This window comes from Solanum dulcamara, chromosome 9 (assembly GCF_947179165.1).
Source record: "Solanum dulcamara chromosome 9, daSolDulc1.2, whole genome shotgun sequence".
Lineage (NCBI taxonomy): Eukaryota > Viridiplantae > Streptophyta > Magnoliopsida > Solanales > Solanaceae > Solanum > Solanum dulcamara.
The window spans coordinates 51,813,246-51,957,424 of NC_077245.1; the positions used below are offsets into that span (position 1 = coordinate 51,813,246).

At 35.2% G+C, this 144,179-nt stretch overlaps 1 protein-coding gene, 1 long non-coding RNA gene and 1 pseudogene across 3 annotated transcripts; 1 reads left to right on the forward strand and 2 right to left on the reverse strand.

The window, feature by feature from the left end:
• Positions 1-21,290: 21,290 nt before the first annotated feature.
• Positions 21,291-84,165, reverse strand: LOC129902792 (uncharacterized). Of its 2 annotated transcripts, XM_055978198.1 has the most exons (35): positions 83,844-84,165; positions 83,273-83,440; positions 83,059-83,148; positions 75,970-76,106; positions 75,783-75,873; positions 75,588-75,670; positions 75,346-75,452; positions 68,984-69,136; positions 68,160-68,224; positions 63,263-63,350; positions 63,086-63,164; positions 62,822-62,930; positions 62,660-62,719; positions 62,409-62,527; positions 59,073-59,451; positions 58,779-58,963; positions 58,591-58,663; positions 54,409-54,559; positions 54,148-54,317; positions 53,586-53,927; positions 52,687-52,854; positions 52,269-52,562; positions 48,883-49,059; positions 45,185-45,448; positions 44,684-44,782; positions 44,384-44,568; positions 42,835-43,170; positions 40,933-41,086; positions 40,675-40,785; positions 28,354-28,521; positions 26,577-26,694; positions 22,935-23,090; positions 22,738-22,850; positions 22,599-22,658; positions 21,291-21,762 (listed from the first exon to the last, which is right to left on the reverse strand). In XM_055978198.1, exons 1-35 carry the CDS (start codon positions 84,048-84,050, stop codon positions 21,559-21,561), a joined length of 5,463 nt encoding a protein of 1,820 aa, XP_055834173.1. In that variant the 5' UTR covers positions 84,051-84,165; the 3' UTR covers positions 21,291-21,558. The 2 variants fall into 2 exon arrangements, with proteins under 2 accessions (XP_055834173.1, XP_055834174.1); XM_055978199.1 differs by lacking the exons at positions 75,970-76,106; positions 83,059-83,148; positions 83,273-83,440; positions 83,844-84,165 and having other exon boundaries at positions 75,346-75,447; positions 75,783-75,872.
• Positions 49,842-51,637, reverse strand: LOC129904524 (uncharacterized; annotated as a pseudogene).
• Positions 84,166-99,461: 15,296 nt separating the features above from the next.
• On the forward strand, positions 99,462-111,426 carry LOC129904052 (uncharacterized). Its single transcript, XR_008770355.1, has 4 exons — positions 99,462-99,822; positions 102,590-102,652; positions 110,090-110,152; positions 110,984-111,426. It is a non-coding gene; the product is annotated as an uncharacterized LOC129904052 (long non-coding RNA).
• The last annotated feature ends 32,753 nt before the right edge of the window (positions 111,427-144,179 follow it).

The window sequence follows — 144,179 nt, forward strand, 5'->3', positions numbered from 1 at the left end:
TCTTTTTTTAGCAATTTCTGAAATGGCTTTCGTAATTCAACCAGATTCTGAATATAATCTGAGGCATAGTTAAGAATCCCTAAAAAGCTTTGTACCTACTTTTTATCTATTAACTTGTCTGGGAAGACAGATATTTTTTCAACAATATGGCTTTGCAGTTTAATACCGTTTCCGTCAATTATCATTCCTAAAAATTCTATCTCATTTTTCATTAAGCTTGCTTCTTTTTGGAAAGTGCTAATACATTTTCTAAACACAAATTTGTAAACTTATTTTAGTGTGTCAAGTGTTCCTCAAGACTATCAGACAGAACTAAAATATCATCGACATATATAAAATATATAGTCTCCCCTTCCATATCACCCTTACGCCTAAGAGTAGAAAATGAACTTAGGTTGTGCTGAGTTATGTTGAAGGCACGTCAGAGAAGTTATCTATTTACAGGTTGAGATTGCAATATCTGATAAAAGTCTTGATGGATACTCGGTGTAATTTTGGTCAAAATGGAATAGGTATGAAAGCATGTTGGAACCTTGACTTTTTATTTAAGTTGAGATATTATACTGCTATAATAATATATTGTTCAAGAAAGTTGCTCAATTTTGATATATAATGCTTTTGTTAGACATAACATATTCCTCTTTAGGAGGCTTAATTTTACTTGTTAAACAAGATGATTATATTGTTAGATATAAAAATATACCCACTCAGATTATTGACTTATCAAACCAACGATTTTCGGGACACCCTCCCTCAGTTGGTATCAGAGTCATTATAGATCTTAAAGACATAGAAGTAGATATTACACAAAATAGGTCCACTTTAGATATTAAAATTAGACAAGAAAATAATGAATCTAAATTTGATAGAATAACTAAAACTCTTCGATGTGATGAAAGTTATAATGATATAGATATAGAATGAAAAGACACCCTTTTTTGTAGATATAAAAATAGATAATAATTATATGTGGAAATTTAGAAAATATTTAAAAGATACCAAAAATGATAAAGAAAAATGTAAAAAGTTGCTACTTTTAATGCTGAAAGATAACAAGACAACATAAGAGATTCTATTATTAGAATAAAATAAATATTAGATGACTATGACCAAGTCATAGAAGGACTATCAAATAACATAAAACTCATTCAACTTGAAATTAAAACTCATCCTTCTAGCATAGGATAATGAATAGATTACCTTCCTTTATAAAAATAAGATTAGATAACCATCTATATTGGACCTTTCAGAAAAACTTAAGGGTTGCTAAGATAAAAGACGAATCTTACAAAAGATATATAAAAAGGTTAGACCCTGATAAAATTGAATAGTTAAGAAGAGTGCAAAATATAATACACGCTAATTAAGAGGATATAATGGGAGAACAGGATAACATAAAATTGCTTCAAAACTATTATTTCAAAAAGCATCCAGCTAGTTTAGGATAAAATAAAAAATAAATCCAATTATAAATTACTTAATGAAGAAGATCCTTTAAAAATAGAACAAGATTTGTATGCAATACAAAGAACGATAATTCATTTTGGAAACTTAATTATTAAAGAAATTCAGAGTTTAAAAGATATGTTAACACAAAAAGAAATAAAAATAGATGAAGAACCTATAGTTAAAACTGTAGGAAATATAGGATCCCATATTGCAAACATTAAAATACCCAAAGGATATGGAGGAAATAATTTAAAATGGTAATATCAGATTCAGAAAATTCTAAAATAAACGATCTCATAATAAATAGAAAAGGCACCAAGTTAAAAGATGAAGGTGACATGATAAACCTAAAAATGGATGTTAACAAATCAGAAGATATAGATTTTAATCTCAATATTACAGAACTTCCTACTGAGCCTGAAACTAGCCAAACTAGTTTTACTAAACCTTCTAGGGCCTATGCAGGCATAAATGTCGCTCTAAGAGCAAAAGATAGTCATACTCCAGTAGGATCCATGAAAAGTGAGGTGATTAATCCATTTGGAATATACTTAGATTTAGATTGTATCAACAATACAGAAGAAGCTATAGATAAATGAGAAATCTCTTTAAGGATAGCAGTTACAGTAAACAAAATGGATTATGATACAACAAAACATTTTATAGAAAGAAGTCTATTAAACAGTGTGTTAAGATTTTGTCAAAATCTAAATGAAGCCACTAAAATAGATATTTTCGGAATGGATGATAATATCGCCAACCTAATTACAAGGGCTACAGAAGCTATAAGATTAGAATTTGCCGGAGAAGGTAATTTCTTAAAAGACCCTGCAAAGATAAAGAAATACGAGATTGCTTTATTAAGTTTACAATTATGCAATATGTGCGAGATAAATAGATATATTTGTGTCTTCCAAGATTATTATTACTACTTCTATAACAGAGTAAAAAATACAGAAATATATTTGCCTATGTTTTTTACTAAGATTCCGGACCCTTGGGGTAAAAAGTTAATAGATACTTATAATCCCGGAACAGCAAATACTTTAGGAAAAAGAATAACACATTTGAAAGATAAACTTAGCATGTGGTGTGCAAATGCCATATTAGCTAAAGCAACGAAAGGATTGAGATGGAGGGCCCAACTAGGTATTGGTATGATTTTGGAGCTGTTAATTCCATGTATTTAACAACTCCTAACTTTTCAAAAATAAGACGATTACCATCTTGGGTTCAAGATGGAGTAAAAGATTGTTATTTAAATAATCCCACAATCACGGTGAAAGATATTTTGGTCTTTAAGTTTATTTCATCTAGACCTGATTATTATAAAGAAGAAAGATACCCTGCATATCACTTTATGCAGATTGGGTATCTCTTATCTTATAAGGCAAAATATTTTGTTGCTTATATAGGTCTCTATGTTTCTACATATTGTCAGGATTGACCCCATAGTTGTTCCATATGCCGAGTTCAGGGCATTGTCTGGGTGGAGATTTGTGTATTGTTAGCAACATTCTGTGGTTGATGTTGCAGAGGATGTTGTAGTGCATTGTCGTATTCCTCCCCAAGATGTTCCGTGCCATCACTAATTTCATGTCCATCATTGTTATTGTTGTTGTTCATCATTCTACGTAGTGCTCTTTCAATTTTAGGATTAAATGAAATCAAGGGAATGCCTTGACTTCTTGTATTTGGCATACACTAGGAATCAAAACCTATTTCAACACAAATAAAAAGAAAAATAACGTAAAATCAGAAAATGATGACTACAAATCAAATAATAAGAATTAATCTAATCTAAAAGCCAAATTCCCTGACAATGGGGCCAAAATTTGACACGCTCAAATTACACCTCCCTAAAGAAGTATAAAGCAATTGTTGATCAAATATAAAACCTAACAAAGGTTAGGATCCATCCCACGAGAAATATGGTTTAGACTTTAACTCAATCATTTATTATTTGCTTTAGTAATCAATTTATTTCCACAAAGAGAAAGGGGGTTTATAAAACTAACTATCAAATCAAACATCAACGAACACAAATAAGGTTTTAATGTAGTTTAAAATCAATATGAAGTGAAACTAGGGTTTTATGTGTTCCCTATGAATCCTTAACTAAGTAGACTTTTTTTATTAGTAATCCTTTCCTAGTATGATACATGTAGAATTGGTAAGTTAATTTCACCTAAGTCCTTGATCCAGCAAATAAGTGAATTTCACTATGCAACATGATCCGTCTACGAGTGTATATTTTACTAACCCTTACCAATGATCCCAGATTTAGCTATCCCTTGATCCGTTCAAGCTAATTATATGAGGATGACTAGCCCCAAATCTCATTGTTGATGAGACAAGTTCTAATGTTTGCACCATTAAAAAGCAATCAAAACAAAGGGAAAAACAATTCATGCATGCACACTATTCAAGAATTACTTTTTATTAAGTTCTACGTCATTAATTCCTCATGGTTTCCACAACCCTAGTTATGGAATTAGTTACTCATAACTACGTGATCACAATCAATAATGTTTATGTTGAAAGCAATCATGAAATTACAAAGTAACTTTGAGAATCCAAAATCTTCAATAGAATCCAAATGTAAAATATCGATAAGAAAAATTCGAATTCAAGAATAAAAGCTCAAAAGTAGTTTAAGTTATATTCTCAAACCCAAAAAATATGCATCTAGTAAACTAAACCTAAGGAGTGTATTTATAGATAAACAATGCTAAATAAATATGAATTTGGAAAACATAGGAACCCTAAAATCGGTTTGGGTCTACGCTCGTTTCTACAGATCATAACAGCTTAGATAAATCATAAAGCCAGCTTGTAATCTTTCACATTGCACTGAAGAATTTTTCTTCTTCATGAACACTCTCTACAACTCCTAACTCTGAGGACGACTCATAAAATGGGGTCTTAGGCTGGTGCCACTAGGTACGTCTTTACTGGTCTTATATTCTCTCCCTTTCTTATATCTGATTTTCTTATTGCAGGTTTTCACATTATTCTTATTAGTTACTTGTGATATATACTCCTTGCTTTCATGTTCTTTACACTTGCTTTTTTTATGGAGCTCAATCGACCGATGCCTATTGAGTTCCACTAGATGATACTTATATTACACTTCTACACCCTACAGATCATAGTATGGGTTTTTAATACTGATTTGGATATCGTGCAGAGCAGATCTTGGATTTTGGAGACTTGGGTGAGCTCTTGACATTCGGAGTTACCTATCTCCCTCTATTTTGGCTTGGACTTGTCTTTATTTCATATTCAGAGACAGTCTGTATTATGATTATTAATATCGTATCTATATAAGCCTTGTATTCCTTTATATTAGTTTAGTACTTGACTAGAGACTAATACCAAGTCTTGGGGGTTATCTTGTTGTATTGTTATTATTCTTTTTTCTTATCTTTATCATTATTATTATTATTCGGTTCTTTTTTTTGCTTGTAATGGTTGGTTGCCTATGGTTTCAGACTGTGGGGTTAGGCTTACCTTCTAGTGTAACTTGAAAAATTGGGTCGTGATGGAGTAGTATCAGAGCTTAGGTTTGCCAGCATGGTCGGTATAATAGCAAGTGCATAGTAGAATCCTACATATTGGTTCCGAGACGTCCGTATCCTATCTTTAAGAGGCTAATATCATTTTAGGAAAACTGCATTCTTGACTCCTTATCATGTGAATTTCTTTGTTCAACCTCTAAATACCTTTTTGGAATTCATTCCTCCTTAGATGGATAATGCAAACTTTCTGACGGACATAGTCAAAGCATTAGCCCGTACTACCCAGGCGTCGATAGTATTTGTGACCACCTCGGCTCCTTTGGGTCCAGTATTGGATATTCAGCATCTCAATAGGCATATACCACAAGCAAAAGTAGTTTTGGTTGCTCTAAGTAGTTCGCAACCTAAGGTTGGACTTGTAGGTCCTCAGCAGGGTTCTTCGTTGGTCTCTAAGTATGTGATGGATTTTCTAGAATGGACAGGGCATACTCTTACTTTGTTACCTATGGAGCGAGACATGACTCAACAATTTATTGAGGGGTTGATTCTGCCGCTCCACCTAGCATCATAATACTTAATACCTGTTGGGTCTACTTTTCCCCAAGTTGTCAGTTATGCGAGGTCTATGGATCATGCATGTATGGAGACTTATAAAGGTGAAGATAGGAGATCTCATCATCAGCGTAGTAAAAGTAACATCTCGCTCTAAGGTAAGCATCATCCTAGTGGGAGTCAGCCTCATTCTAGACCTATCGGACCTATGGCAGGAGCACCTCAAGTTCTAGGCGGTCCTGTAATAGGTTATGGTACCCATGGTGGACAGAGTTCATGATAGATTTCTTAGGGATTGCTATTCGGGCATTCAGGTTTTGGGGTTTATACTAATTCAGCTAGTTCATCTCAGCAGGCTATGTTTGGTGGAAAGTGCTATGCATGTGGTGAGTTTGGGCATCTGTCTAGGGAGTGTTCTACAGTCATACATCGTAGGCGATAGGCTCAGCAGGATCAGCTTCGTAGGGCTCAGGGATAGTTAGTGAGAGGTGATACCCCAAGTGTTGTGGTTAGTGGTTCAGGTGTATAGTTTGAGACCAGGCATATTTTATCCCATACTTCTGCAAGTCAGATAGAGGATGAGATGCTAGGTATCAATCAAAATTGCATAAATTTTGTTTTTAGGACCTTCCTTGCTTGTAGTGCTTGGGTATTGGGGTCTTCATACCTATCGATGATTACTTGACTTGTTAGATTCATCTTGTAATTCTGGTAACTTTTTTACTTGGACTTATATGAGCGTGGTTGTGTAGCCTGATTACTTGCCTAATATTTGCTATGACAGCTTTACTTAAAACTATGTGTATGTGTTTATCTCCACTAGGTGATTTCTTTGAGTAATGGATCATGCTGATTTTACTGTGATGTGGCAGTAGTGGTAGAGATGTTGAGATTAGTTGTTTTCTCTAGGGGATTTTTGTTTAGGCATCCTAGAGTTTTCTTGAGTTGGTCTTTTCCCCTTCCTAGTTTTCCCCTCTCTAGTGTGCTTAGCTGGTGTGAGGTTTTTGCCGAGAGAAATGTGTATTAGTAGTTGTGGCCCTTGTGGTCTACTACTGATTTTGTTCATCAATTTTTTCTTGTGTCGATTCTTTATTCTTAGTTCTTAAGGTGGCAAAGTTAAGGTTTGGTCTGATTTGGTTGGGTTGTCTCTTCATGGTAAGTTTGGTGGTTAAGTGATTGGTTCATATGGTTATGTGATATGGTGTCAGATGACTATGTGTGAGTTGGGAAGGCTGGAATTAGAATTGCCTTTGTTTATTCTAAGCATGGCAATATTTTAGCTTGAAGTGTCTTGTTAAAAAGGGTTTATTGGGATTCATGGAAGAGATAGAATAATCCGGTTGTGACAGACCAGCGGTTAGCCAAAAAGGGGTAATTATAGAGAGAGAGAATTTATATGAATGTGTCATGGTTTATCAAACTAGCCTTAGTGTGCTCTTGTGACTTGTGGACTTTTAAGTGGTCAGACAATACATTTTGGAAATTTCAGTTATAGGCTTGCTTTACCATACCACCAGGACTACCTTCAATTTTGGTGATTTCGTATTGTGCCTAAAACTAATGGTAAACTAAAGCAGGTTGTCAATGGTTCAAAGAGTTAGATTGTTGATTTAGGTCTTCTGTTGTAGTGTGTTATGCCAAATTCAGACTTTGGCTCCCATGAGCGAATGAAATTTCTCTTAGAAAGCTCAGCTTCAAGATGAAGTCAAAGCAATTCATAGGATCATCTCTTGGTTTCTTGTTAAGGGTGCGAGGTTCACGTGTGTCATTGTGGTTAGCTGTTAATGTCCCTTATGGTTTACCTTGCCATGGTTCAGCTCCATTTGAGTCACTTTTGGTGGGTTTATCTATTTACTTGCTACCTACCAGCTTAACTTTTCTGGAGTTTGAATAGTTAGTTTAGACTTGCACCGGTGGGTCGACTTGTGGTATTTGTTGCGAAGGTCCGGTTCCATTAAGTCTCTTTTGGCAAATTTAATATGCTAAGAATTGCTTATGGGGTCAGTTTTGCTCTTGATTTGGTGGTTTACTCATATTTGCACTCGTGGAGTGGTGCATGGACTCGTGGCATCAATTCCCATTACTTTTGAGTTAGATTTGCTATTGGATCAATTTTCTAGATGTTTCGTTGGCAGTAAAGTGAGATTGGAGTCAGTCTCAATGCGATATTTCTACCTGTGGTTTTGGTTATCTCTTAGAGTAGCCTTTTCAATATTTGAAATATAGATTTCAAACTTAAGTTATTAGTTTTAGGAGTTATTGGGTTAGAACTTTGGGCTTGTGCGCTGGGCTGAGTGCTTACTTTGATGCTCAGGTGGTGCTTGATTTTTTTCGTGGTTATTTAAGGAGTGTTCAGATGGTGCTAGTAGCGGTTAGTGTGATTTAGGATGGGTATGATACCCATGATGGCTAAAGAGTCTTGAGTTTGGAGTATAAAGCAAAGAATTCAACTTGGGAGTTATTTAGAATCTTCTTTGTCTGTGGTCGACTAATTATGAGAAATCTATCTGGTTTTGGCTTATCTCGAATAAGTCTATTTTATTTGGCTAGGTTTGTTCTTGTTAAGTTGAAGTTAGTATCAAAAGAGAGAAATTGGAAGTTGGGTTGAGTTATGAAGGAGAAAAGTGAATCTGAGAGTTTTCATTTAGCCATAGTTCTGGGTTGGCGTTGTCCGACCCGAGAAGGTAACTGTATGTCTGGTGGAGATTGCAGGCCTAGCTTACTAGTCTCTTCGTTCCCTTGGGTTATGTTCTATTCTTTGACTTTTGAGGACGAAAGTCCTTTTAATAGTAGATGTTGTAATGACCCTCAAGGTCATTTTTATCTTTCTCCTATATTTTTAGCTTTTAGAGCTTTTCTATAGTGATTCCAAGTTATTTATGACTTACTAGAACTAACAGTTCAGTTGCCTGGTCGTTTGTTTGGATTTTATGCATGTTTCCCTATTTTAGAGCTCTTGAAGTTTGAATGGTTGACTTCGATCAAAACTCTAGGAAAAAAACTTTAGAATGAAATTCTAATAATCCCATCAGCTCTATAATGGCCAAATTATGCTAGTAGCATGGTTGGCACGAGCATCAAGCCTTACAGTGGGAGCTTGAGCCATTAGGCATTTTAGCCTTTAAGCTTTAACCTAAGGTTGACTTTGGTCAACATTCTTGGTAAACACACTCATATTGAAATTCCATCAGCGCGGTTAGCTTCAGAATGTTGAGTTTGTTCTAGAACAACCTTTCATTCGTGTCTCAAGCTTCCGATCTCATTTTGAACCTCTTTGTAGAATTGGCAAAAATTATGCTTGGGTGTGGGACCCACATTATTGTTGAGACGACCTCAGATGGAAATTTTGACTATGTTATTGAGTCTGAAACATCAAATTTAATAGGGTAGCATAGTCTGTTTGCGTGCATGGGATTCCAAACAAATCCCGAACACCCTATCGGAGCTTTTCAAAGCTCAAGTTTGAGCTGGTGTCAGCACCATTTCTCATCGCATTCGCGATCCATAGGCATCGCGATTGTGAAAACCTATCACCTAGACCTTCACATTCGTGAGTCTACTGGTCGCGATCACGATGTACTGGATCTTTGGTCTTTGCTATCACAAGGCCAAAGGCCGCCATTGCGATGCATTGTCTCGCCTAGTCTTCTAATTTAAGACCAGACGCGAACAACCCTGACCCGCATTCCCTTTTTGGCAATTTGGTGAGCTAGGAAGCTTCAAATTGGGTGATTCCAAGTCCGATGGATTCATATTGATTGTAGGTACGTATTGGTAGGTCGGGGAAGCATTCAAGGAGTCAGTTTGAGGTAATGTTTTCCCCAAAAGGGCTTTCCTATCGTAGTTTAAGCTTTAATAGTATTTTTAATAATTGGGATGATTTAGGATGTTTTGAGCATCGATTCGTGCTCCATTTTGGGGTACAAGCTGAATAAAACGTGTAGAACCTTTTCACAAATTCTTTTTTGGGATTCCTATTGCGGGTCCCATAATCCCATTTTAGATCCTATTTTGTGTCCGTCTCCAAAAATGTGATTTTAGTGTCAAACATTCATATTGATGAGGTGATCAATATTTTGATATTGTGGAGGCTTTTGAAGTTGCTTTGGAACAAAAAGCTATTGAAAAACGGACTTGGAGTGTACGTGTTCGGCTTTGAGGTAGGCTACGGTCTCATATTCTTTGATTGAGCTTCAATAGGTATTATTTAGTATAATTTTCTTGTGGTTTGGATTGTATGTGACGGGTTAGGCCTGACTCCTAAATTATTGTCTCGTTGTTCTGGTATATGCCTTAGGCTAGTTTGCCTTTATGAAATTTCCCGTCTAGTTGGTAAGCTTATTGATTATACCTTAGTTTGGCCTTATTTAGCCTATCTTAGGTTACTTGATTGATGTTATGGTGGTTGGCGGAATATTTTTCTTAGAATTGATTTTTGGGATGAAACTTAGTTTATGTAGCCATTATTGGCCAGAAGTTATGAGACTTAGTATACATCCTATTATAGCACCTATTTTGAAGCCTTGGTGTAGTGGTTCTCACACAGTTAGGCTTGTGAATTATTGTTGGATCCCATTTCTGGATTTAGAGCTAGAATCCCCTATGCTTTCTTGTCGCATTTGGCAGGCTATCTATGGTTATGAATCTCGAGGTGATATTTTCCAGATGGATCTGGAGGTATTAATTGACTAGCTGAGCACCTGTTTTCTTATGTCCTCCTCCTTGTTATCTAGTTAGGGTTTAGTTCCCTTTTGGGCTTTGTGGTTGAGTTAGAGGAGTAGATTTGAGCTTTATGCCCTAATTAGAGGTTGGTTGCATGCGCTAGTCCTGTTTCTATGCTCTAGAGGGTAAGGTGCTTGTGGAGTCATTATTGTATGTGATGTGCTGGTGATGGCATGCATTGCATTGAATCATTATTTTCCCATGGATGTAGTCGAACCCAGTGAATGCATTAGTTCTTGACACTGATTTGAGAAAGTTGGGTTGTAACCCAAACTATTTTATACTTATTTTTCTGAAAGGGGGTCACACTATCTTTATTACTACTATTCTTAGTGGACTAGAGGCATCGAGGATACGCTCATTTTATGATATTGATTTAAGACATCGAGGATGCGCTCTTTCATTATATTGATTCGAGGCATCGAGGATGCGCTCATTTTATGATACTGGCCCAGTCGTAGAGATTTTTGACTGTTTTAAAATTGATTTGGCTATTTATTTCCAGTCACCACGACAGAGCGGATCTTGATGATCGGATATACAGATTGAGATAAGATCTGGATCGGGGTCAGGCAGGTATATAGGGGCGGTCCCAATCCCTCCATGGAGATCTCATAGATGCGCATGGGTCCTACTTCCTGGCTGGCACTGGAGGTAAGTGTATATATCTTGGTATGAGGCACTAGGCACAGATGGTACTACTGATTTTACTACATTACTCTTATTTATATATGCATTGCCTACCACCAGCACAGTTGTTTGTACCTGTCGATAGTATGGGATGTCGTATGAATTTACCTATTTGTGAGTGTACTTCCTGGGCACACAGGGGTTTAGGAGGTATTGACTTATTATTTGCGAACTCGTGGCGGTATAAAGGGTGCTCTTGTTTGAAGGTAGTTGTTGCCCTTGTTCATATTTATCTATCTTTCTGTGTTGGGATTTAGTGATATAATCCTTTGGACCTATATGTGATATCTTTGTTTACTTTTGTTAGTAGGGTGCCACTTAATTGTTCTCCCTTTCGTAGTGTGTTGTCGTGTTTAGGTTTTGGGCTGGCGCCACCAGGTACGTCCTTACTTAACTCTCATTCTCTCCCTTTCTTGTACCTAATGTTCCTTATTGCAGGTTTCCGCATTATTCCTATTAGTTACTTGTGATATATACTCATTGCTTAAATGTTCTTTGTACTTGTTATATCTTTGGAGCTCAGTCGGCCGATGCCTACTGTGTACCACTTGTTGGTACTCATACTACACTTGTGCACCATGCAGATCATAGTACGGGTTTTCACTACTGATTTGGATGTCGGGCGGAGCAGTTCTTGGGTTTTGGAGACTTGGGTAAGCTCTTGGCATTCGGAGTTGCCTATCTCCCTCTATTTTGGCTTGGACTTGTCTTTATTTCTTATTTGGAGACAGTCTGTATTACCATTATTATTATTGTATCTGTATAAGCCTTGTATTCCTTTACATTAGTTTAGTAGCTCGACTATCAACTAATACCAGGTCTTGGGGGTTATCTTGTTGTATTATTATTATTATTATTATTATTATTATTATTATTATTATTATTATTATTATTATTATTATTATTATTATTATTGTTGTTGTTGTTGTTGTTGTTGTTGTTGTTGTTGTTGTTGTTATTTTTGTTGGTGTTGTTGTTTGTTGTTTGTTGTTGGTGGTGGTGTTGTTGTTGGTGTTGTTGTTGGTGTTGGTGTTGTTGTTATAGTAGTAGTAAAAATTGTTCTAATTACTCCTGAAAGATAACAACCAAAACGTAAGAGATTCTATTATTAGAACAAAACAAATATTAGATGACTATAACAGAGTCATAGAAGGACTATCAGATAACATAAAACTCGTTCAACTCGAAATTAAAACCCATCCTTCTAGCATAGGATAATGAATAGATTATCTTCCTTTACAGAAATAAGATTAGATAACCATCTGTATTGGACCTTTCAGAAAACTTAAGGGTTGCTAAGATAAAAGACGAATCTTACAAAAGATAATTAAAGAGGTTAGACCCTGATAAAAATGAACAGGTAAGAAGAATACAAAATATAATACACGCTAATGAAAATGATATAATAGGAGAACGAAATAATATAAAATTGCTTCAAAACTATTATTTCAAAAAGCATCCGGCTAGTTTAGGATAGAATGGAAAATAAATCCAATTATAAATTACTTAATGAAGAAGATCCTCTAAAAATAGAACAAGATTTGTACGAAATACAAAAAACAATAATTTACTTGGGAAAGATAATAGTTAAAGAAATTCAAACTTTGAAAGATATACTAAATCAAAAAGAAATAAATGTTGATAAAAACCCTATAAATAAAACCTTAGATATCATAGGATCTCATATTTCAAAAATAAAAATACCCGAAGAATACGGAGGAAACAATTTAAAATAGTAAGCTCCGACTCAAAAAATTCTAAACTAGATAATCTTATAATATAAAAGAAACTCAGTTAAAAAATGAAGGTGATATGATAAACTTAAAAATGGATACAATCAAACTAGAAGAAGTAGATTTTAATCCTAATATTACTGAGCTCCCTACTCAGGCTGAAACCATCCGAACAAGTTTTAATAGACCCACTTGGGCTTATGCAGGTATAAATGTTGCATTAAGAACAAAAGATAGTCACACACCCGTAGGATCAATGAAAAATAAAGTGATTAATCCATTTGAAATATATCTAGATTTAGATTGTATTAATAATACTGACAAAGCTATAGATAAATGGAAAACTTCTTTAAGGATAGCAATAACAGTAAACAAAATGGATTATGACACCACTAAACATTTTATAGAACGAAGTCTATTAAATAGTGTGCTAAGATTTTGGCAAAACTCAAATGATGCCACTAAAAATAATATATTTGGTACCGATAATAATATTGCTAATTTAATTACAAGAGCTACAGAAGCTATAAGATTAGAATTTGCTAGAGAAGGTAATATTTTAAAAGACCCTGCAATAATTAAAAAATATAAAATTGCTTTGTTACAATTACAATTATGTGATATGTGTGAAATAGATAAATATATTTGTGTCTTTCAAGATTATTATTACTATGTGTATAACAGAGTTAAAAATACAGAAATGTATTTACCGATGTTTTTCACTAAGATACCAGACCCTTGGGGTAAAAGGTTAATAGATATTTATAATCCCGGAACAACCGATACTTTAGAAAAAAGAATAACTCATTTAAAAGATAAGCTTAGTACATGATGTGCAGATGTCATATTAGCTAAATCAATAAAAGGATTAAGAAAGAAAGTAAGTCTATGTTGTGGTAATTCTAAAATTCCTATAATGATTGATGTGAAAGTCCCTATTATTACAAAAAAGATTAAAAGAAAATATAAGAAAAAGAAGCTTTTTAAGAAAAAATATTTTAAAAAGAGAAAGGCTAGATATTACAAAAAGAAAGGATATACCCAATATCAAAAACCTTTTTACAAAAGGAATAATAAAAGAAAAATCCAAAAGAATGCGGATGTTATTACTGCAAAGAGATAGGATACTATGTCAATAGATGCCTAAAGAAATTTGTTAATAATAACAAGAAAATAGAAATCGATGAAGACATCGAAGAAATGATAAATTCAGAAGAATTTATACAACTAAATAATTTTGAGAAAATTGAATCAGACGATATAATTTTTATATTAACTGATACTGATTATTATTCTTCATCAGAAGAAGACAGTCAAGATTAATAATGAAATAGAAACTGTCTAGGATATAATAGAAGAAATGATAGAACAAGTTGGAGAATATAAACAAGATATTTTTATTGATAAAAAAAAATTAAAACAAATACAAAAAGAAAAATTTTCTTTAACTAATTACTCAGGATTTGATGTAAATATACTTGAAAGATTCGGATTAAGAAAATGACAACATCATTTATTTTATTGATTAAATATACAAGAAAGAGTGTTAGAAGTTTCTGTTACTTCTAATAAAATAATGATTCATTTATTATCCAAAAAAAATATTCAAGATAAATTACGAAAAATAAAAATAGAAATTCAAAATACTCTAGGATGGATACATATAGGAGCAATTCAAATAATAATAAAATCCACATTTAGAGAAGGATTAGATACCCCAACAGATTTAGCTATTATAGATAATAGGATAATAAACAGGAAAGAAGCCTGCTTAGGAATACTACGAGAAAATTTACAATACGGAAAGATTAAATTTAATGTTTATCCTAGAATTTCATATCATCTTCTAGACAAAGACTTTGATAAAACTTTAAGCTTAGTACAAGATTTTAAAAGAAAAGATTTCTTTCATAAATACAACAGACTCTACTCGATAACATATGTAATCTCATATGCTATTTCTAATACACATCATTCTGATTGATTTGTCATAAAAGAGACAATAGATTATCCCCATCTATTTGAGAAAGTTAGTCAAGTGCAAATGCCTAGTATTACACAGATACAAGAAATAAAAGATACGCCGTTAGATTTAGATTTACAATCTAAACCTTTATACAACCAACAAGATTCCACATCTCGATTATCCTTTAAGGAAACTCGAGTCATAAACCCTGCAGCAATGATAAGAAGAACACAATCAGAAAGAGTTAGACAACCTATCTTAGATGCAAAAAATGATGAAAGAAAAATTATAAGATAAAAAGAGAATATTTTAATGGTATACAATTTATTCTCATCAACATCCTATTAGATACAGGAGCTAGTGGAAATTACATTAGCCTTAGGCTATGTAACCATCTCCAACAATATAAACTAAAAGATAATCATCTTTATATTGATTGTAATGGAAAAAGACATGAAATAACAAACATGATAGAAATCATTTTAAAATTCAAAGATAGCACTATACCTATAAGACTATTGGTTGAACCAAAAGGAAATAATGATATGTTAGAAATACCGCTAGGAACCACTTTCCTAGATAGTGTAAAACCATATGATATACTTGATCATGGTATCAAAATTACTTACGACAATAAGATAATTTTCATATCAAAATGACAAGTTAATACAGTATCTACATACCAATATGAATAACGTACAAAGATTATAAAGCAGAATATTTTGCTGCTTATATAGATAATGGATCGGGAAAATGTTGTTGTAGACTAGAAATATTTCCCAAAGAGTAACATCAAGAGTTACCTATTATCAAAGAAAGAGATATATCAAATAATATTGTAACAATGTCTAGAGGCATTGCTCAACCGATTATACTATTACGATATTTTTAAATAAAATGTCCTCCATTTTATTTTTATAATACAGGACAAGATGTACTGTTAGGAAATGACTTTTAGAAATGTTTCATAGCGTACTATATGATAGAGTTCTATTCAAATAAAATTTAAGACTCCTTTTTAATGTACGATTGTTGTAAAACGTTTTAAAATTGCTTATTCAAAATGATTACCTATTCAATTAAAACCCCGCATAGCCTAGCGTGGTGATATAGAATATCAAAACAAACCAATTTTCCCAAAAAGCACTCCCTTTCTACAATATGATACTGATTGGGCAACCCTCAGATAATAAATCAGCAATATCTCCTGCTAGAATATCAGATAACCTTCAACAAACTAGAAGAAAGCTTGGATATGATCAAACAAAAATTAGAACAATGTTTTTCTGAAAACCCCTTAGAATTTTGTGATAAAAATAAGATAGAAGTCAAGCTAGAAATGAAAGATAAAGATAAAGTTATTAGAGTGAAACCAATGAGATACAACCCCGATGACAAAGAAGAATTCCAAAAACAGATTAAGAAATTATTAAGTCTTAGAATAATAAGACCTAATAACTCCCCTCACAGTTCACCAGCCTTTATGGTTAGAAACCATGCAGAGATAGTATAAAATAAACCAAGAATGATTATTAATTATAAAAAATTAAATGATAATACTATATTTGATGGATATTTCCTCCCACATAAAGAAAGTCTAATTAATAGAACTACTAACAAAAAGATATTTTCTAAGTTTGATTGTAAAAGCGGATTTTGGCAAAAAAAAAATGAATAAAGATAGTATTCATTATATTGCATTTTCTACCCCTCAAGGGAAATATGAATGGTTAGTCATGTCATTTAGATTAAAAAATGCCCCACAGATATTTCAAAGAAAAATGGATAATATCTTTAAAGATTATGACTATATATCTGTTTACGTTGATGATATTTTAGTTTTGTCTGATAACCTTGAAGAACACCTGATACACCTAAATAAGTTTATTAACTTATGCTTAGAAAATGGATTAGCACTTTCTAAAAAGAAAGCAAGCCTATTAAAAATAAGATAGAATTTTTAGGAATGATAATTGACGAAAACGGTATAAAATTACAAAGCCATATCGTTGAAAAGATATTTGTTTTCCCAGATAAATTAGTAGATAAAAAGCAAGTACAAAGCTTTTTAGGAATACTTAATTATGCTTCAGATTATATTCAGAATTTGGCTGAACTAAGAAAGTCATTTCAAGAATTATTAAAAAGGGATAAAAGTTTTGAATTCAATGAAGTCTTAATGAAAAGAGTAAAAGATATTAAGTTTATTTGTAAAAGTTTACCAAAATTATAATTAAGAAAAGATAGTGATGATTTAATTTTAGAAACAGATATTTTGGAATAGTGCTGGAGCGGAGTATTTAAAAGGATAGATTATGACCTTAATAAAAATAAGATAGGAGAAAATCTATATAGATATTGTTCTGGAACCTTTTCAGATACACAAACTAGATATCATATTAATGAAAAAGAATTTTTAGCCGTAGTAAAAAGTTGTCAAAAATTATATTACTTCTTACTATCAAAACGATTTACTCTTAGAACTGATAATACTCAAGTAAAGGCTTTAGTTCATAATAATCTTTCGTCAAAATCGGAATATAAATGATTTATTAGATAGCAAATGTTATTATCCGAATATTTCTTCGATATCGAAATTGTTCGAACTAACAAAAATATTGCAGCAGATTTTCTCACCAGAGATGGAAAAATTAAGGACCATCTTCAAGATATTGATAAAGGATTCAAAGATATCCAAACAGCCGTTTCAGATATTATCGAAATTGCTAATTTCGATTGTGAACAATTGATTGCTGATAAGTTAATCAACATATGTGCCCAGATAACCTCAAAAATTGGATATTGCAGTGATTCATACGACATTATTAATAATCTCTTAAAAGTCTGAAAAGACGATAATACCTCCGCTACTACTGAGGTACAGGACAAATATGAAAGATTATCTTTCAGACCCCAATTACCTCAAAAGGAAATCTCTTTGGGATCTGTAAAAAATACGATTGATATGGAAAAATAGGAACAGATAATGAGAGATTTATTTTCTCTCAAAATAATGCCAAACCAATATATGGTCTTCTCGGGAATATACCCCCGAATTAATTACCTACATGATTCGTCTTCCCAGGAGATCAGATACTGGTATGACTTTGGAGCGATAAACTCGATTTATCTTACAACTCCGAATTTCCCAGAAATAAGTCGATTACCCTCATGGATTCAGAAAGGAGTAAAAGATTGTTATCTTAATAACCCTATAATTACAGTCAAAGATATTCTAGTCCTAAAATTCATTTCTGCAGGACCAGATTTCTACAAAGAAGACAGATACCCAGCATATCATTTTATGCCAATTGACAAAGCTGATGACTTTAATATTGTTAATAATTTTCAAGAAAGATCTTTTTTAAGATTTACAGAAAAAGATATTCACTACAGACATGCAATCGGTTTAAGGATTGTGCTTCAAAACATGGAACACAATTTTAAACGAGGATTCAGAACATATGGAGGAACCAAAATACATTCCTTTATTTTGATAGCCCCGGCAAAAATTACCCCACCGTCGGCTAAAAGGTACATGGAAATCAAGATAAACCTAATTAACAAAGAAATTATTAAATTCAGTCCACAGGCACAACAATGATTATGTGAAATGCAAAAATACACCAAGGGGACGTGTGAATTCTGCTCCCCAAGAAAGGAAAAGATAATTGAAGATGTCATGTCAACATCTTTCGAATAAAACAGAGACAGATGGATGGATAGAAGAAGATAAGGAACGAAGAAAGAAAGGTTGATAGAAGAAGATAAGAAGAAAAAGATGAAAGCGACTGATATCTAACTTTTGTCGTTTTGTAACAATATGAAGATAGAAGATAAGGATGCAAAGAAGATAAGGATCAATTTGGTATGATAAAGACCCTTTTGTCATTTTGATAGATGGTCCTACTAGTTTGTCTACTTTGAAAAATGGAAGAAGATAGAAAAGTATACGTAGAAGATAAAGATGACACTTTTGTCATTTTGTAAGAAAAGTCATTTTTATTTAAATATTTAGGTATAAAGTCATTGTCAAGTACTATTAAACATATTTAAATTTAAGTTTGAAGTCCGGATAGGATTAAGTCCGGTAGTTGAAGTCCGTCTCCTTCGTCTATAAAAGGAGACAATTTGTAAACAAGAGGGGCATCGATCAAAAAACAACCTCGAATGCTCTTCTCTCTCTTTTTGTAAAATATTACCACTACCAGTTATGAATAAAAGCTAAAAAGTTTGTGAGATACTTTCTTGAACAAATTTTATTATTTTTGTTATAATCTCTTTTCTTTTATAAAAAGAAAAGTCTCCCCTTTCCATATCTCCCTTACGCCTAGAAGTAGAAAACGAATCTAGGCTGTGCTGAGTTATTCTGAAGGAGCGTCAGAGAAGTTACCTGAAAACAGGTTGAGACTGAGATGTTCGTTAAAAGTCTTGCCCGGAGTAATGTTGGTCAAAACGGGATAAGGTATGAAAGCGTGTTGAACCCTTGACTTTTTATCTAAGTTAAGATGTTATACAGTTATAATATTAAATTGTTCAGGAAAGTTACTCAATTTTTGATATTATGATTGTTTTAGACATAACATATTCCCCTTTAGGAGGATTAATTTTACTTCTTAAACAAGACGATTATGTTATTAGATATGAAAATATACTCACGCAGATTATTATTGTTGTTGTTGTTGTTGTTATTATTATTATTATTATTATTATTATTATTATTATTATTATTATTATTGTTATTATTGTTATTATTGTTATTATTGTTATTATTATTATTATTATTATTATTGCTATTATTATTATTACTATTATTATTATTATTACTATTATTATTATTATTATTATTATTATTATTATTACTACTACTATTATTATTATTACTATTATTATTACTATTAATATTATTATTACTATTACTATTATCAAAAATTATTATTATTATTATTATTATTATTATTATTATTATTATTATCATTATCATTATCATTACTATTATTATTATCATTATTATTACTATTATCATTATTATTATTATTACTATTAATATTATTATTACTATTACTATTATCAAAAATTATTATTATTATTATTATTATTATTATTATTATCATTATCATTATCATTACTATTATTATTACTATTATCATTATTATTATTATTACTATTAATATTATTATTATTACTATTATTATTATTACTATTATTACTATTATAACTAGTATTTTACTATTATTATTATTATTATTACTATTTTTATAATTATTGTTATTGTTACTATTGTTGTTGTTGTTATTATTATTATTATTATGATCATCATCATTATCATCATCATCATCATCGTCTACTACAACTACTACTACTATTGCTATACCTTCGATATTTATAGAGAAAATAGCCAAATGACCCCCCAATCTATTGTCGAATTTCCAACTACACACTTATATTTTATGGGGGTCCTATTACCTCCTTAGACTATTTTAAAATGAAATAAATAAGCCTTAATTGCTAAGTTGGCATAGAGAGTGTATTTCACTCTCTTGTTGCCTGTTTTATTTTTTATTTTTATTTTTTTCTCATTTTCTTTTTCTTTCTCTTTTATCACTTGTTATTTATCTATATTACTGTACAATCTTCACCATTATCATTGTTGAAGCTTCATCAATGGATATTTGGTATAAAAATTATCAACAATTAATGCATTTTATGAACAAATAATTTTTTAATATACTTGTTTAAAACACATCTAACAAATTAAATTTATTTTTTAAAAAATATATCCATTAATTGATTTATTTTTTTAAGTCATGGTCTCAAGAGTAACAAAATTAAAGAGAAGTAATTGTGTTTTTATTTTCAAACTTATTAGAAGGAACTGAAACAAAATAATTTCTTCTATATTTTTAAAAGATGAATCCTTCATTTTCTCCTAAAATCCATGAAAATCAAAATCAAAAACTCAAATTATAAATTATTCAAGAAAATTTTACACAGAGAGAATGGGGAAGAGAAAGGGGTTTATCAAATTGATGTTACAAATTGATCTTAAATTGGTCGTCAAATTTCCATGACCCATTTGATGTGTATCTACAATTTTTTAATAAAGAGAATCAAATGAAATATAAAAGAATAAGTAAAGATTGTTGAGAAAGAAAAATTTTAAAAAATTATGAAATGAGAACATTGTTCTAATAAACTGTTAAGAGACCTAAAAGAATTTGAGGTCAAAATGGTGTTTTATGTAATTAGGGTTGAAGAAAGATTGAGGAATAAAGGAGGAGAAAGAAAAAAAAATTAAAAAATTATTAATTGGTGAAATACACATGTCAAGCGCGTGTATTTCACCACAAGTCACATGTCTAGTAATGACATTTTAGGTATAATTAATTTCATTTTAAAATAGTCCGGGAGGGGGAGGGGTAATAGGACTCCCGTGAAGTATAAGTGTGTAGTTGAAAATTATCCGACAATAGGTTGGAGGGTCATTGGCTATTTTCTCTATAAATATCGAAGGTAAAGTAGCAATTATACCGGTAGGTATCACTTAACTTTTAGATGGTTACCAAAATATAACTTGGCAAATGTAAGAAATCCTAAATAATCATAAATGATGGCTGTCAAGATCAATAACAACGAAATGTTGCTAACAGCAGAGAATTCATCAAAAAATTCAAAGTTAAATTGATTGATCTCTGTGCAATCATTTAACCATTAATAAATGACATGTCATTACATTGTAGTGAAGTAATATTCACCTTTGCTTGACAAGCTCAAGACCTTTGAATTTGGTATTCATTGTTTTTTCTACAAATTTTCTCCTCCGCGCGGGAGGGAGAGTGCAGCCTCTAGCAGATCCAAATGCAGCTGCAATGGGTTCTGCATTCCATGCAAAGATATCACTGTAGTCCAGATATAATGAATGAATTCAACTTGAAACTTTGTGCTCTTTTTCGGGGTTTTCGAGGATGTCGATGCATCTCTTGAGCAAAGACTTAGCATGCTCATTCTTTTCCACATCATAGACCTGCACAAACTCGTGGCTGAATGCCACTTCTCCACCGGGCAACTGCCCAGTAGCTTTCAGTAAGTTCACCATTTCCACAAGGCACTCTGAAGCTGCTATGTGAACCTGAGTTTGTGCATGGATAACAATGTTTTAGGTTCACAATGAAATATCAAACACACACAAATATTACAACTCGATTGAGATAGTATCACCCCAAACCTTCTAACAACTTGAGCAAGAAATCATACTATATCCCCTTTCATTTCCTTCAAAAGAATTCTATAATTGAACTTACAAGTCATAAATGTCCTTTTTTTTTGAGTAATACTAGTCATAAATGTCTTTTTTTTAGTAATACCAGTCATAAATGTCTGCTATTGAACTTTTTTCAAATGGATGATGAGATCAGAGGTCATTTCAGCACATTAACATTTCTTATTGAATGCAGAAACACTGCTAAATGCATGCAGTGGGAACCTGGTGGGGGCAGGAAAGGCTGCCAAATCTATAGAACAGTTACTAAGTTCTATCACCTTAGACATAGGACTGGGTCACCAGAAGACAGGACCGCATAAAAACAAGTATGCAACAGTTATCCATACTTAATTGTCCTAACCAGCAGAGAAAATTAGCAGAATTACTGAAGAAGGGATGATATCGCAACTGAAAAAAAAAAGTTAAGGCAGGAAGAGACACCAGCATGGAGATATCTCCATTCAACGTAACAACAGACAATCAGGTGTAGATCATGGACAAGATGAAATAGTAGTAATGACACAGGAGGTCACGGGTTCAAGCCTTGGAAACAGCCTCTGGCAGAAATGCAAGGTAAGGCTGCGTACAATAGACCCTTGTAGTCGGGCCCTTCCCCGGACCCTGCGCATAGCGGGAGCTTAAGTGCACCGGGCTGCCCTTTTTACACATGTGAAAGATAGGAATGCATAATGAAGATGACATACCTGGGCAATTTTTACTGTTTGTATAATTTCAAGTACTTTCACAGATGTTTTGCAGAACAGCTGGAAAGACCAGAATTTTAATTAGAATCCAGGGACAGTACTAGTGAGAACAAAAATGCAACTTTGGGATACGAATCACCTCATGGGCAAAAGAAATTATGCTGGTATATTGAGAAGTATCTTGAGAACCAACTGTCTCAGAATGCAGCTTTGAGCATAGCTCTTTAATGGACGAAAAAACAGACACTTTCACTGCAGAAAGGAAACAAGCATATCAGAACAGGCAAAGCTGTTTCACCCTCTTGGTAAGGATAAATAATGTTCTGAGGGCAACACCTGGCCATGAATAGTTTGGTGAAAGTGAAATTAAGAAAAAATCAATTAAGTTCTTCTGCTGTTGAATAATATCAGTTGCCCGTGCTATGTGAATGCATGCTGTTACGCAATTTACTATCTTGTCATGCACAGAAGAAAAATCCTCCTTCTCGTCTCCTGCAAATATTAAAAAGACATAATTAGACAAATGAGTTTGAGCTTCTTGCATCCTTTGTCGTCTGGATTTAGAAGCATTGAACTATAAGAAAGTTTTTGGTGGTTTGAGCAATATGATGGTTTCCTTATCTGAATACACCGAGTTTCTTAAGTAAAGGAGTCACGTAAGCGGACATATCAGCAACTTGCATCTGTTGTCCATACTGATAACTCCGTGCTGCCTCTTTCTCTGATAATAAATCTCTCTTCTCAACTATTTCCTATTCTAAACCCCTTCCGGAAGCCACATTGGCCAATGGATCCAAGACCATGACACTTAGAGTAGGTCACTTGACCCCTGTACCCTCTTTGACACCAAATTCCTCTCTTTATGCACCTGGTTACCTCTTAATCTCCTCCATTAGCTGTTCATCCCAAACACTAAATCATTTAGTAACCTTTTGGAATGAATTTGTTGTAAGACAAGATCGTAGCGTGGGACGAACAATAGATATTGAGCGTGATTAAGATGAACTTTACTACCTCAATCTTCCAAGATCACCCACAGATTGCCTTTTAATCTACTCCCTGGAGATGCTTTCATTGAAGGCGAGTCCAACCTATTTAAATTCCAAAAAAGGTACTTTGTTCGTTCCACTTATTCACCATAACTGTGAGTCATCTCAAGCCGTAAGCACACTCATATGTCCTTTTATCGTCGTCCTGATTATCAGGCAAAGTCTTCTTTTACTTTAGTCTATTAAGCGTCTGAAGCACAAGAAAAGTGAGTTATGCTCTAGTGTTTCTTCACTACACATCATCTTCATTGACAATTATTCAAGGTGTACTTGAAATTTTTCTAATATAAATCATTTCGAGTTATTTTGTATCCTTCAGTCTTTTCGTGCTAAGACAAACTCAATTTTGTGTTCCCATTTGTACTTATCGTAGTAATATGCTCGGGATTATCTATCCTCTTACCTTCAACAATTCTTTATAAATTCCAGTTGGACTATTCATCAAACATCTCCTTATATTCTTACCAAAATCCGACTTATTCTATCACGTGTTCTATTGAGATCTTGGTCACAACATGTTATTTGGTTCAACGCCTTCCTCTGTTGTCAAGATAAGGTTCCAAACTCTGCTTTATACCCACGTTCACCTATGTAACTCTATCTCCTTATGTCTCACATGTTCTGTTCATAACCTAAAGCCTGAGAAAGAAAAATTAGTCTGTCATGCTCTTTGTTAGTGTTTCACATTGGTGTGAATAGGGGATGTTAGCCTCTTAAATTGAAGCCTTTTTTCAATATCCCTTCTTAGATGTCTTGTTCCTTGACTTAATACTGCTCAATCATTTGATTGCCAACTTGTTTGATAGATTGGGGTAGGCGAAGTTCTTCAGGAAGGTAGATTTGCGCCAGTGTTTTGGAAAGCGAGAAGCGGGAAAAAGTGACTAGGGTTCGCTTCACCGAAGCAAGAAGCGAAGCACACACTTTCTTTTACAACTTAAGCATAGTTTAATACAATAATAAAAAATATTAATATTGTATAGATAAATAACCAAGAACAAAAAAAAATAAACTAGACATTTGTAAGCTACAGCAAACAAGAAAAGCAAAAAAAAAGAAAGAAAAAAGAACAAAACAGAACAGAAAAGCTGCAGTAAAGTAACAAAGGAGGAGAAGAATAGAAAAAATTCAAAGAAAGAGGAGTGGTGAAGAATAGAAACAGAGGAAAAATGAAGAGAAGAAAAATTGAAAAAAAAAGGAGAAAAGAAAAGGAATAGAAAACAGGAGAAAAAAAAAGAAAAAAGAGGAGAAAAGAGAGAAAAATCAAAAAGAGAAGAGAAAACAGAGGAGAAAAGAGAAAAGAGTAAAAAAATCGAAAAAAAGAAAGAGAAGAAGAGAAAATTGAATAGAAGAACTTACCTTGAAACCCTAGAATTGGGGAAGAGCAACAGAAGGAAGAATCGAAAAAATGTGTAAGACTGTTAGAATTTTTTTAAAAAATAGACCTAAGTCTTGCTTTTTCATAAAAGCGACACTTTACGCTCGCCTCGCTTCACGCTCCTTCTGCTAAAGCAAGAAGCTTTTTTCATCTCACCTCGCTTTAGTGCCCTGAAGCGCTTGACCCTCGCCACACCTTGCTTCACGCTGTAAGTGTTGAAGCGAGTGCTATTAATAACATTGATTTATACAAAGGATATTACCAAGTGCGCATAACTAAAGGGAATGAGCGCAAAACTCTCGACCCACCCTTCACCCTATTGACATTTAGTTGGGAATGAGACTGGAGCTCGATTTCATTAATGACTTTCGCCAAGAAGATTCAAAAGGAGACAAGTCTCTTGGCCACCCTTCACCCTACTTGCGGTTAGTCGAGAATGGGACTTGGCATTTGATTTCATTTATGACTATTGCCAAGAAAATTCACAAGGAGATCACGGCATCGACTACATCGTCCTTCTCAAACTTCTCTAGCTAGGCTAAAGTGATCAAGAGAAGTTCTTTCTCAAGATCAACCTGAAGTGTAGCCCAACTTTCTCGGAGGTTAAATACATTACTCCAAAATAATCTCCTTGAAAGTCCGACACGTTTATCTAAGGGCTTGTTTGGGAACAATAGTGTAATTACTAGGATAATAATTACATGACCAAGTAATTACATAGTATAGTGATTAAAATGACTTGTTTGTTTTTTCATAACGTAGTTAAAGTGTGATTCCCAATGTCATGTTTGGTTGGACAAGCAAAATTACACAGTTTGATCTTTATTTCAAAAAAAACAAATAGTAAATATTAAATAATTATATGTCGGTTCCATAGATCAAGGCTCAAAACATGTTGAGCACTTTGCCTCGCTTAATGGGTGCTTTGAGTGTAACGTGGGGTGGGATGCTCAAGGGTGGGTGTTGGGGGCATTGGGTGGGTAGGGAGGAGACAATGCAATTGAACTGACACTTATGGAACTTGTTTCCCTACTTATGGAATTATTTTCCCTCATTTGTAAGGAACTAGTTTTCTAGAGAAACATTTAGACCAACCAAACATGGAAAAAATGAAAAACATCTCTCCATACCAAACACACCCTCAGTGTTCTATCAATATTCTACTACAAATTTGTGCATTTACTTGGTGGTTTATAACTATTAGTCATTGAAGGTAATGATAAGTATAGCATCTCTCAGTTAAAGCAACATCTCTTACAACACTTCTAGACTAAGAATCTAAACAGATTAAGGCACTTTCTAGGTACTGAGATCACTCAATTCAAATTAGATATTGTCATGAAGTAAAAAGTAAATACCAAAAGTAAAAAGTAAGAGCTTTCACAAGTTAATGCTAACTTGCAGGCATAAAATCAAGAAGAAAGCTATGGATGGGCTAAACCTGAATTTTCCAATATTGAATGTGAAATGGATTCAAAGACTATAAAATATGCATCATTCACTGTCGTACATCTTTAATGAGGGCAATGACAAATAAAATAATTCATGCAATACCTCTGAGATCACTTGACAAATTATTCTGACTAGTCGTATTAATTTGCAGACTGCACATGTCAAATAATTGTGGAAAAGCTTTATTGAAGAAGTCTGGATTATTGAACGCCTTTAAAACCTGAAAGGAGAGATGACCAAAGGAAATAGTATTTAATTCCATGAAACATGAGGAAGCTAAAACGTTACACAAAATGATCAAATATTAAACTAGATAATAAAAAGCAGAAAGTAGATGAAGCATAAAGTAAATTACTTTCTACCCAGATTATTTTGTAGTGTATATGGAAAGCAAGCAAGGGTGCAAAGATCATCCCTATCAGCATACAACATACGTACTAAATCCACCTATTTTTCCCAACTTATATCCCAAAGAGCAGTTGATTGCTGTAACTTTCAGTACAGCAGTATAATGTTGGTTCCTCGCTTTTTTGATTATAGCCTGCAAACAACAACTATGCCTCAATCCAAGCAATTTGGTGTCATCTGTATGATCATCAACAACCATGTTGCTCCATTTAACTATACCATATGACATAACATTTCCTCTAGAAAACTAATCCAAGCAATTTGGTGTCAGATGTATGATCCTCAACAACCATGTTGCTCCATTTAACTATACCATTTGACATAACATTTCCTCTAGGTAGAAAATTCTCTCTCTGAAGACATTCTGGAATTTCTGATTGAATAGCAAGGAGTCCTCGACACAGAGTTCCAGTTTGCCAAAAACCAGTGCTCCAACTAAACATTACGTGCAAGTATTCCATTTGATTGACAGCTTTGCTTTTAGATCCAGCTATATCTATCCAGTTATCCACTTCTTGCAACATACAATTTCCACCTTGAGCAAAATCATGAACATTCTTGACCTAAGTTATGGTTTTGAGCTTTCTTCAACTATTGGGGGGTCTTTTTACCTAGAAGAGAGATTTTGTGTGTGCAGGATGGGGGGTCAACTCAGCTGAAAATTTCACAACAAGCAAATGTCTTAATGAGGCTTTGAACCTATACTGCACACATACTGCTTCAGAATATACCCATGCAAAGTAGGCACATAGCACCATGCATGTCAGTAACTTTTCAATGCCCGCTGCATAGTGAAGTCCCATTTTCTATATTTACATTATCTAAAGCACATTTTATTGGATTATGGAAGAAGCTAAAAGATTGGATCTTCAAAATCCTCTCTACCAGTGTTGAATGTGTCTGAATGATGTGATACTATTCAACTATGAAGGTTTAAGTCATTTCACTTAAGGGTGGTTTAAATTGTGTCACAAGGGATAACAATCCTGGGATAAAATACAAGATTATTTTATCCTGGGTTTTGTTAAGATTTTGCTACCAAGATTAGCAATCGCGGGATTATATATTCCACTATTTTATAATTTTATACCACACTCAATGTGGGAAAACAATCCCGGGATACGACACTAAAGTGACAAAGATGTTTTTCTCCGAAGCTCTCTCAACCCAAACTTTTATCTACTTCCCATGAAGTGGGTTGAAAACCTGAGGTCTCAAGTTCAAATCCCAGCAGAGACAAAAACACTAGGTGATTTCTTCCCTCCGTCCTAGCCTTAGTAAAAGGAGTTATCGAGTACCTATTGCATGTGGGAGATGACAGCTAGCCCGGACACCACGATTATAACAAAAATGAAAATATTTCATAGACAGAAGATTATTCACATAACTGCTGTCAGATATTTCAGGCAAAAAAAATTGCATGCTCCTGCCTGCATGAATAAAGGTGCTCAAATAACCAGAGTGCAAATACCTGCTCAAGACAGGAGAAAGCTGCTTCACGATACTTCTTCATTTTCTTTGAACATGCAGATAATATAAGACTCAAAATGGCATCTGGAGCGTCAGGATCAGCAGCAGAAATTGATTTATGACACGACCTACAGAGTGCAGATAACGCACAAAGTACTGCATCCTTTCCCTGGATCATATCAATGCATTTTTCAGTTAAATTATCACTATCACAACAATTAAACAATAAACACGATATTCTGTACAGGCTTAAGTAAAAGGATCCGGGTGATGAATAAAGCCTTCAAGGATTGCAAAAAGGGATAGTTACCAATATATACCATTCAGCCATCTAGTTTACCAAACATGGCCGAAGTATACACTACATATACACTCGATTGTATATGATGTGCATGCATATGTAAATTATATGTATAGGCATGTATAGATATTTATATTAGATGTATAGGTATGTAAATTATATGCATATCAGTATAAAGTATACACTACCTATACGTTGTGTACATATTTTGTAAACTAAATGTACCAAAGGTATTGGGCTATAATTTTCTGTTGAAAAAACCCTAAACTATTGTGGTTTACTTGATGTCTAGCAACCCAAACTTGAATCTACTTCAATATTATACTGTACTATGAAGTAACAACAATATACCAGTGTGATCTCACAAGTGTGGTATGGGAAGGGCGAGGTGTACGAAGACCTTACCCCTATCTTTGTGGGGTAGAGAGGACATTTCCGATAGTCCATTGGCTCAGGAAAAAAAGACTTCCAGAAGAGTTTTAAGAATGCAAGAGTACAAAATCTATGATAGAAATATTAAAGACAGAATAGTACTGACATCAAAAATAGTAAAGTCTAAAGATAACCAAAGAATAAGAAACAACAGTAGTAATACAATGGACGAATAAGATAATGTTAGCATAAAAGTGATAATACTGGTAAGAGAGCAAATAGGTGCTCCAGACTAGAATCATGCTCTACCACTGAAAAGAGACAGTAACCTGACTGCCTCTTATCTCTTATCTAGGGTCATGGCCTCAGTGAGCTGAAGATGTGTCACGGCTCACGTCTTGTCTAATTACCTCTGAATTCTTACTCGGTCTACCTTTCCTGAGACCTGTCACTGTCAACCTCTCGCAACTCCTCATTGGAGAATCTATGTTTCTCCTCTTCACAACCATCTCACCCTCGCTTACCGCATCTTAACCGCCACGGAGGCACTCCCCCCTTGCCTCATATATCTTCGTTCCTAATCTTGTATCTCCTAATATGACCAGCTATCCATCTAAGCATCGTCATTTCTGCTACCTTCATCTTCTAAATGTGAGAGTTCTTCAGCCAACACTCAACCCTGTAAAACAATATTGGTCTAACAATCACTCTATAGAACTTACCTTTAAGTCTAGTGACATATTCATATCACATAGGGCACCGAATACGAGCATCCATTTCATCCACTCCACTCCAATATGATGTGCGACATCCTTCTTGATCTCCTCATTTCCTTGGATCATAGACCTAGGATACTTGAAGCTTCTTCTCTTGGAGATGACTTGAGTATCAACCCTCAATTTTTCATCGCCTCTTGTGATGTGTTACTGAACTTGCCTCCATGTATTTTGTTTTAGTCTTGTTCAACCTGAGGCATTTAGACTCTAGGATCTACAGTCTATCATTAACTCTATCGCCTGTCTCGTCGATAAATATTATATCATCTACAAAATCCATACACCATGATACCTCCCCTGGAATATGACGCGTACTTGTCTATCACTAAGGAAAAGAAAAATGGGCTAAAAGTTGATCCGTGATGCAACCCCATCACAACTGAGAAGTGTTCCTTCCACTGTTCTTACTTAGGATTGGCTCTATCATACATGTCATTTATTGTTCCAATGTATGCCATGAGCACAGCTTTAGACTGTAAGCATCTCCATAGAACCCCTCGTGGGACCTTCTCATATGCATGAGCACAGCTTTAGACTCTAAGCATCTCCATAGAACCCCTCGTGGGACCTTCTCATATGCCTTTTGAATACCATATGTAGTTTTATTTCCTATCCTTATACTACTCTAACAATCTCCTAAGGAGATGAATGGTTTTTGTAGTAGTAGATCACGTTGGCATGAATCTGAATTGGTTCTAGAAAATAGACACATCCCTCCTCATCCTTATCTCTACCACCCTCTCCCAAACTTTGTAGTGTGACTTAGTAGCTTGATGTCCCTATATTTATTATAACTTTGATTATCACCATTCTTCTTGTACAATGGAACCACAGTACTCCACCTCCATTCATCGGGCATTTTAATTTTCCTAAATAATGACATTAAACAATCCAGTTAGCCATTCCATACCTACTTTGCCTACACTATTCCAAAATTCCACTAGGATCTCGTCTAGTCTGATTGCTCTTCCCCTCGTCATCTTACAAATTGCCCCCTTAACCCTCTTAAACTTTATACACTAATAGTACCCAAAATCACGACTCTTGGAGTGCTTTGGATCATCCATCACAATACTTCTATACTCCTCTACATTTAAGAGTTTATGGAAGTGCGCCTGCCATCATCGTCTAGTGTGTGCCTCTTCCACCAATACATTTTTCATCCTCATATTTGATGCACTTCACTTGGTCTAGGTCATGGGCCTTCCCCCTCTCTCTGACTTTTGCGAGTCTATACAACTTCCTTCTTATCCCCGCCTTTGTCCTCTAGTTCTTCATACAAGCGCTCAAATGTCTACTGTTGTTACGTAGAATAAAAGGTTTCACACAAGCTCGCGTTCTACGGCATGGTGGCATGGCAGCTAGGGGAGTTGCTTCGGGTATACATAGGGTTAAATCTGCAAGGGTCATGCAAATACATAGGCCTCTTCCCTTCTCTTTTGGATGAATGTAGTGATATAGAAGGTGCTTTCCAATCTAACATCCCTCAGAGCGAAGGGTTAGGCAAATAGTATGGGCGTTCTAAACTTCCAGCTATGTGTTGTGCGACTCCGGCGGCTTACTCTCAGCCGCCGCCATAGCCACTGACTTCGCTTCGTTCTTCGTCGTCTTAAACCTCTCCCTATTAGTCCTCTTTTCGTCATCTCTACTCTCAACTAACTTCATACAAGCAACCTTCTTGGCTTCCACTTTCCCCGGGACCTCACCATTCCACCACCAATCCCCTCTCTGTCAACCAAAGTTATCCTTTGAGATCCCAACATCTCTCTAGTTGCTTCCCTGATGCAATAAGTTGTCCTACTCACACATAATATATGTGTCCCCATCACTATAGTATGAAGTGTTACACATAATTTTCTTATTGAATTCACTGTCATATTCAATAACAATAGGATTTAAACAAAAACTAATCATAATATTGATCTTTGTTTATGAACTGAATTTCAGTATAATAAAAATATAACATGGGATCATAATTCAGAAATCACTCTAAGATGAAGTTCCTCCAAATAAAGCTCTTTTACCCTCTAATTTTAGATGACCACAACACCAACGGAGCCGGTGGATTACAAACTTGTCATTTTGGAAGTATATGATCATTAATACATATTTGTAATGACCTTGAGAGTTATTTTTTTAAAATTTGTGTGAAATTACCATTTTACCCTTATCATTAGTTCCCCCGAGTATTATTTGATTGGTTTGTTTAGTTGAAAGTGTCAAAATCTTAATGGTTTGTAAGTTGTGCAAATTCTTGAGTTTTATAGAGTTAAGAGGTGAAAAAGTGATTTTTGGGACCAACCAGAGCTACAGGTGTCGGAACAGAATTTTGTCAATTCTAGCAACTCCGAAATGTGGAAATTGATCTAGGAAAGTTAACGAAATTAGTTTTGGAGTTGTAACAAAGATTTGAGGTCTTGAGTTGGAATTTAAGGAATTTTAGGCCAAGATTTGACTTTGGTCAACTTTTGAAGTTTCGATACTCGGAATGGAATTCCGACGACTCTGTTAGATTCGGGGGATGGTTTTTGGTCTAGAAGAAGTATTGGCTAAATTTTTAGAGGTCCCGAGCCCATTTTGATATTTTGAAGGCCTAAGTTGGTTTAGTTGAGACTTTTTGAGTTTCGGGTCAAGGAGACCTCGAATTCATATTTTTATGATTCCATCAGCTCCGTAATGTACAAATTAGGCTAGTAGCATTGTCGGCATGACTATCGAGACAATCGATACGAGTTTGGGGTCATTTGGCGCTTTTGACTTTGAAAGTTAGCTTATGGTTGACTTTGGTCAACATTCTTGGAAAACGCACTCGGATGAAAATTCTGATAGCGCGGTTAGTTTTGGAATATCGAGTTTGGTCTAGAACGACCCTTCGTTTGCTTCCCGAAGTTTCCAGTCTAATCCCAAGGCCGATTGTGGAATTTGCCTTAAAATGATACCTTGATGTGAGATTCACTTTTTATTAAAATGATCTCATATGATAATTTTGAATGCGCCATTGAGTCCGGAATATCAAATTTAGTGGGGTAGCATATCTGGTTTATTTTTATCGGATTCCGAACGAATTCCGAGGGTCCGTTCGGAGACTTTAAATAATGCAAAACCAGAAAAATCTAGTGCAAAAGTGCAGATTTTGCACCAGATTTTTCAGACTTTTCTCTCAACTTTGAACCCTCATTTCTTGAGCATTTCAAGTCCAAATCTAATGATTCAAGAGTCTATCTTCAAGAAATTTTTGCGAGGAATCCATTGGTGAGCTCGGAATCTTGATTAGAAGCTTCGTTTTAGGTAAGATTTAATGTTTTAGATGCTGCCTCGACCATTTTTGGATTCAGATTTTTGTAAACTTTGGAAGATGATTTCTTGGTCATCTTAGATCCGAATTCAGTGATTCAAAGCTCTAAATTGCGTAGTTTTTCCATAGGAATACAGTGGTGTAATCATAAAGTGATGGAGAAGATTTTTTTTAGGTAAGATTCGCGTTATAGCAGCTGCCCTTTTTATTTTCGAATTAGATTTTTGATGAACTTTGATATTTGATATCTTGAGCATTTTGGGTCCGTTTTCAGTGATTCTTGAGGCTAAATTGCTGAGTTTTTCGTAAGGATCATTGTGGTGTGATCAGTTTTAGCTGTAGAGGCTTCATTTCTGATAAATCGCAGTTCAAAGTTGCTGTCTTTTGCCATTTTCGTAATGAAATTGTGGTGATTTTTAGAAAATAGTATTTTCATGATTTGAAACTCGATTCTTGCTCGATTTTAATGGGATTTTCAGCCACGAATCCTACTCGATGTGTAGAACATAATTTTCAAATAAAATTCCAGATTTGACCCTTTTCAAAAATAAATATTTTTTTTGGACAATTTTACCCCCGATTTCGAAACCTATCAATATGGGTGTCATTGGACTCCTTGTGACGTGTATGTTTCATTGTTGATAGTGGGTTGTCATTCCGAGCGCTGAATTCAAGAGTTGCTTGTCCGGTGGAGGTATTCAGGTGCGGTTTCGACAATTGAGGTAGGTTTGGCTATCTTTCTTTGAGATTGAGATGGGGTAATTAGTCATTCATATGTTATAGACTTTGGGATAGGGTTGTAGTATGAGTTGAGAATGTTATATATATTGTGATGCCCGTGTGGAGGCTTATTTATTAATGTGTTGCCGTGACGGGGTTTATTTGTATTACATAGCCCGTATGGGTGCCTTATTTGTTATCTTATTTGCTTTGAGAGCATGTGAATTGTGATTTGCCTAAGAGAGAGGCTTGAGTATATTATTTGACTTGTGATGCCGCCTGAGAGATTGAGTTGGGGGTTTTGAGCATACTTGAGTATTGAAATATTGTTGAGAAAGGGGTGAATATTTAAATGAAAGTGTGTTCTTCCCGTTACTATTTATTGAGGGTGAATATCATGTGTAGGTTAAGTTTTGAGAACTTTGAACCTTATACCACATGTGAGTTGATTATTACTTCCATGCATGTGTTTTGATGCATTCATCCTCATTCATCATATCATGAAACATGGGAAGTTGAGAAATATGGAAACTCTTTTTGAGAAAGAAAATGAAACACCTTTAAACCTTTGTATCTTGAGTCCCTGACCGAGGCAGTTTTCCGGCAGGGTAGTGGATGCATTGTGATCCCAACCTTTGTATCTTGAGTCCCTGACCGAGGCAGTTTTCCGACAGGGTAGTGGATGCATTGTGATCCTAACCTTTGTATCTTGAGTCCCTGACCGAGGCAGTTTTCCGGCAGGGTAGTGAATGCATTGTGATCCCTTGACCACGAGGAGGTGGCAAGGATAATGAGATATTGTGATTGAGGTATATGGTCTGCGAGACCCCCATGGGTCCTGCTTGGTAGCACAGCTCGGCAGGTGTATACGACAGGCTGTGCGATAGTCTTGATTCCACTGTACCACCACATCATTGCATCATCATATTGCATTGCATTGCATTGAATTGATATCTGTGTTGCTTGAATTATCTGATTAATTGTGATTATGAGCTGTTATTATGGGTTTACTTTACTCGCGCCAATATATATATAAACTGGCGGCACCGATGCCGAAGTGGGACTTTTCTGTATGCAGGTGGAAGCGTTCCTTAGTTTATTTTATAGGTTTGATTAATTCCTTATACTCAGTCAGCTAAAATCTACTGAGTACATGTGAATTGCACTCACCCCTACTTCTGTGTCCCTTTTTGATGCAGATACTAGTCGGGGTACCTCACGTGGCAGTTAATATTCTAGCGGATTGTGTATTCTCAGATTAGTGGTGAGGTCCCAGAATTCGGATCGTCACTAGTCTGTCTTTATTTTTCAGTCTTTTATATCATTTAGAGACTTATGTTGTATCTTCAGATTCGAACCTTGTATTAGATGCTCTTTATACTTATGACACTAGGTTTTGGGATATTTTCTTCATTATTTTTCTTTTCACTTAAATCATGGCATGATTTTTCCTTTGGGAGTCTCGTATGAGTTTTATTTTTAGGCTTACACATCAGGTTGGGTTTTGGGATGTGTGCCATCATGACCTCGATTTTTGGGTCGTGACAAATTGGTATCAGAGCCCTAGGTTCACCGGTCTCATAAGTTAAAGAGCAGGGTATCTAGTAGAGTCTTACAGATCGGTACGTAGACGTCCGTACATATCTTTGAGAGGCTACAAGATACTTAATAGGAGAAACTCTTTCCTTTGATTCCTTTCGTGCGAATTATTCATATTAAGTGTTGTATACCTCTAATCTATTCCTTCCGCATTAAAAGTAACTGTCGGGTTCGAAATAGCGGCTCTTGCATGAGGATGATTTAGTGATGCCCATTCGAGCCTGATTATGAGTATGAAGATGTGGAGCAACAAAAAAAAGTATGGAAAATGGTTGGTTAGACTTTGACGGTTGGATTTCAAATTTTAGATATCTAATTAGCCCACTTTAGATTCCTTTGAGATCTGTGGTTCCACCTATGTCTTCTAGCGTTGCTATGTTTACTTAGGAGCAAAAGAGATTTGGAAAGATTCGTTAGGGTATTATCTCCCAAGTTTGAGGTTATCACTGTTGAGAAGGCTTATATTTTTTTGACCAAGTGTCAGGACAGGTTGTTCAAAATCGGGTATGTTGAAGGCACATGGAATGTCTTATTTCTCTTTATAATTGCGGCAATGGCTAAGAAGTGATAGAGGTCTGTTCTTGCTCATAGACCTGTCGGTCCTCCTATGATGAGTTGGGAATAGTTTACTTAGGTTGTTTTGTGATGGTGAGTTTGAATAAGGGGCAAATGTGTGATTCTTCTTCTATTTAGCCAGGGTCACAAGTTGTCTGCAATACACCAATTTTAGTTGTTTGAGGTGCTTCATGAAGTACTCGAGGTGGTGGTTGTAGTGGTTCACAGGCTAAGGGTGACCACCAATTATGCTATGCTATACTAGGTAGATTTGAGGCAGAGGCCTCTGATGTGGTTATTACATGTATTGTTCTGGTTTGCCATCATTTTACGTTAGGGCAAAAGCGCATCATATTCTGTAAAGTTAAAAAAAATTAAAAAAACAAAATCACTCCACCCCCACATCCTTTCTTCTTCACACCCACCTACCCTCTTCTGCTTCACACCCACCTCCATTTAATCCCATATTGAATCTTGATTTTTTTTCTTTCAAAACTCATTAAAGTAAAAAAATTAAAAAAATAAAATCACCCCACCTCCACATCCTTTCTTCTTCACACTCACCTACCCTCTTCTTCTTTACACCTACCTCTATTTACTCACCATTTTGAATCTTGATTTTTTTTCTTTCAAAATCCATTAAGAAGAAGAAGAATTATTCTCCCCATTTTGGTGGAGAAGACGATTGGGGTTTGGTTTTTTTAATTTTATTTTTATTTTTTTTTGGGGGGGGAGGGTCGGATGGGTGGTTAATAATTAATTAGGAGTTAATTAGTATAAAATATAGTTAATAAAAGAAAATTTGATTAATAAAGAAAAGAAAAGAAAAAAATATAAAAAATCGAATGGGTAGTTAATAATTAATTAGGATTTAATTAGTATAAAATATAGTTAGTATAAAATATAGTTAGTAAAAGAAAAGTTAATTAATAAAGAAAAGAAAAGAAATATAAAAAATCAGATGGTGGTTAATAATTAATTAGGAGCTAATTAGTATAAAATATAGTTAATAAAAGAAAATTTAATTAATAAAGAAAAGAAAAGAAAAAATATTAAAAAATCGGATGGATAGTTAATAATTAATTAGGAGTTAATTAGTATAAAATATAGTTAATAAAAAAAAGTTAATTAATAAAGAAAAGAAAAGAAAAAAAATATAAAAAATTATTATTTCTGACGTGGCACTGATGTGGTGTCACGTGGCAGTGAGTGTAATACACCACATACTATGAGAGTGGTGTTATGCGTTCAGGTGTTTAATAGTTTCACTTTTAGGTAATTTAGGTGTGTAATAGATCGCCATGATAGTTTAAGTGTATAACTGACTTTTCGGTACAACTTCAGGGGGGAATTTATGTCTTTTCCCTAGTAATTTTACATAGGCTTATGTCATCTACGGCCCTTAAAGTTGTCCGCATATTTCACTTAGACACCTTAACTAGGACTAATACCTATTGAACACTTTTAACAATTCAAAACTTGTTCCTATTAAATATTTTTCAATAATCAGCAAAACAAAGGTAATGAGTGTGGGATACACTTGCAGTGGACATGGCAAAATGACAAATTAAAAGATGACATATGGCACTTGGCCCCAAAATTATTAAAATGCTGAATTTTCTTTTTTAAAAAAATAAATAAATAATTCAAATACATTTTCTATCTAACACTGTTTAACAAGAAAATTGATTTTGAGAAAGGATTCAATACTGCAATACTTTCAAATCCTCCACCAGTAGATGATATTTTTGAAACGGAAGAGAGAAATTTATAAACAATGAGAAAAATTGATGGTAATATCACAATAACTTCTTCAAATCGAGATCCGAAATGCATTTACTATACATCGATGAAGAAATTTTAAAGGGTTTCTTATTACTTTCTTTTTCTGACTAGTTTTAGAAGAAATAGTGAATATGACAACGATGATGATAATGATGATTTATATTTGTTCGGAGGTGGTCGAAATGGAGATGGATGAGCATGGATAACTTTTTCATTTCGATGTCCAAAAATTTCTTTCTTCGTCCTCCTTTCGTTTTGCAAATTCCATTAATTCATTCAGTTTTTTTTATATAAAGATTGAAAAGAAATAGAATAAAAAAAAATGGAGACAAGATGCAATTATCTATGCAAAATTTAAATGAGATGAAGAAGATGACTGAAAGGGTGGGTGGGGGTGTTTTTTCTTTTTTTATTAAGACTTATTATTTTAAAAAATATTAGAAAAATTTTAAGTTATTTACAACGCCAAGTGTCAATGGAAAAAGAAAAAGTGTAAGTTTTTTTTAAAAAAAAAAAACTTATTTTAGGTTGCTTCACGCGCCCCAGGAAAGTGAGGAACACTTTTTTTGCCAAATCAGCATTTTGTGTTTAATAGGCATTCATTTTGAACAATTTAGGTGTTCAATAGGTAATAGTCCTAGTTGAGGTGTCTAAGTGAAATATGCGGACAACTTTAAGGGGTTGTCGATGACTTAAGCCTTTTACATATATATACACACATACACATAAGCAACACATATACAAGCAGTTTGATGCTAAACAAAGCATGATATAGTTATCATAAGTCAAAAAAGAATATTTTTACAGTATTTGTCAAAAAAAAGAACTTTTACAGCATGAAAAAACATGTTATGACACAGCATAGTACTTTCTTTTGCACCATTTTATGTGACAGTTGTTAGTTTGGAAACAAAGTTTAACACATAATTTAAATTTTGTATTATATTGTGGCAATTAAAACAAAATAAGCGAGACATTCAGAATTGCAACAACTATAGGAGTATCAAGTTGTTAAGCCACACTATGAAGGTTTGGAAAAATGTGGTGGAGTTGAGGCTGAGGAAGATCGTGACTATTTTTCGAGAATCAATTCGTATATATGCCAGGATGCTCGACTACAGAAGTCATTCATCTCTAAGGAGACTAATGGAGCAGTATAGGGAGAGGAAGGACTTACACATGGGGTTCACCGACCTAGAAAAAACTTACGATAAAGTACCTAGGGAGGTGCTTAGAGGCTAGCAGTGTACCTATGGCGCACACTATGTCGATTAAGGACATGTACGATGGAGCCAAGACCCAAATAAGAACAGTGGGAAGGGACTTAGAGCAATTCTCAGTGTTGATAGGGTTGCAGTAGGGATCAATCCTTAGTCCGTTTTTATTTGCCGTGGTGATAGATGTGTTGATGCGACAAATTCAAGGTGAGGTGCTATGGTGTATATTAGTTTTGATTAACGAGACTCGCGAAGGAGTTAATGCTATGTTGGAGTTTGGGAGACACCCTGAAATCTAAAGGTTTAGGTTGAGGACCAACACTGAATACCTGGAGTGTAAGTTTAGTAAGGTGAAACATGAGGTTGATATGGAAGTGAGACTTGATAAACAAGCCATCCAAAAGAGAGGTAATTTCAAGTATCTTGGGTTTATTATCCAGGAAGATGGAGAGATACACGAGGATGTCACTCACCATATTGGTGCAAGGTGGATGGAGGTTTGCATCCAGAATCTTGTGTAATAAGGTGTCACATAAACTTAAAGGCAAGTTCTACTGACTGATGGTTAGACCAGTTATTTTGTATGGGGGAGTGTTGTCCTGTCAAGAATTTTCACATTCAGAAAATGAATGTTGTGGAGATGAGGATGTTGCGATGGATATGTGGATTTACTAGAAGGGATAGGATTAAGAATGGGGATATCTGAGACGAGGTGGGAATGACTTCGGTGGAAGACAAGATGAGGGAGGTTGAGAAGGTTCGGGCATGTGATAAGGAGAAGCATGGATGCTCTAATACGGAGGTGTGAGAGATTGGCTTGGGATGGATTCAACATAGGTAAAGGTAGCCCGAAGAAGTATTGGAGAAAGATGATTAGAATGGCATGGCGCAGTTGCGACTAAGTGAGGACATGACCTTAGATGGGAAGGTGTGAAGGACGCGAATAAGGATAGAAGGTTAGTAGGGAGAAATGTGTTCAGGCTAGTAGGTAGGAGTGCATTGTCTTGGTGCACTTACTAGAAGTCTTAGGGCAATGCTTGTAGTTTCTTGTTCTTCAATTTTGTTGATATCTATTGTTTCGTGTAGCTCGATTGTAGTATTATTTGGTTGTAGTACTTTCTGCTACTATCTATTGTTTTGTTACAAACTATTGTCTTGTACTCCCATTACGTCTTTCTTTAGTCTATTTTTGTTTTGAACCGAGGATTTATTAGAAACAGCCTCCCTACCTCACCTCTGAGGTAGAATTAAGGTTTGCGTACACTCTACAATGCCCAGACCTCAGTCTATGGGAATACACCAGGTATATTGTTATTGTAATTAAAACAGAACATGTTGCATATTACTCCTCTACTTCATTTTATCTGATGTTGTTTGATTGAACAAAGTTTAAGACATCAAGAATTTTGTATTATATAGTGGCACGGAAAACATATATATATATATATATATATATATAAAGAACAAGTGAAAAGCTAGTTTGGCTGAGAAATATTACAAAGTTGAAAAAGTTTAGTGATATGAATTCTTTAAAAATTTGTGAAATATGTATAAAATAATACTATTATCAGAGGAATCATATTATAAGATCTTGGAACATCCCAAAATGGAAAGGCTACCATATAAACTGGAATGGAGCAAATGAGAAGAAATAATACCAGTTTACCCAAGGAAATAAAAAGGTAAAAGTACCAACTCCTACCTCCCATAGGCGTCCAGGGATTTCCTTCAAGAGGGATGAGAGGAGTACATGGTGCTGTGAGGAAACCACCTCACCAAGGGTGTTACAGAGCTTACTTACTGCCTGAGCAGCCTGCATGACAACATAAATAGGATAGTAAAACTCTTGAAACAACCCAAAATACCGTTTTTGCTAAGGTGCAAGGGGAAAACTCCAGATGGTTAAATTTTCATGCACTTATCTAGGATTGTGAGTGAATATAAGAAAGACCATTAATACCTTCTGTTTACGAGACCATGAGGATGACATAATTCCTCCACTGATAAGCTCAACGATCTCCCCCAAGTACAATTGAAGAGTAACCCGTTCACTACTCATATTTTCCTCCCACATTTCTTCATACAGATTAGAAACAGATTTTTCATCTTCAAACCTGCATAAGATTATATATTGGTGTCAACTGATAAGCAATAATCATAGATAATACCGTTAGGAGAAATTTAAAATACTTTTGGCATTACAACCGGACAAAAGCTGCAAGCTCAAGTAGAAGGTTCAATGATGTAAATATTGTTGCAAGTATGTAAATATTGAACTAAAAGAGGGGGATGGGGGTACTTGTTACCATTTCCCAATAAAAAGGGAGGCTGGTGGAGGTAGAAAAAACAGAAAGTTCAGAGTTCACATTGACTACTACATCAGGCTGTCCTACAACTAGAAGTTCAAGAACTTCATAAAACTTCCTTTCTGAAATGACATAAAATATTTGTCAAAGGCGGCCCATGAAGTCAGTAGCCAACAAATGAAGCACAGGCTTCAATCAAAATCACTAAGGAAAATATAAGGATCATTTGAAAAATATCAGAAACTGGACTTCAAACCATAAAGAAGAATGTCAATCATTAACTGGAAGTCTAAGGACAACAATTGACAACAGAAGATTTACAAATTTTGGTGGAAGAAATAGTGAAACAAGAGGGTATATTCTTACAGAGAATTGAAAGAAAGAAACTGACAGCAAAACCTACCAGTATACAAATTTGGGCAAAAAAAGAACCAAGAAACAGCATGCAAGATTGACGTTAAAAGCAGGTGTTATCCTGACCTCGAGCTTACAAACTTCTCCCAAATATCCGAACTCAGAGAATTGGGCAATAAAAAATGTCATTCATGTGCAGAACAAGATCCCATATAACCGGTTCCCAAACCATACTACTCCAGAGAGAGGAACTAAATCCATTTTATGCATTTGAAACAAGATTATATAATATACTTGAATGGAAGTTTAGTGAAGAGACTCTGAATTGTTCTTTAGTTTTCTATCCTAAGCAATCTAAAGGCTTCGGGTACTATTTTTTACCATTTGCTGTAAAATTTCTTGACATCAGATTTCATATGGTTTTTAAGGGTACTAGCATCAATGGGGTTCTGACAGTTCAAAACTTCAGCTCTGAGTACGACCAATCTTGCAAAACAGATGTATCATCTAGCCATTTATGATGACATCACAGACTCATTGATTCTAAGTTGTTTTCTTTAAGAAGAGAAAACTCTGAACATTAGAAAAGCAGACATCTTGTAGAGGAAATCCACAATATAGAATCAGCACTTCTGATGAATCTACTGTCGACTAGCAAAAACCTGAGTACAACAATGGACTTGCAAAATAATTATATCCAACAAGCTATAATCAGGCTATGGATGTGCATCATTTCAGCAGTGTCTGAATTCATGGATACTACCCAGCACTTATTCTAACTTTCTTGTTAACTCTGAAACCTGATACGTGTATGTGAAGAAATCAACTTCATGGATGATGTCTGGAAACTTGCAGAACAGCGAAATCGAGCAACAGAAGTCAATTGCTAGACTGATAGTGGAGCCACCAACAGCCAATTTCTGAGATGTAGCTAAGAGATAGAGAAACTAAAAGCAACAACATCTGGGATGTCAAGAGAAGTTAGCATTGTCCCAATTGACACGAGCAAGCATAGTTTGAATTTGCTGTCATTTCTTACATGACAGCGTATCTATGTGTATAAAATGAGGTCACCTTAACTATCCAATAATCTATATATTGCCATGTTATCTTGTTCAAACAAAGAATAGAAATTTAAATATGAACACAAAATATTACCATCACAGACTATGAAACAGAGAAACGAAAGATAAGAGTTTGACCTTGAAATAAATATTACTGGCACAATCACATCATTATATCCACCCAAAACATCAGCAGCTGAGGAAAAGTAGCATTTCAATAAAACTGCACATGCAATCTGTTCATTCATGTCCCCAAGATGTAAAGCAGCAGTGTCTTCAATCAACTTCTGGGACTGGGAAGGAGTTGCATACTTCAGAACTGTGGCACAAGCATTTGCAAACGCACGTTTTGAAGTAGCACTTCTTTCCTCCTGAACAGCTTGAAATAGAAGTCTCAGTAGAATGGGTGTAAAAGGTTTGATATTTACGCCAACTTTCTGCGCTAACAAGCTTATAAAATTTGCAACACCAACCCTGTCAATAGGAGAACAAATAACATGACATGAGAATTCAGAACTAGATCAATGGCAGTTCACCTCCAAACAAATGGGGATCTCTTCAATTTTTGAGATCAAAAGGTAAATAATCATTCAAGTCACACATACAATACAGAGATTGTTGGAGAGATGTGGCACATGCAGGGATGGTACTTTAATTTCAGAAGGATGCTCAATGATGGGAAATTCAGTAATTGACAGAGTAGCTGAATACTAAACCAGATGGGGTTATTCCAGGGTACAACAGAGGGTGAAAGATTCCAATAGAGCTCCAGACGTTACTTATGCTGTGACGATTCAGAGTCTAATAAACACTTATTTCTACACTATAGTCTCACTTCTCAACTGTCGCAACTATTTTAAGTATAGTTGGAATCAGGTGGTCTATACCAAAAACTACAACTGACCCTGCCGAGGTACTGGTACATCAGGGGGAAAATTTCAGGCAAAAGAAATGGTGGAACCCCATCACAGTTTGCCTTGAGTGGATAAACTGGAAGGAATGGAATGCCAGGTGTTTCCATTTTGAAGGCAGAAGCAGACAAGCAGCTCTACTGTATCTTGCTGTTTATGTTTTGGTGTAAAGAAAATTATGTAAATGATGATGAATCCATATTAGACTTGATGGAGTCCTTGTAAGAAGTGCAAGGATAAGTTTTTGCTTACTTATGGAATATGTATGATATCAAATGCGAAAAGCACAAAAAGCTCTAAGGTTTGTTGGGGCTTTAAGTACAAAGCGCAAATAAAGCATGAGCTTTATTGAGAAAAGGTGCAAATGGAATTATATATATGTCTAGTCCAAGACTAATAATTATAAGCATGAATAACAAATATATGGACAAGGAAATTGATTGTTTTTACGATAAAGTGAAATATCAATGGTTTAGCGTCGCCTCTTCAGGAAATGCTCATTCACAAGGAAAAGTATCTCTTAGAGTCTTGATGACGACACTAAAGTGCACACTAAGCGAGGCAAAGCGCTCAACGCGAACCTCGCTTCAGGGTTTAAGCGCGCCTTTGATAACACTGGTATGTACATAGTTACCAACACAACCTTTGTGCTTTGATTTTAATACAAATGTTATCTTCTAAAAAAAGAGACAATACAGAGAATAAGATAAACGCAGACTAAAATCCAACCAAATTGCAATTTTCTTGTAAAATTACATATGGGACTTGCAAAATACCTGGTATTTAATCCGACACCAACACGAACTAATTGAGCAACACGAGGTACTAATAACTCCACCGACTGGGAATCAATAACATCAATGCAACGATCAAGAGTTTCCCACATTAGAGAGCCCTTTGCTATTGATATACGGAGGTTTTCAAGCTTTTCAGTTTGTATACCAACATTTGCTGCGTGCAACTGAGATAAGGAAGAGGCCCGGAGAAAAGGGGAAAACATAGAAAATGAAAAGAAAAATAAAATAATGTTTCAGACAATAACAAAGCAATATCAGAAACCACAGAATTTGCCAGACCTCAACGTAATTTAACCCTTGGTCTTCTAGGCTTGATAAGCTTTCAAGCATGCAGCAGACTAGGTCAGGTAGATGTGGCCGAAGTGCAACACCCGCACCCTGCAATTATTGAACAAACTGTTAAAAGAACTAAATCGGATTGTTTGAAACTGAAACGAACTTATTTGATCTACGCAAGCAGGAAAAAGGTGGGATATTTGCATGGGCCCTAGATTGGAATAAGCAAGTTTCTCTTTCATCTAAAACATCTTCTGCTACATACACATGATGATCATCAACCACCAGATAAGAACTTTAACATTCAACTCTGGTGCAATAATGCAAGAATATTACAGAACAAAGCAAAGAAAATTCTTCTCAGTCAAGTATAAACACAAGCACCATAATGATCTGACTGAAATGATTAACAGAGAAGGAAAAGACATGGCATTATGAGTATTTTAGAAACTGGAAGGTCTTCAACAGAGATTCAACAGTTCAATTTTCTAGATAGAATGAAACCTTTGTGAGTTTTGTAACCACTCCAATGGATGCCTTGCGAATGCTTTCAACTTTACTCATTATGCCTTCAGATAGCAATAGCGGCAATACAATCTCCATTGTCTTTGTTGCCTCTGAGACTTGTGTGAGAGAAACATCACATAACCTCAATGTTAGATTAGTAATAGCACGGCATAATCTGTCTCCCGAATTTCGTACAGACTCCTTTATGTCATCCATCGCACGGTAAGCAGTAGTCCATATTCTTTTCAAGTGCTTCTCAACCTATATCATATGCAATGCTGACATTGTCAGATAAGGCAACAATTATGCTCTCTGCAATAAGGGATAACACAGATAAACAGATCAATAAGTACATCAAATTAAAGGAAATGGACGATATGCCAAACTATAGAAAGTTAAGACTGGAAAATTCCAGGAAAAGCTTATTTATCAATTGCTCCTCTACAAGCAATACAGATTGGAAAGAGCAAGCCATAATTTACATCAAGAAAGTCCTCATTCTGGTATAAATATACATAACAGGCTCCTCTACAACTTACCAAAACTACTCCCCTTAGTCCCAAAGAGACTTATTTGAGAATGGATCTCTAAACCCCATCTCTGGAACAGGTTTTGGTGTTTGTACACCTGATATTACATTATCATCCATTCTTCATGTAGCTGAGTTTCCTGTTACCTATTATCGGTTAGCCCCATCACCAAAGAACTAAGTTGTAGTATTGAGTTCTTCCCTAATCATTGTGTTGTTAAGGATCTTCAAAAGAGGAACAGGATTGACAGTTGTAAATTGCATGATGACTCTACATGTTTGGTTGGGACTGGAGACTCTAGTTAAGCATTTTTTGGAGGAAATAAGGAAGTCAATCAAGAAATAACCCAGTGGCATAGGCGGTTGGGGCACCCATCCTTTTTGGTTTTACAGAAGTTGTACCCTAATTTGTTTTCCAGACTAAGTTTGACTCTTTGTTTTATGATGCTTGTGAATATATCAAGCATACTAGAAACTCTTACCCTTTGAGCAATAATAAAAGTACTTATATTACGATTATTCAGCCGGATGTCCAAGGTCCTAAAACTATTTCTTTGTCTGAAAATTGATAGTTTGTTACCTTTATTGATTATTACACTAGGATGACTTTGGTGCATCTGTTAAAGGCCAAAAGTGAGGTTTTCTCTTGTTTTTAGTCATTCCATAAGATAATTTGTACTCAATTTGAGCCTAACATAAAAAAATTGTGAACTGAAAATGGCATGTAATACATAGATAAAAGATTTGGTGCTTAAGGGAGTTCAATGGGATAATCCATCAAACTAGTTGTCCCTACACTAGTGCACAAAATGGGGTTGAAAGAAAAAATAGGCATTTGTTCGAAGTGGCAAGATCTCTTATGTTTACCCTCAATCTACCAAAAACCTACTGGGGATGCCATTCTAAGTGTTGTATATCTTATCAATAGAATGCCACTTAAAACCCTCAATTATCAGAGTACTCTCGAGGCTTTAAAGGGTGAGAATAAACATATTATTCCTCCGAAAAATGTTTAGGTTTGGTTCACACTAGGAATTCTAGGAAACTTAAATCTTAGAGCCCTTAAGTGTGTTTTATTGGGTATTCTCCTACACAAAAAGGGTACAAATGCTTTCATCCTCACTCCAGGAGATCTATTGTCAGCATGCGTTTTACGTTATAAGAATTTGAGCTATTTTGGGCTTACACCATCACCTCTTCAGAGGAGAGCAATAAGGAGGAAAAGATCATTCCTCCTAGTTCCACTGTTAAAACCACTACCACAGGGAAAAGTGAAGTTGGAGAAAGAACTCAAGGGAGGTTGTGGGGTGTTTGGATAAATATGCTTCAATAACTTACTCAAGGAGAAATAGAGCAAAAAATGTCATTATGCAATCTGTTCAAGTTGAATACTCTTCTACTGGTGAGTTATCTATATTTCTCTGAATACGGACACAGATCAGGCTTGATCTTTAGATGACAAAAGATCTACATCTGATTACTGTACACTCGCAGGAGGAACGTAGTAACTTGGAGAATTAAGAAGTAAAGTGTAGTTGCAAGATCAACTGCAGAAGCAGTAAAGAGTTATGGCTGAGGGCATTTGTGAGGTTCTTTGGCTACAAAAGTTACTAGAAGAATTGATATTTGTCAGGAAAAAAAAGAGGAAACTTTCCTTGTAGTGCGACAACAAAGTTGCAATCTATGTTACCATTCTTTAAGAAAGAGTTGCAATCTATGTTCCATTACTTAAAATGAAAAGTGCAATCAATTAGCTCAAAATCTTGTCCAACATAACCGAAGAAAACATATTGAAATTTATTGGGAATTCGTCAAATAGACAATTACTAGGGGCACCTTGAGTTCGCTTCATGTACCTTCAGAAGAACAGCTAGCAGATGTACTTACAAAAGGCCTCAGCACAAGGACTTCTCATACTCTGGTTGCAAGTTGGGTATTTGCGACATTTTTGCTCCAGCTTGAGGGGAGTGTTGATCGTGTTAATTAATAAGCATGATTTTAAGAGATCATTTTCTCTTTTTCCTAGCATAATTATATGAATAAAATATTTTTTTTATTTCATTTAGTTGTCTTTCCTTAATTAGTTAAGATTTACTTGTATAAATACCCCTTCCTCATGGGATGTATAGGCATACTGAAATACAAAAAAGCAGTTTCTTATTTATCAAACTCTACAATATCTCACCGCATCATCAAACTTTCTGATCCTATCATATTAGTTATCTCTTTTGGTATAGCTTTTAGAAGCATCAACAAAATCAAATGTGACCAAAAGAAACTGCCCAACTGTTTTTAGTTACGCTAAGCAAAAAAATTTGTAATACAGAAACCACAAGCTCAGTTCAGAAAATGTTTAGTAAGTGAGGGTAGAGCAAGTGGACCTCAACAAGCAATTATGATGGACAATCAAAACGGGTAGTCTGCTCTCTCAAATTGCAAGATTCTGGAATTGTCAGATTAGTTAACTTTTGTGCTCAGACTTATCAAATTAAGAACAAAAAAATAACAATATTCCCTCTGTCCCATTTCTCTGACCCTTACTTTTTTCTGTCATAAAGAATAATAACACCTTTCTATATTTAGAAATAATTGAACATAAAACTTCTCATTTAATCCTTAATGATATGATTTCACAGCCACAGAAATGTGTGGCATGTTTTAGACCACAAATTTCAAAAGTCTTTCTTTCTTGAATTTTGTGGCCAATAAAACACTGCCTCATAAAATGGGACGGACGGAATAATAAATTAGAATACGTATTTTGGGATTTGTCGACATTTTTACTATTACATCATGTACAATACATAACATTGATGCTGGTAAAGAGATGCATAGCTAGTCACCAGTACATGAAGGAAATTAAGTGTTAGTGGGAACAGTTTTATGTATAGAGAATAAGTACTTCCGTCATCCTCCAAATTCCCTCTCTAGATCAAGTATAATAGACTATTTTTTGCTAAGTACCTCAATACTAATTATCTCTTTTTCTTCTTTCCTTTTCTTTTGACAAGAGTCAAATATGCAATTGTTTCCACCCTATAACTTCAAAACTTTGACCAACTTTCTCGATCATCATGCTGAATATCATTCTAATCAAGATTTCTAATGATTTATCACAGACAAGTGCAATTTCCTTGAACATAAGATGACAAATCAACGATTTTACCTGATCAAATTTACGTCCTTGGATTACATCTGAAAGCGCTAGACAAGAAGCCTCTCGTGATCGCCAAAGTCGGGATCCGCTTTGAGTTAAAAGATCATCCATAATTAGATTGAAATGCTCATCAATTGTTTTTTTTGAATCAGGAATCAATGATCTCCAAATATGTGTCATCGCATCCTAAAAGAAAAGATAAAATAGTTCAAAAATGGGCATCGTCACTACAGCCAGAAGAATATCAACTTCCTTAATATAAAAAGTAATTATAACAAACTGCATGGTAACCACCTCTTTTTACAAAAAGAAATAACTGTTCTTGTATTCAACCATACTGCTACTCAGAATATTCACAAATAGAGAGGAAGCGAGAGATTTTAGCAGGAAATCTGCTACACTGTTCCAAAGAAAAAGAACATGTACAAAAATGCTATCTCCACTCTTAAGTGATAGGAAACAGAAATCAAAACCGAGTTTAAGAATCTGCAAACAGAAATAAGAAAGGAGGAGAGAGGAGGGAGGGTAGAAAGATACATTTTGAAAGCTCTAACACTCAAGCTGTGAATTCACAATTAAAGCTACCAAAAGGAGAGCTGGACTTGGACCTCCACCTTTTGAGTAAATTTAGAAAAGAAAAATTACAAAAGGGGTATGTGAAAAAACAGGCAAAATCTCAGTTGAATAAATACTTGTAACTTGACATTAGAGCTTCCTACTGAAGTAGCAGCTGTGGTTCCACTAAAATTCTATTGATGAACGGCGACATGGCTGCTAGCGATGCTTTTGGACATTCTTCATGTGGAAGATGTCCACAGCCGGATAAGGCAACGCCAACCAGTCTAGAATTTACAAGTTTTGATGCCATCACTTGAACAAATTTTATAGATACAAGTGCATCATCAGCTCCTCCGATCACCAGAACTGGTAAACATTCAACTGTTTTGAGCAGTTGCGTCGCATTTCCAGGTGAGAGGACTGTCTCAGATGAATGTTTTCCTATCTCATGGAATGCTTCATCTCATCCTTCTTCACATAATGGGGGCTTGTATAGGCTCAAAACATGAGTTGTCAACTTGGTGGCATCATATCATGCACGTCTATTTACAACTTGAGTAATTTCTGTTTGCAACAGTGGACGCACCAAGTGCTTTTTCCCGAGAGATGTACGCAATAATATCCTTGCAAAGGCTGGGACCAGTTCTCTTGACAGGCTAACATCCAATAAAACAATCCCCTTAATATGGACATTAATCGAATTTGTGGATGACTGAACTCTTTGGGCAGCCTTCAGTGCAAGCAATCCACCATCATCATGACCAACAAGTACAACTGAAGTAAAACCCATACTCGAACAAATGAGAGAAGCAAGTCAACCTGACTTTCAATCTTGTAGGGATTAGGCAATTGATTCTCCTCCCAGTCTCTCCGACATGGCCTAGATGTCAATCCCCATATTGGCCTGTCGAACGCTGTGACTGCACAATCTACCTATTGGGCTAGCTCATCCATCACTATTCTCCAAGAGAAAACCCCGCCTCCAAAATCATGCACTAGAACAGTTCCAAACTGATTTTTCTCTTCAACATCTCGTACTGGGAATGAACATCCCACCTTACCAACATCACCTTCATCGCCAGTTACATCTAGGCTGAAACTAGGGATTTCTTCAGACAGAACTGGGGAAGTTAGAGACACATCTAAAAGAGGTATAGAGAGAGTGTGGGTATGAAATTGACTACTGTGGCTTCTCCGAATACGATAATCACTTTTTGACAAAACATGCAATGGGTTAGCAGAAGAAGGTGTGGAAGACAAAGAATGGTAAGATGAGCCAGGCAAGCAAAGTTTGTAATGAGGAAAGAACCAAGGCAAGAAATGAATGAACTGTCAACATCAGCAAGCAATATAGCAGAGACTTCCCCATCCTCATGAGCCGATCCTGCAAGTTTTCTCCTCATATCACTCTCAGTTCTTGTTTTACCTGTCAGAATTGGAGATCGTGGTACCTTATTTTATGAAGAGAATGCAACTTTGCACGGAAGGACAGCTTCTGGGTCAACTCAGTGAAACAAAAGCTTCCTCCTTGCTCGACAGCTTGTTCTGTAAGCAATTACAGAATGTGCAAGAGCAAAGACTACCAAAGAAAGAAACAATACAGGCACACCCCCATGACTTTTTCAGATGAAGCCTTTGCCTTGAGATAGAAGATGAAGATTCAACCTCCAGATATGAATTGACAGAGAAAACACAAGCTTTGATAGAAAGAAGAATAATGGAAATGATGGAACAGAATGTAACTGTTCCGACGTATGATCCATGTGAAAGAGCAGGGGCTTCACACACAGAAAAAACACAGGTGATAATAAGAGATCTCACGACAGAAACGAGAGGAATGTCCGTCAAGGAGCTTTTGAAGGCATATCTCTGCAAATGTTCTTTGAAACAGTAACATCTTAAGCATGTAAAGATCAAAATCAACACACTTGGTACCAAAACATCCCCAATTGCCACAATCAGTAGCGTCAATAGTACCAGCAACGATGCCAACATCGCCATCATGAAATACATAATCTTCAAAAACCTCTTCAACTTTTCCAATATTCCTTCCCCCCCCCCCCGGGAGCCATTATCATATTTCCAAGTCCCAAAGCAATATTGGCCGAGAATATCTTCCTCTTCAGGTAGGGCTTCGTGAAATAATAGATCGAAGATGAAATGAAATTCTAGATAAACCCACCCGACAAGGCAGCCCAACAGTCATATCTCGCCGGCGGCAAACGAAATGGCGGTCAGCGATGATATTGAGTCTCGGTATTGGACGTGTTCCGGGTCAGGTGGGTATCCATTATGAAATTATGCAAATTAAAGTTAAAGGTAAGTAAACATTTTTCTCCGTTTGCAAAAAATATTCTTGTGTCTGCCCGTTGAAAAAATATAGAGAGAGGAGACTTTTGGTTTATCACCAGGAGTTTTTTGAACTGTTTTTCTCTCCCCTTTACACCACACCCCCCTACACCTCCCCCTCCTTCCTTTGGTTGTCTTCCTTTGCATGGTGACCCCTTTCAACTTTTGAGAAAAACATAAGCAAATAATAACAAACGAAGCGTTTCTTAGTTAGAGACTAAAACTGCCAAAACAATCACAAAAAGTAGGATATCAACTTATTTAATACAAAAAATTAACAATAACAAATTGTACAGGAACTACCTTTATCTCCCTCTTACACAAATTCTGAGAAAAACATAATATAACAAACTAAATAGTTCACATATCACCAGAAACAGCCAAAATGATCTTTCGGGTTGCTTGAATGGAATACTATTAAGTTAATCCCCTGCCAAACTAGGAGTACACAGAACATCAGCTTGGCACAAGCACTTATATGGAAGTACCTGCACATTTTTATCAGGATCATACTGATAACGGAGGAGTCTTGGAACAAGAGCATGCAAGTAAGGTTGCAGAGCATCCCCAGCATGCTTGGCTATCTTGGAGAATCCAAAGGCCGCACCTCTTTTAGAATTCAAAGATGCCTGATAATTGGCTAAGTCCATGAACTTATAAATCATGTCCGGCTGCCCCATCTCGTTTGCCAAGTTGCAAAGTTCCTTATAAGTACTTAGTTTCCCTCCACTAGGACTTTCACCAATTGTACCCTCTTGAAACACTTCAGAATCTTCTACAAGCTAGGAACAGGAATTTTTTCTTAAAAAAAAAAAAAAAATTACAGAGCAAAAAATGGGTAGTCATAGTATATGACACAAGGAAAGATTGTCAAGAATTAAAGCAAGATAAAAGCAGTCATCAAACCTTAACAGCTCTTTTCCTCTTCCCAGAGCCAGTAAGAGTGCCAACAAGAGCATTCACTAAGCTTTTCTTCATAGAAGCATCACCAAGCTCATACACAACACTAAGTCCCTGAGATGCCAGCTCCTGTGTAAGCTCGTTCTGCTCAGCCAGAAGGTGAGAGAATGCTTCCTACAATAGTACAAGAGTCAGTGGCTCAAAAGGCCCTGGTAAAATATTTTCTTCAGAAACATCAAAATAAAAGAAGGTTACTTTGATTTCTATAGATAATTGCAGAAGCATAGGCCTCACGGTTTAAAAGGCACCGCAGTGGTTAGTTATTAAAATTGTATTTATCAGGGGAAGAGAGATGTTTGAAGCTGTCTCGACATCACTCGTTAAAACAAAATTGTGACTATAATAATTGAGACTGACTATTGAAACAATAAACATGATCTCTAACGGGAATGATTATTATCAAAATGTAATTGATGAATGCAGGTTATACCTGACTAGATTGGGAAACACAAGGGTTATATCTACAAAGAAGCTAACCAGTTGGCGGACACACTAGCTAAGCATGGAAGAAATCCAAGTTTTTGGATTACTTTTGTACTATGATGTACTGCCATCTTTTGTATTATTTACTTATGAATCTAATAAGGAATCCTATCCCTAGGAAGGTCAAAGCTTGTAATAGTTTCTAGATTTTACTAATAATATATCCCAATAATCAAAAGAAATAAAAAATGTCCTGGCAGCATATACAAAAGGCTAATAGAGCTGAAATGTAATAGATTGAGTACTTCTCCCAGATATACAACAACATTACGACTAACCCCAAACAAGTTCGAAATTCTTCCCAGGTATGTAATATAAGATTTTGCTATGGAACTGTCAGCATCAAGTTAAATTCAAGATACCTGGATGTCAGGAAGCAGTTTCTGGATGGCCTGGTGCTGACCACAATACATTGTCAGTGACAAAAGCCAGACAGTGCCAGCACAGCGCTCTTGTTTCCGGCTACTGTATAATAGATCATCAAAAATCTTTCTGGTGATTGCATCTCTAACTGTACCATGGTCATCTTCATTGGCTTCAGACTCCACACAGCTAGAACTTGTAGAAGACACATCTCCCATCAAAAAGTTCGAACTCATGGAAAGTGAAGTGTAGTTACTCTTAAGAATCATGTTAGCAGTAACAGGAACACCACCCCATAGAAATGACAATGCCTCCCCAGCAGCAAATAAGATATCTTCTACCTGATCAACAACAAAAAATAGGAAACCCAGATGGAAAAGAAATAATGACAACTCAATGTATGCCACGCAGGAGCACAAGAAAGACGTTATTTAGCAGTGATATTATAACAATTAGGAAGGTGTTTTCCTCCAGCTGTGAACCTGAGAGAAAGAGTGCTTGTGCACATCACGAACATAAAGAAAGACCTTTAGGGCCATCGATGGAGGAAATTTCACTTACCTTTGACTGGCTTAGACTGAAAATCAGGTCAAGAGCAATATTTAGATGTGAAGAGGATAATTCCTTGACACACAAGTGTCCCAACGAAATAACAATTCTCTGAACTGCTTTCACGTCCTCACCGGCAAGCAGCTTGCTTAATTTTTCACGCAAGACAACCAATATGGGAACTGCAGTTTTAAGCTTCGTTAAGTAAAATTATCCTACAAGCATGCTTCACATACAGATTCTATAGTGGCCTCAATAAATATACAAACACACCTGAACTAGAGTCTACCAGCAGGAGAGGCAATGGGATACAAAGTCCAACATGGCCCAGAGCTTGCATTGCAAAAGAAGCCAATGTGGCAGTCTCTAAATTGGCAACATCAACCAGACATTTAAGTGTACTCTGGAGTAAAGCCTCTGGGATCTGTCACAAGTAGAAAGTAAAGCAACACAAAGATCTATGTAACCAACGGGAAAGCTTATCAAAACAAAATCAATAAATACAAGATCTATAATGAAATAAACAATTAGTGCATAGGTTTATCCACAAGTTGTACATTTAAGATAGTAAATCTTTAAAAAAAAATTGATAGCATATTTTTTTGTACTAAGTTATCATGCAATAGATAACTCTCAAGTCTTAACGATGTCAATACAATTAAAGCATCCATGAGATCCCATATCAGCATCTATTGTCTTTGTGCTAGCCTATACACAATATTTTTGCCATCTGGCTGTCCTGCAAAGAATGCATTATTAGGTTTTCAAATGCTGCAGTCTTTCGTTTTGCCAGACAAGCCTCACAACTAGAATTATCACTAAGCACATGACTGCATTCATTTATACAACATGATCTAGTTGTTGGGTCAATTTCAGGTATTCAATTCGATGATTCTCAAGTGAACACGTGCTAAATTTGTTCCTAGTAGACTCCGCAACTGCAACATTCTTCTCCTAAACCGATCATCCCTCTGTCAAGCAAATTACCCCACACCTAAATTACATGCCATAAGAAAAAAGTGGTGCTATGACCTGATTATTGGTCAATTTCAGGTCTTGAATCAGGTGATTGCGACCAAGTAACATGTGTCAATATCAGTAAAAGATTGTAACAACCAGACCCCTCATTCTAAGTATTTGTGTTCCAAATCATGTTTTTTGAGATTTTGAATAGGTTGGATATGTTTTGGAACTTGTTGGTAAAGTTCGGATTGAGACCCAAGGGGCTCGGGGTGCTCTCGGATAAGTTGGGAACTTAAAACAGAATCAGAAATTTCTGGTGTCTGGATGCTAAAGGCTGAACAAAGTCTGAACAATGCCCAAGAAGAAGCGACATTAATGCTAAACGAAGTCTTTGAACAACACCATTAGAGCTGAACCAAGTAAGTGAACAATGCCAATTGTACTTAAGGCCCCGCCCATAATTTACCATGATCGTGCTGAATTTCCTTAATTGTATCAATTGAATAGTGACAAAATCATATTTGGGCTTTACCGATTTTGGCAAAGAGGAGCTCATGGGTGACAGCGTCTGAATATTGTAAACCATCCTCTGTTTTCCTGTGTATTGTACTAACTGCTTTCTGGGCCTTAGCATTTATAAATACTGTTAGTTTGGTTGCAATCTCCATCCATCCGGAATTTAGAGACCACTCAGGGATGATAATCACAGCTCTTCTCCTACCCTACATATTAATGATGGTAATGTAGTAGCAATATTTGTTGAAGTTTCTTGAGCAGAAGAACTCTGTAAAGTGGTCCTTGAACTTCCACCTACAGACTGAGTTCCCCTGTCCTTTTGACGCTTCTCTGAGAGCGTAAACTAGCCACTCCATCATCTTCTGGCTAATGCTCATCCTGGTCATCATGTTACGACCTCTCTCCACCCAATCATACCATGTTTCTGCCCTAGAAACCACCCTGGTAATGTCGTATGACTTGAAACCTATCATGAAATAAATAGTATGGTCTCCCGTGGTAGAAGAGGTAATAGAAAGGAAGGAAGTTGGAGAGGTAAAGAAAGAAGGTTGATTCCAGCAATGGAAGATCGCCTGAAAAGATGTTCTAGAGGCCCAGAAGAAACCTCTAAGATTTTATCTCAGGATTCGTGCCTTGGGAGCTTTTTCCTGAGTTTTTTAACCCATCACAGTGAATGTTGATCTTCATTGTAAAAGGTCTCCTTTTCCCCTAGCCCTCTTCCCATCACTCTTGAACTTTACAGAAGTGAGCCCCTCGAGTTCCTGCATTCCCTTGTATCTAGGCCCCTTGGTTGAGGGCTCAGTCTCCATTTGCCTTGCCTGAACCTATCTATTTGCATTAATTCTAGTGCTTCTTCCTCGTGTCCCGAGAAATCAACCCCAAAATTTTTCCCCACTTTTATCATGTTTTGACGCACCGATGTTGTTGTAATCCTCTCCTTTTGAATAATTAAAATCTGATCATGCTGTACTGGCTCTGCATCTTCCACCACCCATTCTTCTATCTCTCCCTCGAATTGGTTAGACACTGCAATATGTTGCCGGTTGCCCATCGAGTATTTGAGCCCCCTCTGATGAGATACCATCACTCAAACATACAGCCATGTAATAAGTAATTGCCCCTTCTTGCATGCCTTCTCTATCTTCGATCGATGCTCTTCCCCCGACAATCTTCACTTTCTGCATGTGTAGTTTCTCTCGTCACTGCTGCTAGAACTGGTGTGACGTCCTCTCCAACTTCCTTCCTTTCTGGAATCAACCTTCTTTCTTTACCTCCTGATCTCTGATAAAGAGGGTAGCTTTGTTTCCTCTTCTCCAAAAGATCCAACAATGCACTTTTTGAACAGGCCATTGTTCTTTGTTCCAAAGGGATTTGTGATGCAAATCTCGCCTCTGCTAGAAGTCACTGTTGCTTTACGGAGCGTATTGGATTGCCATTTGCTTTCCCGTACTGCTTTGGCAAAAGGATAATCCTTCTTAAATGTTCTGGGGGGTTCTTTAGTCATCAGTTGGTTGTAGCATTTAATGAACCTTGCAATCTTAAATGCTATCTCTAGGATTATAAAAACCGATATCTCTGTTCCATTAAGCGAGAGGATACTTATATACCTGTCATGTAATTTCCTGGTGCAGAAGAGTTTTGTGTTGTTATCCTTAGTCTTCCACCTCCTGATCATATTTTTCCCGTCTTTGAAAGCTTCCTTAAGGGTGTTGTATATCCAGATCATAGTCTTCAGACTCATGGTTCATCTTCTCATCATGTGGTGCGACTGTCCATCTGGAAATAGATTCTGTTTTCCTCTATGGCTAAGGAGAATGCTGTCTTGGTTGGAAGAGGATAGAGAAGGAAAGGTTAAAATCTTCTACAGAAGGTTTCAGCTTTGAAAGAAGAAGCAAAAGGAAAGGATGACGGAAAGGCCACCAGAAAGGATATTCTCCCCTCCTGAGAAGTAGGAGAGAGAAAAGTCTTGGGGATTGTGCCTGAGAGGGTACAATTTCTATACTCTAGATTGTGGGGCGAACATGTAACAAGGCATGTATGTTAATTTTGAGCGTATACGTGATATTTGTGATTTCTATCTCTTAAACAGATATGTTATACATTTTATGACTGTAACATGATACTTTTGAAGCATGTTCTACATTTAACACAGTTCCACTAATTTTTTCCAGTTCCTTTACCCTTTGCCCCAAGGCTTTATAGACCACATGAGCAGAAATGGATGAGAAGGCTGCCACTAAGGATTAACTTTCAGTTAAAGCATCAGCAAGCAGAAGTGGGTGTCAGAAGCAGGTCAGGAAAACCAGGCAGAGAAAGGAGGATTGGAGGAAACAAGAAGATGGGAAAGGAACTTCAATTTTAAACAAAGAAGAAATATTTGGTCGGTTAAAGGTAGGAACCATGCAAGTAGGACAAAAAGAATGAATGGTATCTGGTGAGGAAGCATAAAGTGGAAGTGACTTCAAAATTTTAATAGAAATTGAATAAGCTCTGGTCGTCCTGAGGGGACGAAAGTAATAGAGAAAACTAATTTTGTTTATCCTACCTTAATTCTTACACAATACACCTACACCTATAATACACTATAGAACATGCAGAATTACGTATGACCAACTCTGGAAAATATGGCAAAGCATAATTGCTTTGACTCATTTATGAGATCAGCGTATTTCAATACCAACTTTGACTATCCACAGAGGGTTGATTAGGAATTGAAAGTTAAATGATTTCACACTTATTTATGATGCAGAGCTGGTGTACCACCTACTCTGGATGCACTGTTTTAGGTCATACTGAGGAAGAGAACAAGAATTATAATACATGAAGCATATATGCACAACTAAACTCGGCTAACAAAGTATCCATCTAAATCTAGTACACTGCTGTTCTACTATGCATTTTATATCAATTGACAAGGAACTTTAACAATAGCACCTGGATGCACATCGGAGTAATGCCGAAGGAAAAACAACTTACAGAAACGGTTCTTGACATGCAATTTGCAGTAACATAGCCTAAAGTACATAGCACACCATGCTGCATCTCGAACCTGGAAGAATTTATAATGCATTATATCATCAGAAAGCCAATGCAGTTGCTCCAACGAGGGAGATGATCCACAAGAAGTGAAAAACAGCTAAATGTTTAATAATCCAAGCTACAACCTTAACTTAGGTGCTGTACCGATTAAGGCAATCAATTCCCTAATAAGATCAGACAAACTGTGAAGAGAAAGTGAACAGGAAGCAATTCCAATTAAGCGAGATATAGATTCACGGGTATGAAAGTCAATATGTCCCAGAAATTGCTTCATCCATGCAACTTTCTCGACATATCGAGAAGTTATCACCTGTCAATTATATTAGAAAACCAAAAATTCCTGAACTCATAAATCAGATATAAAATGAGAATTTAGTGAGATCCTCTTCTTCTACCATTCAATGGAAATGTGAGCCTACCTGGGGCATATGAGATCCAACAGATATAAGCGCTTTGGAGGCATTAGCATGCAGGTCAACAGAACCTTCGTAAGCCATTGCATGTTCTAGAAGCAAGCATAATTTCTCAACTGTAACCGAATAATGGGCACCTTCTACCAAAGTATTCTGTTTCATATCTGCCTCAAAGCACCTCAACAAAAACTTGATCATAGCCACATAAGATTTTGATGGAAAAAGAAGCTTTGAACCTCCCACACTAGCAGAATCCAACACCGCAGGCTGCTGTTGGATAATATAGTCTAGCATGTCAGAAAGTTTTGGGTACTTTAAGTTGAGGCTTTTGCTTACTGCTTTCCTTTGATCTTCATCAGGAAATAAACCTTCTAATGCAATTTCCCTACAGAAAAGACAAAGTTGCACATTTGAAGAGTTTATAGAAAGAGGAGATCATATAGCTATGAACCCATCGAAGAAATCACCCAACAATACATTGCGCGTAACTTGAACAGAAACTATAAAACAAGAGAAACTGTTTCAACAATGAGGAATATCATGTATTCTGTTTTAGTTACTTCCTGCTTTCTTTCCATCACTACTACTAATCTATCTTGCAGAACCTGAAAGGATAAAGAAAATGAGCAGCCAAATATTTGCAGTAGAGAGTTTTTCCAGATAAACACCTAGGGAATTTTATTTTTTTTTATGACAAGGGAAACCTGCAGCCGCTACCCTTTGGGTGCGCACAGGGTAAAACTCCCACTCCTATGCAATAGCTTGCAAACCACACAAGAGAGGTAACACGCACTAGACAAGCCCGGTGCGACGAGCTCGTCCCAGAAGGAAAACCCCTTGCTTTCACTGGCAAGGGGTTTCGAACTTGAGACTTCCAACATGGAAGTCCAAGCCCAAACCACTCGGCCACCCCGAAGGGTTTAAACACCTAGGGAATTACAGGGAGCTATTTCTTCTAGCGACATCTTTACAATCTTGGACCCCAGAATCCTCAGACTATCTATGGGCTAGCTTACTTTCAGTGGAGGAAAAACTTGTAGCCTTTTCACTCCATGCGACTCTCATTTTCCGCATTAGGTAGGGAATCAACATCAATTAGACCAAATTCCAGAAAATTAAAATAGTGGAGTGAACTTAGATAAATTTCAAAACGCACCAACCTCCTCCTCCGTCTCCCCTCTCTCCCCCAAGGAAAAGAAAATTACATAAACAAGCACACCACAACAACATGCCTTAGTCCCATACAAGTTGGGGTTGGCTATATGAATCTTCACTAACCATGTTTCACCAAATGAGGAGGGAGGCACAATTTTTTTTGGATAAGGGGGAGGGAAGCACACTTTACTGTAAGAGGCTAAAACTTGTTTGATCAAAGGGCTTTTCCTCCCCCGCTGTTGAATACGATCTAGCTAATTGCATTTTACAGTTAGGCCTAAGAGACCATAAACTATTGATATCAACAGTTCAAGCTGGTAGAGAGAATTGAACCCTAAACAGGCACAATTCTTTTTGGATAAGGGGCAAGGGAAGCACACTTTACTGTAAGAGGCTAAAACGTGTTTGATCAAAGGGCTTTTCCTCCCCAATTGTTGAATACATCTAGCTAATTGCATTTTACAGTTAGGCCTAAGAGACCAAAAACTATTTATATCAACAGTTTAAGCTGGTAGAGAGAACTGAACCCTAAACATTCATGTTCTGCCGCCTCAACCACAACACTTGGGCAAGGCCTTTTTGACAATTTTGTTACTTATTCTCTGGTAGAAGAAGAGTTTAAAGGGCATCATGTCCACCTACATAAAAGTGAAATATGCATAAAAGGTCTCTAGATGATCTCTTCAGTGATCAATTGAAGCTACAGTTATGAATCAGCCTACTAAAATAGCACCCACAGAGAAGCCGATCCATACCCAGACAAAAGCAGACGGCATTCACCTACCTTCGAATAATCTTCTGTTACAAAATGCAATTTGTTCACACAACTGCCAACTTCCACAGAGCCTTACCTCAAAATTTAAGTACGAATTTACTACAAATTATTCTCAAGTCATACACATTTGATGAGAAGGTTGTATAATGTGGCATAGGACATATCCTTGGTAGCGACTCACGATATGAATGAAACTTCTTCTTGCAACAAAGCATCCACAATGCCAGTATGTGGGGCGGGTGCACTATGAATGGTTTTCCCAAACCTATAGTTAGTTTTCCAGGGTTCTCACATCTCCACCCTCCATTCTACCATCATTATTAGCTTGCAACCACTAACACAAATGGGATACACTCTTCCACTTGAAGGATCCAAATTACAAAATTAGCGCAGAACCACACTTGTTGACCAGAAAAAGGGGGAGAAAGCTTCAAGGAATGGTGTTACAGAGTTAAATTAAAGTAGAACAAGTTCATCACTCGGAAGGAACAACATCACTAAATGACCAATAGAAATTTTTAGAAAAGGTAATAATTTGCTTATGTTGTGGGCAGTGTTATCAAAAGCGAAAAGCACAAAAAATCTCTAAGGTTTGTTGGGGCTTTAAGTGCAAAGCGCAAATAAAGCGTGAGCTTTATTGAGAAAAAGTGCAAATGGAGAAAACATACACCTATATATATGTCTAGTCCAAGACTAATAATTATAAGCATGAATAACAAATATATGGACAAGGAAATTGATTGTTTTTAGGATAAAGTGAAACATCAATGGTTTAGCGGCGCCTCTTCAGGAAATGCTCATTCACAAGGAAAAGTATCTCTTAGAGTCTTGATGAAGACACTGAAACGCACATTAAGTGAGGCGAAGTGCTCAATGCATTGAGAGTCGCTTTAGGGTTTAAGCGCACCTTTGACAACACTGGTTGTGGGATTTAAGTCCTAGGATACAAGTAATACACAAAAAGTAGAGAGCCCACTCCAATATATGGTTTTCTAGAAATAACTCAACATGATTGATAGAATTATTGCCAGAGAATTCCACAGAAAACTGATCTACTTTTCAAGTTAGATACAATCATTTGTGTTAAGAAGCATAACCATACATCAAGGATTAAATGTCAAATGCCAGATTGCCATTCTTTATTACATACCAAGAACGAGAAACCAAAAGAGAGACACAGATTATCCAAAATTGACAAGTCAACCAAAATCTCATAATGTCATTGCATTGAGTGAACTAACAATTGAAGTATTATGAATCTACATAATGAGGAAACCTGTAAGAAGCTCAGCAAAGATTCTAAATATGCAAAAATACTATTACGGTCGTAACTGAATATTGTAGAAAGATATCCAACAGTTGCTAAACAAGAATCTCCACTTAATGTTAACCAGCAAACCTCATAAGCTAACCTTATATCCAGCTTAGGGTCAGCAGCTCCAAGCATACAAATTAATCGGCTTGGGCAATGCTGCATGTCAAACAACAAGATTGCCCATCTCATAGCACAAAAGCGCACTTCGCTTTCCTCCTTTTGAAAAAGAAAACGAATAGAATAATAAATAACAGCTTGCATCCATATTAAATACAATCCCTCAAGTTAACCGAAACAAGCATAACACTGGAACAAGAAAAAGGAATCAATAGTACAAATGTATCCTACCACTTGAGAACTTCTCAAAAGGAGCGCCTCCAGATCATTTAATACATTTTGTGGTGCACCCTGAAAACCAAATAGCCATCAAAAGATGTAATAAAAGAAGAAGGGTGGAGACATAGAAAACTTAAATATACGACAGTTAGTGTTGACGCTTAGAATTAGAACCTTGTAAGCAAAAGCAAGGGAATTTGTTGCTTCTTGAATAGTAAGACGAAGAAATTGGGCCTCAGATTGCAAGGCAACAAAGAGCCTTGAAGCAACATCGACTTTATCTCTGTAACAAATTCAAAAAGAAAATGACACATCAAAAAATATCTACGTTTGCTGCAAGCGAAAGAAAGGCCCAGGGAGGAGGGAGGAAGGGAGGGTAGGGAGGTCTGGAGAAGAGGGGGAGAGTGAAAGAAAACACATATCAGAAAATGTACATACCTAAAAAGTTGAGGCATCCTCTTAGCAAGTAAGCCAATTGCTTGGAAGGCAAATGCTTTCGTCTCCCGCGCAATAACATCTGGACAGATATTACTTGTTAAAAATTATACTAAACCTATTATATCAATCTCAAAGGGCTTAGCCGAACAAAGTTCATTTTTATATGAGCAATAGAACCTGATTCTGATGCTGAATAACCATCAAGAGATTTCAGAATCCCAGTCAGTATAACAGGGCTCATAAGCCTTAACTGGTCCATTGTTCCCTACATATATTGATAAAGTGTCAAGAGAAATTAAGTTCAATCAAATTGCTTCAGTTATCAAAGAATTGGTGTACACAAGAAGAGTGAATTGTCATTGGAAGCCAAAGACCATCTTCCTCAGGCAAATCTTGGCAATTTCAGCATAAGCGAAAGTGGATCTCCAACTCTCAGGTTTAATAGAAGAGGTCAGTTCTGCTTCTTGCTCTTCCAATTCAGAAAGACTTGTCGAAAATCGACCGTTTGGTGCATGAGACTTTTGGGCATTGCTTGGGTCAAGCTAGGTTACCTAGTGAGTTACAAGCACCCTCACTGCACACTTTCTATATTCTATAAAATTTTGGAATTTCCAACCAATCACCAATTACCTCTCCAATCAACATGACAGTCCATGATAGTCTCAACTTGAGGGGCCTCGCCTTGCATAAACAGTGGCGGAGCTAGGATTTTTGCTCAGGGGTTCAAAGTATAAAGAAGAAGCCCAGGTGATAATACAAGTGCGGTGTGAGCGTAGTAGCCCCCTCGGCATGCTCTTTGTACAAGCAACTATAGGTATTTTATTGGTTCATAAAAGTAAACACCAAACCAATCAAAGATACCAAAAACAAAGATACGTTAATAAAAAGAATTTTAGTAGATCGGTTGTATTACATAAGTTAATTCCTAAAACACATGAAAATTAAAGGATGAAAAGGGGAAAGAGATGGGGAAGAAAAATATTTACTTTAACCTGCTAAATTAATTTACCTATCATACCACACTAGGCATTTCTTCCTACTTTTACCCTGCTCCATTGAGCATTCTTAAAATTTCTTGTGCTTTTTATACTTTTATTTCATAATGTTTTACTTTATTTTGCACTTTTTAAAAATTTTAAATTAGTATCCATTCAATTGTTGGGTTTTTGCCCTAACTTTCCTGGTATATTTAAGTTTTCCTTTTCCTAAAAGGAAAACACAAAGTCTTCATATTTGGCTAGTCCTTTTTCTTGTAGGAAAACTGAAAAAGATTAATGACTCTATAAATAGATATTCATTCCTCCCAACTTGGTAGCATTCACAATGTAGTCCGGGACTTTGAGAGTTTTGTGTCGGCGGGTAACGGTGAGACACAAGTGTGAGGTTATTTCTCTTGATATTTTGTGTCGGGGGGGAACGGTGAGACACAAGTGTTATGTTAACACTTGTGTGAACCTCTTTGTATTCTGAGTGAATTTTGTGAGGTTATTTCTCTTGATATTTTTTACTCTAATATTTATAGTGGATTGCTCATCTCCTCTTGTGGATGTAGGTCGATTGACCGAATCATGTTAAATGTTTGTCTCTTTTGATATATTTCTCGTTTGTCTTCTTACCCACGGTCTTTCGAGATTTGCTTTGACACCTAATTATTTTCATTCCCTAACAATCACATGTTACTATGAATATCATCAAGATTCTCTAAAGGTGTGCAAGAATAGAGTTACTAATATTACAATGCATATCTAGAAGATAAATAAATGGCATCGTCAATTTTTTAAGTTCATATAGTTCAATTAACTAGGTTAGTCATCATTTGTAAAAAAAAATGACGAATAAATCAAATAAGTTTAGTTTTCATCTCTCTAAAATAGAATTGAAAAATAAAAAAGAAATTCCATGAATTCTATTAAATTGAAATTGTTAAAAGGATATTGATGATTTTTAAGTTTCTTTATTCAATTACATCTAATTTACCTTATATTTTTTAAAAATTATATTTCTATCTCAATTTCAAGTTTAATATATTTCATCATTTTTAAAGAGTTTATTCAAGTCAGTACATAAAAAAAGAGTTACGTTGAAATAAAATGAATAATAAATATAAGAAGAATAAAGAATAAAAATAAAAAGAATGTGTCTAATAAATTTAAACAAAGACAAAATAGAAAAAAGAAATGGTATAAAAGAGAAAAATAATTAAAAAAGGAGAAGAAGATCAAATTGAGCCCAACTAAGTCCTTCATATGGGGACTTCACCATTTTCCAAAGCATTAAAAAGGGGAAAAGATATGCTGCATGTGGGATTTGAACCCATGATGTAGGGACAATTCTTGAACCCTTTTATCCACTGAGCTAAGCTCCTCACTTATTTTCAGGGGGTTCATTTTAATATATATACTCATAAAATAAGAATTTGACCTTATATATATAGTGTAATTTTTCAACTAAGGGGGACACCACCTAAATCCGCCCCTGTGCATAAACCTTACCCACAAATGAGTCTATAACAATCAAACCTTAGACTCATATTATATTTGTTTCTTGTTGGACACTAACTAATAACTTAACTTTTTGAACATGTGATTCTCATAGGGAAAAGGCATAAATTCCCCCTTAAAGTTGTACCGAAAAGTCAGTTAAACACTTAAACTATCATGGCGACCTATTACACACCTAAACTACCTAAAAATGAAATTATTAACCCCCCCCCCCTACAACTGACATTGAAAAAAGAAAGGAGCAGCGCATCAGAAATTCTGTAAAGTAAAAAAAAATTAAAAAAACAAAATCACCTCACCCCCACATCCTTTTTTCTTCACACCCACCTACCCTCCTCTTCTTCACACCCACCTCCATTTACTCTCATTTTGAATCTTGATTTTTTTTCTTTCAAAACCCATTAAAGTAAAAAAATTAAAAAAACAAAATCACACCACCCCCACGTCCTTTCTTCTTCACACCCACCTACCCTCTTCTTCTTTACACCCACCTCTATTTACTCCCCATTTTGAATCTTGATTTTTTTCTTTCAAAACTCATTAAGAAGAAGAATTCTTCTCCCCATTTTGGTGGAGAAGACGATTGGGGTTTGGGGGGGGGGGGGTTTCGGATAGGTGGTTAATAATTAATTAGGAGTTAATTAGTATAAAATATAGTTAATAAAAGAAAAGTTAATTAACAAAAAAAAGAAAAGAAAAGAATATAAAAAATAGGATGGTAGTTAATAATTAATTAGGAGTTAATTAGTATAAAATATAATTAATAAAAGAAAAGTTAATTAATAAAGAAAAGAAATATAAAAAATTGGATGGGTGGTTAATAATTAATTAGGAGCTAATTATTATAAAATATAGTTAATAAAAAAAAGTTGATTAATAAAGAAAAGAAACGAAAAAAATATAAAAAATCGGATAGATAGTTAATAATTAATTAGGAGTTAATTAGTATAAAATATAGTTAATAAAAGAAAATTTAATTAATAAAGAAAAGAAAAAAATATAATTTCTGACGTAGCAATGATGTGGCACTGACGTTGCACCACGTGGCAGCGAGTGTAATACACCACATACTATGAGAGTAGTGTTATGCTTTCAGGGGGTAATAAATTCACTTTTAGGTAGTTTAGGTGTGTAATAGGTCGCCACGATAGTTTAAGTGTGTAACTGACTTTTCGGTACAACTTCAGGGGGGGAATTTATGCCTTTTCCCATTCTCATATTGTCACTTAACATACTAACCAATAATGGATGCATTATGGAAAAAGACGATTAGTGCAATATATAGGACATCATGTTAAGGATGATTCTCACATTAAATAACTAGCCTTTAAGGACAACATATCCATAAAGGCATTCTAAAGGAGAAAGATGAATCCATGAGGTTCATCGGCTCGATTGTTCATAATGGCAATTGGATATTATTCATCATATTTACGGCTGCACACAATACTAATGATAGGACACCTCTAAGTGATCTGCTCCCAAGTTTTGGTTCAACAGCAAAGGTAGTATTGTGCTAACTATGTGGTAGGCACACCCGAGTTTCAACCCTAACAAGTGAACCAAATCTGATATTTAGGTGGAGGAAAAACTACAAATGGACTCATTATCAACCAAGTTCCAAAACTGAAATACAACGAATTTCTCGGATATCTTTTAAAAAGAAAAACTCTAGTTGATCATCACAATACTCGGGGAATAATTGAGAGGTATGCTTCAGAAGAGTTATCTAGTATTGGAAATAATAGGAATTTGAGTTTATACAAAAGATTTACATGTACACTACGTGCAGATGATAAATTACAGAGAGGACCAAGTCTAAGTAGGTTCAGGTGACCTTATTACTTATGTCTAACTTAAGGGGAAGACGGGATGAAGGGTAGAAGATATGGAGTATAACAGCAAAAAAGGAAGTCGCTTTCCTCGACATAGAGAGTAATCTGGGTACGCAATAGTTAGAGCAAGCAAATCCTAGACATAGAGAACATATTGTTATTGTAACTTTGTAAGTCAGTATTGATCATCCAATGAGTGCAAGAAACATGTACATTACTTATTGTTGCACTATAGTGTGGTTCTGAGTTGGACTAAGGAAGCATGGTAACCCAGATGAAAGCAGCAAATCTTTTCTTAGACAATTTGGAATGATAGGATGAAGAGGATGTTACAAGGCAATGCAAGGAAATTAAGGAATATGAAAAGTTATTCCATGCTCTATTTGTGCATTTGGTGTAAAAAATAAATCATTTTTGCATATATAATTGGATAGAGCGGTCAGGAAATCAAGAAGAGCACTCAAAGCCACAACGTGCATATACCTTGGCACCTTCATGGTGAACTAGTGAAATGGATTTCAATTTATCTAGTAAGGCATTCCAAGCCTCTATAATCATGAAAAGGAGTCTTTAAGTTTTGGAAACAAATGTTCTCAAGTACCCCTAATTGCTATCGCACTTCCCACATCTTTCTTTAACCTTAATATTGGACAATGCTTGAGCTCCTTTATTAGCACATGAAAGGATTATTGAGCTTCACTATGTTGTGAGAGATTCTTATAGGTCATGAAATCTTACATGCTTGAAGACCCATACAGTGAACTCCATCCCCAACTGCTTCAACCTTGACGTTGTATTACTTCCTATAAAAGCAAGAAGTATAAATGACTTGTCCTCTATAGTAGTAAGACTGAAAGTTTGAAGAAATGAAAGAAAAATCCCAATAGATGTACTACTGCAATAAAAGAATAAGATGCAGCATTTTATAACATGCAAAATTTAAAAAAAAAAGCTGCTTTAAGTTTGAAGTAGCATAAATAGAAAATTGAAATATATAGCTCTTGGCGCACCCCTTGAAAATTAGATTGATTAGGAGGCTCGATATGCCCTTTAAATAATTTAAATTGGTAATTCTTGTGACTTATAGTACCTTTTATGTAGTTCTTAAATATGAAAATTGTTTTTCAAAAATCTTAAAACTGTATGTTCGAATGCACGGTCAAAACAAAAAAGTTTGACTCTCGAAATCTAAACTATGTATATAAATTGGGACGGAGGGAGTACTTTTGTAGCCCAATCTAGAGAAAATCATAAATAGAGAAAAAACATTTTTTACCCATATGGGGAGCAAAATAATTTAATGACACATCACAGAATGGTAATCATAATCATTCTAGACAAGTAGAAATCTCAGGGTAGGAGTCTATATGAGCTTAAATCCTACATTTGTGTGTGTAAAAGAAGCTAAATTACCAACACACGATCTTGAAGAAACAACTCAATCAATAAATGAAGTTTTGGACATTTTATGGTCCCCTTTTAGAGATGACTCTAATGCTTTACAAGATGCGATAATGGTTTACGAGCATATCCCAGTTCTACATCAAAGAGAGGCTTTTTACCATATATGCAGCCAAAAATACACTGTAGAGTCAATGGAAAACTGTTTGCTGCAGTTATTGATCGGCAAAACATAGACATCAGTTTTGCTCTCAAAGATGGATTTCCAGGACTAACTCTAGACTCTGGTGGAATTTGGTCAGTTCCAGCGGTACCTACAAAAACAGCTACACCGTTAGCATTATCTGCATCTGATAGAGCAAAATAATTTCTTACTCACAAAGACGTGCATCAGAAATAAAAATTGAGGCAAGAAAAGACGAAAGCACTTTGGGATTGTTTAGAGTTATGGAGGTATTAGTAATGTAGGGATTAGTTATGAGTGAATTTATGCATTATTTATGCAAGTACTAGTTATGTAGGGAGAAGTTATTCATGAATTAATTTTACATATTATAGTTATTCCACCTTCTATCCTGCATAAAATAATACATAAATCCCTTCATAACTTATACATGTACTAGTTATGGGGGTTTTTAAATTGTCAACCAAATGTCGTATTAATTTATACATGAATAACTTATTTCCTATCTACCTACCAAATGTCGTATAAGTTATACAGAAATTAATACATGACTAACTTATTTCTTATCCAACTACCAAACTACCGCTAAAAAATAATTTTCAATAACACCAGTGAGTGAATGATACCAAGAACCTACGTAGATACGTTCCTCACACAGTAGTTGCAGGTCATGGTGGAAGTGGGGGTGAATAACCTGTTAATAACTAGACTAGTTCCCTTTGTTGTGTGACTCTTTGTTGGACATTGCACTTTGGGGGACAACAAACTTGCCTTTACATGTATGTTTCTACTTTATGAATGATATATTTATATGGTACAAATGTTACTACTTTCCGAATGGAACTGTTCTTATGGTAATAAAGATATTTGAAGTGAGCTAAACGTATTTATGCAAGAGAAATGATAGTTTGCCTTCTAGTATTGGAAGTTGATTTGATTCCATAAATTGTTATATTCGTCAACATGTTATTCGGAAGAAAAATATTTCCCTACAATTTTTATACTCGTGAATATTTGATTTTTAATCAATGCAGACTTAGCTAAAGATAGTGAATAATATAATGGAGGAAAAAGATCATATAGGTTATATTTACTAGTGGGGAATACGATTTAGTCTTGTTAGAGAACTTGCACTATTATTAATATTACTATAAAATTTATATATGTAACTTATTTTCACTTTTGTTTTTATTGGGTGATGATGACAGGAGTTGAGTCTAAACGGAGAAGTGAAAATTCATATTGTTGACCCAAACTTGTTTGGGATTGAGGCATAGTTGTTGTGAATATTTGATTTTTAGAGCCTATAATACATGGTTTAAACTAAGGAATCCGTAACTTTTAATGGTTTGAACCAAGATTATTGTTGTGCATATTGTTGTTTGTTCATTGTGTTGAAATAGGTTAATATTGCGCAGAACTATTCTACTAGAAATAGATAAAGCCATCTTTTTTTAATAGCATACCATGTTTTGGGTTCTTAGAAGTGTCTACTTCCAGTTCCTTGTTAGTCTAGAAGCATTACTTTAGAAAAGAAAACATTACAATGAAGACTATGAAGTCTTGCCATGCCGCCTAAAAGACATCCGATTGCATAAGCTAGTTGAAGATGAATGGTCCATAAAAGTCTTAACACAATGGAAGGTGGTGGAAAACGAGAAACACCACTATGCCTTATGGAGAGAGGTGATATGGGAGAAATATGGCACAATGGAAGTGGAGTTGAGAACACGAAATACCACTATGCCTGCACCCAAGGGTGTGGTCTGGTAGTCAATGAAGTGGGTTGAGCACTATGAGGACTCAAGTTCAAATCCCAGCAGAGACAAAACACTAGGTGATTTCTTCCCATTTGTTCTAGCCTTGGTGGACAGAGTTACCTAGTACCAATTGCTAGTGGGAGGTGGCAGATATCCCATGGAATTAGTCAAGGTGCGCGCAAGCTAGCCCGGACACCACGGCTATTTAAAAAAGTATATATATCACTATGCCCTTTGGGTGTGACCTTTAAAGAAGGGGTGAGAAGAATTTATTTTTTTGTATCTCATTCAGTGCGAGGAACTAGTATAGGGTTAATATCTAGGAGATTGTGGTGCAAGAACAACATTTTGATGATCACTTTCCTACCCATCTATAGTATTGTCGATGAAAGTCCAACAGGTCCAGAGATTACATGTGTAGAGCCTAATTTGAGATCTCAAATCTTGAAGTAACTTTGATGAATGGGATATAACAGAGTTTCAAAGTCTACGTGAAATGATCTATAGACAAACCTTACCAGCGAAATCAGAATTCTAGGGGTTGGGTGTTGGAAGCAATGGACAGTTCTTGGATTGAAGTATTGTATGTTGCTAGACAAACAGAAATAGTGTTTTTCCTCATATATCAGCTTGAATTCCTAGGGCGAGAAAAAAGTGTGGTTCTCAAGTGTTAGCAACTTGGGTGCTGTTTGATGATCGAAAACATGAGAAAGAAAAGGATTACATATGTTTGTTGATGCTTCTCGTAAAAACTCAGGAGAGGACGTGAATCATCTCTTGTTGCATTATCAAACATGATGTAGCATCACGTCTGTGGTGAAAGCTTTAAGATGGTTCAAGATACAACTAAATATGCCGGGTACTATGAAGAATGAACCCCTTAGTTGGACCTTTAGAGGACGGAAGAGAAGATGCCGGGCGTGGGATATTGCTCCATTAGCACTTATAATGTAGACAATATGGAGAAAAATATAAACGAGAGCTTTTGAAGCAAAAAGATCTTGATCCTTATATATAGCTACATATCAAGAGCAGCTTCGTGTTTTGATGTCTTTATGGTGTGACACAATTCCCATTCCTTGTTTCTCTTCTGGCAACAATGTAGAGAAGATCAAATAGTTGCTAGTACAATTTTCCATTTGTCTTTTTTAGTATTAAAGTTCTCCTTTGTTGGAAACATTTTGCCCCCACCTAATACCCTTTAAGGTAGATGAACAAATTGATCTTAGAAGTAGGATTACTTGTATTTTCAAAGCATCTTGAACTTCTCTATTTCCAAAGAGTCCAACAAATAGTTGATGGGACAATTTTTCATCTATCTTTTTTAGTAGTAAATTTCCCCGTGTGTTCCAACATAATAAAAGTACATATGTCCTTCATGACAATGCCCACCTAATACTCTTGAGATTGATGAACAAATCGTACCAACGACTAGTCACATTACAATGTAGAAACAGAAGGTTGATTATCTCTGACTTTTGTCTACACAAATAACACCTTGAAGGCTTGAACAGATTTGTACTCCCCTTTTTTTAGGTTTTCCTGTGTAAGGACAGCTTCTCTGGCTACTAAACAAGTAAAGCATGTCATTTTGTACGGTATCTTTACACTCCAAATATGCTTCCAAGGCCATGAATTGAGTTGAGCTCCCCTTTGGTTCAATTTTTTTATGCTGAGTTAACTGTTTCTGCGTTTTTGCCAGCTAAGTGTATGTTCCCCCTCTTGTAGTCCTCTGCTTTGCTCCAGAATATTTCCCCATCATATAGAAGTCTTCTGAAGGTGAGGTTCCAGCCCTGTCCAGATCAAAGCTCCTTCATTGTAGCACCCTGTTATTAATTCAAATCATACCTGTAAAAAAATAATTGCATGAGGCTTCCTTCCCAACTTGTTGTCCTCCCAAAATAGAATTATCTCCCCCTCCTTTACACTAAAAATCAGCTTGCCAGTAGAGTTCCCCTACAGGTTGTTTGTAACTCTCCACAAACTGGTATCATAAGGACTGTTCACCACTAGTCATCAAAAAACTTTCATTTCCATATGTTGCTTTTACCACCTCACCCCATAGTGTTTGTTCCTCCCTAAAAAAACCTCCACCGCTATTCTGCTTTCTCAAGTTCCTCACTCTGAGTCCCCCTTTATGTTTGCTAATGGTCAGAGTTTCCCATTTAACAAAATGGCATCCTCGTTTCTCTTTATTTCGCTAAAGGAAATTTCTTCTCAAGGTTTCAAGCCTCTTTTCTACACTTGTAGGTATAGGGATAAGGGCATCAAAGTAGGTTGGAAGAGCATCCAAAACAGAATTTATGAGTGCCAGTCTACTACCCAAGGAAATGTAGTGTAATTTCCATCTTGATATTTTTTTCTCAGACCTTTCCAAGACTCCAGCCCAACTGTCTCTTGATTTGCTTTAACTTCCCAAAAGCATCCCAAGATAGATAGTTGGGATAACACCAACTTCCCCTCCCAGTATGGTTGTCATATGTTGTATGTTTGGCACCACATTAACTGGAAAGTTTGACTTTTCCTCCAATTAATATGGAGCTCATAAATGGCTTCAAAAAGGATAAGAATGACCCATAGATACTTTAATTGGATCTCTTCTACATCACAAAAAATCAAGGTGTCATCTGCAATATTGAAGATGAGTAATTTCCAGCCTGTCAGTTTGATAGTTTGGCACATTGAAACCCCTAATCCATCCATTGCCCTGTTCAGTTTTTATCATGTTCAAATCTTCCATAACTAGTACGAATAGAAAAGGTGACCGGGGGATGGAAAATCTGACAATACTTGTAAAAACTTGATCCAGCTTATCCCTAGAGCATCTTCCATTCAGACAAATACTCCTCAATCTCAAGTTCTCAACCTACTAATGTTTGTCACCCCTTGAGCCTTGATTACTTTGGCAAATTGGTATCTCTAAGAGTTGTAATATAAGATTACAGCCCCGAGCTAATAAACAAATTACCATACCTCCATGATGTCGGAGCTAAGCTGGAGCCACATCAACCTTTTTGTAAAGGAACAATGTCTTTATCATGGGCCTCTCCCAAAATTTCAAATGATGCTAGTTTTGGAGGTAGACCCTTTGAGATAACCCAAAGCTAATTGGCTCAGAGTCTTAGTGATAGCATAGACAACAAGTTGCTCAAATTTTACCACTTGCCTTCATCTGTAACTCAGAAAATAGCTCTAGGATTTGCTATTAAAACTAAAAACCTTTAGTCTAAGAACAAATAATCAGAATGATCCCTAAGCTTATAAGCTAACATTGATAGTGGAGGTTACTCAGAATCTCACCAAAACCAAAGAAGTTGAGTTAAAGAACAAGGTCAGTGGAGCTAAAGCACAATGAAAGAACGATGCAAGAACATTGCAGATTTTCTGCGCTACCAAAATCTAAAGGAATTTAAACAGCTTCAGATTAAGTAGATGCCCCAAAAGATAAGTGATAAAGAAATGGACTTTGGGCCTAACTCAACCTAAAAGTTAGCTCATGAGGGGAGGATTGCCCATGACCATATAAGGAGTTCATATTCCCATCACAGAAACGATGTGGGACTCCAACATCCCAGCCCCCACACCCAGGATTGAACATCTAGAGTGTGGACAACATAAGACGGGAGGCCCAACATCAAAAATGATGAATCGGGATGAGCTTGGATCTGATATAATGATAAAGAAATGGACCTTGGGCGTAATTCAACATCAAAAGCTAATTCATAAGGGAAGGATACCCCAAGACCATATAAGGAGTCCATGTTCCCATCCCACAAACGATGTGGGACTCCATCACCCCCCACACTAAGGACTAGACATCTCAAGTGTGGACAATACAAGACGGAAAGCCCAACATCAAAAATAATGAATTGGGATGGGCCTAGATTTGATATCATGATAAAGAAATGGACTTTGGGCCTAACTCAATCCCCAAAAGCAAGCTCATAAGGGGAGGATTGTACATGACCATATAAGGATCCATGTTTCCATCCCACAAACGATATGGGACTCCAACACCCCCGCAAGCCCACAAGTAGACATCTGAAGCGTGGACAATAGAAGACGAGTGGGGATACATCGGAAACAATAAATTGGGATGGCTTGGTTTTGATACCATGATGAAGAAATGGATCTTGGACCTCACTCAATCCTGAAAGCTAGCTCGTGAGGGGGAATTGTCCAATACCATATTAGGACTTAGGAGTCCATGTTCCCATTCCACAAACGATGTGGGACTCCAAATCAAGACAACGCTCAGAATAATGGCAAAGCATTGGTATTTTTGACCCGATTATATTACAAGCAAGGATTTCTACAAATCCTTGGTAAATAATGTAAAATTGATGAACAATCTCCACAAACTTTTGCAATTACCATTCTATTCTATGAAGATCAAAGCACAGAAAACAGTCTATCAGGGAATTGCAAGTATAAGAAATCCGCTCTTCCAACCCCATGCAAAGATAACCTAACAGAGATATATTTTCTTTCAATTCCAGCACTAATAAGATGTAATCAATCACCGGTGTCACATTATCAGGTTAAAACAAGTTGCATTCTAACATAATGTATACCATACCATTAAATAGCACAAACAGTTTGCTCACGAGGTTTGCATCCTCCAAATTCACACCAGAAGCATTCTTCTTGTGAAGCTCCTCTCCTCTCTTAACAATAGACTCTTGACTTTCAAATAAAACCAAAGAAGCTGATGTTATTTGTTCTGAAATAAGAAACGGGAGCAAGGACATTCAACTACCTAAAACAAAACCTAAACACATCAGTTTCCACAGAATCAGCTTCGAAAGAAACAAGAAGTACCAATCTGCAGAGGCAGCCACATAGATGGGATAAACAAGTTCTGTAGACAGTTCCATAGCTTGAACAATATTCAAGATTCCCAACTGCATAATGAGAGATAGACCAACAATAAGTTTTCTTCAGATAGTCAACAGAGATGGGCAAAAATCTATCCATATAATGTTTACAGAATGGTAAGTTAAGCTACCGAATCACCTTCACATTTCTTAAATAGTCACTTGTCAATTGTCGTTTCCCAGTAACACGATCACATTGAGCAATCGAAAGTCCGGCAGGGCAAGCCCCACTGTAATGAAAAAATTTATTTTACAACAAATAGTCAATTAGCTTCACAAGTGTCAAAATTACCAAACTAATATACTCAAATAACCTCTAGTCCAACCTTTGAGAAGTTGGTTGATATAAAACCGTGTGAAGGCAAAATTCAAGTAATATCTTGTGGTCTGGCAGATCACCAGATCTTCTATACTTTGCTGCTACTTCATCACTTATTTTAACAGAATGACATTCCCCAATCACCTGAAAATCCAAAAAGATTTCACTTAGAACTTAACACAGATATGACTAACATCTTTTGTTGTCTTGTGAATATAATTTAACGTGATTGATAAAGCACTTTCTAACAATTTATCAAAGGATCTTCACTTAAGTAGTCAATCTGAAATTTTTACACTTCTCAAAGAGCACTTTGAGAGGTACAATGCAGAAATATGTTGAATCCAGTATAAGCACCAAATGAACTTCAATATCTAGTAATTATAATCAAATGAATTGTTTACATGTTTAACTAGTTCAAAGGCATTGAAACCATTGTCTACAGAGATCATTAGTAACATGCAAATATTCTCCAGGAATTTTTCCCGACAGCTTCAACTGCATGGTCATGTTAGGAAAATAATGAGCAACATGACGGCATCTACAACAAAACTTCTAATCTAAAAAAAGCTTTAGCTTTTGCTTGGACCATTACCTAACACAAACTCACTGAGCCATAGTTGGTCTTTCCTCATAACACTATATATGCTTGGTAACATAATACTTGTAAGATGCACATATTCATCAGACAGATATAATATAACCCCTGTAGACATTCTTCCATCCAAAGCTAATTGTATAGAAACAATATCCCCTAGGAAGAAAGCATAGCATAGAGAAACGTAAGCTAAGGACAGGAAAGAGGATGTTTAGCTGAATAAAAGAGCAGCAAAAGTGATCCTAAGCAAGATCTTTATCCCTTAGTTCCCATGTTTCCAAGTGATGGAAAATGTACCACCTCCTAGCAAAACTCACAAGAAAATCCCGGGAAATATCATCTACTCCATATAACATGTCTCTTTTTTTATTGCTACATCTTTTCTTCTTTTTTTGAGAAGGCAACATTTTTGATATAACGATTTGCTGCATAAAAACTGCAGTTGTCCATAATTACAAGGGAATATAGGAAATTGTACTAAGATATAACCTACTTACAGACTGTCAACATGCATAGAACAGAGTACATGGAACGAAGTGTAGAGAAGAGCTATTCCGATGGAGTCTCTGCAGCTGGAAGATATAGAGCAGCGACATACAGAGCCGATTTTGTCGAAAATAAGGGAGACAAGAGATAAAGCTACGGAAGGGGGGGTACAGGGGAATTCTCAACAATTAATTCCTCTTAGTGATCCGATGCCTCTCAATTGTGATGCCTCTGAATGCAGCAAAGAGGCAGAGGGGAAAACGAACCAATGGGTACAAGACAATATGCTCTGACTCCGCCAAATGTTCGGAATGTCTTTTGATGGTTGTTCTGTGGAAGCTTTGGCCCTTTTGTCAAAAATTGACCAAAAGAAAGGAAAAGGAAGGCTCCTTAGCATCGAATGCTACAGAACATAAGGACAAACAGATAATCCCCAAAGAGCTAAAAAATTGATCTTTGATGTGAAGTTCAAGGACGGGGATCCTAGGAGTGAATCTAGAAGCAGGGGGAGAAACTCAGCCGCACATTTACAATGAAGTTAAAAATTATATCATGGAATGTTAGGGGTTTGAACAGGGAGAATAAAAGAAATTTGGTGAAAAGCAGAATACAACAAGAGGGAGTAGATATTACTGTTTTGGTGGAGGCCAAGCTAAATGGGGCAGTGGGGGGGGATTATATACAGGGGGAAATAGGTGGATGGGGGGAATATGGTTGGAAGTGAATGGCAGAGAGGGTGCAATTTTAGTTATGTGGGTCAAAAGATCATGAAAAGGGGAGATTGTGGAATATGGGAACCAATTGATTACTTGTAAATTGTGTGGAGTGAACCAAGAACTAACTTGGTTTCTCACAGCAATATATGCAGCTTGAGATAGAAATGAAAGGAGGGAGTTGTGGGAAGAATTAGGAGCTATGACGAGTCTGTGTGAAGGCCCCTCAGTAGTATGTGGGGATTTCAATACTACTAGGTTTCCTTCTGAGAAAACTAACAGTGTTAGTCTTTCTGGAGACATGACTATCTGTCAAGCTGTATGAATTGGAGCTGATTGTTCCCCCTTTATTTGGGGGATCATACACTTGGAGAGGAGGGGCAAACCATAGGAATGCTCCTGGATTGATAGATCTCTGTATTCATTCCCATGGGATGAAATGTTCCTTCAAATTAGGCAATGTACCCTGCCTAGCTTGGGTTGACCATAACCCCATTGTCTTGGCATGTGGGAATGAGGCCTTCAGGAGATCATGTTTCAAGTTTGTAAAGTGGTGGCTTAATGTAGAGGATTTCAAAAGTAAAGTACATGAATTGTGGAGCTCTTTTGAAGTGTCAGCTAGACCGGATTACAAACTAGCTACTAAGTTGAGGCTGCTTAAAACAAAACTTCAGGAATGAAGCAGAGAGAATAGGGAGAACTGGAAGGCAAGAAAAGAGTAAATTTTGAGTCAGATAAGGGACATGGAAGCTATTCAGGAGGCTAGACCTCTTACTGATGATGAACAACTACTTAAGGTACGTCTGGCCATGGGATATGAGGAGGTGGCCAAAAATGAAGAAATAGTTTGGAGACAGAGGTCCAGAATTCAGTGGATCAGGAATGGAGATAAAAATACAAAGTACTTCCACAGAATGGCTACAGCTCACAAGAGAATCAATATGATTGAGTCATTAATAATCAATGGAAAGTTATCTTCTGAGCCAGTTGAAATCAAGAGTTCCATTGAGGATTTTTACCACAATCTGTACAAAGAAGTAGAAAACTGGAGACCCTTACTAAATATTCTTAATGTACCATTGGAGGAACAGAGTTGGTTAGCTAGAGAATTCAGTGAAGAGGTGCTAGAAGTGATAAGAATGTGTGCTTGTGATAAAGCACCTGGTTCTGATGGGTACACCATGGCCTTTTTTCAGGCATTCTGGGAAACTATAAAGGAAGATCTGATGCAGACCTTCCAAAACTTTCACTGCCATCAAAGTTTTGAGAAGAGTTTCAATGCCACTTTTGTGGCTTAAATTCCAAAGAAAGTGGGGGTAAATGATCTAAGAGACTTCAGACCAATCAGTCTCATCACTGGGGTGTATAAAATAATTACCAAAGTGTTGGCAGAAAGGCTGAATAAGGTGATAGACAAGCTAGTCAACAAAAATCAAATGACTTTCATTAAAGGGAGACAAATTACTGGTCTAATTGTTAGTGAATGTATTGATACTAGGGTTAGAGGAGATAAGTCAGGGGTAATGTGCAAACTGGTTATTGAAAAAACCTATGACCATCTTAACTGGGACTTCCTGACCAATACTCTTAGACAAATGGGGTTTGGCCCTGCATGACTCAAGTAGATTGAGTTCTGTATTAAAACCACCAAGTTCTCCATTCTGGTAAATGGAGAACCTGTAGGTTTTTTTCTTGCTGAAAAAGGACCAAGACAAGGGGACCCTCTGTCCCCTTTCTTGTTTATCATTGTTATAGAAGGGTTGGACAGTTTGATAAGGAGAGCTTCTCTAAACAACTAGATTAAGAGTTTCAGAATCAAAAACAGGGCTAATGAGGTGATGGATATGACTCATTTATTGTATGCCGATGACACAATATTTTTTGTAAAGCAGAGCAGGAACAACTTTGTCACATCAGAATTATTCTGGTAATTTTTGAGGCATGCTTCGGACTAAAGGTGAATTGGAGAAAAAGTAGCATTTTTCCTATTAAAGAGGTCCAACAGATTCAAGCTTTGGCTAATAAATTGAAATGCAAGATAGTGAGGTTTCCTACAGTTTATCTAGGTTTTGCCATTCGGTGCTAAACATAAAGCAGTTAGCATCTGGGATGGTATACTAGAAAAATCAGAGAAGAGACTGGCACTTTGGAAATCCCAATATTTATCCTTGGGGGAAGAGTCACTTTGATCAATTCTGTCCCAGACTCTTTGCCAACATATGTGATGTCACTTTTCCTATTCCCAGCAAGGTCTCGAAGCAATAGACTCATTGAGGAGAAATTTCCTTTGGCAAGGTAACAAGATTGAGAAGAGCTTCAACTTAGTTAAATGGATGGCAGCTCAGCAAAGCAAAAGATATAGGGGTTTGGGAGTAAGAAACCTAAAGGTACACAACAACACCTTCCTTACCAAATGGTTATGGAGATACAACTTGGAAGATCAAGCTCTATGGAATGAAGTCATTCAACACAAGTATGGTCAAGAAGGTCAATGGTGTTCAGAAGAAGTGACAGATACATATGGTGTGGGAGTATGGAGAACTATAAGAAACCTATGGCTGGCTTTCAGAGCCAATGTAAGGATAAAGGTTGGCAGTGGGAATAAGGCTTTGTTTTGGAAGGAAGACTGGACTAGTCAAGGGTCCTTGAAAAATCTAATTCTTAGGTTGTTTCCTATTTGTCTAAATCTTGACAGCAAAATATAAGAGGTTTGGTCTCCACAAGGATGAAATTTGATTTTTAGGACATTTCTTAATGACTGAGAAATAGGGCGGCTATCAGATACGCTAGCTTAGATTGGAGACTTTCCTAGCACAAATCTGGAAACAGATAAATTGTTGTGGAGGCATCATACTGATGGTTAATTCTCCGTGAATAGAATGTATAAGAGGGATCTACCCACAACTGCAGGGTAAAAATTAGGGCCATGGAATGTTACCTAGAAGAGCGTAGCTCCTACTAAGGTGAAGTGTTTCACTTGGTTGGTAGCCAGGAGAGCCTACCCAACACATGATGCACTTCAAAAGAGGGGAAAAAGTAATGCCTCAAGATGTTATCTTTGCAAAGAGGCTCTAGAAACCAATAATCCCCTGTTCCTCCACTACAAAGTAACAACACAAGTAAGGGCTCTATTCACCAATTTAGCTAGCCTTAATTGGATTATGCCAGAACATACAGCAGACCTGCTAAGTTGTTGGGTCAGAAGGGGAGGTAGCAAGAGCCAGAAGAAGTGATGGAGAACAGTACCAACTTGTATCTGGTGGATCATATGGAAGGAGAGAAACCAGAGAATTTTTGTAGGGAAAGAATGCACTATGGAGAAGATTAAGTGGAAAGTAATTACCACATTAGGTTTTTGGTGTAAAGAAATGAATATAGAAGAAGAAATTCAACTAGTGGATTTCATAGGAGCTCGTAAGTATTCATGTCTTTCTTTTTTTGTTGTTTCTCTATAAGTAACACTTTTGGAGGTGGCCAGCATAGCCCTTAATGTTGAGGAATACAAAGTTAACAGTTTCAAAAACATAACCTACTTACAGAGTACAGACTAAGAGCCCGTTTGGATGGGCTTAAAAAAAAGTAACTTTTATGTATGAATTGCTTTTAGAACTTTGAAGTACTTAAAGTTATTTTTATAAATAAGCAGTTGAGTGTTTGGATAAAAGTGCTTATGATGTGAATTTTAGGGTTAAAAGAATAAAAAAAAGGTAGTTTGGGAATTTAGTTAAAATATAAGGATATAAAAGTAATTTCCATGGTCAAAGAAAATGACTTTAAGCACTTTGAAAAAAAAAAGTTAGGAATCCTAACTTTTTATTTTTGACTGACTTTAAGAACTTTATGGCTTAAAGTCAGCATTAGGCAAACACGTCCAAAAGCTAAAAAGGGGCTTTAAGTTGGTTTTGACCAACTTAAAGCCAATCCAAACGGGCTCTAAGTTGCACAGACTCGAGTGCAGGTATTCGATATAGACACAGATCCGGGGGTCGGATTCGGCAAAATCTAAATTTTAAATTTGGGAGTACGGACCCAAGTATGGATACGGGTGCTGGGACTGAGCTAAAAAAATTCATAGATCTATAAAAATATTCTAAATTGATATCCTGTGGACAACTTACATGCATGTTATAGAATTCAATCTTTCATACTCCAAGATAGGTATTAAAAAACATAAATTTATTGTCAAAAACCAACATGCTAATAATTAATTCAGGGGATGTTTGGATTGGCTTTTTTTAAGTAGCTAAGATAAAAGCTAAAAGCCATAAGTTGGTTAAACCCAATTTCTGACTTTTAGCTTATATTTGTACGTTTTTTAGTCCAAAAGTAGGTGCTTAAAAGCATTTTTTTGTCTTTCTCAAACACCTCCAAAAATAAAAAAATAAAAAAAGAGCTTAAAAGGCAAAAGTTACTTAAAATAAGCAAATCCAAACACCCTCTTAGAAACTATCCCTCTTTTCTATGAGAAAGAAAACATTTATAAATAGTAAATATTGACCAAGAGGAAAAGCTAAAAACGATAGAAGGTATGCCATTTTCCATGTCTTAAATTTGTTTTATCTTTTATTTTAAGAAATCAAAATCTCAATCTTCGCCCCAAATTTGTCCATGGACTCCGGTCAAAGTATCCAGTATGGGTTGACACAAATCCCGCACCCGTGTCATGTTCGGCAGCAAAAATGAAGAGTTCGCACAACTTAGCTTACAAAGACGTAGAACATCAACAAAAGATTCTTTGTCTTCCATTTATTCATGTTTACACCAAAAATAAAAAAGGGCTAGGCACTTCATTTTTGTATAACTAGATATTTGTCTTATACATTGTCAATCACTCATGAACTAATAACAATGGTCATTATTATTTATGCCAAATTTATTTAAGATCAATATTGTACTTCAGTCATTTTTCCTAGAAACAATATCGACCTTAATAATATACATTCATTTTACTTTATGAGTATATGTACACACACAGATATATATAGATATGTATTCATTTCACTCTGTATTAAGAAAATATACATCAAAATCATTAGAAAGAATATTCATGAGATTTTGTGCACATACGATCCCAGCCCTGCTACGCGCAGGTATTTAACATACATGCTTAAATTTGAGAAGTAGTCCTCTAAGTCTCTAACTTCCCCACAAATTTTTGGGCAACAGACACCTCTACTAGAGTCACTCACCTTTTCCTTACTGTTCTTTCCTACATTTTTCTTGCAGATTCTGATAACCATACATAACTAAAAGGAGAACGAAGAACCACATATATTCTAGATAAAGATGATGTGATTACCTTGGTTATGACCCTCAACAGTATGTCTTGATGTTGAAGAGGTAGCTTTGAAATGTTCGCTAACAAATTAGGTGCCATATTTTCTTTATCCTGAAACAACAGATAGTAGAATCAGCAATGTTAATTACATCTGTCTTGCAAAATGATGTCATATTCACCCAAAAAAAGAATATGTGCGAGCTTCTCTTCCTTTGAAGCCAATATTAGCTCAGACCTCCTTTCTTGCACGCTCAACTGCCATCTCAACATACATGATGCAGAAATTTCTAACCATTGATGAGGCATTAGATTCCATATATAACTGCCACAAGTCAGATAATGGCAAACCAATGTCATGCCGGTGCTTCACTCTCTTGTTCACATGGCTTAGAATCTCAAGTACCTAATGGAAATAACACAAGCACAACTTAATACGTGTTCAAAAAACTAACGAACAAACAGACACTACAACGCAATTCAAATTTGAGAATGCAACTAAAGAAACAGAACACGTTTAGTAAAGTGCAAAACTTATGAATCATCCCAAGCTAGAAGCATACTGCCAAAGTTTAGTGAAGTACTAAGTAACCAGAGTTCACAAGGCTAGTCCACAAAAAAACTAAAGCTTGATGGTGCAATTAAGAGTCAAGAAAAGATAAAATTAAGAGACCCATTAGGGTACAAGTCTTGAGAAAGGTGGAAAATGATTACTTTATATTAGTCCTACCACAGATATAGAAAAATTCAAGAAAAACAGAACATTAAAAGAACCAATTGAATAGAAAAGGGTAAAAAATATTACTTACTTTGTTGCGGACAAGAGGGGCAGGAGATGAAAGGGAAGCAATGGAGAGAGGGAGAAGTTTGGTGAGCAAGTCTTGTAGCTTGGAGTCATCGCAAAGTGCGAGCCTTGTGAGCATTCGATCAAGGAGTTCCTCTTTCTCAACATCCGATTTTCCAGAGAGCATAGATGACCAAGACGATGCCGTTGTGGAAGAAGAAGAGTCCGCCATTTTTTCCTTTGTGAAAACCTTGGAGAGAGCGTTTGATGTAGGTATTGTATCTGGACTTCGTAAGACCCCTCTCTAAACTGTTTAAGCAAACCTCTTTCTCAAGAAATTGGCTAATAGATATTTTTTTGACTGCTAATTATGTTTATACCCTATTGAAATCATTAAACTTAATAGAATTAGAGTAAAATTAAACTCCTATTGAAAACATTAAACTTAGAGCCATTAATATATATTTGGTCCCACTCCACCCACAATTTAATAGAACTAATTCAGTATATATGCGCAAATTGCGCGTGTGCGCCTTGTTAATTAAAAATATATATATATATATAAAAAGCAAATAAAATAGTACTTATTATTAAAATAAATACAATATTCATGTAATAAAAAATAAATAAATATATTATTTTAATGCAATAGTTAAATATATTGTATATGAACTTGCAAAGATGAGAAAATTAATTAAATCATTTATATAATATTTTATACTTATATACATGTTTATTGAGCAGGACCTTAGGGGTTATTGGAAATTTTTTTACTTAGTCTGATAATTTTACAAAGTCAAATATATTTTATGTAAACCACGAATCAATCATTTAAAATCCAACCGGGAACATCCATAGGCGATATCATCAGTCATACAGGACTTACCAACGAAATTACAAGGTTTTAACCTAATTAATTCATTACTAACCATGTCGGGAACACCCCTTTTAGGGCTTACCAACGCCATGATTTAAGCTTAGTTTACTATAAAATTGTTTTAATTCTAACCTGACTAAAACCTTAACCCATTAAAGAAAAGCTCTTATTTTAGAGTTATTGTCATTTAGGATGCTAACAATCTATATTAGTTATTATTTAACACTTAAATACTTAGCCCATCATGGGTCTAAGTTAAACAAAAATTAATAAAAAAGAAATAAATAAATACCTGGGAAACCACCAGTCTCCTGGGTTGTTATAGCAAACTTCCAAACTTTATTTATATCACAGCTATTACACACTATATGAGTACAGATGTAGAGAGGGTAGAGAGAATTAAGAGTAGAGAGAGAAGGGGTACTAAAAAAACTTCCACCAAAATGAATGCAGAATGCATTCATTTATAATCGAAAAAGTGCACAGTAAAATGTGCAAAATTCAAAAAGTACACAGTTTCAAATAGTAAAAATCTACAGTTACCATTCATTTTTCAACGTTTGAATAGTGAAATAACTGTTGGCACAGTGAAATCTACTGTTCATGCCATCAATTCTGTCTGCCTGTCATTTTCTTGTGCAGTCCGTTTAAATTTTTTTTTATTTTTGAACTGCATAATCTCTTCTTCAGCCTTTTTAATAATATCTGGAATATCACTGGAGGCTGTGCTGTGTAAACTTTGAGCATCATTAAAAAAATTATCTTTTCCGAAATTTTCCGACATGGAATCATCATTTGTTCCAAATTATTGCTGAATATCCTTTTTAACTTGTTCCATGTAAGCAGCAACAAGTTCTTCTTGGGACAACAATCCCCCTTTTTTAATCTGTAATTTTTTTGTCATTTTGGCAAAATGACTTTCTTCTTCTGGAATCTTGATTCTATCAAATCTACCATATTTAATTATGGCTTCACCAATCTCATTTATTAGATCTTGCCTGTAAAGCCTTTCACTTTGGTCTTTTTGTATCAATTTTGACCAAAATTTAGTATGAAATAATCTACAAATGCAAGGCATACTTTCTGAATCCGAAGTAATTTCAATAGTCCATTTGAAGATCCAGGGAATAGAAAATTCCATAAAGAAATTCATTAATGGTGTTCTTGGAAAAAGTCGGTCTTCTCGTTCCAGTTCAGAAATCTTTGGGGTTGCTTCAAGCCATAAAGTATATTGATCTAAAAAGAATGTGGGTAGGATAGAATTAAAATGTAACACCCCTCAAAATTTTCCCCTAGAATTCAAACCCTTCTTGTATACGGGTAGGGTCGAACTCGAGTATTGAGGAGCGTATGCATGAGTCGAAATGAGTCTTTGAGAATTTGAGCAGCGTTAGGAGTGAGGCAGGGTCATGAAGGACCCTTATGATCAAATTAAATCCAAAAGATTCGTCGTGGCTAAGTTTGGGTAGGAGTTCGCATAAGGGGTCGACTTCTAACGACCCTATCTTTTGAAAGACGACAATCTGGGTGGCCCATGACCTATCAAATCAAAGGTCGTTGAGTCTTCTTTCCAACGCCACCAAGAACGTAAATTTTGGAGTTCGGAGTCAAAAGATATGACGATCCTAAGATGAACTAGCACGGCAGGAATTTCATTCCTGGCCTGGGTTGCAACTGCTGGGGGAAATGGCCTTGGCGCTATAAGGGCGCGATGCGCTACTATCGCGCCAGGAACATGCCTCAGTAGTTTGGTCCCTGGCGCGACGCACCACTAAAAGTTGTGCAGGGTTTTTCAGGCCAAATTCCCAGAACTCAAAACAATGGCCTTGGCGCTATAAGGGCGCGACGCGCCGCTATCGCGCCAGAAACATGCCTCAGTAGTTTGGTCTCTGGCGCGGCGCGCCACTGCGAGGTGTGCAGGTTTTAGGCGTAATTGGCCTGGCGCTGCAATGGCGCGACGCGCCACTATCGCTCCAGATGCATTTTTAGCCTATTTTCAGAACTTTGAGGAGGGGTAATTTGGAAACTTACCCAAGTTATATATGTATTACCCTTGGTCATTTTGGGATCAAAATTTCCAGCTCTCTCTCTCTCTAAAAGCCCTAGAAGTTCCTCTCTCCCTCTCTCTTCTTCATCTTCTTCTTCTTCTCCATTCTCAACAAAGATTTGTCCCAAGAGCTTTAAGATTTGAGTCCCTTATTGAAGACCCAACATCAAGGTTTTCTCCAAGTCTTCACTAAGGTATGTAAGGCTATCCAAACATGGGTTAAGTCCACCCATGTGCCCTACTCTTGTTTGAGGTTAGATGTTCAAAAAAAAGGAGAAATGGAGTTCCTTGGTATGGTTTATGGTTGAATGAGTTTTGTTCCCTATTTATTTAATTCTATATGGGTCAATGTTGTTGAGCTAAGAGGTTCCAAAAATGAGCCCTTATGTGAGTATGAGTTGATGAAGAAATGAGTTGTGAAATATGTTTTATTTATTTTCTTAACTATGTAGATTATGATAAAGATGTTATTTTCTTGAAAATGTTGTTCAATATGAAATGTCAATTTAAAGTCTTGAAATTGTGATAAGCCTCAAAAGATTTCTCAAATGGATGAAAGAAAGGATTGATTATATCTAGATGATGCTACATATGTGCATTTAAATTTCTTTGAATGATATGCTTGAGATTGATCGAATAGTACGATTGAGAAAGATGTGATTGTGATAGAGTTGATGAGATGACGAGGTTGTAACGAGACTTGTCGATACGAGTTGATTGGACAGAGTTTTATGAGCATTGAGTCTTGGGAGGAGTATCGAGCACCGAATTGGGCAAGAGTATAATCCATACTCGAACCCAATACCTATGTTGCCAAACGTAGGGGGGATTGAACCATTAAAGTCGGATGCTTCCCCGAGAGATTTGTCCTGACATTATAGGACTTGGTTGGATTGGATCCATGAGTGTTTGATTCGTTCATACCCTGGCAAAGTATGAACGGGCGCGGCAACAACGTCGTTTTGTTGTACCTTCACTGGCTCATAAGTGATGGTTGTCGGATAAGAGAAACTCCCAAATAGGTCTTGATAGTACTCTGAGTCAGATTGAGTTGAATGGTATGTGATTGGTCCCGTCTAAACCATATTCTTATTTAGACTTAGGACATTTGATTGAGTTGTTATCCCTCTTGAGTTGAGCTCCCGAGTTGATAAATCCTTCCTTGATGTTCGTTGTATTCGGCCATTTTACATACTCGTACATTCCATGTACTGACGTCATTTGGCCTGCATCGTTTCATGATGCAGAGACAGGTACTAGAGATCATCAACCGGCGCTACGTTGAAGATCCACATACACTTCCAGCCAGTTGGTGAGCCCTCCTAGTTCCCGGAGGATATTGAGCCTTCTTGTACAGTTTTGTTATCCTTTCTTCTATTTTAATTGTTGGTAGCCATGGACTTGTCATTGGCACCTTTTAGACTTGAATAGAGGCTTCATAGACTGGAGTGTGGGGAGGTCGAACTGTTATTTTGAAGAGTCTTACTTTATTGTCTTGTGGGGTTGTAAATGTTTGGCCTTCGGCCCCCATATATGAATAACATTTCTTTAATTGAGTTTCCGCTAAGAGAATGTGATTAATTGAATGTGTGACTGGACCAGGTGGTTCGCTCGGAGGTCAGAAATGGCCTTCGAGTGCCGGTCACGCCTGGGGTACCCTCTCGGGGCGTGACATAGAAGGTCCGAAAAAAGACCACCATTTGACAAACCAGGTAGGAATTACGGTGGCTTTGAAAATCTGAGGACAAATTTTAATGAACCAAGAATGTTTGTGGTCATCATTCTCATAATACAAAGTTTTGGTAAAAGCATCAACATAGTCCCAATAATTAAAATTGACACTAATTTTGACAATAGGATGAGTGTATTGGAAATCTTTTAGGGTACTTAATCCCCATTCTTCTGGCAAAATTGATTTTTTGATAATAATCTTAGAATAGGTAAAATATGACTTATTGGGCCCACCTATATTATTGTGGGTAATCTCCACAGACCCTGTAGTAGTTAAAATCATTTCATAATATAATCTTGTCTTATAAGTTTGCATTGGAAATAATGCATTACTTAAATAACGTTTCATCACGACCCACGGATTAGTCTTTCATTGAAAATCTTTTGGGTCAACATGTAAAATCAATTTCTTTTTAGGATTGGTGCAGAAAATCTCTTTATCATTTTTGTCAATAATTGAGGCAAAGGAATCTTCATTTGTAGGATCCTCAACTGAGGTGGGTTGAATGGTAACATTGTTACCCCCAATAGTTCCAGTATTGCTGGCATTGATAAAATTTAAGTAATTTTGATAATCTTCAAAGGAGGGTCGAATACCGGCATTGCCGGCTATTGATGACGACGCTCCTGGAGTGGAAATTCCTCCAATTAATCTGCTAAAGCCTGGAATCTGACCCAAAGACTGAAATCTATTCTGGTTTTGTACTCCTCGGGCTCTTCCTCGATTTGAGGACCCGGACCAGTTCGGGTACATCCTGTTCATAAAATAGTTAATTCAGATATTCCCTGGTAAGAAAATCAGGCAAACTGTTTTCAATTCCCTTTTTGTATTGTATTTCAAAATCAAAAGGGGCTAATAAGGCTTGCCACCTTGCAAACATTTGTTTTGAAACATTATGCTTACAGTCTTTGTTAAACATAAATTTAGCAGCTTGACAGTCTGTTTTTATTATAAATTTTTGATTATATAAATCAGTTTGGAATTTTAAAACACATTTTACAATAGCTAAAATTTCTTTTGCTACAGTAGCATAATTCTTTTGGCTAGTATTCCATTACCAGAATAAAATTGGACAATAAAGTCTTTTTTGTCATTAGGAGAATATTGGGTTAAAATACCACCATAGCCAATCTCAGAAGCATCTGTTTCCACAGTTTTGATCCAATTTGGATTAGCCAGAGTCAAACAAGGCAATTCTTTAACTTTTAGTTTAATCTTTTTAACAGCACTGGTATGTAAATCACTCCATGCCTCAGGATTTTTTCTTAATCTATCATACAAAATAGCAGTATCTGTAGCCAAATCTTTAACAAAAGGGAAAATATAATTTAAACTTCCTAAAAATCTTTGTAACTGGGTTTTATCTGCTAAAACATCAGGAAATTTAGAAGCAAATTCAATACTCCTATTTATAGGGCTAATTTTACCTTTTTCAATATTATGACCTAAAAATCTAACATTTGTTTGGAAAATAAACATCTTTGGTTTAGAAATAATTAGACCATTCTGAATAACAATTTTTTGAAATAATTCCAAGTGTTTAAAATGTGTTTCAACATTTTTAGAGAATATCAAAATATCATCAATGTAAACAATAATAAAATTGATATAAGGAATAAAAATATTATTCATAATTTTTTGAAATTCAAAGGGGGCATTTTTTAATCCAAATGGCATAATATTTCATTCAAATTGACCCATAGGGAAATTAAAAGCCGTCTTGTATTTGTCAGACTCAGAAATTTGAATTTGCCAATAACCAAATTTTAAATCAAATTTAGAAAAAATAATTGCATCATGTAATCTATCTAATAAATCTTTTTTATTGGGAATGGGATATCTAAAACATTTTAAAACTTTTTTAAGAGGTTTGTAATTAATGACTAATCTAGGAACACCTCTTTCTTGTTCAGCATGTTTGTTAACATATAAAGCAGTACAAGACCATGCAGAACTTGAATGTCTAATCAAATTCCTTTTTAACAAATTATCAATTTCAATTTTGCAAAGTTCTAAATAATCAGAATTCATTTGACAAGGTCTGACCTTTGTCGGAATATTTAATTCATCAAAAGAATTTTCATAAGGTAAAATAACAACATGTTTTTTCCTATTTCAAAAGGTACTAGGTTGATCACCACATATATTTAAAATAAACTCGTTTTTTAGCAAATCTATCTTTTCTTGTAATTTAGGATTTTTCAAAATAACATCTATTTCCATTAAAGAAATTTCTTGTTTAATAAAATCTATTTGCTGATTTTTAAGACTAATTTATTAACAATCTGATTAATAGTCTTTGTAAATGGTTTAGTAATAAAATTCAATTGAAAATTCTTATTCTTATAAGTACCAATTAATTTACTATTGTCCCAATATTTCAAAGGAAAAATAGCATTCATAAAAGGCACTTCTAAAATAATAGGACAAGAAATATCCTCAACAATCATAAATCTTTGTGGTAAACAAACACCATTATTACACAGAAATGCTTCAAGTAATTTATAACGTAATTTCATTTTACTACTATTAGCAGATCTTAGACAATGAGTTGTTTTATGAAAATATTTAGAAGGAATAATCCCTTCCTGTACACAGTTAACATCAGCACCACTATCAAATAGAGCAATAAATTCTTTTATGAAATTATAATCTATTTGTAAAGTAATATTAATGTAAAATTTTTGCGAAGTAATAATGCTAAGCTTCTGTAGAAACTCACTGTTACTATCAAATCTAATATTTTTTTAGGAAACTATCATCCAAATTCAAATCAGGTGCTAACAAAACATCTTTATCATTTTCATTAGGTTTATTAACTTGTAAAAGTAAATCAAAAGTTCTATTATCCTCTAAACTAGAAATCGTTAGAAAGAAAGATTATCATCTTTCTCACAAGACAAACCCTTTTGACAGGGTTCACATTTATCGTCAGAAAAAGATCTATCAGAATCTGTATATAAATCTTTATTTTCTAAAATACGTATATGATTATCAATAGAACCTGATGAGCTAGAATCATAGCTAACAGACTTAGAAGAAGAAAAATAATCATGTTCTGAATTTAGAAGAATTTTACATAAAGAATCTTTCAACTTGTCATCCAGATCTAATTGTTTAATCTTTTCTTCAGTTTTGCACTCATTAGCATAGTGATCAAATCTGCCACATTTATGACATTTAACATTCTTTTTATAGTCTTTTTTCCCAACTTTTCTTTTATACATTTTCCTGTATTTTTTAGGAAATTCTTTCAAATCATTTTTTGATAAATCACGACGCTTAATCTTGCGAGGTTTTTTATAAAACTTTTTCTTAGAAGGATAAACTTTCTTTTTTCTTGTAGAAACATGCATATCAATAGCAAATTGATGACAAAATTCACCCAATTGTTGTTTTTCATTCAATCTATTTTTCTTAATATGATAATTCATTTTGATATCATTGCAAACATTCAAACCTTCTTGAGTACATACACTGATAATCTTTCCATAAGTAAGTTTTTCATAAGGAATCTTAGTATCAGTACCACGAAGGATTTTTCCAACACGTTCAGCAAAAATAAAAGGCAATCCATCAATAAATTTAGACTTCCAATGCTCATGGTTACAATCATGCAATTCCATAACTCTACTCAAGAAAACATCTTTATACCATCTAAAATCAGACAATTGTCTACAACGCAAATTTTGTAAAGTAGTTTTAATCGTTTCAGCTTCATCAGTCCAACGACCACAAAAATGTTCAATCATTGTTGTAACCAAAGTATAAACAGCATTAGACCGTACTTGGCCTTCAGAAGTACTAACCTCAGTGGTGGCATAAGCTAATTAGCCGGCTACAGTATGTACCGTAGTTGTATTCATAATCGTAGTTCTATATTCTTGGTTTAAAAAATTATCCCACCAGCCTTTTAATTGACCAGTAAAACCAGCAATAATCATATTAGCAATATCTTGATCAGTATTTTTATTAACTTTGCAAATAGTGTTATACATTAACATTCTATGCACAGTAGTGAAAATCTGTTTATCATTAAAACCATCAATATTCCATTCATAAATTTCACGACTGTTATAACTGTTATTAAAAACATGTTCCCGTTCTTCATTTAAAACATCAACAGGAGTGTGCCTATTATAGTAATACATATGTTGAATAGGTTTATTGGCCCATTTAGTATTAATTTTACTTACAGAAAAATCATGTCTTGCTTGTTTGCTAATAAAATCTTCTTCTTTTGCAGATAAAATAGGTTGGGGTTATAAATCCAAATTAGTGACACGAGAAGATAAATCAATATTTTTCAATTTATTCCGTAAAAGTTGTTCAATTTCTTCAAAAGATTCAGTTTTAAAATTTTTAATTTCAGGAGGTGGTTGTAAAGTATTTTTTATAATTTTTTGATCCATCTTTTCCTTATTCTTTTTTGTAAAATAATTAATTTTTTCATGTAAAATCTTAGTCTGTTTCAAATAATTATCTAAATTTTTATGCAAAGACATAATATGTTCACCTAGAACACTCAAGTAATAATTAACATAATTTTGTTGTTTTAAAATTAAATTTACATGTTCACAATTTAAAATAGCATTACGATTTTCAAATAATTTAGAAAAAATAGTAAAATTAATAGTTTTACCATCTTGACAAATGTCAAAAGATTGCATAGGAGGTAAAGAAGAAATCACTATATCTTCAGAAGCAGATAAATGATATTCATGCTCAATCATAGATAAATATTGTCCTACATATTTAATCATAAATCAAGGCACAAAAGATAATATAATATTTTCTTTGGCCAAATCAGCATAAAAGTCATTTTGAAAATTTTTCTTTTCTTCTGGGGAAAATGATGAAAAGAACCATGTTCTAAAAGGTTCCCATTTTTAACAGAAAAATTCAGCAGATATATGTTTTCTTGCCGGTGAACCCGGACTAAAATCAATGGGCTTACTATCCATCTAAACCATTTGGAAAATTCATTTCAGAATCTGTAGGATCACTAAAATTATCCTTTCCCCTAGCAATATTATTATTGTCTAAAATAATATGATCAAAAGTCTGGGGTGTATTTTCTCTAATCTGAGAAGTAGATGCCCTAGAGGGTATATCTACTAAATAACTAGCAGGTGAAATATATGAAGAAACAGATCTGGTTAATCTAGAAGAAGAATTAGTAATTCTAGGAATATCATAATTTTTAAAACGAAGTGTAACTGTACCATCAGAAGTTTGGGAAATTTCAGAAATATCTTCACAAGTAATAGTTTTTTCTTGTATACTTTAATATTCCTTTTCTAGTTCTTGGCATCACAGTTAAGATATTATTTGCTTATTCTTCCTAACCGAAGCATCCAAGTTAGTGCCAACCTTTCTTTATATATTGGTTTATTATTTTGAAATGTGTTACTATTTTTTTTGTTTGCTTTGTTGAAGTAAAATTATATAATCATGATATACCTCTATATTATTTGTATACTGCTTGTATTTTTTATGATTTAGCAGGGTTTGAAGTTCAAAATTCAAGACATGAAGAGTTCACTTGTAACAAAATTCACATAATTTTAGTTCTTGTTTTATTATTTCTATTTGTCTATTTTTTTTCTTAGTTAACTTTTGACATGTAATAATGAACTTTGTATATAATAAAAAGGAGAAAATATATGGGGAGGGGATATACTTGCTACTTGTTTATTTTATCAATATCTATGTGTATGTTTGAAAAGCGTGTCTACCTGATCCTAGTTATAATACTCATATCCACATACTTAGGCTTATTTATTCACGATATAAGTATTTTATTTCTTACAAGATATTTGCTTTAATAAAAATAAAATAAAATAAAATGGTCTAATGTTAATTTACCGTTTATCATCATACATATGTTTCAAAATAATTTGCCTATTTTATATGTGCTATCTTTTGTTTATCTTTTTTTAAAATTTAAATATCATTAGAGTAATTGTTATGACGATTATCTTATATTATAACTTGTCTTTTAAATTTGAAATCATACTTATAGTTTCAAACAATAACTTTGCCTTATTAACTATTTAGACATTATATAGGTAGTATCTACTAAATAATTTTGAATATGATGATTTAATCTTATTTAGATGTGAATGTCATTTCGTATAAACACCATGCCCATAGGATTTTATAATTTTAATATACCATGTCTATATATATTTTAATTAATATTTTTCAACATACCATTTCATATAGGCATCATGTCCATAGAATTTATAATTTTAATATATCATGTCTATATATATTTTAATTAATATTTTTGACATGCTAATCGTTTAGAAATCACGTTCACAGGATTTTCTATTAATATTATATAACAAATCATGTCTATAGAACTTAATGAATACTTTAGTAATTAAAAATCATCTTTAAATTTTAGCATGTTATTAATATGTAATGAATATATTTCAAAAGATTACTTTAGGTAGAAATCATGCTTGTAGGATTTTAATAATTATTTATCATATTATATTGATACCGTGCCTATATTTTTTAATAAATATTTCAGCATATAATTATATTAGAAAGCCTGCTTACTATTTTTCATAAAGTTTCAATATATTGTTAGAAATCATGTTTATAGGATTTAAAATAAGTTTTCATAATGTTATTTTATAAAGAGATTATGTCTGTGGCATTATAATAAATTTTCAACACAATATTTATAAACCATATTTATAGTATTTTTATAAATTTTCAGCATGCTATTGACTAAAATCATGTTAATATGATTCTATAAACATAATTAGTTAACAACTAAAATTATCAAGCATGTCCTCTTTTATTATAATCACCTTAGTAATTAAAATTGCCCTCATATGTCTTAATAATGAAATTTGCCTCCATGTTAATCAAAATTTTATATTTATGATACATACGTCTTATTGTGTATGCACACTCAGTAATTTTTATGACTTTCCACTTTATCTGTGTTTTCAAGTATGTTAATTAATTAATCTAGAGGCTTACTTGAGATTTTATGTGCTAACTGCTCTTTCTATCTGTTGTTTTTTGACGATGTGTCCAATTAGGATGCTTATACTTTCTTTAGTCTAAACCTACCTTAATAGTACGTTCAATGCCTCTTGGATATTAAGTTGAGACGCTAGACATCTTTTAGGACGTTAGTTTTTATTATTTCTTTTAGATCGCTTTAGGATTATAATAATAGAGGGGTAGGGGTAGATAAGGCCTTCGAAAATGATGAAAGTCGACCCGAGCAGAAAAATGATAAAACACTATATTTTGTCTTTCGATTAATAAGTCGGCGCTAATTCGAGGAATATGAACACATGAATATTTTTAGCCTGTATACTTTTAAATATTTTCGTTTGTATATATTTGGGGTAGTTTAATGTTTTAAAAACTAAAATGATTCCTTTTAGGCATCACTAATTTCTATTGCCTTTACTTTTATTTAATTAGTTGATGATATTTATTTATCCTGTATTAATTCTAACAATTATTTGTTTAGTTTAACTTAATTAAATCTCTTGAAGAGAGACCATTGTTATGATCATTTGTTTCATTTAAATGATTTATTTAAATTATCCCACTTTTATGTAATTATTTTCATACCAAATCTATTTCTCCTATAAAATATTCTAAATCTTTTAAAGTTCATAGTTCTTCCAAATTGTAAAATGCCTTAACTATTTTTAAACTTATTTTTCCAAAGTTAGTCAAAAACCAGAATTTTTCAAATCGCCGGATAACGCGCGTTAGCGGCCATTTTGAATGCTTAACACCTTTTCAAAGTGGAAATAAGAACCTTGTACCTTTTTCTCTGAATTTTTAAGACTTAAATCTGTTAGGTTCTTTTAAATTAAGTTTTCTTAATTTCTTTAAAAAATTAAGTGGTGACTCTTCTTTTCTAAAATTGATTTTTTCTCTATAAATGTGAAATTAATTTTAAACCATTGATTTCCGACATAACACTATTTATGCTAAAAGCTTTCAAATTCATTGTAGAATTTTGTAGAAAAACTTGAAGAACATAGCGGATAGTTATTCGAGACCTTGGATGGTTAGGGGGATTTTAACGAAATTCTAAATGTTAATGAAAAATTTAGTGGACAACAAATCTTGACCAATCGTTCTGATAACCTTTCTCACTGTCTTAATTATTGCAATTTAGTGGATTTGGGTTATAGAGGTAGTAAATTTACTTGGACTAATAAGCAAAAAAATGATGCTCTTATTCTTGAACAGCTTGACAGAGTAGTGGCCAATTATGAATGGTTAACTATGAGCCCGTTTGGATTGGCTTTAAGTTGGTCAAAACCAACTTAAAGCCCATTTTCAGCTTTTGGACGTGTTTGCCTAATGCTAACTTTAAGCCAGAAAGTTCTTAAAGTCAGTCAAAAATGAAAAGTTAGGATTCCTAACTTTTTTTTTTCTAAGTGCTTAAAGTCATTTTCTTTGACCATGGAAATTACTTTTATATCCCTTATATTTTAACTAAATTCCCAAACTACCCTTTTTATTCTTTTAACCATAAAATTCACATAATTTTCCTCATTTAAGCACTTTTATCCAAACACTTAACTGCTTATTTATAAAAATAACTTTCAGCACTTTAAAGTTCTAAAAACAGTTCATACATAAAAGTTACTTTTTTTAAGCTCATCCAAACGGGCTCTATGTTGTTTGAAGCTCAAATTCATCATTTGCCTTAGTCTCATTCGGACCATTGTCCATTACTTCTTTCTAGCTCTTTACCCTTTTTGTCCTATTCATATACGATTTTCAGATTTGAAATCATTTATTAAATGTCCGACCTTAGAAATATTGTTAAGCAATATTGAGAAAACAGATGATTTATTTAGCACTACTACTCTCTCTATTCACAAAACATTTGACTTATTAGAACTTGAGTGAATTTGGCAATATTTTTTTATTAAAAAAATATTATTTTTTCTAGATTGGCTGGCATTCAAAAGTCTATACACTTTTCAACTAGCACCTTTTTACAAAATCTTGAAAATGAGCTTATTTTGGACTTTAGTCGTATTTTGAAACTCGAGAAAGCGTTTTGGAAATTAAAATCAAGAATTTCTTGGCTTAATGACGGAGATGCTAGTGCTAGGTTTTTTTTACTTATCTACTCTTAAATGACGTAGGCGTAATCATATTACCGCTCTCCAAGATAGTGAGCAGAAAAGGATCACTGATCCATCCACTATTAAAGAAACTGTAGTAACTTACTATATTAATCTCTATACTACTGAACATAGTCATGCTTCAAATATTTATACTTGTACTCCTTTTGATTGTCTTTCCTCATCGGATAATCTTCTTTTAGATTCTTTTGTGCGAGAACAAGAGATTACCTTCGCTTTAAAATCATTTAAACCTTACAAACTCTTGGACTAGATGGTTTGCACCAATTTGTTTTATCAAAAGTTCTGGCCTACTATAAAAAGAGTCGTAATTACTCTATAAAAGGGCAGCCCGATGCACTAAAGTTCCCGATATGCGCAGGGTCCGGGGAAGGGCCCGACCACACTATTTTTCAAATTAAAACTATCTCGGAGCATCTTAATCAAACTTTCCTCTATTTAATTCCCAAGGTTCAAAGCCCTACTTCCATGACCCAATATCGACCTATCAGATTGTGTAACACTATTTACAAACTTATTACTAAGGTTATTGCTAATCATCTAAAACCTCTACTACCAAAACTCATACACCCTTTTCAATCAACTTTTGTTCAAAATAGACGAGCTACTGATAATGCCTTGATCGTTCAAGAAATTTTAAACTATTTTTGAACTTCTAACTCCAAACGCACAAATGTTTTACTAAAAATTGATTTGGAAAAAGTGTTTGATCGTTTGGAAGGGGCCTTTATCAAACAAACTCTCACTTATTTTAGCTTTCTTTAAAGCTTGATAAACCTTATTATGAGATGCATTTCTACTATATCAACAAGAATTTTGATTAATGTAGAACTTTCAACTGTTATCTACACCTCTAGAGGTATTCGACAGGGTGACCCTTATTATCTTTATTTTATGTATGGAAATGTTCTCTCAAAGAATTAATATTGCAATGGAAAATCTTTCTTGTAAACATAATCAAATTAGAAAAAGAGTTTCTCCTATTTCTCATCTGTTCTTTGCCGATGACATCATTATAGCATCTAAATTAACTATCGATAGTTGTAACTACATTATTGATTATTTAAATCATTTCATGGCTGCTTCGGACAAAAAAATATTTCATAAGTGAAAATCTTTTTTCGAGAAACATTGTTCCAACATCGACAAGTTTTTTATACTTAGCTCCTTCCATATTTCTGAAGGGCAAAAGTTTGGGAAATATCTTGGATTTCCCATTTTCACATCTACTCCTACTAAACAAGACTTCCAATTCATCTTGGACAATTTCAATAATAAACTAGCAGGCCGGAAAACTAATTTCTTAAACTTCGCGGGAAGATCTAGAGCCCGTTTGGATTGGCTTTAAGTTGGTCAAAACCAACTTAAAGCCCCTTTTTAGCTTTTGGACGTGTTTGCCTAATGCTGACTTTAAGCCATAAAGTTCTTAAAGTCAGTCAAAAATGAAAAGTTAGGATTCCTAACTTTTTTTTCCAAAGTGCTTAAAGTCATTTTCTTTGACCATGGAAATTACTTTTATATCCCTTATATTTTAACTAAATTCTCAAACTACCTTTATTTATTCTTTTAACCCTAAAATTCACGTCATAAGCACTTTTATCCAAACACTCAACTGCTTATTTATAAAAATAACTTTAAGTACTTCAAAGTTCTAAAAACACTTCATACATAAAAGCTATTTTTTTAAGACCATCCAAACGGGCTCCTACTCTTATATGATCTACCTTAAATACCATTCCTAACCACATTATGCAAATCATGAAAATTCGTATGAATATAATCCTTCATTTAGAGAGTTATCAATGTCAGTTTCTTTGGGGGTCTACAATTGACAAACACAAAATTCATTTGATAAACAAGAATCAAGTGACAACTCCTCTCCAACAAAGAGGTGTTGGTATTCAGAAATTGTGCCAAAAAAATCGTGCTATACTTGCAAGAACTGCTTGGCATCTTTTTCAACATCCCAACACACTTTGGGCATTTCTAATTTTACAAAAATATTTGCCTTTTTTGATGGACCAAACATATCTCGTTCAACAACTTGGAAACATGTTCTTCTCGGATGGAATTCCTATCAATTTGGTAGAGTTTGGAAAATTACTACTGGTCAGCATATCAATCTCTGGAACCAGCCTTGGATAACACCAAATGTACTTCTTCGATATTTCATCTAGGGCCCTCTCAACAAAGGTGAGAAAGAAACAACAGTTTCCTCCATTCTGACCAGTAATTCTTGGTCTTTTTCACCTTTATGTTTTATCTTTTGTACTTCTGATCCATAATCATACACAAATTAGTGCAACTTATCTACCTATTTACTCCAAAGATTATGATCGATTAACTTGGGGTCTTACTTCTAATGGTTTGTTCACTATTAAACCCACCAATCTCAAGTACAACTGGATCTGGCAACTATGTATACCTCCTAATATCAATAACTTTCTTTGATTGTGCACACACAATAGACTTTCCACAAATTAGTATCTATATCAAATTCACATTCTTCCTTCAAATATTTGTAAAGTTTTCAAATTAGATGAGCCATAATCAATCCATCATGTTTTTTTCCGTTATACAGATGTTATTCATTGTTGGAAAGATTTAAGTATTTGCCACAACCTTTCGTCTACTGATCTTGACATCAATAATCCCAACACTTTCCTCGCACATCTCTTTACTGTGAGTGATAAAACTCATTACCATGCTATGCCTACCTCAATCATAATTTCTTTCATTTTATGGCATATTTGGAAATCTCAAAATGATAACATCTTTTCAAACAAACCCTATCGACCCAACGCCACTCTTATTCACAAATTGGCGCTTGAATAATTCCATCTAGGGATTAACAACTACAACAAATCTACTCATTTGACTTTCAATCTCACTTGGGTAACATCAATGGGTTTTGTTAAGCTTAACACTGAAGGTGCCTTTAACTCTCAAAAATAAATCAAGGAATTGGGGGGAGGGGGTGTCATTCATGTTGCAGGAAATTGGATATTAGGCTTTTGTAAGACCCCAAAAATTTCTATGCTAAGACCCGAATCATTTCTTGTATGCGAATAGACCCGAATCCAATAATTCTAATTTTAATGTAATTGTTATGACTAATTATTTAGTATTTGAAGTGAATTAGGGTCACAATGATCCTCTAGCACAAAGTTGAGTTGAAGCTTTCTTACTGATTGAGTTTCGATATAAGATTTTATTTGGATCAACCTCAAATGATCATATCTCCTAAAATATAACTAATTAGGTGGCTCATACCTATAATATTAAAGTTCTTTGAGTTTTTTTCCAACTCCACCAAATTTGCCTCATTTCGAGTTTGGAGTAAAACGTTATGACAGTTTTTCTAGAGGTTGTCAGATCATCAAAGTTAGAGTCAACATTACGACTCGTAGAGTTTTGTACGAATCGTAGAAATGACTCGTAGAATTTCTTAATACTTAGAAAAATTTTAGTCTTTAGGCTCTTTTCTACCAATCTGGATTACGACTCGTAGAAATTCTTATGACTCGTAGAAATGAGTTGTACAACCTTTGAACACTTAATTGTTTTTTTCAAAAGTGAATCCATTCCTATGAGTGATGATGACGACTCATGAAAGAGTCTAAGATTCATAGAAATGAATCATAGGAGAGATTCAAAGACTAATATTTTCAGAGTTGAAAGGAAGAGTGAATCCTACGAATCGTCAAAGTTCTGACGAGTCATAGAAACGACCTGTATATGGCCAGAATCAGATTTTTATGAAGGATAGTTTGATCTTTTTCTATCATTTTCCAATCAAAACCTTGATGTTTTGGGATTTTTTTGAGTCCCTTAATAGTACCCTATGTGTCTAGGCCTTCATTAACACTTAGTTTATTTGAGAGCAAGGATTGGAGAAGAGAAAAAAGCTAGGATTCAAGCGTTCACACTCCCATCTTCCAACTTTTGATTGTTCTTCGAGTTCTATGTATGTGCCATGATTATGATAGATTAATTATGAATAGGATTGATTACACATGATTATGTTTCTTGAGAATTCCTTTCTTAAATTTAACATGTTTACTGATTATTGAGAAATTAATGTTTTTCCACGAACTAGTTTCTTGAACAAATAATTTATACTACTTGTTCATAAACCGTAATAGCATATTGATGGATATTGGATGTATATGCTTAAGAATTGAGTTTAGAGCCTTGAATTTGTGAATGCATGATTGTGATTGAGATGTGAGCATGATGATAGTGTTGATGAACTTGATAGTCCTTTAATTTTCCTATTTAACCTAAGTAAATGATTTTTAGCTGATAGTGTCAAAAATGCTTGTCCAAACTTCTCTTAAATAAATAATTGAGAAATCGATTGGTTGAAAGGATTAATTTGATAGAATTAATGAACTGATAAGAGTCCATTTGAGATTTCTTATTTTGGTTTGATTTGGATTGATTGTGTTATAAGCTTTGAGTCTTGGGAGGAGTATCGAACATCGAATTAGGTAAGAGTAAGTAATAAATCAAACTTAATAACTATGTCACCAAATGTATAAGTGGATTAAACCTTTAAGTTGGATATTTCCTAATTTTATTGTCCTGAGATGATAGGACTTGATTGGTTTTGGATCCATGATTTATTAATTTTTTCTTATCCTAGAAAGGTATTGAATGAAAGTGGCAACAACGTCGGCTTTTTGTAGTATCACTGGATCATAAGTGATGGTTGTCAGATAAGAAAAACTCCCATATAGGTCTTGATAGTACTTTGATTAGATTGGATATGATTGGTCTTTGTCTAAACTTTATTCTTGCTTTAGACTTATGACATCCTGATTGAGTTCCTTACCTTTGGTTGAGTTACTTGAGTTGATGTTATTTTACCTTATGCATGTTTCATTCTGCCATATTATATATACTCGTACATTTCATTATTTATGTCTATTTGGACTTACATCATTTTATGATGTAGAGACAGATACTAGAGATCATCAACATGCGCATCATTGATGATCTATTTGTATTCAGCTGATTGGTGAGTCCTCTCAGATTTTAGAGGATACCACATTTATATTTTTCATTTTTTCATTTAGTTTTCTTCATTTGACTTAAGGTAGTCATGAACCTATCATTGTCACCTCTTAGACCGTTGATAGAGGCTTCATAGTCTAGATTGTTGATGTTATAGATTCGTATTATTTTTGGCATGTTTCATTCATACTAGTATTGTTATTTTAATTGATTAGAAAGATTGTTGGCCTTTGACCTTATCTTATAAGTAGTTTTTCTTAATGAGTTGAGTCTTCTACTGTTAGAATGTTGATGAATGATTGTGTGATTGGACCAAGTGGTTCTCTTGGAGATCAATAATGGTCTTCAAGTGCTGGCTACACCTATGGTATCCTCCCGAGACATGACAAACTAGATATCAAAGCACAGAATTCAAGAGTCCTAGGGTGTCTATGTAGCCGTGTCTAGTAAAGTATTGCTTATGGGTGTGTTGTGCACCACACTTATAATCAGGAGGCTGTAGGACATTCGGAAATTACTTCACTTCTTCATACTCTGAGTTCGTGCTAAAGAGTTTAACTCTAAAAGTTCCTTCCTAATGCGTGCTTTAATTATTCACAGATAATGCCTCCTAAATATGCCGCAAACTAAAGAAATGTTGCGAATATTGAGGTTCCATAATCTGAGATGCCCCCATTTTTAGGAGTGAGATATAAGGGCCGACCTACAAGGTTTACTGGATCAACCTAAGATCCTACTACTTAGCCTGCATTGACATTAGAGGCCGATTTTTGGTGAGCGATTTCTATGCTCACTCAGTTGGTAGCTGCCCAAAATGGTAGCCAGAGTTTATCAGCTCCTAAATCTATTTCTCAAGATCCATCTGCTACCATGAGAATTAAAGACTTCTTGAGAATTAACTCACCAGTTTTCACAGGTTCCAAGTCTAAGGAGGACCCCAAAACTTTATCGATGAGATGTGGAAAATGCTAAAAGCAATGCATGCTACTGAAATTTAAGGGGTTGTGTTGGTTTCCTATCAACTCAAGAATGTTGCTAATATCTGGTATAACCAATGGGAATAATGTAGAGGTGAGGATGCTGAGCCTGCTATTTTGGATGAGTTCGTGGGAGCATTCCTTAATCACTTCTTTCCTAAGGAGTTGAGGGAAGCAAAGATAGAAGAATTTGTGAATCTGAAGCAAGAAGGGCTAACTATGAAGGAGTACAAACTTAAGTATATCTAGTTATCTAGATATGCTCTAGAGATGGTCCTAGATATGCGGTCTAAGATGAGGAAGTTTGTGTTCGGATTGGGAAGACATCTGAAAAAGGAGTGCAAAGCATTATTTCTGATTTCTGATATGGATATTTTTAGGTTTATGGTGTATGCTCAGCAGGTAGAGGATGATAAGAGGAAAGACAATGAGGATCACTTGAACAAGAAGGCAAAATTAGCTAGGCATGAGAATGAGCAGAGGTAGAGTAAAGACAACAAGTCCTTCTTACAGAAAAGGTTTTCCAACTATGCTCCATTAGCGGCAAATAGACCTATGCAACATAATAGGTATGATCAAAAGGTATAGAGTCACCAGCATTTCAGAGGCCAGGATTCTCAATTCCAAGCTAGTAGCTCAATATTTGAAGGAAAAGACACCTTGTGGAAAGTTTGGTTAGTTCCATCTAGAAGAGTGCAGAGAGGGAAAGAATGGATATTATAAATATAGCTAAGTGGGCCATTTTCAGAGAGAGTGTCTGACATGGGGTAATAGAGCCCAATCTTTTACCATAACACCACTAGCTAGAAGTAATTAGAGAGGTACCACTTCAGGTATGAGTGGAGGTTCAAACCGTCTATATGCCATGGGTAGCCACCAAGATCAAGAGAACTCTCCAGATGTGGTGGCGGGTATGATTTGACTCTTTACTCTTGATTGTTATGTTTTGAAGGATTCGGGTGACACATTATCATTTGTATCTCCTTATATGGCTAGTAGATTTGATAAAACCCCTGAGTGTCTTCTTAAGCCTTTCAGTGTATCTAATTCTATTAGTGAGTCTATCCTAGCTGAAAGGGTCTATAGAGTTTATAACGTGATCTATCACAAGGATACCATGGCCGAATTAGTTGAGTTGGACATGATTGATTTTGATGTAATTCTTAGCATGGATTGGCTTTATGCTTGTTATGCCTCTATCGATTGTAGGACTCGGATTATTAAGTTGAGTTTCTCGAATAAACCTGTATTAGAATGGAAGGGTAGTCTTTCTGTGCCTAAGGGTCAATTTATCTCCTACCTTAGGGCCATAAAGCTATTCTCTAAAGGGTGTATCTATCATATCGTTAGAGTCAAGGATGAAAATATTGAGTCCCTTACTCTGGAGTCAGTCACGATTGTAAATGAGTTTCCTGAAGTGTTTCATGAGGATATGCCTGGAGTCTCTCCTGATAGAGAGATAGGTTTTGGGATTGATGTTCTTCCTGATACGTAACTATCTCTATTTCTCTTTATAGAATGTCTCCTACTGAATTGAAAGAATTGGAAGAACAACTAAAATATCTCCTAGATAAGGGATTTATTAGGCTGAGTGTCTTACCTTCGGGCACTCTTTTCCTATTCGTGCGAAAGAAAAATGGATCGTTGAGAATGTGCATTGACTATCGTTAACTAAATAAGGTTACAATAAAGAATAAGTATCTCCTTCCCAGGATAGATGATTTGTTTGACTAGCTTCAGGGTGCCACTTGCTTCTCAGAGATAGACCTCAGATCAGGCTACCACTAGTTGAAAGTGAGGGAATGTGACATCCCAAAGACCACTTTTCAAACTCGGTATAGTCACTTTGATTTTCTTGTTATGTCCTTTAGTTTGACTAATGCTCCTGCAACATTTATGGACTTGATTAATAGAGTGTTCAAACAGTATTTGGACATGTTTGTGATTGTATTTATAGACGATATACTAATCTATTTAAGGAGTGAGGAGGAGCGCGCTAATTATCTCAGAATTATTCTTTAGACTCTCAAGGATCGGAAGCTTTCTACTAGGTTTTTAATGTGTGAATTTTAGCTTGGTTTTGTGGCTTTCCTAGGACAAGTTGGATCTCGCGAGGGTATACGAGTTGATTTGCAGAAGAATAAAGCGGTAAAGAACTATCCCAGGCCCACATCCCCAACTGACATAAGAAGTTTCTTGGGTTTTGCTGGTTACTATCAAATATTTGTTGAGGGCTTTTCATATTTATCATCTCCATTAACTAAGCTGACATAGAAGAAGTCTAAGTTTTAATGGTCAGAAGCTTGTGAGAAAAGTTTTCAAGAGCTGAAAACGAGGTTGACTACTACTCTAGTTTTGTCCCTACTCGAGGGAACATATGGATTTGTTATCTATTGTGATGTGTCTAGAGTTGGATTGAGTTGTGTATTGATGCAAAAAGGTAAGGTTATTGCTTATGCTTCTAGGCAACTTAAAAATCATGAGAGAAACTACCCGACTCATGACCTTGAGTTGACAGCCACAATATTCGCTCTCAAGATTTGACATCATTATCTCTATGACATGCATGTTGACGTGTTTAGAGACTACAAGAGCCTACAACATGCGTTTACTCAAAAAGAGCTGAACCTCAGTAGAGGAGATGGCTTGAGCTGCTCAAGGACTATGATATGAGCATTTTCTACCACACAGATAAAGCTAATATTGTTGTTGATGCTCTCAACAGGTTATCTATAGGGAGCACTGCCCATGTGGCAGGGGAAAGAAGGAGTTGGCTAAAGAGGTGTATAGACTTGTACATTTGGGAGTTCAACTTATTGAAGCTAGTGATGGTGGTACCATTATTCAGAATGAGGCTGAATAATCTTTAGTTGCAGAGGTGAAAGAAAATCAAGATCAAGATCCTATTTTTCTCAAATTAAAACATGATGTCTACAAGTAAAAAGTAATGGCTTTTACCAAAGAGGGAGATGGAGTGTTGAGGTATCAAGGGATATTGTGTGTTCTAAGTATTGATGGTATTTGAGAGAGGATCATGGCGGAGGCCCATAACTCTAGTTATTCCATCCATCCAGGTTCTACAAAGATGTACCACAATTTGTGGGAAGTATATTGGTGGAGTGGAATAAAGAAAGATATAGCAAAGTTTATGTCCAAATGCCAAACTGCCAACAAGTCAAAGTTGAGCATCAAAGGCCTTGTGGAGTGACTCAGGATATTGAGATTCTATAATGGAAGTGGGAGACGATAATTATAGACTTCATTACAGGTTTACCGCAATCCTACAGACAGCATGACTCTATTTGGGTGATTGTGGATAGGACGACCAAATCAGCCCATTTCTTTCCTGTTAAGACTACGGACACCGTAAAAGACTATGCTAGATTGTACCTTCGAGAAATTCTCAGACTTCATGGTGTTCCTTTGTCTATCATCTCAGATATGGGAGGTCAATTCATTGATCAATTTTAGAAGTCATTCCATAAAGGTTTGGGTTCGAAGGTGAATCTTAGTACCGCTTTCCATCTGCAAACAAATGGTCAAGCAGAGCATACTATTCAGACCTTTGAGGATATGTTGAGAGCTTTTGTTATCAACTTTAAAGATAATTGGGATGACCACTTGCCACTCATTGAGTTTCTTACTATAATAACAATCATTTGAGCATTCAAATGGCTCCATATGAGGCTTTTTACGGGAGGAGGTATAGATCACCAATTGGTTGGTTCGATGTTGGTGAAGCTGAGTTGATTGGACCAGACTTGGTTCATCAAGCTATGGAAAAAGTGAATATTATCCAAGAAGGTTAAAGATTGCGCAAAGTCGTTAAAAGTTCTACACTGATGTTAGGAGGAGAGACTTGGGGTTTAAGGTAAATGATTGGGTATACCTAAAATTTTTGCCTATGGAGGGAGTTATGAGATTTGGGAGAAAAGGAAAATTGAGTCCCCGATACATTGGTGCTTACCAAATTATAAGAAGAGTTGGAAACGTCGCCTATGAGCTAGAGCTTCCACTAGAGTTAGATGTCGTTCATCCAGTGTTCCATATTTCTATGTTTAAGAAATGCTTAGGATATCCTTCACTCATTGTTCCTACAGAAAATATTGGAGTGAAAGATAGTTTATCCTATGAGGAAATTCCAATCCAAATTTTTGATCTACAGGTTCGTAAATTGAGGACCGAAGAGGTTGCTTCAGTTAAAGTTTTATGGAGAAATCAATTCATTGAGGAAGCTACATAGGAAGACGAGGAGGATATGAAAGACAAGCACCTGCACCTATTTGTTTCTCCTAGTATCGATGTTGAAGGTACTATTCCTACTCTTATCTTTGAAATAGTCCCTTCCTGAGTTGAGCAATTGAGTGAGTTAATCTTGGGTTACAATTTTTTGAGTTATTGTGATGTATTCGTACCCTGGCTAAACCCTTATCTTGGTCGTCATTTGAGGACGAATGATCCTAAGGGGGAGATATTGTAACACCCGAAAATTTCTATGCTAAGGCCCGAACCATTCCTTGTATGCGAATAGGCTTGAATCCCATAATTCTAATTGTAATGTAATTGTTATGACTGATTCTTTAGTGCTTGAAGTGTATTTGAAGTAAATTAGGATCACAATGATCCTCTACTATAAAGTTGAGTTAGAAGCTTTCTTACCGATTGAGTTTCGATATAAGATTTTACTTAGGTCAATTTTAAACGATCATATCTTCTAGAATACAACTAATTAGGTGGCTCATTACCTATCAAATTAAATTTCTTTGAGTATTCTTTCCAACTCCACTAAATTTACCTTATTTCAATTTCGGAGTAAAAATTTATGACCATTTTACTAGAGGCTTTCAGATTTCAAAGTTAGGAGTCAACATTACGACTCATAGAGTTTTGACTGAATTATAGAAACGACTCATAAAACCTCTGAATACTTAGAAAATTTTCAGTCTTTAGGGTCTTTTCTACTAGTCTTGATTACGACTCGTAGAAATTCTTACGATTATGAGTCGTAGAATGTCTGAATACTTAGAAAAAATTTCAAACGTGAAGTCATTACTACGAGTGATGATGATGAATCATCAAAGAGTCTACGAGTCATATAAATAACTCATAGGAGAGATTCAGAGACTCATTTTTTCATAGTTTATAGGATGAGTGGATCCTACAAATCGTCAAAGTTTCGACAAGTCTTAGAAATGCCGTATATAGTCAGAATCAGATTTTTATGCAAGATAGTTTGGTCTTTTCCGTCCTTTCCCAATCAAAACCTCGATATTTTGGGACTATTTTGAGTCCCTTAATAATACCCTATATGCCTAATCCCTCATTAACACTTAGTTTATTTGAGAGCAAGGATTGAAGAAGAGAAAGAAGCTAGGGTTCAAGCGTTCATTCCCATCTTCCAACTTTTGATTGTTCTTCGAGTTCCAGGTATGTAAGGCTGAACTAAAAAATGGATTTTTTCCTCCATGTTCCATGATTGTGATAGATTGATTGTGAATAGGATTGAGTCTCCATGATAATTTTTGTTGAAAATTTCTTTCTTAAATTTAACATGTTTACTGATTATTGAGAAATTGATGTTTTTCTATGAAATAGTTTCTTGAAAAAATAATTTAAACTACTTGTTCATAAACCCTAATAGCATATTGATGGATATTGAATGTATTTACTTAAGGATTGAGTCTATACCCTTGAATTTGTGAATGCGTGATCGTGATTGGGATGTGAGCATGATGATAGTGTTGATGAACTTGTTAGTCCTTTAATTTTCCTATTTAACCCAAGTGAATTATTTTCACCTGAACGTTGTTAGAAATGCTGGTCCAAACTTCTCTTAAAGAAATGATTGAGAAATCAATTGGTTGAAAAGATTGATTTGATAGAATTGATAAACTTATACGAGTCCATTTGAGACTTCTTGATTTGGTTTGACTTTGATTGATTGTATTATGAACTTTGAGTCATGGGAGGAGTATCGAACACCATATTGGGTAAGAGTTAGTAATAACTCAAACCTAATAACTACGTCTCCAAACATAGGAAAGAATTGAACTATTAAGTCGGATGTTTCCTAATTTTATTGTCCTGACGATGTGATAGGACTTGATTCGTTTTGGATCCATGATTTTTTGATTCGTTCTTACCCTGACAAGGTATTGAATGGACATGGCAACAACATCGGCTTGTTGTACTATCACTGGCTCATAAGTGATGGTTATCGGATAAGTGGAACTCCCATATAGGTCTTGATAGTACTCTGATTGGATTAGATTGTATATGATTGGTGTTTGTCTAAACCTTACTCTTGCTTTAGACTTATGACATCTTGATGGAGTTCCTTACCCTTTATTGAGTTACTTGAGTTGATGTTATTCTACCTTATACATGTTTTATTCTGCCATATTACATACTCGTACATTCTATGTACTGACGTCCATTTGGACCTGCATCCTTTCATGATGCAGAGACAGGTACTAGAGATCATCAATAGGTGCATAGTTAAGAATCTATTTGTATTCAGCTGATTGGTGAGTCCTCCCATATTCTAAAGGATACCACATTTATCTTTTTCAGTTTTTGAGTTAGTTTTCTTTATTTGAGTTGAGGTAGCCATGAAATGTCATTGACACCTCTTAGACCTTTGATAGATGCTTCATAGACTAGATTGTTGATTCATATTATTTTTGGCTAGTTTCATTTATACTCGTCTTGTTGTTTTGATTGATTAGAAAGATTGTTGGCCTTTGGCCTTATCTTATGAGTAGTTTTTCTTAATGAGTTGAGTCTTTCACTTTTGGAATGTTGATAAATGATTGTGTGATTGAACCAAGTGGTTCTCTTGAGGATTAGCAATGCTCTTCAAGTGTACCCTTTCGGGGCGTGATCAGTGGCGGACCCAGGAATTTTATGAAGGGGGTTCAAAAAAAATTAAACACGCTAATAAAAAAAAAATGTGCTTATTCGGATTTGAACTCGCTAGTTGAGACAAGCTAAAGCGAAATATTGAACCCCATTTGCCACTGAGCTACTCCTTTGGCTTATGCTCAGGGGGTTCAATATTAAATATATACACATAAATTAAAAAATTTATCTTATATATACGATGTAATTTTTTAACGAAGGGGGTTCGGATGAACCCCCTCAACATGCCTTGGGTCCGCCCCTGGGCGTGACAACTTTCCAGGTGAAGCAAATACAAAGACAACGCTAAAAATAGAAGTAGTGGGACTACTTCATGGACTACAACTCTCAATAGCTCACAACTTTACCTTTCTACACATAAATATAGATGCCATACAGTTGATTCAACATATTCAAAACACATCTAATATCCAGATGTCTATTTTTAATGACTGCAGGCACCTCCTCAACCACCTGAATGATCCACCACTTGCTCGTGTGTACCGGGAGCAAAATGCAATGGCTGACAAATTGGCACATTTTGGTTCTTCAATGATCGGAAGCAATGCCAGAATATTCTAACAACCTCCTGTTTTTGTTATGGATCTCCTAAAAGCAGATCAAGGAGGGGTTACAAAATCAAGAACTATAGACCAAGCTGCATCCTACACAACCAATGATGCTTCAGTGTTTAGTTCATAAGCTTTTTTCTCTAGAGGTTTTTGTAATGTCAGCCTAACTAGAACTACTTTTAATGATCCTTCTAGCTCTAAGGATCGAATAGATACTACTACTACCTCTTTGTATCCCACTGTTGGGAATACTTGCTTCTATGTACTTTTTTTTTAATTTGATATAAGTTCATCTTTGTTACTAAAATAAAAAAACTTCACATATTTAGAACCACAAAATTAAAGGGCATTTCGATATATTTCACATATCTATAAATTAAGACCATGGGATTTGGTATGATCTCCATGAGATTGACATTCCAAGTATTGTATTAAAGTCTAAAAGATAATAAGCATCTTGTTTTTCTTTTCAAGATATACTAAGCATCAAGCAAAGAATTCAAAAGTTTTCTTCACTTTTTTAAAATTTATGACAAAAAAAATTAGATAAATAAATTGAAATGGAAGGATTATTTTTAAAATACTATGTCACTATGTTTCATGACCCAATTTTTCACCAAAAAGATTGACACTTGGATTTTTTTAATCTTAATTTTATATTTTATCATGCAAACTAAAGTATATATATATATATATATATATTCTTAACTCAAAAAAATTTAATCTGCAAAACATTTTGCATGTTTGAACTTTATAACTAAAAAATCTAATAGCATATAACTTATAACTAAAAATTCTAATAGAAAGTATATGAATAATTTGATGAGTTAAAGTTATCTATGAAACCTCTAATAATAGGTGGATTGTTAGGGACACATATTTCCAACTAATTCTAAACTAAAAAAATGCATAAATAAAGACTAATAGCAAATGATTCGTGAATTTCATGATTGAAACGGAGCTCACCAAAGCAGCTGAAAGGGATAAGATCCTAACTAATTACTTGCTCGTCTATATAACATGTATCTACATTGACATAAACATACGTAGGTTACAAGATAAAATAATATAACGTCAAGTCAGAACACAACATCAGTACCAGTGAATAAGCAATGCTCTCATTAAAGTCAAAACAAAGCATAGAAGAAAACATGACATGCAAAATTTATTTTAAACTAATAAACTTCTTCGTAAACAATTAATATAAATAACTCGTACTCTAATAAAGTTTATTTTCGGACGCTAATAAAGTTTTAGTCATTATTTTGTATTTAGCTATTTTTTAAAATATGAAAATAAAGTTTGGCAAAAAATCCTTAGAATATTAATCATTCTGAACTCTATGAATTGTTCTTGAAGTTTGAAGTAATAAAGATGGATTCCTTGACTCGTTTATGGAGTTTGAAACTTTAGCAAATTTTCACACTTCGATTGTGAAGTTTGAACTCCAAGAATTATTCTTGCAATTTTAGCTCTATAAATTGTTCATTAAGTTTGAAACTTCCAAAAAAATTAGTTTATATGCATAGATTGTGAAAATTTAAACTTCATACATCGTTTCTGGAGTTTGAACTGATAGAGGTCTGAAGTCCATGAATTGTTCATAGAATTTGAAACTCCAATAATATTTTCCTCGATTTCTCAGTTGTACCATATTGAACTCCAAAGTTTTTCCCTCAGTTCTCCTTTTTTTCCTTTATGTTGTTCTTTATGCTACTCATTATTTATGTTTCTAGACTGTGTTAAAAGCAGTCAATTAGAAAAGTAAAAATTTCAATAAAATAGCAATTCTAAGCTCATAGAATTCACAACGTAGCCTTAAGAAATTAAATTCCTCACTGTTGCCCAAAGTATTTTGACTAATTCCTTCCATAATAGAACTAAAAATTATTCAGAAACAACGAAAATTCAAATTAAAAATTTCGACGAACTTAAATTGACGGAGATACTAGACTGATTTGCTCAAATTACACCTCTAAAAATGTATAAAGTGGTTGCTGTCAAATATAGAACCAATAAGATTAGGATCGAATTCCACAGAGAATATAGCGAGTACTCTTAGGCGTAATTAGAACAAGTGATCTTTATTTCTAGAAATATCGCGTAAAGTAATGTTTAAATAGTTTGGTTTATTTTGCTTAATAACTAAAAATTGCTTGTGTTTATCAATAAAAATACGAAACTAAAATTTTGGATTCCCAATTTAGGTCGTAACTTTGATTCAGTCACCTTTACAAGACTATAGTTAAGTAGTCTTAGGGTAAAACGGTTAAATTCTAAAGTTCATCTAAAGTCCTTTCGGTTCATCTAGAAAATATCACCCTAAATCCTTGTGGCAGTTGGTTATTACTTCAAAGATTATCAACCTATGTCTCAAGTATCACCGTCACGTCTCAAGTCCTTTGATGAAACATAAGTCTCAAATCCCTGTGATTAATTCTTTTTTCTAATCTTTACTTTTTTTTCCAAGCAAGTATAAAATATGGGCAAGTTCTAATGTATACCTTTCATTAGAATCCATTCAAATTGAAAGAACTAATCATACACCAAAAATTACCCTTTAGAATTTCGAACAACACAACTATATTATTGTTACTCTACTTTTAGGACTCCACAACCCTAGCATGGGTTAGTTACCCATACATAGTGTAGAAACTGAAGTAAAAGAGCTAGAAAACATGCTTACAATGATCAAGAAGAATAATCCAAAACCAAAAGCTTGCTTTCAAAAACCAATGAATCAACCACAATGCAAAAAGCAATGTGAACATACTTTTTTTCTCTCACAACTCAGAAGTCGCGTTCCAAGAGCTTTAAATCAAATAAAAGCTTACTAAAATCTGAATTCCTAGTTAAATTCTACAAATAGGTATTTATAGTTTCTAACAATACATAGCAAAATTTGGAATAAACTAGGGCTCGTGCATGTGCTGTGGTGCCGCATATGACGATGCGATCGCATCTGCCTTAATGTATCAAGTAGTATGATAAAATTATCTCGTCTTACTTACGATGAAAGATAGTTGAGATGTATTACCGTATCAGGAATTGCGGCCGCATCAGTACACCATATATCAAGCTTTTTCTACACCCATTCTACCTCGAGTTGTGGTTTCTGAATTGGTGATACGGTGCTGCATGTAGACTTGCGACTGCATCAACAACAATCTCTAACAACAACTTATTTGATCATTTCCAGCTCTTTTTTTTACATCCTTTTACTTTGTTTCAACTTGATCACCCGTATATCATGAAAATATATCTTTCGGGGCTAAAACGTCGTAAATGTCTTCTTGTTCCATTTGAAAATGCACACTAATGTAAGCTTACAGACTAGATAAGTAGGTAAATTACCAACTTATCAAAATCCTCCAACTTAAACTATTGCTTGTAAATAGCATTTAGAGCCCTTTTGGATTGACTTATACATTACTTATAAGTTATTTTCAGTTTTTTTTTGAGTGTTTGACTTCTTAACTTAAAGCCATTTTGTGGTTAAAATAAGTTCAAAAAAATAATATGGTCTGTTTGACTTAGCTTTTCTAAAGCAAATTATAAGCTGAAAATAGCTTATAAGCCAAAAAAAAATAAGTTGGGCTACCCAACTTATTGTTTTTAGCTTATAAATTATTTTAAGCTTACAAGTTGATTAAAATAAGTTAAATCAAACAGACACTTAAATAATGCTAATGTTTATCTAATTTTTTGATAAATACATAATATTTTCTCTTATTAGTTCTCCTATTTTCACAGGTGAAACACACTTTCTGAAGCAAAATGAACTTACAAATAAAGAAGGATAGATGATTTGTTTTTTAAAAAGAGAAGACAATGTTAAATCACATCGAGCTCAAAAATTATAATTGACAACAAGCTTAAAGAAATGACAAACTACAACAGCTGAAAATGAATCTGAACAATAAATGCATATAAAAGAGGGTTGATTCAGAATCATAAAAGGTAGAAGAGGGAGGGGAATCATACTTTCTTTTCACTTTCGTTGGCTTATAGTGATTGGCTGTGAGAATTCCCAAAAGAAATAAAAGAGTTTACTTAGTTAAGGAAGAATATAAAATATTTTTATATGAAAAAACTTTTGTGTCAGGGAGTAGAATGAAGTTTAAAGGCTAATCATGTACCTAAGGTTATACGTGGAAGAAGAAAATAATTCCTTAATGGAAAAATTTTACAGTGGCCTATAATTATGGTGTGTAGGAGTAATTTAAAGGATGTGCTAAAAAAGGGGAGTATTTTTTTTGGTAAAAATAGAATTTTATTTTTACCAAAAGTGAACATTAAAAGTCAAACAGGGCTGACCACCTGTTTCTCAAAAGTAAGAGTAAGACAAAAAAAATGAGTTTCTTAAACAAGTGGAGGCTTTATCTCTATACATACCTATAAAGAAGTGCATAACTATAAAACAGTCATATCTAATACAAAAATAACTACTTTATGGTAGGCAGAGTCCCTAAGTAGTTGTCTTCAATTCAACTTCATAATGAGTGTTGCAAATGAATAAGTAATAGTTTCCATTTCCTTGGTTGTTGTCCTTTGGTGTGAATATGGATTGCTATTTCTTTACAGGCTCTATCAGCCCAATGCTGCCCTCTCTGAAATCTAAGCATGATCCTGTCCCTTCATATAATAGATACAACCATAGCAAACAAGCAGCTGAGTATAACACCCATTCCTGAATGCTTCTTTGCCCACCCGCATGTCCATTGGATCTCCTCCTGCCAATCTCCCATGCTCCTCTGCATACCAAACCAAGCAAGCATTCTGAGCCATAATTAGTTGGTAACTAGCATGAAAAAAATAGGTGCTCGTTTGTTTCGTTAGATGTCTTGCAAAAAAACACATAGAGGTAGGATCTGAATCCCAAATTTTTGTAGTCTCTTAACAGTGGCCAGTCGTTGATCAGTGCCAACCATAAGATAAACTTATATTTTGTATGAATGATATGAGTATTCTAAGGTGTTTGTGACAGAAGTGGTTTTAAGGATATGTGTACATCTTCTTTATGGAGAACCTATTCTCTGTCTCTACCGACTTTAATCGGTTGTGTATGCTAGCTTGAGCTAGACATAAGATATTTCCTAGACTCTATAATCTTCCTTACAACCTAGGCAGCATTGCTAGAAATTGGGCAAGAGTCCCAAGTATTCTGTTTTACCTAGAACAACTAGACCCACTTAATCACTAAACTATCTTGCTTCTATGCTAATGCCCATAGCTACTTAAGGATTGCAACAATATTTCACATGAACAAGTCCATGACATTCAATCCACTATTTGTTCTTGGAGCATAAACTCTTCTCCAATCTACCAAAGCACTTTTGGTTAGATTGGCAGTTCTTGACCATATGAAGGACCTACAATGGCTGTCATTTAGCTGTAGAGTCTTCTTCGGTAGGATGAATATTTAAGCCTAGTAAGTTTGTATTCCGAAAATTACAAAATTTATTAGTTGTAGTCTTCCAGCATATGTTAGAAGCTTGGTAGTCCAATAAATCATTCTTTTAGTAATCTTGTCAACAAGAGGTCTTCATTGTGCATTGGTCAGCTTCTTAGAGGACAGTGACACCCCTAGGTACTCTGTAACACCTCATACTCTTCTAAGTTATATCAAATCCGATAAGCCCAGAGAAAGTTGAGAAATTTGCTATACAGTAGGGGCATGAGTGCCACCTATGACCCATAGGAAGTTCTACGAGTGGTAGGGCTGATTCGAAGAGCCATTAGGACTTAGTTCAATTTTGAATAAGAGACCCTTCCCTACAACCCCTCTCTACGATCCGTATAAGGTCTTATGACCTATAGGATCGATTATAGATCTTAGTGTCAAATTTTAGTAGCTACTAGAATGTGTATGTGTTCCTATGACTGGGTTCTATGGCCCATAAGAACTTTGTCGAGCCAGAGGATGGCTCATAGAACCCAACCTTCAAAGGACCGTTGTATCCCTATGAGTAATCTTTACGGTTCGTCCTATGGTCTACGACCCCTAAAAGGTTGGTCATAGGCCTTTCAAGACAATTCCTGTAGGGTCCAATATTGGACCACTGACCTTACGACCCATCTTCTATAGTCCATATAAGAGTCCGTAGCCTCCTAGAGTTCATTTTTAATAAGGGTTAGTTTGGTCTTTTTTCACTTTTTCAAACAAAAACTATGAAGTTTTCGGGCCAAAATATGTCCTTTATCAGTACCCAACAAGCCTTTTCTCTCATTAACACTTAGAATATTTTGAGGGCAAAGATTGGTTAAAAGGAGAAAAGCTAAGCATTTCAACCAATTTCTTCGAGTTTTTCTTAGATCATTGATCCTCTAGGTATGTAAGGCTAATCACATTATTGGACTAAGTTCATCCTCGTGCCCTACATCTTTATTCAGTCAATTTGAGTTTAATTTTGGGTTTCAATCCCGTTAAATTGAGTTCTTAAAATAATCTATGTAATTCCTTATTGGGTTCTTTGCATATATAAGAATATTGTGATGATTTACATGATTTGAGTTCTTGAATTATCGTTCATGTCTACATTCACATGAACCCTAGTTGAGAATGTTGCATTATTTAATATTATGCATTATTTTGAGTATAAAGATTAATATATTTCATCTTTTAATTGAGAAATAACTTGAGCATGAGATTGAGTTTTGAGAAGTCTTATAAAAACTATTTTGAGCATAAACATTATTGAGTCTAAATGAGTCGAGTAATAATGCATTTAAAATATCTATTTTGAGATTGAGTTGAGAAATCAAGCTATGCTTTTAAATACATATATTGGGTTGAGAATATAACTATTTTAAAGTGAAGTAATGAGTTGAGAAAAGTTGAGTAACACTGAGTAAAGTCCTATGAGACTAATGAGATATTATTTTGAGTACTTATACTCGCTTGAGTTCATAAGCATAATAACATATATTTCGGGAGTAGTATTGAGTATCAATTTGGGTAATGGTCTAATTAACTCTAACTCCATAAACTTTGTAGCCAGCGTAGGATGAGATCACACCGAAAGTTAGGCGACTCCTCATTGCCTCTGAGAAGGCTCATAAGATGAATCCATAAGTTAAAGTTTGTCTTATACCCTGGCAAGGTATGTGATGGCTCTGGCAATATGGGAAAGACGTTGTATCATTAGAAAACTCATAGTGGTCGTTGTCGGTTAGAGAAATCTCCAAGAGTAAAATATTATTTTTATATAAAGATTGTATTTACTTAATTACATTTTGTAAAACACTATCTTATTCATATATTGCATGCTTTATTGAGTTGAGATTTTATCTTATTTATATATTGCATGCTATTTTACATAGCGTACATTCCATGTATTATCGTCATTTGACGCTGCATCTTTTTATGATGCAGACACAGGTGCTCGAGATCATCAACATGTGTATCATTGAGGATCATCTTTCGTTAGATTTTTGGTGAGATCTCCTTGTCTTCACAGGAGCTCCTTTGCAGCCATTTCCTTATTATTATTTTGAGCTAGCCATGGATGTATCCCGATACCCATTCAAAGTTAGTTAGAGGCTTCTTATACTGAGTAGATGTTTACTTTCAGTTTTCAGAGATTATGTATTAAACATTTAATTATTTCTATCCAGATTATTTTCAGGCATATTATGAGATTTCTTTAAGTATTTAAGTTGTTCACTGCTTTTAAATAGTCTTTATCATGTTAAAGTCTTCCACTTAGTAGGCCAAAGGTTTGCTTGGGAACCCGAATGGTTTTTGAGTGTTGGCCATGCCTAGGGTGTAGACTCGGGGCGTGGAAAATTTGGTATTAGAGAACAGGATTCATGTGTCTTAGGGAGTCTATGAAGTCATGTCAATAGGATCATATTTATGGTTATGAGTGCCCCACATCTATAAATGAGGGACTATGGACATTTAAGAAAAACTTTTCCTTCTTTCATACTCCAGTTCATGCGATATAGCTTAACTCTATAAAAGCTTCTTCTAAATTCGTACATTCACGTATTACAGATCATGCCTCCAAGAAGAGCAGTCAAAACCCAATGCAAATTAGGAATAGAGGACGTCCCGCCAGATAGGATGGAAACTAGTAGAGCCTCTAGTTTTTAGGGACCAAGGTGTCCCGCTATGCTTGTTGAGCAACCACTAAAGGCTGAAGTCTCTTGACGTATCATAAACATGCATAAGGTATACTTAAGCGGAAACAACATAAGAAAATCTCAAGAACTTGAATCATAAGAGTATAACATCTAACAACATAAACTTGTATATTTGTGTCCAACAAGCCTCTACTAGACAAAATAGACGGGGGCTAAGGCATTTCCCTAGCTCATCCTTAGCGTAAAATAAAAAGTCTTCAAGAAAAGGAAAGAACTCGTAAATTCTCCCTCGAATAGACGAGGACTCACCATTCAATGGAGTATTGCAACTCAACTAGCCACGTAGAGAATTGATGTGATTATCGACCCTTACACTATGATATAATATAGAATAAACTATGCGCTAGTACATTTGAATATACTAAGTATGCGGGGATGCTATGCAATATAAAATATGAAGTGCAATGATCAACGCGTACATGCTAGATGAGGTGATAAGTAAGGTCATGAGAGAACCATTGTTAATCGAAGAATTTGAAAGACATATATATATGAGATCATAAGGAGTGCGTAAAGAGAATATACATATGTCGAATAGAACCATAACAGAAAATAAACCCATGCAAGCTATAACATAGAATCCCGATGTCTCCCCATACAATAGAAGAAAGGGGAATCTACTTGCCAAGGTAGACTCTACCCCGCTAGGCCAGTCATGAGCATGTGCTATATATGGATCCACCAGCTTGTCCATAAAGGAAAATCTTACGGTGGCATGTAGTTATGAGACTGGAGACATTATATAAGGACCTTTTTGGTTGAGCCCCCACCTCAAGCCTCATTTGGTGCTAAGTCAAATCCCACGGAATTTATAACATAGTAATCATACTTAACATATATTCATAAACTTGTTCATAGGTTTCAAAACTCACAGAGTAGCTTATTTTTATGTCATAATTGCAATGTGAATAAAAGTATTTCAACATCACAAATCATATTTGCACGATACATAACATTAGGTTCCTAGGTCACCAATTAAGGATCCTACGTCACCTCTTTCAATAAATTGCATGAAATTCATATCTTGAACGTACTTGAAATCTATTATCATAGCTTATACTTGAAATTAGAGTAAAAACTTGAATACATAAATAGTTTGCTTAAAAATTATGAAATTTGATTGAAAACCTGCATGATCATATTCTTTATATCAATCCATACATAATTTGTGAAGAAAATATCAATTGAATGCATAATTTAATCAATGATCATATCATATACCTTGAGTGAGAAGACCCGATGCATCATTATTGAAGTTAGTGTTTTTGAATTGAAAATTATAATGATAGTTTGAGAAGAAACTTGGACTCCCTGGGTAAAAGGGCCTATGGATGAATTCCCACATAGCTTAATGAATTTTGACCTAGAGGTTGAAAATAAAAGACTTGATCTCGAAGAAACCCTAGCAAATTTCTTGGTGATGAAGAGCCCTTTTTGAGGAACCTTGGGAGAGGGTTTTGTGAGTTTGAGAGTTAATAAGAGAATGAGAGGTTTAGTAATACTTAGGGTAGTTAATAGTGAGGACCTAGTCCAAAAAACATCCGTATACATTATGAAGTACAGGGAAAAGACCAAACTACCCCTCATTAAACCTGGCCAAAAAGACTCTATGAATCACTCTTTACGAGTCCTAAATGGTTTGAAGAGTCGTAGAAATGACTCGCCCTACAGAGTCTGAAAATTTCTTAAAACACGAGTCTCTGATCTTCTTCTATGACTCAACTTTACGACTCTTGAAAAGCTCTACGACTCATCCTGTTGAGTCGTAGAAGAGGTAATAAGGCTTGTTATGTGCAGAACTCATGCTTTGCAACTACGACTCATTTCTATGAGTCATCGTTACTTCTATGAGTTGAGTTATGGCTCGTGGACTCACTTCTTGACTTAGCCAATTTCCAACCTCAGCCTCCACTTTACAAATCCCTCCTATGACTCATAGTAGTCTCTACGAATCATAGTTTGAGTGGTAAACTCTAAACCACTCTATTTTCCCAAGTTTTTCCTTTGTTTTGACTTTTCAATTTTTGAGATCTTATAATATCTCCCCCTTAGGAACATTCGTCCTCGAATGAGATTCAACTAGCATAGAATGGATACAAAAAGAGGACTAGCAACCCAACATGAATGCAATGACACATAGAAATGCATAAACCATGATATTTTCAACTTAACATAAATCATGACTTTAAGATCAACTTCATAAACATGCATGCATAGGAAAAACTGAAACATTGGTATTTAAATGGTATATGAATATCACTTCATCATGTCCGCTTCCACTTCCTATGTGCCGCTCTCTATTTGTTGATTCCTCCATAATACCTTAATGGACACAACCTCTTTGTTTCTTAACCTCTTCACTTGACGATCTAAAATTTCCAAAGGAACCTCTTCCTAAGTCAAGTTTTCTTCAACATTCACATTTTCCAATGGCACAATAGAACTTGGATCACCCATGAACTTCCTCAACATTGATACGTGGAACACCGGACGAACGCCAACTCTAACTCATATTCCACCTTACCAATACGCTTCAATATTTTATATATATCTAGGACTTAATTTCCCTTTCCTACCAAAATGCATTTACTCTTCATTGGAAAAACCTTCAAATTAACCCAATCATCCACATCAAATTGAAGGTCTTTGGTGACTTTGATCCATTTTTAATCTTCCTCTTATGAGTCTTAATTTCTCTATTGCATATAATACCAAATCTGGACCAATCATTGACATCTCACCCACTTCAAACCATTCCACTAGGGACCTTTATCTTCTTCCATACACATCTTCAAAAGGAGCCTTTTGGATGCTACAATGATATATATTATTGTAGGCAAACTTAATCAATGGAAAATTCTCATTCTAACTTTCCTTAAAATCAATGACACATGCCCTTAACATATCCTCATAAGTTTAAATCATTGTTTCGGCATGTCCATTGGTTTGAAGGTGAAAATTGGTACTTAACTTGACATTTGTACCAAGACTCTTTTAGAAGGACTTCCAAAAATGCAAAGTGAATTGAGTACCTCGATCTTATATAATAGACAATGGAACACCATGAAGCTTTACCAATTCACGAATATACGACTTAGCATAGTCTTCGGCACTATAAGAAGTCTTAACCAATAAAAAATACGCCGACTAAGTCATTCGGTCCACTTTAACCCAAATAGAATCATGTTGCCTTCTAGTTTGAGGAAATCCCATCACAAAGTTCATATTCACATCTTCACACTTCCAAGTAGGAATCTCAATGTCTTGAGCTAAACCTCCTAGTTTTTGATGCTCAACTTTCACTTGTTGACAATTTGGACACTTAGCTACGAACTCCGATATGTTCTTCTTCATGCCATTCCACTAATACATTTCCCTCAAATCATGATATATTTTAGTAGATCCCGAATGAATTGAATACCGAGAACTATGGACCTCATCCAATATCAATTCCCTTAGACTATTCATATTAAGCACACACAAATGACCTTGGTAATGAAGTACCCTGTCTTTCCTTTGGTAGAAAGCCTTAATGGCTTTTTCGGCTACAGACTTCTTCAATTCAGCCAACACCGGATCATGGCCTTGTTTGGCCTTAACATAGGCCACAAGAGACAATTTTGAACATTATGCACAAGAATACCACCATCATTAGAATCAACCAAACAAACACCTAATCGAGCCAATCTATGCACATCCTTAACTAACTATTTCTTGTCATCTTCAACATGGGCAACACTATTCATAGACAATTGACTAAGTGCATTGGACATAATATTATCTTTACCCGGATGGTACAACACACTAATATCATAGTCCTTTAGTATATCAATCCACCTCTTTTGCCTAAGGTTCAAGTCCTTTTGGCTAAATACATATTTCAAGCTTTTATGGTCGGTGAACTCATCAACATGCACTCCATAAAGATAATGACACCAAATTTTCCATGCAAATACAACCGCCATAATTTCAAGATCATGGATTGTATAGTTCCATTCATACACTTTGAGTTTTCTAGAGGCATACGCTATAAATTTAGCATGTTGCATCAAGACATAATCCAAACCAATATGTGAGGCATCATAATAGACAATAAAACTATCCTAACCTTCGGGCAATGTCAAAATAAAAGCCGATGTAAGACGATCCTTCAATATTTGAAAACTCTTCTCACATTTATCCGACCATTGAAACTTCACTTGCTTTTGGGTCAACCTAGTCAAAGGCGAAGCAATAGAAGAAAACCCTTCAAAAAACCTCCTATAATATCCAGATAAGCCCAAAAACTTCTAATATCCAAAAAAGACAATGTTCTAGACCAATTCTTCACTGCCTCTGTTTTCTTTGGATCGACCTTAATCCCATCACCGGACATCAAATGGCCAAGAAATGTAACTTTTCTTTGCCAAAATTTGCACTTATTAAACTTGGAAAATAGTTGCTTGTCCCTTAAAGTTTGCAACACAATCTTCAAGTGACCCACATGATCTTCCTTAATTCGAGAGTAAATCAAGATATCATCAATAAAAACTACCATAAACATATCTAGATATGGCTTAAAAATATAATTTATCAAATCCATAAAGATAGTGGGAGAATTAGTCAACCCAAATGACATGACTAAGAATTTAAAATGACTATACCTTGTTCGAATATCACACTCGCTTACCCTTAATTGGTGATAACCAGAGCAGAGATTAATCTTTGAATAATAACTTGCCCCTTGCAATTGGTCAAACAAATCATCTATCTTCGGAATCGAATACTTGTTCTTTATGGTGACCTTATTCAATTGTCGGTAGTCTATACATATTCGGAGTAAGCCATCCTTCTTCCTAACAAACAATACGGGAGTGCCCCATGGTGAAATACTTTGCCTTATGAAACCCTTATCCAACAAATTCTTCAGTTGCTCTTTCAATTCCTTAAGTTCTGCCGGAGCCATATGGTAAGGAAGATTAGAAATGAGTTGAGTATCGGGTAGAAGTTCTATGCCAAAGTCGATTTTCTTTTTGGGAGGAACACCAGTCAAATCATTGGGAAACACATTGGCAAATTTATTTATAATAGGGACCGACTCAAGAGTTGGAGTTTCAGAATCTACATCTCTAACCCGCACTATATGATAGATGCACCCTTTGGAAATCATTTTTTAGGCCTTAAAATATGAGATGAATTGATCCTTAACCACATTACCCTTCTATTCATGAATCGGCTCATTAGAAAATTAAAACTTCACACTATGGGTTCTACAATCAATATATGCATATGAGGCATACAACTAATCCATACCAAGAATAATGTCAAAATTGGTCATGTCAAGTTCAACAAGATCACAAGGAATAACTTTATGCAAAACTAGACAGGACAATTTCTATAAACTCTCATGGCTAACACCGAATCATTAATGAGAATATAAACCAAAAAAGGCTCTAACAAAGTTTCGGGGCACAAATCAAATCTCATAGAAGGATAAGTAGTAACAAAAGACAAGTTGGCACCCAGATCAGAAAATGCATAAACATCAAAGTTAAAGACTCGTAACACACCCTAACAATATCGAGTGTCTCATCCAGATCCTTTCTAGCATGAAGAGCATAAAGTCAGTTATTACGTTCACCACCTTTTGGTTGAGTTTGAGCACCTTGTTGGATTTTTCCTCCATGAGCCACTTGGCCCTGAGGACAACCTTCTCTACCCCTATTGGTATATTTGGGCATTCATATTGTTTGTGGCCCATCTTACCATATCCATAGAAAGCAGCCATTCCCATCAAACAACTTCCTTTATGATTTTTCTTAGACTTAGCACTCTTGGGAAAGGTAGTACCACTAGCATTCACACCTCTATCTTAAACCTTAGGGTATGGAACCCTATACTTCTCAAACCTCTTTCCCAAAACATAAAGAGAACCTTGGCATTGGTATCTTTGACCTTGTTGAAAATGACCCTTACCACCACCAGTCTTAGCATTCAAGAACCCACCTTTAAATATGGTCCTATTAGAGTCTCTCATCCTCATCTCCTTGAGTTTATCTCCTTTAATTTATTCAGAAAATGTCATGAGCTGAGATATGTCCATTTACTTAACAATCATGGTAGTTTGGAATTTTTTTACAACTAAGTCGGACACCCTCGATACGAATTAGCTCATTCGAGCAAGTGGATTGGCAAAAAAAAGAAGGAACATACTCGGATAGCTTGGTGAACTTGAGGGAATAATCCCTTATACCCATGTTTCCTTATTTGAGATTTATGAACTCCAACGCCTTTGCCTCCTTTAGCTCAAGTAGGAAGAAACAATCAAGAAAGGCAAGCTCGAAGGCTTCCCAACTAATAGGACCTTGATCAACTCTCTCGAACTTCCATTGGTTGTACCATACTTGGACAACATCTTTGAGTTGGTAGGTCGCCAACTCCACTTGTTCCTGTGAAGTCATGCCCATTATTTCTACCACCTTATAAACTTCATCAATGAACTCTTGGGGATCCTCGTCATCTTTCGAACCATACAATTCGGGAGGTTTCATTATTGCAAAATCCCTCACTCTAGAAGCTGGAATAGGAGCATTAGGAGGAGGAACAACTCTTTGGTTGGCCATAACTTGGGCTAGCATAGTAATAGCAGTGCAAAACTCTGCATTTATCATTTGATCGGGTAGGGAACCATTAGCTTGAGGGACTGGAGGGGCTTAGTCTCTATTAGCATTCACCTCTCTTTGCATAGGTGCTCTTCTTAGAGATATTTTCTAAAAATTACAAAGAACAATTGTTAGGGAAATGAAGTCTTAAAGTATGCTCTAGCGCACGACATAGATCATAAAAGAAGTAAAGATTTTCTAAAAATTCCTTATAGCCTCCTATTCATAGATGTGGCGTGCTTCACATCAATGAATAAGACTCTAGTTGATGCGGTATATTGGACTCCCTAGGACACTCTTAAACCTGGTTCTGATACCAAGTTTGTCACAACTCAGACTAGGACCTAGATATGACACAATATTTAAAACCTCCAAGGGCTCCAACCAACCCTCTTGACGTATCATAAGTATGCATATGGTATAATTAAGCAGAAATAACATAAGAAAATCTCAAGAACTTGAATTATAAGAGTATAACCTTTGACAACATAAACTTGTACATTTGTGTCAATAAGCCTCTACTAGTCAATATGGGCGGGGGCTAAGACATATCCCTAGCTTACCCTCAATATAAAATAACAAGTCTTCAAGAAAAGGAAAAAACTCATAAACTCACCCTTGTATAGATGAGGACTCACCAATCAGTGGAGTATAGCAACTCAACTAGCCACATAGAAAATTGATGTGATTATCGACCTCTACATTATGATACAATGTAGGCAAAAGTATGCGTTAGTACATTTGAATTTACTAAGCATGCGGACATGCTATGCAATATAAAACATGAAGTGCAATGATCAATAACGTACATGCTAGATGAGGTAATAAGTAAGGTCATAAGAGAACCATAGTTAATTCAAGCATTTGAAAGACATATATATGAGATCATAAGGAGTGCGTAAAGAGAATATACATATGTCAGATAGAACCATAACCGACAATAAATCCATGCAAGCTATAATATGAAATACTGATGTCTCACAATATAATGAACAAAAGGGAATCTACTTGCCAAGGTAGACTCTACCCCGCTAGGCAGGTCATGAACCTATGCTATATATGGATTTACTAGATTGGACATAAAGGAAAATCCTATGGTGGCACGTAGTTATGAGACTAGAGACTTTATATAAGGATCCTATAGGTCAAGCCCCCACCTCAAGCCTCATTCGGTGCTAAGTCCAAATCCCACAGAATACATAACATAGTAATCATACTTAACATATATTCATTAACTTGTTCATAGGTTTTAAAACTCATAGAGTAGCTCATTGTCATGTCATAATTGCAATGTGAGTAAAAGCCTTTCAACATCATAAATCATACTTGCATGATACATAACATTAGGTTCCTAGGTCACTAGTTAAGGATCCTAAGTCATCTTTTTTCATAACTTACATGAAATTCATATCTTAAATGTATTTGAAATACATATCATAGCTTATACTTGAAATTAGAGTAGAAACTTGAATACATATAAAAATTTGCTAAGAAATCTTGAAATGTGATTGAAAACATGCATGGTCATATTCCTTATATCAACCCATACATAAATCATGAAGAAAATATCAATTGAATGCATAATTTAATCAATAATAATATAATATACCTTGAGTGTGAAGACCCAATGCATAATTATTGAAATTAGAGCTTTTGAATTGAAAATCATAAGGATAGTTTGAGAAGAACCTTGGGAATTCATAGGTAAAAGGGTCCATGGATGAATTCCCACATAACTTAATGGATTTTGACCTTGAGGTAAAAAAAACTTGATCTTGAAGAAACCCTAGCAAATTTCTTGGTGATGAAGGAGAACTTTATGAGGAACCTTGGGAGAGAAGGTTTTGTGAGTATGAGAGTTAATGAGAGAATGAGAGGTTTAGGAATACTTAGGGTAGTTAATAGTGAGGACCTAGTCCCAAAAATGTCTACATTTATTAATGAAGTATAAGGAAAAGACCAAACTACCCCTAATTAAACCTGGCTGAAAAGACCCTACGAATCACTCTTTACATGTCATAAATAATTCAATGAGTCATAGAAATGACTTTTCCTGTAGAGTTTGAAACTCTCTGAAATCATGAGTCTCTAATCTTCTTCTATAACTCAACTTTATGACTTGTTAAAAGCTCTATGACTTATCCTATTTAGTCCTAAAAGGGGTATTGAGGCTTGTTATATGCAGAACTCATGCTTTGTAATTACTACTCATTTTTACGAGTCATTATCACTTGTATGAGTCATAACTCAACTCATAGATTCATTTCCTGACTTAGCCACTTTCTAACCTCAACCTCTACTCTATGAATCCCTCCTACAACTCGTAGAAGTCCCTATGAATCATAGGTTGAGTCATAGACTCTGAACCAGTCCATGTTCCTAAGTTTTTCCTTTGTTTCAACTTTTCAACTTTCGAAATCTTACAATTGAGTTTCACAATGATATTCAGATGCTGGCTCAGGCTATGATGGACCAACTTGATCATCAAGGAGTTGTCCGACAGGGTGCTCTAGATACTTTAAGAGTTCATGAGTTTTTAAGGATGAACCCACTGAATTTTACTTGGTCTTTACTCAATGTGGATATAGAGAACTTTGTGTATGAGTTGTAAAAAGTGTTTTAGGTTATACATATCATTATTACAAAGTATGTTGAATTGGCTATGTATCATTATATTGGTGTTTCAAGAGTTTGGTTCGATCAGTGGAAGAAGATAAGGGAAGAGGATGCACCATTCTTAAGTTGGGATATGTTTAAATATGCCTTCTTGGGATGCTTTTTTCCCCGAAAGCTAAGGGAATCCAAATTAAGAAAATTCCTTAACCTGAAATAAGATTCTATCAGTGTGTGGGAGTACAACCTCAAATTCATCCAGTTGTCCCTCTATGCTCCAAAAATAGTAGCTGATATGAGGAGTATGATAAGCTTATTCATGTTGGGACTCTCTCGTCTATCGAGCAAGGAGGGTAAGACAGCTACATTGATTGGGGATTTAGACATAGCTAGATTTATGATTTATGTGCAGCAAGTCGAGAAGGATAAGATAATGGATAAGGAGGAGTTTCACAATAAATGAGCTAAGATATGAAACCATGAGAGATACAAGTAGAGGGACCAAAAATAGGAATCACGCATCTTTTTAGCAAAGATCATATGGACCTACGCCATCATCGGCCAGTGCACCTGCACCTAGAAATGAAATTGAGTACATGCCTCAAAATTTTAGGGCCCACGGTTCTCAATCACAAGAAAGCATGGCTCAATATTCTTTCTAGCATCCACAGTGTGGTAAGTATGAAAGGCCCTATCCGGGTGAGTGTCTTATTGGTTCGAATGGTTGCTACAAATGTGGAAAGAGAGTTCACTTTTTGAAGGATTGTCCAATGGGAAAGAAGAGTTACTGGGACAATAAGGCCCAATCATAATCAAGAACACCGTTAGGTAGAGCGGTCCAAAGGTTTAAACCATCTGCATGCCATGGCTAGTTGTCAGGATCAGGAAAACTTGCCAAATGTCATCACTGTTATGCTTAAAGTCCTTTGTCTTGATGTATATGCTTTACTTGATCCAGGTGCAACTTTGTCCTTTGTTACTCCATACGTAGCTGTAAAGTTTGGGATCTATCTTGAACATCTTTTAGAGCCCTTCAGTGTTTCTACTCCTATTAGTGAGTCCATTCTAGTTAAAAAAAAGTCTATAGAAAGTGCATCGTTTCCATCTACCATAAAGACACCACTGCCGACTTAGTTGAGTTGGATATGATAGATTTTGATGTTAATCTAGGTATGGACTAGCTTTATGCCTGTTATGCCTCGATAATTTATAGAACTCAAGTCGTCAAATTTTAATTTTTGAATTATCATCTAATAGAGTGGAAATGAGTCTAGCAGTTCCTAGGGATTGTTTTATCTCATACCTTAAGGAGAGAAAGTTACTTTCTAAGAGTTGTGTACCACATTATTCAAGTTAGTGATGATGGTGTGGACACACCATACCTTCAATCAGTTCCAATCGTAAGTGAGTGTCCTGAAGTCTTTCTTGAGGATTTACTTGGAGTCCCTCCTTATAGGAAGATAGACTACAAAATAGATGTTCTTCTCGATATTTTATCTATCTCTATTCCTCCATATAAAATAGCTCTAGCCGAGGTAAAATAGTAGTTGAGAGATCTTCTAGATAAAGGATTTATTAGGCTAAGTGTCTCAACTTGGGGGCTCCTATCCTGTTCATGCGAAAGAAAGATGTTTTCCTTAGAATGTGTATTTACTACCATCTATTGAACAGGGTTACCATAAAGAATAAGTATCCTCTTCCCAAATTCAATGACATATTTAACCAACTTTAGGGTGCCACTTGTTTCTCTACATAGGCCTCAAATCAAGCTATCATTAGTTGAAAGTGAGAGAAAGTAATATTTCACAAAAAGGCTTCAGAACCCGATATGGTCATTACAAGTTTCTTGTCATGTCCTCTGACTTGACTAGCACTTCTGCAGTATTCATGGACCTCATGAATAGAGTGTTCAAGCAGTATCTAGATACATTTGTTATCATGTTTATCAACGATATTCTAATCTATTCTAGAGACGAGGAGGAGCATGCCAACCATCTTAGAATTATTCTCCAAACTCTCAAGGATAGGGAATTGTATGCTAAATTTTCTAAGTGTGGAATTTAGCTTTTTTTCGTGGAATTCCTAGGTCACATCATTTCTATTGACGGTATCTAACTAGATTCTCAAAAAATTAAGGCAGTAAAGAATCGGCCTAGACCCACATCCCTGACTGATCTAAAATGTTTCTTAGGTTTGGGTGGTTACTACAGAAGATTTGTAGAGGGATTTTCATCCATAATGTCTCTATTGACTAAGTTGACTCAGAAAAAGACTAAATTTTAATGGTCAGATGCTTGTGAGAAAAGTTTTTCAAGAGTTAAAAACTAGGTTGACTACTGCTTTAATTTTGTCCCTACTAAAGGGGACATATGGTTTTGTGATTTATTGCGATGCATCTAGAGTTGGAATAGGTTGTGTTTTGATGCAGAGAGGTTTAGTTATAGCATAATCTTCCAGACTACTTAAGATCCACAAGTGAAATTATTTGACTCATGTCCAGAGTTGGCAGCGGTAGTATTTGCTCTCAAGATTTTGTGTTATTCCCTTTATGGCATACATGTGGATGTGTTCACTGATCACAAGAGCCTATAATATATGTCTAGTTAGAAAGATCTGAACTTGAGGTAGAGGAGATGGATTGAGTTGCTTAAAGATTATGACATGAGTATTCTCTACCATCCAGGTAAAGCTAATGTTGGTGATTCTCTTATCAGATTGTCTATGGGGAGTACTGTACATACTGAGGAAGAAAGAAAAGAGTTGGCTAAAGAAGTGCATAGACTTGCACATTTGAGAGTTCGCCTTGTGGACTCATATGAGGGTGGTATCATTAGGCAGAATAATGCTAAGTCTTTACTAGTTGTGGAAGTAAATAAAAAGAAAGACCAAGACCCTATTCTACTACAGTTGAAGGAAGATTTTAACAAATAGAAAGTGATGAATTTTACTAAAGAGGGAAATGGTATGTTGAGGTGTCGAGGCAGATTGTGTGTTCTGAGTGTTGATGGTCTTGGAGATAGAATAATGGTAGAGAACCATAGCTCTAGCTATTCAATTCATCTAGGTTCCATGAAAATGTATCATGACTTGAGAGATGTCTATTTGTGGAATGACATGAAAAGAGATATAATTAATTTTGTTTCAAAGTGCTTGAATTGCCAATAAGTCAAAGTTAAGCATCAAAGGCCTTGTGGTGTAGCCGAAAATATAAAGTTTCCAGAGTGGAAATTGGAGATGATCAATATGGACTTCATTACGGGTTTACCATAGTCTCGCAGACATCATGACTCGATTTGGGTGATTGTGGATGGGAGACAAAATCAGCCCACGTTTTGCCCGTTAAGACTACAAATTCAGCTAAAGATTATGCCAAAATATATATTCGGGAAATAGTACAACTTCATGGAGTTCCTTTGTCTATCATCTCAGATAGAGGTACTCAATTCACTGCCTAATTTTTGAAGTCGTTTCAAAAAGATTTGGGTTCAAAGGTAAATCTTAGTACCGCCTTCCATCCTTAGATAGATGGTCAGGAAGAGCGTACAATTAAGATTCTTGAGGAATTGTTGTAAGCTTGTGTCATTGACTTTAAAGGTAATTGGTATGATCACTTTCTTCTTATTGAGTATTCATATAACAACAATTTCCATTCGAGTATCCAAATGTCCCCTTATGAGGCTCTTTTTGGGAGGAGATATAGATCCCTAATTGGTTGGTTTGAAGTTGGTGAAGTTGAGTTGATAAGGCTAGACTTGGTTCATCAAGCTATGAAAATGGTAAAGATTATCCAAGAGAGTTTGAAAACCGTCCAAAGTCATCAAAAATCCTACACTGATGTTAGGAGAAGGGACTAAGAGTTTGAGGTTAATGATTGGGCATATCTGAAAGTTTCACCCATGAAGGTTGTTATGAGATTTAGGATGAAAGAAAAACTCAGTCCCTATTATATTAGTCCTTACAAGATTATAAAGAGAGTTAGTAATGTAGCTTATGAGTTAGAACTACCATCAGTTAGCTTTCATTCATCCCGTGTTTCATATTTTCATGCTTATAAAGTGTTTGGGAGATCCTTCACTCATTGTTCCTACATAAAAGATTGGTATGAAACATAGCTTGTCCTATGAGGAGATTATTATCCAAATTTTGGATTTTCAAGTTAGCAAATTGAGGACCAAAGAGGTCGATTCAGTCAAAATTTTATGGAGAAATTAGTTTGTTGAGGAGGCTACATGGGAAGCCAAAGAGGATATGAAATCCAAATACCTGCATTTATTCATTCCTTTTAATATCGATGTCGAAGGTAATATTTCTATCCTTATCTCAGAGTTAGTACCTTCTTAAGTATTTAATTAATTATTCATGGGTTTGAGTTTTGAGTTCTTGTAGCTGATTCATGCCTTGAGTAAATTCTTATTTTGGTCATCATTTGAGGAAAAATGATCCCAAGAGGGAGTTATTGTAACACATTTTACTACTCTAATATAGATCAAATCCGGGGAGCCTAGAGAAATTTGAGAAATTCATTGTATAATAGGGGCACAAGTGCCACCTACGACCCGTAGAAAGTTCTACAAGTCGTAGGGGTGACTCATAGACCCTATTAGGACTTAGTCAAATTCAAAGTGTGAGACCCTTCCCTAAGACCCCTCTCTATGATCTATATAAAGTCTAATGACTCATAGGGTCAATCGTAGACCTTAGTGTCATATTCTAGTAGCTACTGGAATATGCCCAAATTCCTACGATTGGGTCCTATGACCCATAAGAACTTTGATGATCCTTAGGATGGGTCATAGAACCCATCCTTCAAAGGACCCCAGTATATCTACGAGTAAGCTTTACGATTCATCTTATGGTCTATGACCCATAGAAGGTTGGTCATATCCCCATCAAGCCTATTCCAGTAAGGTCCATTTTTGGACCACTGACCCATCTTCTACAGTCTATAAAAGGACCCGTAGCATCCCATAGTTAGTTTATTTAAAAGGGTTGGTTTTGTCATTCGACACTGCATCTTTTTATGATGTAAACACATAGGATAGAGATTATCAACTTGCATTTATTGAGGATCATCTTTTGTTAGATTTTTGGTGAGACCTCATTATCCTTGGAAGAGCTCCTTTACAGTTGTTTCATTTCCTTATTATTATTTTGAGGTATCCATGGGACTATCCCAGTACCTATTCAAAGTCAGTTAAAAGCTTTTTAGACTGAGTAGAGGTTTACTTTTAGTTTTCAGAGATTATGTCTTAAGCATTTTTTTATTTCTATCCAGATTATTTTCAAACATATTATGAGATTTCTTCATGTTTTTAAGTTGTTCACTACTTTTAAACTATGTTTATCTAGTTAAAGTCTTCTTCTTAGTAGTCAGCCAGGACAATGATTCACTTGAATCTAGTTATGGTTTTTGAGTGCCAGCCACACTAAAAGTGTAGACTTGGGGTATGACATAGACAAAGGCCTCTTCAATAAACCCATTTCACTCAAGATGGTATATTTAAGGTCTGATTTTACTTTCGAAAAATACACTGAGCTTTTATCACAGTTGGCTTGGAGGCCTAATGATGTAGAGAATCTGGAAATGACATTCTTGAGTAGCTTAATGAAGGAAAGGTCATCGTGGAAGAACATTAAGAGATCATCTGCAAAGCAAATATGCATAACGTGTAGTTGTTCACACCTTAGATGAAATTTAAATTGGGTATTTAGAGCTATTTCTTTTAACTCCATCTAGTGGCACTCTATTGCTATGACAAATAGGCATGGAGACATGGGGTCACCCTGTTTAATACCCCCTTTCCCAAGAAAATACAGATGTTATGCATTCCATGATACACTAGATAAAAGTACATGGGAAACCCAAATATTTTAGCACACTCCTCAAAAGCTCTATTTAATAGAGTCATTGGCTTTTCTCAAGTCAACCTTCATTTCAACATCTAGGAGAGAGCCCTTTCATAGAGTACCATTTCAATAGTTTATGGCTAAATAATATATTGTCTATGATGCTCATACCCTCTATAAATGCATATTAAGAAGGGATCACTATAGTGTTGATCACTGGTTTGATCTTGTTTGTGATGACCTAAGTGATCACCTTATAAATAGTGGAACAACATGCAATAGACCTATAGTCTTTCACCAAAGTAGGGGAATTTGTTTTGGGAATCAGAGTAACAACAGTTCTACTAATATGTTTAAGGAGTTTACCAGTAGTGAAACACTCTTTGACTGCATATATGACTGACTGCTTGAGAATATCCAAATGCTGCTTGAAAAATTCTATTGGAAAACCATCAATACTTAGGTCTTTATCCTTTGGCATGCCCTATATTGCCCTCATGATCTCACTTTCTGTCACCTTTTTTAAGAGGGAACATCTCAGATTGTATGAGAGACAAGGACCCTTCCTGATTACCACTAAGCTCGGGCATGTGATTGTTTCTGCAACTGTTCCTATGAGATTTTTAAAGAATGTAATGAATTCATGTTCCACCTGTATCGGATCAGTAAGCTTTATACCTTGGTCATTGTATACCGAGGATATAGAGTTCCTGCTATCCCTGACTCTGCATTAAGCATGAAAAAACATGGAATTGGCATCTCCACTTGCTATCCATGTTGCTCTAGATTTCTTTCAAAGCACTTGATCCTCCACTAAGCTCTATTTGGTCATCTCCATTATCAAGTGCTTTTCTTCCTCTATGAGGGCCAAGTTCAGTGGGTGATTGCTTATCATTGTTTGGACTATGTCAAGCTTTAGCCTGACATTTTAAAAATTCTGGCAATAAGCTGCCATGTGTGCATTTAAGCCTTTTATTTCCTTTTTAGGTTTTTCATCCTTTGCATAATTGGACCTTTTTTGAGCCCTTATAGCGTTCCATCCATACAATTAGTACAATCCCAGCAAAGCCAGGATGATTCACCACTATTGAGAACAATTTGAAGGATTTAGGGTGTAGTGTGACACGTGGTCTATATTTAATGAGTATGGGGGAGTGATCTGACACCCCTGGGTTAAGAAATTTAGTTTCCACATATCCATACTTATGAATCTACTACATGTTACCAAGTCTCCACTAAAGAGCCGTGCTTCATTAGTGACCCCTAATTGTATAAGGTCCTTCCACAAGCTTAGTCTATTTTGGGTTTGTGCATACCATTGTGAGGAGCGTGTCAAAGGATATTTATTACATTCTCGATTCGATAGAGTATGAATTGTTCTTGGATGGAGATGATATGAACAAAAACATGGGGCTTCCACATTAGCCAGATTCTACCATTTGTAGCTATAGGGTAGTTACTACAGGTTGACTAATATTGTGCAATTTTCTGTATTAATATTTTGAGTTTTGTTCTCCTTGACTCTCGTTCGTACACATCCAAATACAAGACCTTATACTTCTTCAAATAAAGATCACCTCTTTTTTACTTTAGGGGATGGTTAAGCCCCTTAATGTTCCAAGTTACTATAATCATGGGTGGTTATGGAGTTTCGCCTGGTCTCTAACCCTAGAAAGCCGATTCAAGTGTTGGAGACTCCCAAACCTATTAGATATTTGTGTTGTAGTAGTGACTTCTGTCCAAATAGCTTAGAGGATGATTCCTCTCCTACTCACCCATTCAAATTTTGAAGGTGAGTCATGATGTTCTGCAGCCATCTCAACATCAATCGAGGGTTCCACCTGTTTTTCCTCTTGTTGCTTTGATTTCTATTACTGGTTCACCTGATTTTTTATCCTTTCATTTTTTCTCTATCTTTGTGGAGGTTCCTGAAATTCAAGTGCTTCATGGTCTTTAACTATTTTTCAGCAGTCCTTTATACTATGGCCAAACCTCATACAACAAGAGCAAAAACTTGAGCGCTAATCATACTCGATTATTTGGTGTATGGTGCAAAAGGGAGTGGTAATTTCCATATATTAAATATATCCATATCTACTATGATTCTTTCTGTATAGAGAGGTCAACCTACTGCACTGGCTATTTTGCTAAGAGCTACATGATCAATACCCCACTAGAAGATCGGAAGTGTGATCTATAGAGGAATAGTAGCTACACATTTTAGGTCAAATTCAAAATCTATCTCCCATTATTGTATCATAAATGGTTTATTGTGGTAGGAGTATGGACCTCCTAGCAAAACCCTATCACAATCCTCGTGGGTGTTTAATCTAAAGATGAAATACCTTAAGTCATGGGCTAAGTTTGGGGCATTTGAGAGCACTTATAGACATGCACAATGTAGAAATCTAGGCTCTTTAGAAATGGCGTGTCATACTCGATTATTTGGTATATAGTTCCAGAGGGAGTGGTAATTTCTGTTGTGTCCAAGAGGGGCTGGGAGACATCCATCTCCACTAAAATCCTTGCATATGAAAAACTCCCATGTCTATTATGATTCTATCTATATGGAGAGGCCAGCCTACCGCACTAGCTATCTTGCTAAGAGCTTCACATGACCAATACCCCACTAGAAGACAGGGTAGTTTGATCTAGAGAGGAATAGTCTTTACTCATTTTGGGTCAAATTCAAAATCTATCTCCCATTACTGTATTATAAATGATTTATTATGGTAGGAGTATGGACTTTCTAGAAAAGTCCTATCACAGTCCTCTTGGATGTTAAATCTAAAGATGAAATAACTCAAGTCATGGGCTAAGTTTGGAGTATTTGGGAGCATTTCCAAACATGCCTAATGTAGATATCTAGGCTCTTCAAAATGGCGTGTCATACTCGATTTTTTGGTGTATGGTGCCAGAGGGAGTGGTAATATCCATTGTATCTAAGAGGGGCTGTGAGACATCCATCTCCACTAAAATCCTTGCATACGAAATACGCCCATGTCTGTTGTGATTATATCTATATGGAGAGGCCATCCTATCGCACTAGCTATCTTGGTAAGAGATTCACATGACCAATACCCCCCTAGAAGACCGGGGAGTGTGATCCACATAGGAATAGTTGCTACACATTTTGGGTCAAATTCAAAATCTATCTCCCACTGTTGTATTACAAATGATTTATTATGGTAGGAGTATGTACCTTCTAGCAAAACCCTATGATAATCCTCTTGGGTGTTGAATCTAAAGATGAAATACCTTAAGTCATGGGCTAATTTTGGGGCATTTGGGAGCATTTCCAGATATCCCCAATGTAGATATCTAGGCTCTTCAAAAATGGCATGTCACAAACTACATAATCTATTAGCGTCGTCTTCAGATAGTCCTCCTGAGCTTTGAGGTCTGCATCCTCGAGGGTGACCATTATTTTCCCCCATTTAGAGCTAGGCGGTACATAATTTGGGTTTTTCCCCACTTCGATTCTGTATCACCTCTAGCTTATCCATTGGAGTGGATTTTGCTGAACTTGCTGCTTCTAAAAATTGTAGGCTCTGTTTCGCTGGTGAATTCCTCATTGAATGAAAGTCTCATAGGTGTAGTGATCCATTTAGGATAGTGTCTATGAAATTACCTTCCTCTTCCTTTGGGATGGAGCAAATGGAAAGAGGGAGGTAGCTTCCAAACACCAATGATGGTAGTCTTCGACCTATGCTGATTGTCGGTGTAACTATCTTCCCTAATGAGGTAGTCTGATACCCTTGTTAGTCTCCTAGCATCATAATTTTGCCATTAGGTGCAGTTTAGCTAGCCTTGCTAAACTTGCACCGAGAGAATAAGTAATGTAGTTCGTCAGTCTTCCTTTAATAACCATTTCCTTTTAATATATATTTTGTTTATTGATATTCACTTTAGTGCATGTCTTTAAATTTCTTATCCTGTGCAAATAAATAAATAAAGTCTTCACCTGTTGAAAATGTGATCGATCTAGTTAATTATATTGAAATAAAAATCATTCAATATATGTGATTTTACGGCCATTTGTTATCGTATCAATTTTAACTCCTGAGAAAGAGATTGATTTGATATGTTATATTAAACTTGATATCCGGAAGGGGTAATTTCTAAGGATAACAATTACAACAAATACTTTTCTTGTAATTATATTTAATTAAATTATATATCAGAAAATAATTTAATTTATGAATTATTAGAATTAATAATATTTGAAAAAAATAATTAATTCAAGAGTTGTATTTCCAAGAAATTAACAAGTTACACTACCATTTCCAACATTTTCTTTATTAGGTGAATTTTTAGTTACAATATTTTAGTTTTTATTTCTTTTTTTATTTACAAGAATCATCGAAACAAAAGTCGCTGTTGTACGGTAGTAATCAAAGTAAAAGTATCAAATTTTCAATCTTTGTGGATTCGACATTTTTTGATACTATAATTTGACAAAGTACTAGTTTTGAAATTTATACAATTAAAGACTCGTCAAATTTTTGGTGCCGTTGCCAGAGATTTGTAATATTTTGGTGCAATTCATTGACTACTAACCTAATTTTCTAACCTATTATATCTATCATCTTCTATAGCTAGACTCTTGGTTCATGACCTGCTCCTCATTTAAGAAGTTAGTTGTAAGACCATGGAAGTTGAAAAGTTGAAAAAATGGATTTTGATTGACATCACAGGAAAATTACAGATTTCATCTTCCCATGAGATATTTGACGGGTAGTAGAAAGCACCACGACCCGTGGAAAGGGTTCGTGGAAGTCGTTTAATTTTGGTCACTAAGGGAAGTGGTTATACGGACAGTGAAAGGAACCACAACCAGTGAAAGGGTCCCGTGGAAGCGACCAGAGCAAGGGCAAATTAGGTGGAGTCTACAAAGGGGTCTATGACCCGTAGTCATTTTTTCAGACTGTGGAATAGTTCGTGATACTCATCCCCTAGGACCCTGGAAAATTTCCCTTTTTATGAAGCTCTCCCTGATCTATGGAGAGGTTGACGATCCTTAAATCCTACCATGAAATAGAGTGCTTCAGTAGCTTAAGGGTGCTTTCATAAGGGCCTTCATGGTCCGTCGTGTGTTTCATGATCCGTAACGCCAGCTGTCAAAATTCCCTTTGCTCATACTTGACCCCCTAGTTTCTATGGACTATTCCACGATCAGTGGAATACTTCACAAGCCCTTAAAATAGGTCAATTAATGCTTTCGACAAGTTTTTCATTAGGGGCACTTTGGTCTTTTCTTTTTCTTTTAGTAAGGTACTTAGACGTTTTTAGGGATCAATTCCTAGTCTATAACTAGTTTCTAACACTTCTAAACCCTCATTCTTCTAAATCACAAGATCAAACCTCTGAAGTTGCTCCCAAATTCTATCCAAGGAAAGAGCTAAGGAAAAATCTCTAATCTTCCATTGAAAGGGGTTAATTCAAACTTTCTAAGTCCTGGTATGTGGGAATTCATTCTTGGAGTCCCAAGTTTTTCTCAATTCTCTTATTTCATGAATTTCTCCTGAATTTTAGTTTTGATCAAACTGCATATGGATCAACTCAATTATGTTATTATTCAATGTTAATAGTCTATTTATGCATGATTTCAATTCAATTGAATGTTTTCAAGGTATTTTTCAATGATCCATGCATTATGCTATCAATTTCATGTATGAATTATGGATTTATGATCATAAAGTGTACAAATTTTCAAGTATGATTTATAAAATCTATGTATGATGATTCAAGTATAAAACCATGAATTATAAAAGGTTTTCTCACAATATGCAAGTTATAATAATTTTGATGCTTAGAAAGGTAAGTATCTACAATTTCAAGTTACGATCATGGTTTTCAAGTAGCTATTGTTATGATAAATTTTCATGATGTTGGATTAGTTGATTTACCTTTCCTAATGACTATGTTTTATGTATTCCATTGGGATTAACTAAGCACTGAGCGAACTTTGGGCGGGGATCTATGAGGGAGCCCTAGTAGCAGTCCTTAGTTCCACAACTACGTGCCATCGTAGGTTTGCCTTTATGGCTTAGCTAGTGGATCCACATAGAGCTCATGTTTATATTTATGATTTGGAGTCTACCTTGGCAAGTAGCTTCTCTCTTCTCGGTGTGGGAGTTATATTAGATTCCATGTTATAGATTACATGGTCTTACATGTCGGTTAAGGTTAATATCTCACATATGTATATGTTATATTCTATAAGCTCTTATGATGTTTTATGATGCATTGACCACGTGATTATGTTTTTCAAATTCTTTTAAGTTTTATACTTTTCTCAAGATATTGGTCATGCATCACATGTTCATAGTCACTTTTTCAGATTATTATTGTTCATGCGTACTTCTCTCATACTTAGTGCATTTCCTGTACTATACTTAGTGCATTTCATATACTAACACATATTTTTGCCTACACTATATCATAATGTAGGATCTAACGATTATCATGCACACTCCACTTATGGCTAGAACTTGAGATACTATTCTCATTTGTTGGTGAGTCCTCATGTTTCGAGGACGTGCTATTTATGATATTCTTTTATGTCGACTTTTTTTCTTCTTATATTGGTGAGCTAGGAGCTTGTCCTACACCTCGTCTAGACTAGTATAGGCATGTTATATTGTTATGGAGTGTATGTTGTCATGTTGTTTCAGAGTTTATTTCTCCTTTATTGAGATATTCATGTTGAGACTTTATTTCCGCACTTATGATTTAGTCCTATTGTTCTTATTTACCTTATGTATGATCATGTATGAAATGCTAAGAGGCTTGGTTGGAGTCCTCTATGATTCTAATCACCATGTAGCGCCTAGGGCATATCTTGGATTATAATATTAGTTAACCTTGGTCTTGATATTAATAAAACCTTGAGACTATTGAGAAAGCTTTCCACAATATACAATCACAGTCTTAGCGTATTGCAGGAAAATGAAATGAAATCAAGGAGTAACACCTAAAAGGGAAAAAAATCTAGAAGAAAGATTACATGCAATAGAAGATGGAAACTAGACTGTTAGAGTCCACAACTAGAATCATATTATAGAGGTTCAATTTGATGAAGCTGAAGCAAAGTCAACACGATTACTATGAGATTATTCTCAACCAACTTACACAAGAAGAGAATCTAGTGTAAGGTGTCCTCCAATAGCAACTCATAATTTTGAAATCATGTCGGCCTTAATTCAAATGATTCAAAATATATGTCAGTTCAATGTACTTTCACAAGAATATCATAATATTCATCTAGATGATTTCATGAAAATTTTGGATACCTTTTAAAATAATGGAATTCCATAGTACTCGTCCTGCAAAATGTGCCACAAGAATGTGGAGATTAAATAAGATACAATGACTTGTGGCAATTGCAACATCGAAAATGTGGAATATGAAATGAGATTACACTTTCTAAAAAAGGGAAAAAGGGCAATCTACATTTCTTGATAACATAAAACTAGTTTAACCGTAAAGTCTAAGTTATTCATCCATATTTTAAAGATACTACTTGCGGCTTGAAGGTTGTGCAAGAGAACAACGTGTTCGGGTTATACTTTTTGACCCAGCCCAAAATGTACTAGGTTGCAGCGTCCAAGAGTACATCGTAACAACCTCAGAAAGGGTACGCCCTCTACTTATAACATCTTACACTATAGTTCAACAACCCTAAGTCCAATATTAAAAAATTATATGACTACTTTCCAATAACATTAAAAAATTATTAAGGGCAGATGCAAGAGCTTGGTTGAGGAACCTACAACACGTTCCATTAAAACATGGGAAGATATGACTTAAAAATTCCTGAACAAAACTTCTTACCTACAAAGACTGCTAGATAGAGACAAAAAATTAATAACTTCTCTCAAATCAATGTGGAATCAGTTTATAAGGCTTTGGAAAGATTTAAAGGAGTTTTGAGAAAATGTGCGCATCATGGCATACTAGATTTGTAACAACCCAAAAGATCTTTAGTTAGATCAATCTTGAAGAGAAGAGGAAGGTTAGGTTTTTTCCCAAGAGTGTGTTCATGAGTGCCACCTATGGCTCGTAGACACATATAATGACTGTAGGTGGGCCTTGTAGATCCCGCCATGCCTTAGTGAGAATTTGAGTTTTTGAGGACTCTTCTACAAGTTTATTTTACAGCCCGTAGTAGTTTCTATGGACCATAGGAAACATCCGTAGAAAGAACCCCAAGGCACAGTTCCAAGATGTTATACCCTAAGAGGGTACCCTAGGTGTAGCCGGCACTTCGAGACCATTGCAGGCCCAAAGCAAAATCACTCATTCAATCAAATCAATGTAAGACTTTATATAAGTCAAAAGAGGCACTTAGGTGGGCTAACAACTCAATAATTCAAATACGGAATAATTTTATAAGCTAATTCAATATCATATATAATAGTCTCAAAATACTCAAGGTATAAAGTTGCTCAACCTCATAACTCAATGCTTAAAAAGAGGATTTAAACTGACTCTGAAAGTACTATTCTAACTCGACTCTAACTCTAACAATGAAGACTCTATCAACCATTACAAAGGTGTCGAGACAATCCTATGGCTACCTAAAAAAAACTACTCATAAGTAATAATTGAAATAAATGTGACTCCTCCGAAAGCAAAGACGTCTCATTACTATCAAGAAGGAAAAAATCTTCAATGAAGCACCTGTTGATGATCTCTAACACCTGTATCTGCATCATAAAATGATACAGGACAAATTACATCAGTACATAGAATGTATGAGTATGTAAAATAACTGAAGGTAACAGAATTCAACAACTCGATATCAAGTAACTCAACTCAAGGAACTCATCTCAAAAGACTCAACTCAAGGGACTCATCTCAAAAGTAACTCAACTCAAGGGACTTATTTCAAAAAATAATTCTAATCAACTCAAACTAATATGCAAGTTTATTGTAAACAATTCCTTGAAAGTAGACTCAATGATATGTAACTCAACCAAATCAAATCATTTAATTTAGGGAGTTTCTCTAACCAACAACCATCACTTATGAACTAGTGATGACAGAACACTTTTCACTGCTATTGCTAGAGCCATCCAATACCTTATCAAGGTAAGGAATGATCAACCTCATTGGATCCACAGTCAATCAAAGTCCATCGTTTTGTGACTTAATAGGCACGCCTCTATCCTATGCTGTCTACGTAACTTATGGGGTTTGTTTTGTTATTTACTTTTACCCAAATCAGAACTCAATACTACTCACATAAGACTCAATATTCTCACATATTCAATCAATCATAATGATCAAATCAACTCATTTAGTCTCATTGGACTCTCATCAAACTCAACTCATCTCAATCATCAAACTCTTTTATTTAAAACATACTTTCGACTCATTCATAAATCCTCAAGACACCATCTCAAATCAATCATTTAACTTAATAATTAAAATTATTTATACTTAATACTCATTATAAACTCATTATAAACTCATTTTAAAAATCATAATTTGTTAAATGCATGAAAACCATTCTCCTCATCTCAAAATAAATGCATATAATGCAATAATCATCAACCTAGCTGGGGTTCATAGGAAGGAAATCATGATCAGTCAATTAAGAACTCTATTCATAAGAATCAACATAATGTATTTATATATATATATATATAGAATTCGATAAGGAATTACATAAATAATTCAAGAACTTAGTCAAACGGGATTAGAACTCAAACTCAATCTCAATTCTAAAGAAAGGAATATCTAGGGCACGTGATTGAACTCAGTCCAGCATTGTGATTAGCCTTACATACCTAGAAATTGAATAAACAATCGAGACTTGAGGGAAT

Excerpts from the sequence above, each read along its gene's own strand:
- LOC129902792 (XM_055978198.1), bottom strand. The coding sequence starts at position 84,050 with ATGGCGGACTCTTCTTCTTCCACAACGGCATCGTCTTGGTCATCTATG. Across the intron at positions 52,563-52,686 it reads AGAGGAAAAGAGCTGTTAAG|CTTGTAGAAGATTCTGAAGT; the intron begins GTTTGATGACTG and ends TCCTGTTCCTAG. Across the intron at positions 44,569-44,683 it reads AAGGGTTAAATTACGTTGAG|TTGCACGCAGCAAATGTTGG; the intron begins GTCTGGCAAATT and ends TCCTTATCTCAG.